At 40.7% G+C, this 144,179-nt stretch overlaps 2 protein-coding genes across 4 annotated transcripts; both read left to right on the forward strand.

The window, feature by feature from the left end:
• Positions 1 to 2,029: 2,029 nt before the first annotated feature.
• Positions 2,030 to 9,967, forward strand: LOC134422133 (protein NDNF-like). Its single transcript, XM_063164009.1, has 4 exons — positions 2,030 to 2,680; positions 4,673 to 4,868; positions 6,593 to 6,717; positions 7,691 to 9,967. The coding sequence occupies exons 2-4, from the start codon at positions 4,681 to 4,683 to the stop codon at positions 9,040 to 9,042; spliced, it is 1,665 nt and encodes a 554-aa protein (XP_063020079.1). The 5' UTR covers positions 2,030 to 2,680; positions 4,673 to 4,680; the 3' UTR covers positions 9,043 to 9,967.
• Positions 9,968 to 30,861: 20,894 nt separating this feature from the next.
• On the forward strand, positions 30,862 to 120,664 carry BICC1 (BicC family RNA binding protein 1). Of its 3 annotated transcripts, none has more exons than XM_063164010.1 (21): positions 30,862 to 31,063; positions 63,533 to 63,579; positions 75,584 to 75,653; positions 97,395 to 97,474; positions 98,642 to 98,800; positions 99,743 to 99,796; positions 100,634 to 100,828; positions 101,734 to 101,985; positions 103,184 to 103,315; positions 104,236 to 104,422; positions 105,814 to 105,972; positions 106,344 to 106,540; positions 106,831 to 106,972; positions 108,032 to 108,188; positions 109,927 to 110,092; positions 111,277 to 111,316; positions 111,983 to 112,137; positions 113,826 to 113,979; positions 115,900 to 116,060; positions 116,491 to 116,590; positions 117,688 to 120,664. In XM_063164010.1, the coding sequence occupies exons 1-21, from the start codon at positions 30,862 to 30,864 to the stop codon at positions 117,816 to 117,818; spliced, it is 2,940 nt and encodes a 979-aa protein (XP_063020080.1). In that variant the 3' UTR covers positions 117,819 to 120,664. The 3 variants fall into 3 exon arrangements, with proteins under 3 accessions (XP_063020080.1, XP_063020081.1, XP_063020082.1); XM_063164011.1 differs by lacking the exon at positions 30,862 to 31,063 and adding an exon at positions 31,705 to 31,840; XM_063164012.1 differs by lacking the exon at positions 30,862 to 31,063 and adding an exon at positions 91,535 to 91,737.
• The last annotated feature ends 23,515 nt before the right edge of the window (positions 120,665 to 144,179 follow it).

The following is a 144,179-nucleotide window of genomic DNA, read 5'->3' on the forward strand; positions in this document are numbered from 1 at the left end:
CTTTTTTCTACTAAAAAGGCCATTGTACCTATTTTTTGCCAAATCAAGGACTGATTTATCCCTACTGTAACTTCACTGAGTTCAGTCAAGCTATACAAGTCATGAATTTAGCTCATGAATTTAACTTTCCCCATAGAGAATACTTTTCCCCCCTTTGATAGTGCTTCAGTGAACCTCTCAGAAAATTTATGAACACAGATTCTGCTCCAGCAAAGCATGTAAGCAGTCACACATGGGAAGAACGTGAGAAATTGTCCAGAGAGGAGCTGGATTATTTCCATACTTTCACCGTCACCAGCCTTTTTCACCTGACATCCTTGCTCATGTTTTATTCAGTGGGACACAGAGGGCTGCTCAAGTATTTGGCTTCCTACTCTGAAATGATGGCCAAAGGAAATACTCCCATTGCCTTCCCTGGAAGCTGAGTTTTGCAGAGGTTTGTTTTGATGGCAGTGGGGATGATTGGAGAGGACAAGACAGAGTGTCCATCCTTTTTACAACAAACACATCCACTCTGTCCAGATTTAGGGATTTTACCAGACACGAGTGGCATCTTCTTCTGAGATTTGCCCAGAGATATCCCTGCTTAGCAGTGGTTGCTGGTCCACAATTCTCCCTGCTGGCTTCCACCCATAAGTCCCTCCAAATTCCCACAAAACAGACTGTAGACCCTGCACTGATATTGTGACCAATATTTTTTTTTCTGTGAAAAGAAATTTCACATACTGTTTTCAGGGCACATTTTTGATGCACCTCATCTGACCTACATTTCCCTCTTCCAGGCCTGCCCTGGGACCTTACTGGACTTGGCACCAACATCTTTCTCTCCTGTTTCTCCTCCATTAAGGAAACACCTTGACTCTGGCTAGGTGCTTACATGTCCATTAGTTCCCAGATCTGTTACAGAGACTTGACCTGGGCTGGATTTCACACCAGAATGATGGTTTGTCTGCCAGACTCTGTTCACCATTTACCCTGCTTGTGCCAGTTTTCTAGGATATATCCAGCAGTGTCTCCTCATAGCTCCAGGGTGCCAATACCCTGATCACAGTGCCTGTATCAAACCAATATCCTGATCATACAGTGATCAAATCAATACCCTGATCATACAGTACCTGTATCAAACCAATACCCTGATCAAACAAACACCCTGATCACACAGTGCCTGTATCAAACCAATACCCCGATCATACAGTGCCTGTATCAAGGCTCCCACATGCTGTCCCTTTTTAAAATCCCAGTTGCTCAGCAAAACTTTTCAGCAAAAAAAAATTCATGACCACCTTAATTATTCCTGCCATCTTCTGCACTGTAAATATTTCTCTTACATCAGCTGATGAGTAAATTCACATTTTCAGAAGGATCTGCTATGCAAAAATCTCTGTTGAAATCTCTTTCTACTTCTCCCCTATCTCCTCTCTTCTTAGCAAACTTTTAGTCTTGGGAAGGCTTCAAAATCTGAGTCCAGGGAGACAATAATAAGGGGTTACTGCAAGCCACTCTTCAAACGCAAGAGACTTCATTTAAAAATAGAGCCTCCCTACCATATTCTGCCTTTGTCCCCTGCAAAGTGCCTGCCTGGAAGCTCCTGCAGCTTCCTGGGGCTTGCCTTTCTGAGCAGGCATCCCCACAGCACCAATCCCAGGGCATCTCTGCTGACAGCCCAGGCCAAGCAGTGCGAGCAGCCTGTGAATGCTGGCCATGCACTGCTCTCACTCAGCAGGAGTGGCCTGAAAAGAACCATGGCTTTGCTACAACTGCTTTGTAGCCCCAACAAGCAAGTGCTTGGCTTGCTGTGAGCCTCTTCCCATGCACCCTTTTGCTGCCTCCTCCCTGAGCCACAGAAATGCTCCAGACACTTTCAGAGTTTCTTTCTTACACAGCCTCTCTAAGCCAAGAAAACCGCTCAGCTCTATTCAGGAGATTTCTGACAGCCTTCAAAGGGTTGCTAATTCCAGTCTGCTTTAAAAACACAGAGCATTCTCTCCCTTGCAGCTTTTTTTTGTTGCCTTCCCTGCTTTAGGTCAGCACTTGTTGGGCCCATAAAGCACCCCAGGAGAAACTCAGCACACCTGGAATCACCTGGAGCTCCTGCAGGGCTGAGGGCAGGGACATCACACACTCCTTGGGAGGGCCATCAGGCTGCTAACACAAAAGCTGTGCTCTGGAGGTGACTGGGGCACCCCTGGCTGGCTTGGATTAAGGGCTGACAAGGGTTAACAGTGTTTGCTCCTGTCTGCATCACCCCCCCTGCTCACAGAGCTGCTCCCCGGGCAGGCAGGGCTGGATTAGGCTGCAGGAGCAGCCTGGCTGACACTCGGTGCACGAGCAGCTCCTGGGCTCTGCAGGCAGCACAGCCCAGGAACTGGGGGGACAGCAACCAGCACCTGGGAGACTGCACAGCTGGGCAAGTTTAAAACAACCTCTGAAAACACCCCACTGAAGGAAGCACCAAAATCCCATTTGTTTTTTTTTTTTTACTTTTCGTGAAGGACCGCAAGCATTTCAGTTGCTATGTCTGTTCAGGAGCCATATGGAAAAATCAGTTCTGTCTTGTTAAACTGGTTGCACAGTTTTGATTTTCATCTGCCTACAGAGATCTGAAAAGTCTGTGTTCTTTTCTGCTTTTTTGGCAAAGAAACCGAGTGGTCTGAGGATCATCTAGCCAGGAACAAAATAGGTAAGTACAGTATTTTTTGTGTAACATATTTCCAATAGTCTGAGAATATATTGTTTGTGTAATTGAGTGAAAATAGCCTTTGGGATGATGCTCTCTTTGGGATAAGCTGATTATAGGTTTGTTGATCACTTGGTTTGTTTGTTTTCCTGGACAAGAAAAGCTGAGCTGCTGTGGTTTGCAAGATCCTGTCATTTAAGCAGCAGAAAGACTTGTTCTAAATCCCCTCCAAAGCACAGAGCCACTCAGATTCCACTGTCAAAGGTAAAGCAAAATATTTGGGGTTCTATTTAACTACTGTAAGCTATAATTAGACTAGAGGAATAACCAAGTGGCAAAGTGACTCAGAGTCATAAGGAAAAGCTCTATTATAAGAGCATTAAAATGGAATTGATATGGAAATCTTATCTATTCTTTCAACTTGTTCAGATGGTGTTTAAGCCTGCATTCAACCAAGTGCTAAAATAGTACAAGCAGGCAGAGAATAAACCAACTTTTCTGGATTTTGAGAGGGACATTCAGATGACTTGGTAAACATAATTTCCATAATCATCTCACTGATACTGAAGATGTGCTTGACTATGGGAATTACAGATTTTGTACATAAAAACCTATAGATTTAGTCAATGCTGTATTTAAATGTATGTTTGAAATGGATTTTTAAAGGAAGGAGTCCTTTTATAAAGTCACTTTAACTGCAATGGACAGAGGGCATGCTGAACTGGAGATTTGACTGCCTAAAATCTTCCACACTTTTACAGGCACTGTGGGGAAAGAGCTGATCTCAGAAAGAAATAAAAATTACAAAGAATTAGACTTTGTCCTGTGTGCTTTCTCCCCTCACCAGCCAATAATCAGATGTAACCAGCATCTTTACTCCTTGCTGTTTGTAAGATGCAATAGGCTGCTTTTTCCTCAAAAAAGGGATCTTGCACACAGAGCTCCCTCTGCTTTCCAAATCCCTGAGCTACAACTGGCACCTGTATTGAGGGTCTCTGCTCCTTTCACTTTCACACTTTCTGAAACTGACCATGGCAGACAAAGGAGCTGTAAGTTATAGTCAATAACTGCACTGCCAAAGTTTCCTGTGCTAACTGGAGCCTCCTCCTCTGTGCAGCTCTGGGCAATGCACACAGCAGTTTAAATAACATCTGTATTTGCTGGGGACTGGTTTAGTACTTTTTTTTTTCATAGATTCCAAGCTGATAATAAAGCCTGTTGGAAAATAAGTGATTTTTTAAAAATTTCTTGCCCTACAAGACAGTTGTTATAGCTCCAGTGAGCAGCAAATGCTGAGACAGGCTGGAAGTGATGCAAGTATGAGAATGATAGGCAACACAAAAATCTAAGAACAAGATTATTGCCCTACAGTGATAAAGCTTTCTTCCAAATGAGATCCACAGAGCTTAAGATCTAAGCACCAGTTCAGGGATTCTTATCCAAGATTCTCCACCTTTGACCAAACAGCATCTTACACAGCTCTGGATAAGTTACAGTGATCCTCTTATCTACACATGCCTACTGCCCCAGTGGACAAAACAAAAATGCAGTGATCTCTGACAGAACAGCAGAAGCAGGGTTTGGGACACAGGGACCTCCTGAGAGTTTTAAAGGGACAGTTCCATTACAAATAGCTCAGCCTTGAAATTTAGTAACTGAACATCACAAACCAGAAAAAATTCTTCTAAATGTGATTTTCTACTCATTTTGACAGCAGTAAAATAATTTTTTTTAATAATTGTCATGGTGCGCTTGTGCTGCATTGACTACATTTTTCCCCCCTCTAATCAAAGACTCCATAGCAATTTCTGCAATTAAATCTTTGCTGAGAGATCCTCTGAGGAATATTTCTGTAAATTTTAAAGAATTCAGCAAAATGGAGATTAGCACTATTTGAATGCCTGGCTTGCTGGCATTATAACAAATACCAGGAAAGGCACAGAAAGAGAGGGTCACATTACTTTCTCTGTTCACTTTTGTTATCTCACTTTGCAGTACTGAAGATGTCCTGGCTCTGGCTTTATCTTCCTCTCCATCTTCTCATGGCATCTTGTTTGTGCCATTCCATAAAAGCACCCACCAGCAGCTCCCAACAGAGCTTCAAGAGCAACCTCTTCGATTTCTACCACTCCTTGATACTTGCAGATGGTAAGGAAACTACAATTCACCTGCTGAAGGATATCCCCAAAAGGTAAGAGCAAATCAGCCCCTCCTGTTCTCAGAGACATCCCCGTGTCACTGGGAATTGTAGACTACCAGGATAAGCCAAGAACCCCTGTGTACCTGCAGGGCTCTAGCAGTGCACACTGAAGTGCCAGAAAAATGCCCCACTCCTCAAGGGTCATCACACTGCCCACAATCTGGAATGAATCTCTGAGATGAAATTTAGATTGCTGTACACATTTCAGCAGCTTTCCGAGCTGTCAGAGCAGCAGCAGAACTGATACAGGATGGGTGGGCTCCAGCAGCAAACAGCTGCGTGACAAACAGCCCAATTTCAGCTCTGCAAACTGCAGCCATCCTACATTCATGGTGAGATACAAACATTTTACCTAGCAAATCTACTACCCAAAATCAATAGCATACCTGCACAGACATCTTATCAGGAAATCTGCCACTGTCCTGCACACTAAAAGTGTTCTTGCTGAATGGCAGTACAACCAGCTAAGATCAAAAGTGCTTTGCATGTGAAAATTCCACATTCTTCACCTTCCCAAAATATCTGAAAAGTCTTCTGCCATACCCAGATATGTAGGTGATCTAGATATTACAACTGGCACTGCATCTGGGTAGCAAAGATCAATCTGCTTGTTTGGGAAGAGATGCACTTTGGACAGAGCCCAGCAAACACAGATTTTGACACACACCCGAGTGGCCATGGAGCAGAGGTTGAGCCAGATTGCTGAGCCTTCATGTGCACTGCACAGACAAACTGCAACGTGGCACATGTTACATAACGTGACCATGCTCACAAGAGCAGGACTAGGAGCTCTCCTAGTTAAAGAACAGGGGTGTTGAAACAATGAAAAGGGAGTTTTTCTATGCTCTTGTGGCATAACACTGAGATGGCAATTAGGAAGTGGTTTAGCATGATCAGGAAGGTTTTTCTGAACCTCAGTCATCCAAAGGGGAAGACAAGCAATGACAAGTTTTGGCTGAGAGTAAAAGACTCAAGAATGTGGAACTGATTCCAGGGAAGCTCCACTCTGGCCCAGAAGCCATGCCCTAAAAGTAAGCCACATCTCCAGGCTGACAGGGTCTGTCCATAGGGGCTGTGCTTGTCTCATTGGGGAACAACAAAAAAACCCTTGGATTGCCAATTGCCTTCATTAAAGTGCAGAGGGAGGCACCCATCCAAACATTTTATGGCCAAGTCCAAACATTGTACAGCCTCTATAAAAAAAAAAAAAAAAAACCAAAAAAAAAAAAAAAAAAACCACCAAAAAAAAAACAGAGCAAGGCAGGAGGTTGGGCTTTTTCAAGGCAGGAATCAAAACCTGACCAAAGAGACTGATGACACTCTGTGGTGCTCATGCATAGCAGCCTCTGATACAAAGGCAATCAAGACACAACTTGCAACAGGCAAATCACATCCATCATCCAAAATAACCAGCTAAGAATGAGATACAATGTTCACCTAAAGCATGGGAAAAAAAATTCAGAGGGAAAAATATTGCCTTAAGTGGATAAAATTTCAGCAAATACATGTGGATTAAAAATAAATACCTCAGAGCCTGTTTTCTTGCCACAGCTGAAGACTGCAGACACTCATCATCCCTTTGTGTGCATGCACCTCAGAGAACAGTCATTTCTACCCAGAGCAAAGTGACCCATGTCAGAATGGCTGATTACAAAGAGTTTTGGGCAAACCTGAACTCCCTGATGCATTGTCTCTATTTCTGTTCACATTCACAGGTACTACTTTGTTTTGGAAGAGGGCAGGGCCCTTGCCCCCTTCTCCATAACAGTGACTCCCTGTGATGTTCCCATTGAGTGGAGCATACTGGTGTACAAGCCTCCACCAGGAAAAGCAGCACCAGGTAAGGCCTTCAGGCTGCCCAAGCAGAGGCAGAGAAAGCACAAGTTACTCATGGATAAGTGTGTTACAGGAAATTTCCCACAAACCTATACACTTTTTGGTTCCCTTCTTTAAATTGTCATGGACTGACCCAGTCTCCATGGGTAAAACATGGAAACCCATCAGATCCTGACCTCAACACAAATAAATTAAGGATTAGATATTAAAATGTCTACATCTAAGGTGAATATTTGGGAACAACTGCAGGTCTTCCAGGCTGCACAAACAGAGCAACTTCATAAGCTCTTGGTACTGGGCCGAATTTCCCTCTGCTGCCTCAGTTATTTTTCTGTGGCTTGGGTCACTTGAGACAACTATTTGCTCCCCACATGAAGCAGACAAGATTTAGCCATTTATTCTAGCCACATCTGCCATGGCAGTGGCTACTACATTGCCTTAAAGGCAATTCCTTTCTCTTGCATGATTTTTCACATTAATTTTTCAAAGTAAAAATCTAAAGGCTGCCATTAACAAGTTCTGACCCGTCAAGCAGGTACACCTGACATAGGAGTTCAAATTACACTCCTTTGAATTGTTAAGTTTTCCCTCTTCATGAGACAATGGGCTAAAACTAACCCAAAGAAAAAAGCCTAGCATAGAAATAATGAGTCTCCTAAAGTACCCTCAGAGATAGCAAACAGAAGAAAATTGTAGGGGCATCAGGCATGATACAAGCCAAGCTTTTGCAAGTTGTGGTTTCATAATTACAGTATTTTTGAAAACATAATTCTACAGCTGCACTGCTAAAATAAAAGCTTCTCAAATTTTAATTTAATAAATTGCCAGTAGCAACATATTTTAACTAAAACATATTTTTAGTTATAATTGCTGCTTTCAAGAAGAAAATATAATGTTCCCTAACAGTGAAACTTGCATGATGTGCTTTATTTCACATCTTTTAAAGCAGAAGTTACAAGTCTGCCTTTTCCCTGCAGGTGACCATGATACACAAGAGGTCTCCAAATCTCACAAGGCTTCAAGCCTGGTGTCCACTATCTTCAACTACAAGGGAAATTCTGTAGAGACTTACATGGGAATGTCTTCCCATTCTGCCCTGTACCTGCTGGAGTTCCTGTCCACAGAGAGGGACACACACATCACTGTGTACCTAACCAGTGACACCACGTCTGGGCACCTGTACCCAGAGCTCCCAGGGGATCCACGCATCGATGTCATCGGCATCGGGCACACAACAGTGACCCTGGCCTGGAAACACAGCCCTTCTGTCCTGCAGCACAGCGAGGGCATCCAGTATTGCCTCCTGGTCAATGAAAAGCACAACTACAAGAGCTTGTGTGCTGCTGAGACAGCCATCAGATCCTCTGGAATGAAGCTGCCACCCACAGTAGCTCTATCCCTCTCTCCATATCTTCTGGAGCCACAGCAGGTGATGATACTGTCCAACAGTGAACTAAGCATCATCAACAAAGTGAGCAGTGGGGAAGTCAGGCAGGTGTGCATGGGCACCAAGAACACCTACACAGTGCCCAACCTCAGCCCCAACACTCAGTATTACTTTGATGTTTTTATTGTCAACCTCCTCACCAACGCCAGCGCCGCGTACACCGGGACATTCGCCAGGACCCTGGAAGAACCTGAGCCGAAGGTGACAGAGCTGAAAGATGGCAAAGTGGTTCATGTGGTCCTGGATGGGAAAAAGCAGAAATTCTACAGTCTGCAGTACCAGGCAAGGCACAAGAAAATCCACTTCACCTTTCAGTTGTGTCGGGGCCAAATACGGGTTCACATAACAAGGAACGGCAGAACAGTGGCATCAGAAAACCTCTCTGGGCTGAAGTATTTCTCCCTGAAGGGAAAGCTGCTGGACATCTATTCGGTGCAGCTGAGGTCCACAGAGGAGTCTAACTCTTCTGTGAAGGTACTGGCATCCCCCCATTTCCACAAGCCCTTATTCCCACTTCTTCCAGAGAGCTTAAAGATCAAATCCTTCAGTAAACTGAGGACATGCAGGTCTGTGACCATTGCCTGGCTGGGAACACAAGAGGAGAGCAAGTACTGTGTGTACAGGAAAAGGATTGAGGAGGGTGAGATCTGGAGGGAGCTGCAGAGTGCAGACAGGTGCTCTGGGCCTGAATCTCGGCACAAATCAGAGAAAGTGCTGTGCAAGTACTTCTATGACCTGAACCTCCAGAGAGCAGTCACCACAGAGACCATCAAAGGGCTGGAAGCAGGGACACTCTACTTGTTTGATGTTTATCTCTTTGGGCCATCTGGCATCCCTGTCAGATATCACAGCAAAGTTGTGAAGACCAGGAAAAAGTGTTGAAGGTTTTGAATGAAAGTTTTCAAGTGAGTGAAAGCAGGTACTATCAAAATCTACTCCAATCCAAATCAGAGCCCCTGCAGTTTGAACTATGCTGACAAACAAGAAATTTAAAGCTAAAAGATTCTACAGCAAAACACATCTTAGGTGATTATACATCTTCTCTCCTGTGTAAGGTGGGGAGCATTTTTTCTTTCCTTGTCTCATTCAAACATTAAAAACAGAGTTGTGAAACACTCACACACATGGAAATAAAATAACCCAAGAGTACTCATGAGAAATAGACTGGTTACCTAAAATGTTTTTGAAATCCAGCACAGAAGTGATGGGGAAATGCCTCACATGATGCACACATCATTTCCCAAGTCCCAGAGAGTTTTCCACTTTCTGTAACTCATGCAGCTAATGAGGAACTGAGAGACCTCACAAATCAGACTGCTCTTCAACAGATTCCTCTCTGCTTGAACAAGAAAGGAGACAAAAATAAATTGAAAAAGCAGAGGAACTGATGTATAGCTCCACACATTGAGTAAAGCAGGCTGAACTACATCTCCCCCTATTACCTGCATGTTTGCTTGGTTTCATTCCTGCAGAGAAACTGTGCTTGGGTAGAAACATACAAAATTCAGGCCAGGAACTGGCTCTGGATCTGGCTTTTCTCAGGAGTGGACAAATACACAGCTGTGCTACTGCCCCTGGAGGAAAACAGCAATTGAGGAATCTTGCCATTGAAAGATTTATCATCTATAGCCTCTGATATCAAGCCCATTTCTGTGACTCTGTGATTCCTGACTGTAATATATCCATTCTTTGCATCTTTAAGCCAGCCTATCTCAATGAATGCATTGCTTTGAGAAAAATTTGATGTGGTTTTCCTGCTAAATATCATGGAAGGAAAATATTTGTAGTAAAAATTCTGACAAACACATTTTGGTTGTCTTATTTCCTTGATTACCTTCCATATATGACATGAGACAGTGTAAAAAAAAAAAAAAAAAAAGACAATTAAGTCTTCATGAACTCCCTTAGGTTCATTTTCAGTTATCAGTAGAAAGTATTTTATGTGTAGGCTGTTGGCAGGCCTGTAATTTACATATAAACAGATACAATAGCTTCACTAACCAAGAGGGTGCCAGAGAAATCTTGCCTGTAGTAATACTTTTTCCTCTACAATTACACTAAGCACATACATAAATGATTAAATCCATTATTGTGTATTTGAGTCATTCTCTTGCAATTCAGGGTCACCAAAGTCCCAGTTTACTCTGAGCCATTATTCCATCCGAGTGTGTTTGGAGGCCCTTGGTAAGGACAGAATCAGTCCCATGTGCAGGACCAGGGTTGTATCTCCTGCTCCAAAGACTCTGCCCCTGTGCACCCTGTCCAGGGCACTCTGTGCCTGCTCAGCCCCAGATGAGGGGCTCAGGGCTCCCCAGGGATCAGCTGCAGTGTCTGGGCTTGGCTGGGCTTTGCATTCCTGCAGGCATTGCTCTGGACTGAGCAGGGCCACAGCAGGAGCCACGTGCTCTGCAGCCTCCTGCCCACACTCCACAGCCTTTTGGCTAATTACAGGGGCTGGCAGCTGCTCTGCCTTCATTCCAAGGCAGGCCCTCGCTTCATTTGCCTCCTGCCAAAAATAGTCTGAGCTCAGAGAGCAACAGAGGTCATCTCTACTTGGAATTCTCAGTGTTTTCTGCCTTCCTTCTCAATTTCAGGCACTTATATTGTGGATTAATTTCACTCAGATGCCCTACAACTGACTGTAATAACAACCATAACTATAATAGAGGAACAGGAAGACCTGTCTAACTGCAGATTCAATATATTCTTAATCCCCTGCTGTCAGTCTGGCAGAGCATTAACCCTTGCTTTTACCCTCTATGCAGAAATGCCACAAAAGTCTTTTGGAAGAAGATACGTTGGCACCTCGACCAGCACCAGTGTTTCTACTAAAGTAGAAAATGGAACTGGCCTTGGGCTTCTCAGCAATATCCTGGTTTAGGGCTGTAGTCAAGAGACTTGAGGAAGGGTTAGAAGGAGAGCCTGAAATAGGGCAGAGGCAGCATAGAAGCAAAGGCTCAGAGTTGCACCAAGTGCAACAGTTAAGAACCTGCAAGGAAGGAGTTCAGGTTTGGAGGACAACAGCTATTTCAGAGGGACTTGGAAAAGAGCCAGGAGAGTCTCTTCTTCCCAGATTCACCATTTGCTCTTTACTCCTCCTCCCCCTAGCCACTGCCCCACTAAGGTGGAGCCCAGTGGGAAGCTCTGCAGAGCCCAACTTGCTGGTCCTGGAGCCCAGGCTGGGAGCCAGGCAGGGCAGGGAGCACTGGTGCTGCTGGGAGGGCTGATGCCATCCCTCACTCACAGGAGGAGCTTGCTCCCACACTCACCAGCCCCTCCATCAGCCAAGGCCCCCTCTGAGCACTCAGCAGAACTGGGCTGTAGAGAGGAACATGCTGTTCTGTCACAGCTCATCACCTCTGACACAGCAGGGCAGGTACCTGCCCTCCAGGCAGAGCCCACTGTGCTCATGCGGGCAGCCAGCCATGCTCTGAAACAGAGCCCAGGAGCAGCAGGGCATGTTCCTCTCCACTGATCTTTCCACTGTGATTGCACCAGGCTGCAAACCTGTATTCAGTTCACTCATGCCCAGACCCTGCTCCTGAGTGGCCTCTGGGTGCACTGGTTTGAGCTGGGACTCAGTGCTGTCCTGAAATTTTCAAAGGCTCTTCCACAGCAAAACCAAAGGTGCTGCATTAACCCTTGCTGCTCTTCCCTCCCCTACACAGGCAGCTGTTTGTGTGTACAGCTCCCCATCTTCAGCACCCACAAGTCCTTTTATTTCAAAGCTCTTTGGCATCTTTCCTTTTCCCTTCCTTCCATTTTGACTATCCTGGCCTACTAGGCCATGTCTGACCAAAAGCATTACCCAAGCAATTTCTCCTTTCTTGTCTTCATGCTTTCTGCAGTCCTTCCTGCTCAATTTTTTAGAGGCTCCATGCCTTCAGCTCAGCCTGTCCTAAGCTGCCATCAGCTCTTCTCACCCCTGCTCAATCTGAGTCACACCAGACAGATCTCTTCATGGAGAACATTTCAGAGCAATGTCTTGTTCTTGTGGATCATTTAAAGTAAGCCATCAACATTATTATCAGGCCAAAGTATTTCCCTGGCTAATATATTTCAAGTCCTGTCACAGCTGAGATCAAAGGCCATGCTTCTCCTCCCAGGTTTTTCACAGAATTGCTCCACTGCCATGACACCCCCTGCACAGGGGAAGTGAGGGTCAGGGTACCAAAAGCACAGCAGGAAAATAAGAGAGAACAGGTTTAACTCCACATCCACTTTCCCTGTGGGCTCAGCCTCACAAAGGAAACTAGAATTGGCCAAATGAAGTGCTGGTATGGGAAACAATGAAATAACAGAGCATGGCCTAAGTTTACCATTGTGTGTTGCTGCTGGGCACAAACCAGAACAATGAGGGGCTCTTCAGCATCACCTTTCATAGAACTGCTACTGATAGGAACCTTGAAATGTGATCCAAGTCAGTAACAATTGCTTGTTTAATTTATACACTTTGAAAGATACTGCTGCCCAAAACTAGTGTAGAGGTTTCAGACACTGTGTTCATGGACTAATGGCATTTATGAGTTAATATTTAACTGACAGCAAAAATCATCTATATTGTTCATTTCTTTCTTATTTCCTGTTATTTATTTATTCCCTGTTACTTTTTGTTTGCTAATAACTTTAAATAGCCTCCCAAGTGGACCTGGTAGTTTAATAAATTGTTCCCTATCTGCCCACATTCAGGGATGCATTCACAGCTTTAAAAAAAAAAAAAAAAAAAAAGCTTAATTTCAACTTTGTATCTTGCAATTTCTTTTTCTGGCTGATGCTTTCCCACTTGGAAGACTCCCTTCCAGCTTAAACAACATGTTAAAATATTCTTCCTACTTTGGCCTGTAGTGCAGAGGCCAAAATCCTGCTCATTATTTGCTTTGAAAGACACAGAGCTCGAGTGTTGGTTTACATGCACACACACCACCCTCATTTTGGGCTTCCTTACTATTCCCTGTTGGGTTTTGTGGGTTAAGAATTTATGAGCCATGGACACTGCAGTTAAACATCCTGGCCACATGCAGCTTTGCACAAGGCATAAAATCTAATATTGAAAATCAAACAGCATTAGCACTGACAGCAAGTACAGACCAGTGACCCCAAAATGCCAAAGGCTTTCAGGTGCTGTTAGAGCAGATGAAGCTCTCTGGCATTTAGAGGAAAATGGATGACTGAGTAGACCTTCAGCAAAACAATCAGCCAGGCAAAACAAAATAGAGGGTGGCTTTGGGGGCAGAAGGGGAACAAAATATGTGTGGCTGCTCATCAGTGTTCCCTCTTCTGCACACACAGGACTGAGACACCAACAGTGTAAGAGAGCCAGGCCAGTGTGCTTCTCTTGCATAGCAACCGGGATTTCATGGACAAGCCTGCCAGGCAATACTAAACAACAGCTTTGTAAAAAAGGAGATCAATGTACTGGCAGAGGCAAACAACGAGTGTGTCTCACTGCTGCAATGCATTCCTCTGCCCAGAAATGCCATGAAAGTCAAGGATGGGCCCGGAGCATCCCGAGCAGAGCATCTTGGGCAGCACACGGAGCATCCTGGGCTGCCAGCAGAGCATCCCGGGCAGCACCCGCTGCCACCAGAACTCTAAACACCAGAGGGCACTCCCCGGCTGCAGAAGGAGCGCAGAGTGTGCTCGATAAGGCTTATCAGCAACAAATATCTCAGCAAATTCAACAACTCAAGCATTTTTCTAGTAAGATTATTAAGAGGAACAGATAGAAGAAAAAAATCCAAAGAGCTCACATTTTATTTTCTTTTAGTCTTCTATGTCTTCCAAGCTTGAGGGATTTTTGTTAAAATAAACTGTGGAATATTAAGAGAGAAGCACTTGCTGAAAGGACCAAAACACCAGTACTCCCACCCCACTGCCTCTGAGATGTCAAATCAATCACTAATGGGCTAAAGCTCCTATAAAACAAACACTGTGGTACTGAGGACAGAGATTCCATCATGCTCAAGTGGGGAGGCTTATTTCAGGCACAATCTGCTCAGCAAGTTCCTATCCCAGGCACCCCATCCCTTCTCCTGTAGCACCCTTATACTGAGGGACCTTTCCTGGAATATTACTTCCCTGACTCACCAACATTTCAAGACTTAACCTGCCACTGGAGCTGGATGTCCTACCTATACTCTGGGACACAGGGAACAGACTGCAGTTTGTCAAGGCCCTTTTCTGGGGGGAATTTGGTCACTGACCTTGTAGCCTCTATAAGAGACTAAGGATTTACTTACAGGGGCCAGGAGACATCCCCAAAAAACTGCAGACACTGACCTATACTGCTTTTGCATTGAGGAAAGCTCTCTGAAATTCTGCTTCTCCACCTCAAGTTTACAAAAGCATGTGAACAAGGACAGGGCTGACAGCAGAAGGGACCAAATCAAAGAGCCAGAGATGCTGTTTCTTTTTGCAGACATTGGTATCACTGACACAACGGGGGCTTTGAGAAGGTGGCCCTGAAGCTCAGGTTCAAAAAGATTGTCTCAGACTCCCATGGTAACTGGCTCTGAAAGCAGAACTCAGTAGGAAGGGAGACCTCCAGGAGCCAGGGTGAAAGCAGAAGAAAACCATCTGAAAGTAATGAGGTAAAATTCAAATTTGTTAGAAGCTTCTAAGGAAACAAAGGGCCAAACCTGGATCCACATTTTGCATCCACCTCACATTTTTATAAGTTGTCAGCTATGGACAGGAAGCCTATTTACCTGGACAGATTTGTCTGGAATGATATTCATTTTCAGAAGGGCTCTGCAGGAGCCTTGATAAGGGCTGCCAGTGAGATACATCAGTCCTGGCCTTTCCCACAGCATTTTGCAGGCACCAGCACCATGGCGGTAACTGATACCAGCAATCTTTTCATTCTCCTTCCAGCAGCAAGAAGATTACATTTGATTGAGCTTCACTACTGATTAATTTCTGTCTCCAGGGTTCTCTGCCAGCACACAAACCCACTAAGCCCCTAGTTCTCCTTTAGCCTGTGACTCACAGGAGAGCCCAGCATGCAGTGTTTTCTGCTCCAAGACTATGATCCTAAGGAAATACTCAATCTGATTCTCCTTTAGAGGCCTCTGAAAATAACCACACACAGTCCACTGTCAAGGTAATGTGCTGTTAGACCTGGATCTCACATCTGACATATCTGCTACATGAAAAACACCACAAAACCCAAACAGGGCCTCAAAGCACATAGCCAAAACCTAGCTGCCCTACTTTTCATTTTCCTTTGGAACATACAGTTCAGAAATCAGCCCAGCAACACCCGAAGTGGTACTAGCCGGCACAGCTAAGGTGGTACAAGTGTTAAGAAAAACTTCAGTTTTGAAGATAAGAAATGCCCATGCTGGGTCCCACACTTTTTGTCCAGGCAGGTGATGGTTTTAAAGAGATTAAATGCAGCTCCATTCTGAGCTTAGGACATGATCTGTCTCACCCAAGGCTGCAAACACAACCAGGGAGTCAGAGCAGAACTGTTGCTATTGACTGCAGTGCTGACAAGTGCTCATCTCCTGAGGCTTCACCCTCTCAACTTCCACAATCAGGGAGTTAATTCCTTCTTTCCATTCCCCATTCCTGACACACACAAAGTGATCCTAAGCATGAGCTACTTGGCTTAACAGTACCCCAGTGCCATGACTTGGGGCCAGGTTCATGACTCTTAAGCATTTGGAGTTGACAGATACCCATGACTGGGGCTTATGAGCTGCAGATCATGAAAGCAAGAGCAGTTTGCTAACAGTGACAAACAGGAAGGATTAAGATGTTTCCTGTACATGGTGGAAAGCTTGAACTTGAATTCTTTGGCCTTTTTTCCTCTAGAAGAATCCCAGCCAAAGAGGGAGCCAATGTTAAGCACTACAGTCAGTGACAAGTGCCTTTGAGGACAAGAGCCATCCACCCACAGAAAAGGATTTTTTTCTCCATCTACAACTCAGGGAAGGAAACACAATTTTATTATTTGGTTGGCCTGAAAAATAAAAAGAAAGCACTTCTATTCGGGCAGTTAGTTTCATAGTGGGCCAAACCCTCTGCTTTTGTAACCTGGTACAGTCCTCAAAGCCAGATTTTCAAAAACAGAGTGCCAGCTTCTCAGCTCAGACTGAGAACCCACAAATTGGCCAGACCATCAGCAGTGTTTTGCACATATTATCTCCTATTGGGACAAAATCTTTTCAAATCTGCCTGTAACTCAATGAAACCACAACAGTTACATCTGCAAACAATTTGGCCCACAATATTTTCCTCTCTAGTCATGCTTATGCAAAGGGAAAAAATGCCACTTTCATAGTGACTACTTTATCCATGTTATTCACATGTACTAATGCCCAATAGCAGTAGCTTTCTTTTCTAGAATACCCAGGAGAAAGCAGAAAGGTGTTTTATTTTATTCTTCCCAAAAGAGAATTTCCACAAAGAAGCAGTCATTTCTAACTCCAAAATACAACTAATCCATAGCTAAGCAGCAGAACAACTCACTTGGAAATGAAACTTCTCCAAAAGCAATATCACAACTCCCACTCATGCAAATGGTTTTCATTTGCAAGGGTGGTTGTTCTTGAAGAAAGGACTCCACAATGGAATGGAAAGGTGATGCAGAACTCTAAGTCTGGTGCTAGAAAGGTCATTAGAGTAGAAATCTGCAGCTCACATTGTGTCGGGCACAGACAGTTCTGACTAGAATAACTGACAATTACATTATTCAATAGCCTTTTGAGTCTCAGAAATTGGCAGCAAACCTAGTATTTCAGCTATTTGGATAAAACTACTCCTTGTCTCTAGGGTATTGCTGTTTATTTGCCTCAACTCTATTAATTCCATCTAAACCAGGTATTCAGAAAATGTGTGATAGCAGAATTGATCAGTCAAAACATAGCGAACATTCTTTTCCAGAGGATTGTGAAATAGCTTATTTAAGTGTTCTTTTGCAACATCTTTTGGCTACACTGTCCCTCCCACCAGCTTCTTATAAGAATCATTGAATTACAGCTATTATTGCCTCACTACAGTTTGTTTCCCTACTAACTTGAGATAAATTATCACAGAGTATTCTGAAAACACCCACAAGGATTATGGAGACCAACCCTTAAGTGAATGGCCCATACAGAGATGGAGCACACAGCCTTGCCATCATTAGCACCAGGCTCAAACCAACTGAGCTAAGTATTCATGTGCATTTGTACTTTATTTGGAGCAGGAAATTGCTACTTCATCCCTGACAGAACAGTTCCCCACTCCCTCCAAGAAAAGAAAATAAACTGTCATAGCAAGGCCCCAGGTAGAACTGTAAGTGTGCTCACTTCTCACTGCTAGAGCATAATTTAATGAAAATAAGATAATGGAAAGACTAAATTTTCAAAGGAAAACTAGAAAGCTGCCTACAGCCTGCAGACAGGAAGGAGCCACATCCATGTGCCATAAATGTTACTTTGAGCAGGTAAAGAGACTGGCCTTCTGCACCCTGCCTGTCCTGTGCTCCCTCCAGCCATCCACAACACCCAGGGGCTAAGGAAAGGGTCACAATGAGGGGCACTGTTCACTTCTATCCCTACTGCATATCCCACAGCCAGAGAGGCATCTCTCCATGTCCTGGAAACTGCAGCATTGTGGCTAGAATATAGGAAAAAAAAAAAATAAACACAAAGCTATATCGCAAATCTGAACGTTGGATTCCCAGTACAATAAGGGTGAACAGCATTTGGCTTTTAGGAAATTATGGGTTACTGTCAGAAGACAGCTTTGATTTAAACTCTAATTGGTTTGGTTCAGGCTTGTGTCCAAACCTTTTAAAAACCAGTTCAGTTAGAACAGTTAAAGGAAGTACTATAGGGTTTACTGCACTTTTTCCTTTAGCAGTGAAATGTTTTGACTGGAAGCAATTAGAGTCAGGAGCCTTTTTTTATGACATGCATATTCAGGCCACAACACTGATCCCAATGGGATCAGTGCAGCAATAAATGTGGTGGGCACCCATTGTTTATTCTCACTCCAGAGTAACTGGACAATTTTACCATTAGGTGGCACCAGAGAATATTTGAACATTACCAGGAAGGACCATTGGAACTGGGACAGTCTTAATTAAACATAGTCCTCTTTGCTATGCATATGAGCTCTTTAATTACTAACTAGAAGTGATACACAGCTCATCAGAACTCAAGTTGCAGCTACAGCCATGATTTATTAGCAAGTGGCTTTTAATCATACACAAGAAGTATTTAACATGAAATTGCCATACAGTTGGATTTAACTGAGATGAACGGCTTTGTGGGGTTTTATTTGTCTTACTGAAAAGAAAAATATATTTCTGCCCAGACAATTCCAAATGTGGGCTGTTAAAAGAGACCCTTTCAAGAATCCCTGTGCATATCTGGTACAATTCCAGCAAGGTCTATGAATAATTTACTAGCTAATGAGCCCTCTTCTGTTTATGAAATAATACTCTTAAGAATAATAAGGCAGGACATAAGCAGTAGCCATATGTTTCTTCTCAAGTTCTAGCCAGACAAATGACCTGAAAATTGCTGTTGCAAGAACTTCTAAAGCATATGGCTAAGTACAGGGAATTTGTTAACTTCTTGTGTCAGATCCAAGAGTTTCTAATTATCAACAAAAGATGGCATACCAACCCAATTACTCCTGATATATTCCAGTCAAAGACAGATTCCAAGTAACCATAGCTGTGTGGGTGTATGTGGTTTGAAATAACAGGAATCACTGCAAATTTAGTGTAAATAAAAAAAGTAGACCCAGAGATCACATCCAGACAAATGTGTCCCAGTGTGCTGAATGTACTTTCAACAGGAAGCAGGAATTTTTAGGCATTCTACCAACGCTGATTTCGAGCCACCATAAACTATTAGGGAGTACATTTACTTTCCAGCTCTACAGAAAACTCCAGCAACAGCTTATTTCATTTGTCAGAGAGGAAAAGAACTGTATCTTTCTTACATAACAAAACAAAAATATACCATATAGTTGACAATTTTTTTAACTGTTAAATGCAGATTTCTTTTAAGACAACATCCTGATCCAGCTGGATAAACACTAGGACACTGGTACATTATGCATATTGCTGATACATCTGACTAAGCAACTGAGTCCAGTGCCATGTTCTCACTCACAGGAATCCTTACCCCAAAGCCCTGGACACAATGTGCTTTCATACCATGCCTGCATTATAGAATCTCCAGCCATTCTACTTGACAGCAAGATGGAAAAGCGATGATATATTCACAACAATGGAGCAGAACTCATAAAACCTCTAGGGGAAAAACATGAGGAACCCATTTGTACATTAAGCAATATTTCATATTCATACTGAAATTTATTACATCACTATAAGAGCCATATAAACTGTCAGGGATTATTCCCACTGTACTGGGTCAGTGTGTCACTCCAGGTCAGCAACTGCATATTCTTCACTAAGTTCAGAATGTTTCTGGGTTAATTTTTGTTTTAATCACACATCTTGCAAGGAAGGTGAAGGTCCACAGGTCATTTCATGCTGTGTTTATGTTTGAATTCAGCATGTTGAAAGTCACTGGTTAGGTCCTTTTGTATTTAGCTTCCAGTGACTGACTGTCCAAGGTTTATGGCAATAAACATACAAAATGCCATCAGCCATCCCAATGGCTTTCCTCTCCACAGCCCTGCAGGCACTTCTCAGACCTGGCTTCTCTTGGGTTGAGCTGCTCAATCCAGAGCAAATTCCATTCCCTACACTGCAGAGCTCTGGCTTGCTCTAGGGGGAGTAAAGCCTGAGTAGAGGCTGCTGGAGAATCCCTAACAGGCCACTGGCTGAGCAAAAAACCTGAAAGAAACCATGGCACTGGTGAGGAGAGTAAAAACCCTGCAAAGCCCCAGAACCAACTCCTCTTCCTCAGGATTTCTAGCCAGACTGGTCCATTCCAACAAAAGTAAGCAAAATCTGTGGAAAATGATCCCCAAATACTAACAGACTAAACATTAAAGTAACTGCATGGGCAAAAGATGTGTAAGAGTCTAGAAATGCAATCTTTTCCTAATAGCTCAAGTTTCACTTGCATGGAAGTGAAAAGTCACCAATTTAACTAATCCTTCCTTTATTATACTGTTTTTAAGAGTAGTACCTGAGCTATAAGTGTAAAAATAGGCTGTTTTTAAAAACACACCCTGATCTAGTTAATGCAAAGAAAACAACAAGTGAAAATTCACATTTTGGACCTGCCTAAATTTCTACAACTACAGTAGAAAAAGATCCCAAAAAATGCAAAAAGTAATTCTGAAATTTGCTCTGTCCATGCTATCTCAGTCTACATGATATATTTCCCCCAAACACAAGATTAAAACTAAACAGTTGTTCCTTATCACAGCAAATAATACCTGGCACTGTTCATAGGCATTTCCAATATTAACCCACCTGTAAACCAAAGAAAACATTTTCTCATAGCTCAGGAATCACAGTGCCACAGCAGCTCATTTCTAAGACCCAGGAATGCTGCTTGTGAAACTTAACCTGGTGTGAGCACATGGAAGCTTTTCAATGATTAGCCATTGTTTTATCAGCTCTGTGAGAGAAAAAGATGAGTTTTCACCAGAATTCTAATGATACCTAACTGAAAAAGCTACCTCAAAACCAGAAAAAATATAGATGAAAAAATATTAACAAATATAGAGGAAAAAATACTAACAAATAGTATTAGTAGCCAACAGGTTTTCCTAAGTGCCATCATACAACTTTTTCCTACTAAAGTGTGGGAAAAGTGTTCAAATGCCTGTGCCCCCAATTAAAAAACCTACTTATAAGCAGGCAACAACCCACCTTCCAAAACCCTATTCCTCACTGCTTGTTATGTTCCACTTGCCATGCTTTGTCTCTTTCAGGCTTGTGTATAATAGTCAAATACAAATTTTTATCTCCTTCTCATGCCATACTTTTGGGGATCATGCTTTACTCCTGAAGTGCATTGTTTCACATACCACTGCTGGAAGCAGCACTCCCTTCCAGCAGGAATTAAGCAGACCCATGAATTCAGTCAATTAAGCCCATTGATTTGGGTGATTTTGTTTGTACACACGAAGCCAGGTTTAAGCACCATAGTGAACAATGCCTTTCTTTATCATCCCACAGTGTCCACAATCATCCAGCTATGCTAATATCAAGGTATGAATGTACAATCAGTCAGCCTGAGCTACTTCACAATTGGGGCCATAGAAAAATACTAATGAATATATTTATATAATAATGTATAAATATTTTTATATATAAATATAAATACTAATAAATGTATGTGCCCATGGTTTTGTGGTATTAGCCAAACATTGGTGCTGTGGTATCGCCAGGTATCTGAACCCTGCCCTCCCTCGCCTCCTGAGGCACAGGACATTGCAGGTGTGTCTCTGGACCACTACACTCTGCAAGGAGGCTCAGGAAGTCTCTTCCCTACATCAGTGCTCAGCATCACTGCAGTAGTTGTTCAACCACTGGGGGAGGATTGCCTGTTGTACAGTATTTTTTGATTTTTTTTTCAATACACAATGATTAAGTGCCTTTCATCTTCCCTCACCTCAAGCCCTGCATGCCCTTTGCCACTCCAGAACTTTGCAGTTTGTTACAGAAAATGGGTTCAGGAGAGGTGCAGATTAGTTAAGGGAGCATCATTTGGAACACAGCACCTGTGCAGAATCCCTTGGGCTGCAATATTCTCAGATACACCTCATAACTGAGAGCCCTCACCTCCCTGCTCTTACATCAGCCTGCAAAAATCACAATGCTCTTCCCAAATCCAACAGCTCCTCAGGCACGATGGCTGTGTGGAATAGCATTGCTCTTATCAGTTGAAATCCCTGCCGCACCCGTTTGGATTGATGTAGCTCAATGCTCTCAGCCAGTGCTTTTGCACTACATTCAAAAGATTTATTTTAAATGTCCCAACAGAGTCAGATAAGACACACTCGGCCCATTTCAGCATAAAATGCAAAACATTCTTAGAGCAAAATGCGCAAAACTCCCACAACTATTGAAGTTAATAATTAAAAGGCCTTCCCCTAGGGTTAACCAAGTCAAGTTAGTTATTCCTCTCATTTAAAGTGCATGTACTAGGACCAAAAAGGAAGACTGTTGGATGATTTTGCATTTCATCCATGCAGAGCTGTGCATTACAACCACATACAGAAATGCAATATGCTTTCAGAAAAGCACAATATTGCTCCATACCTTGGCATTTGTGACATAGTGCAGCAAGGCACATACCTTGAAGCCATCCAAGCCTCTCAGATTGCTACAGAAGACATACCTGCATAGCTGAAACTGCCCTGGTGACTGCCCCAGCTTACACAGCATGGCTGTGTACATTCACACAGAATGTAGGCAAGCTGCACATATAACAATGCATTTACAACCTTACTTGTACTTCACACCTGCTGTATAAACACGTTTATACCTTACACCTATGGGGACTTGTGACTGGCAGTCCCAGCCAGCCACTTCTCCAAACAATGCTTAAAAAAGGCAAATTTACTTTAATCCCAGTGTTGGCCTCAGCTTTGCAGGAAGACTAAACCATAGCAAAAGGTTACATTCTCCCTGTATAAGTGCTACAGTAAATGGCCACCTTTAAGTGATCATGTTCTGAATAAAATCCATTCAGGACTGTGTGCTACCCTGTGCCCACTACCATCATCCTGTTATCACCTGACTCCTTTTTTGGGGAAAAAAGGGCTCTCAGTCAGGCAGCCCTGCTATCTTGGCACACTGCTGAAGGCAACAACAATTATTCCAGAAAAAGATCATTAAAATAAGTGCTTAATTTTAGAAATAAACACTACATTACAGCATAAGTATTTCAGATTATTCTAAAATGCAACAGAATCTTCTGAAATCTCAGGCTTTTCTTTGCTCTTTGTAGCCTATTCATGCATAAGATAGAGAGCATTCATACACAATTAATCTTGCTAATGAATGCATTTAGAAACATCCTTTTTTTTTTAAGGGCGGTATAAACATTTGCCCAAAAAATAAAAAAGCACAGGATTTTTTTTTTTTTTTGACAGCAACTCTTAAAAAATTAGCATACTAGCATTTTGAGACTCAGGTATTCATTAGGCAAACTGAAGCACATGCTTGATGGCATTATCAAAGAGCATTCACTACACTGAGATGTCTGGATCAAATATTTATCTGTTTCATGTCCAAAGCCATTTACTCCAACATATCTGTGTGAAAACATCCAAGAGCAAAATGTATTCCTACATGTCCACTGGAGTTCTTGGATATTTACAGTCACTGACCTGACAAAACACTATTACAGACTTGTTTTAGGAATGTTATTCAGTCCTTTCAGTGCTTCCTGTCTCTGCCTCTGTGGGCTAGTAAACTTGACTTAAACAGTTTGGTTACATTAACCTAGCTTTCCTTGCCATTACTATGATATTTTTCTTTCTTGTGAGTACTGTGAGTCATTTCCTTAAATCTTTGCTGGTTTGGCTGCAGCCTTCAGGATAGTAGGAACTGCCAATGCTCCTCTTCTACTCCTGGTTTTAATTGTGCTGCGTGCAGGAACCATTGCTCTATTAGAGTAGATTTATCTGTTTCGTTGAAACAATTACATTTTTCCCTAATGCAAACCATTGAAGTTCAGTTGTCATCATAAACTCCTCAAAGCCATATGAAGTTCTAGGTGTGGACAGCCTGAACCCAGTGTTTTGTGACTATTCTGACAAAACCCCTGCAGATGAGCAGCAAGACTTTAGAAACGTGGCCATACCACTGTATCCTATCATTTATTTAAATAGAACAAAGTCTTTACACCTAATTATATAAAGTCTAACACTACATTCTAATGCTCAAATACTCCTCTGTATATTCCTAGGCCTTGGGCAGAGGAAAAGACAAACACACAAAAAAGGAACAAGAAAACTCAATAGGCGAAAGACCCGTACAGGGAGCCCCTATGGTAACAACAAGAGGCAGAACAGAAAACCACCTACCTGCAACCCCAGAACCAACATCCAACTCTCCAAGGCAGGAACAGAGCAAGAGCCTAAGAGCCAGGGAAGATCAAACCAGGACTGACTTCTGGGCCAAGCTTAAATGGAGCTCCTGAGCTCATGGGGAGAGGGTGTGGGTGGGATCCAGGCCAGGTGGGGCTGATCAGGCAATTAAAGGCTGTTAATTAAAGCCCTGGCACTGCAGCAGAGGGGCTTCCCAGCCTTCGAGGATGAGTAGCTGTGAGAAATAAAAACAGCCATGTTCTAAGTGCTAAACAAATCCAGGTGCTTTTTACAGACTAGTGACTCAGCAAGTGCAAACAATTTTATAATGAAACCACATATGAAACCTCTATGAAAGAAACAAAGTAAAACAAGAAATCCTCCAATCCCGTATTTTGTTCAGTTTCTGATAGATACCCAAAGCTAATCTCAGTAGCTATCAGCCTTTACTGCTGAAAGGGAAGTACATTAATTACTTCAGCTATTATATACAATATGAAAGCCTTGAGAGATTGAAGGAGTCTCTGCAGTGTAAAGGAGAGTTTTTTCTTAGTTGAGGGACTACTCTAATAATTGAGTAAATCTTATCTGTTGAGACAAAAAGAAGAACAGATTTTTTGAAATGTATCACTGTTAAATGCAGCATTTTAGCTATGCAGGATGGTAAGAAGGATGTACACTCCATCATACCCCAGTAATAGGAAAGAAAAATAACCAGAATATTCCTAATAAAGAAGGTTGATCCATTTGGAATCTGAATACGGAAAACACTTTTACCTATCTGTAATTTTATTTCCATTAGTTTTGGAAGAAACCGAGAAAAACTGATTCAATATATATGTATTTTAAATCAAAGTATTAACTCCAATTGTAAACTTGTATGAGAATTTAGTTCAGATACCCTCTCCTTAAATAAAACCACTTTTTCCTGTTTGACACTTCATGTGAGTGGAATAGAAAGAATTTAATACACCTAAATATCACCTGTGAAGGCTATAGTGTAAAGAGGCAAGTTTCAAAACAAGAATATTTTTTTCTTAATCCAGGAGAGCTTTCTTCCAGTAGCTTCTAAAGATGAGAGAACTTTTCTTAATTAAGGAAATAACATGGTTATCAAGTTTAGGGTTTAGATTATAAACCAACTTTTCCTTATTTATAGATTAGCAATGCCGTTCCTTTGACAGCAATGCAGGATGTTGACATTTGACATGACAAGGAGATTGCCAGTGCAGGATCATTGCTCTCCTCCTTTTGGTTCTTTAGAGTGCCATACTCAATTCTAATTCATGCTCTTCTTCATTAGTTGCTCTCCTTACAAATATCAGTTTTGTTTTTCTAATTGGTAATATTTAAACCTCTCATTATAGTGTTTTCTAATTAGATTTAGAGTGTGAACTATGGCTTTGCTTCTGAGAGCCAAAACAGACAGGTTTTGCCCTTGCCAGAAAGAGCCCGTGCCATTTCCAAGAGTGAAAATTCCTGGACTTCTGAGTCTTGTACATTTGTTTCCAATTCTCCTAACATTTCTGAAAAGACAAGGTTCGCATAATCCATCTGTTGAAAAATCTTCCAGAGATTAAGATGTTTAAAACTGCATGGCTCTAATAAATAACAGTGTATATATAAGGTTATACAGCACATTGAATGTTACCAAATGTTAACACCTCATGTGTGATCAGTCAGACTTTTAAGCTGAGATCCAATGCTTTTCTGCAAGGTTCACTGAGGCTGTATTTATTTCCCTACTCATTCTCACAACTATTAATGGCTCTCTTTAAATCCTTTGGTGATGGGTGAGGTTCCAGAAAACAGAAAAAGGTCAAATGTGGTGACTGTCTGTAAAAAAGGCAGGAAAGGAACCAATAAATTCCAGACTAGTCAGTTTAACTTCTTCTCCTAGAAATATTCTGGAGTAAAAAAAGTAATTGGAATAGGTAATTGGAATAGGTAACCTAATAACAAGAGTCACACACAGCAAGTATGGCTGTGACAAGAATAAATTCTATTAGACTAATGTGCTACTATAACAAACCAGGAATGTCTGTAGCACGGCCATAACTCCGGACTTCAGCAGAGTTTAAATCCTATTTCCTGTAACATTCCCATAACATACAGCAGAAGTTGTCAATGAAACAAAATGTGTAATAAGCATCCCCACTCAGGACTGTTGTGACCATTAGGATGGAAGGATGTATTAAAATAGATATTCTATCCTGGGCCCACTGTGTTCTGTGTTTCACTGATGATTCTGTGAGAAAACTGACAGGATGCTCTAAGGGATGTAAAAACTGAAGCTGCAGAAGTACAGCATTAGTGCAAATAGATGTCAAAAACCAGGAACACAATCTTTCAGAAAAACCAGGATCAAACTCATTTGGGACAAGACCAGGAGACCATGCTGAGCAGCAGAACTCAACACCAAAACGCACCAAAGAACAAATAGCTGGACAATGGTATTTTCAGAAAAGGACCAGGGAGTTACAAGCCAGTAATGCCATGCAGACAGGATAAGTACTGGACAAAAATGAATATTCAGGAGTACAGGTTGTGAGGCAGCTGGTAAGATCATGCAGTTCTGTCCGGGCCTCAGCTGGGGTACTCCCTTCAGTTTTGTGCTTGTATTTCAAGAAGGATGTAGCTTACTAGGGGAAGAGTTTGTTGCAGACCAACAATACAATACAACCTCTGAGAATGAGCTGAAAGACTTAGGAGTATCTAGCTTAATGAAGGTAACTATTAAAGATTAATCAATGCTAGATAAAAGTATTTATAAGCACCAAAGTCTGATAGAAAGAAGAAATAATTCATTCAATGTGTCCATGTTGGACAGGACAAAAACTAATAGCTTTAAGTTGCAGGAAGAATAATCCAAGTTACTTATTAAAGGGAGAAAATACTTCTTGATGGTAAGTGAAACACAGGAATTTCCTGGATAGGTCATGAAGACCTCATCATGAGAAATTGTAAAGGAGTGAATAAACAAATATCTATCAGAAATGAATTCAGCATACTTAGGAGATGAACGAGATAACATTTTTTGTTATCTCTTTCAATCTTTTTGGTTTATGGTTCCATAATTCTGTATCACTAAAAAGATTATTCAGAATCTCTCTGCCCTTTCAGTTAGAATTTATCTGGGGAATTTCTAGGAGTGGAAAAGTTTCTGTAATGGCTGTGGAAGACATTTTATTTATTTGCTGGTGGGTGCCCACTACTTTAGAACAGAGTAAGACACATTATATTATTCTGAGAAATTTAAGTTAATGGGACTTGTTTGGGGAATATGGTATAGCATCATGAAAACACAAAATATTATAGGCTCTTACTTCTGTAAAATAGTGAATGCAATAAAGCCTTTCAAAACACCACCAGCATTAATTTTCACTAGCAATAACCTCTCCCAAATAACAAACCCCAACTTTAGCACTCCTCCTAGAAAAGCATTTCTAGATACTACAGATGATGAAAGAATCTGTGTGCCACCTTCTCTTTCCCCACCCTCACTTTGCAGCTTTCCAAACCACCCTTTCTGCACCCACCTCAGGGAGTTACAGAAAAGAGCACTTTGCTTCTTCGTGGTGCTGTGAAGTAGAGAAATTTGAGCTGAAGAACAACAAATAAATGCAAGCTCTGCAATACAGACCGTGCTGTATAAGGGTAAGTTACACTGTCAGACTCTTTGTTTATATTTCACTTCTCCCTCCTGGGCAGACACACCCAGCCATCAGCCCCATGCACATCCAGTGATGCTCCCTGCATGGTGACCCTCACTTCTCATCCCCAGGGCCAAGGGCAGAGCCACATCCTTCCCAGGAGAGATCCTGCACTGCTCTTGGTGTGGGGACTTTGTGCAGCCCCAAATATGTGGGACTGATTGCAGTGGATCACCCAGTTCATGAAGTTGCTTTAAATTCCACTATTTCACCCCAATGAATGTGGGCTCTGCACTGAGTGTGACAGTGAAATGTTCTCCTATTCAGTGATGCTTTTTCTGAGATTTGCAGATATTATGTGTGTGTGTGAGGTGAGGGAAAGAGACCAGGAGGAAAAAAGAAGGCAGAGAATGTAGCAAAATAGACATGGTACACCAGAATGAGAAAGATCCTGTTATTCTTTTCTTTGATCAAGCTATTGGCCCCAGAAAAAATGTCCAACATAAATTATATATGCCAAAGTCAACTTCAGCTGATGTTCTTTCTAGCCATTTGATTTTGTATCTGCCAACTTCCACCCATTTCCCCAATTTTATCCACATGTAATAGTACGCAGCCATTAAAAATGTGTTTTTCTACTTAGTTCAAGTTTTCTGTGTAACAGGCATTTTATTCTTCCCCTGCAATATACTAGGAAAATAAAATGTCATTTATTCAATTGAAGTGGTAGAGTACTGAATTTAACTACCAATAATAATGCCTAATGACTATAACCTTTTAAAAGCATTCATATGGATTTCAGGAGGAAATCAAAGAGTTTACTTCTGATTTTTTAATCTAAAAGCATGTTAAGAAAGGGTTCCTTTCAGCAAATAAAAACTAAACTGCGGACAAAATTATTTTTAAGAGGTCTTTGATTGATTATATTATTTTTATGGCTGCTGAAAAAAAGATTACTTTTGGATTCAACTAACTGATGAGAAAGAAGGTTTCTGTGGCTGTGTTGAAGGAATGGATAAGACACAAGGAAAGGGACCTCCTACACTGAGAATCTCTGACTGTAAATCTCACTAATTTATGAGTGGGAAATACCCAAATAATTGTTTTGCTCAGAGGAGCTAAGGACCTGTAGCTGTTGTGGATTGTACCTGGTGCTGTCAACACTCACCACTTGTGAATATTTGGATTGTGCAACTGACAGGTCCTGGCATCCAGGAGACACACACGTTGTTTTGGTAAGGACAATGTTCACTTTCCCATCTACCAGAAGGAAAAAAAAAAAAAAAAAACTGCTTGATGACTATAAACTTCTCAACTGGGAAGGAAAAGACTTTCAGTCTTTCCTGAGACTGCCCCTCACACCTATAGTGAGATCACACTACAAGAAAATATTAAGAAAAAGGGAGATTGCACTGTTTTCAAGACCTACATTCATATTTTGTTCTAGTGTTTTTGACTTTAGGCACTTTATTTCCTGGGGCCATGGGAAGTATCAGAGGACCTTGTGAGCAGTGTGTAGTTACCTGCAAGCTGCTGGCTAGCATCCACAGAGGCTGAGAATGCCTCACTCCATGCACGTAATGCACAACTGGAATCCTGGGTGTTGTGGAATTCATACTGTCATGGAACTGAGTGGGAAATATGTGAAAACTTGGAAATCCCAAACTGGAACTTGGTAAAAATGAGTGCATGTTGAGACTACGTCCCTGGATTTACCTGGAGTGCCAGCAAATCTCCTCACAAATGTTAGCATGGTCCTTCAGGCTGATGTTATCAACGAGGTGAGTTCACTGTCACATCAGTTGTAATTTTGTATTGGCATCCAGAGTGCATCCTGGTTTGGAAATGCATGGATGCTGCAGCTCAGGAGGAGAGAGGCATCTGCAGCAGTGCAGGATACCTTGAGGGGTTCCAGACCCAATGCTGCTGGATCACCTTCTACCTAACAGACTGGAAACCAGCAGAAAACAGTGATCAATTGAAGCAGAAAGCTTTTGTTGGCGTGCCTGGTGTGTAACGTTTTGCGTCAGAAAGGATTTCTCTGATTTAGTAGAAACAAAGCAGACCCAAAGAGAGTGGCATGTCCATGCTTCACTCTTTGTCCAGGTGCTTTGGACAGTCACACTTGGGCAGAGATGGGCCTCCCGGGCAGTGTCTGGCTGAGGGAACAGCAAAATGCCACCACTGCCACCAGGCCAGTGTGGCAGCTCATGCTGATTCCTCTCCACCACTGCATACTTCTGGGCTCAAACTGTTTGCACAGCGGCATGAACTGTGCCGGAGTACATCCAGCTGGGATTCTGGGTGTGGGTAAAAGCAGTTCTGCTGGAAGGTGAGGGATGTGTAACCCAGTCTCTTGAGGTCCAGCAGCACAAGGCACTGCTACCTCAGGAGAATTCGTGCAGCGAAACGCCCGAGCGGGGATTCGGGGCCCTGCCCGGCGGGAGGGGATGTGCCAGCCGGGGCACCACGGCCAGCTGGTCCCTGCCGCCCTCACGGGCGGGATTCGGGATCGGCTCTGGGCACGGTGCGGCTCAGGACCGCCACTCAGGGTCGGGGGTCGCCGGCTGGCAGGGTGACCCCGGCTGGCACAGCCCCCGGCTGGCACAGCCCCCGGCTGGCACAGCCCCCGGCTGGCACAGCCCCCGGCTGGCACAGCCCCCGGCTGGCACAGCCCCCGGCCCAGCTCCCGCGGGCGGGGCGGTGCCGCTGGGGGCGGTGGCATCTCCCCTCTCCTCCCCTCTCCTCCCCTGCCCTCCCTCCGCCCTCCCCGCCCTCCTGCGGGGCCGCGGCGCTGCCCCCTCCCGCCGGGGATATCCCCGGCCCCTCCCCGGCGGGCGGCGGCCCAATGGAGGTGGGGATGCTGTGCGGGCTGCGGGCGGGCTGGGGGCGCCGCCGAGCCGCGGACGCCGCCGGGCCGGGGCCGCGCTCACTCGGCGGGGAGCCGCGGGCAGAGGCGGGCGGCGCCGGGGCTCGGTGCGGCGGCGGCTGGGATGCGCCGGCCGGGCGGCTCTGGGGGCAGATAGCGTCCCGCGGCGAGGCGGCCGAGTGGGGCCCGGGGCGGCGGCCGCCGGGCAGCGCCATGGCGGCGCAGTGCGACCCGCTGAGCGGGTACCTGCCCCAGCCGCTCTCCGACCCGGGCTCCAACAGCGAGCGCAGCGCCGACTCGCCCGCGCCCGGCTCCGAGGAGGACTCGGCCGGGCCGCCGCGGCCCCTGCACAGCCCCGAGTGGGGCGAGGAGCGATTCCGGGTGGACAGGAAGAAACTGGAGGCCATGCTCCAAGGTGAGGGCGGGAGCGGCGGCGGTGCCGGGGGGCGCGGGGCGGCGGCGGCGGCCGGGAGCGGCGAGAGGGGCCCCGGTCCCCGCCGTGCCGTGTCCCGGCTCCCCTTTCGCCGCCGGAACGGGATTCCCGTCCTGTCAGCCCCTTCCCCGGTGCTGGACGCGGGCCCGGGTCGGCGGGAGCCCCGTGGGCCGGTCCGTGCTCCGGGCGCTGCCGTGGCCTCTCGGGCCGGGCAAGCGGCTCCCTGTGCCTTGGAGCGGAGCCGAGCGCCGGACAGCCAGATGCCGCTTGGGGCCGGCCCTGGTGTCGTGATAGTGCCGCTGCCCGGCCCCGCGGGGCTCGGAGCCTCCCGGTCCCTCAGAGTTCCGTCCGTCGGTGCGGAGGGGACATCCCGCCCGGGCAGGCGCTGCGGGCTCTCGGCTTTCGAGGAACAGCCCAACTCCCAAGGAGCCGCCGGAGTCCCGGCCGGAGCAGCGGGGATGGATCCGCAGGGCTGACAGCGGCCGTGGGACCGGCTCGGCCCTTGGCTCCGCCGTCTGGCGTTTTTTTGAAGGTTTTTTTCTTTCCTTGAGGCTACATATTTTGTTCCAGTATGTTTTGAATTATCTGCTCTCAGTGGAAGTTACGTAGGCAGCTTTTGACAAAACAGGAGTAGTAATTTGCTGGTTTTGTTGCTAAAGAGCACATGAGTGGGTTTGAACCAGCTGAGGATGCTCTGAGCGGGATGATTCCCTCGGGCTGTTCCCGACTGCCTGCTCTGAGGAGCCCGTGAGAACCGAGGTGAGTTTCAGGCCTTAGAGTGTCAAATCTCAGGGTGTGTCTGGGTCAACAAGGAGAGACGGTGGTGGCTTCAAGAGGGCGCTTTTCCCTTTGGAACTAGTGTTTTGTAAACATTTAATGTTACACTAACACGGTAACTCACATATTTGTGTGCACTTTCAGAAGAAACCCTTGACAAATGTTTTACCTGGACCGTCACAGAGAAGGCGTTCTGGTCACTTACTGGAAGCTTTGGGTGCTCCCTACCTGAGCATCCCCTGTCAGGGACCTGCCTGCCTCCTTGCAGCAGGGGAAGGGAGGCTGTGGGAGCCAGCAGGAGAGCAGCACTGGTGAGCTGGGTTGGTCACTGAAGAGCTGCGGTTTGAGTTGGTGACTACAATGATTGGAATTTTTTTAATTGAGATGGTCTCTCCTGGGGGCGAGTTAATCTTTAATCAGTTAATACTTTAGAGCTAGTAGAAAAATCTCATTATGTAATGCAGTAAAGAGAAAGGAATTTGGAGAAACAGAGCAGCGACAACTATTTATAAAGATGTGCTCATCAAAAGTGTCTGAAAACCAAAACCACATGGGTATTTCTGTGTAAGAAGTGGTAGAGAAGGGTCAAAAGTTAGAGTTCTGTAAGAAGATGAAGGTTGCCTTAACTTTTTCCTCTAATAGCCAAATAAATTTCCATTATCTCATCCCTCACCCAGTCCTTTCTTCTACTGCCTGAGGTAGTAAGCATGAAGGGATAAACAAACTCCCAAGCAGAAGACAAATACTCTGTAGGTTGTGTGACCCAGTAGTAGCCAGTGTCAAAATGTAAGATTTTTCTTTGCTCCTTTTTCAAATTTTATTGCTTACCTTTGTAAGAAAAATAAAGTATAAAGTAAAAAGTATATGAATGATAGAGCATAGTGAGTAAATACAAGCAGAGTACTGCCTGGTTTTTGATGTGAGGCTACTGTATGCTCTGTCTAGAACACACATTCTTCTGGTGATGGTTTGAGGAGGATTTGTATCAGATGTCCTTGATGTGATGGAAAGTTTATATTGGATTTGGAAATAAGTGGCTTTATGTGAAAATCTGAACTGTCTGGCTTACTGTTAATGAGAAACTGTTTATTAGGAAACAAGAAGCAAACAGCAGTTCTTCATGTGAGAAAACTGAACTGTTTGGTAAACATTTTGTCAGTTTCTGTCAGTTTCCTCTCTGTGCTTTACAAGTATTTGTCTCATCTCTTGACTTACAAGGACCTCAAGCACCAACCAGCTCTGCCAGGGAAAGCATCATGAAGCCAGATCTGTACTTGCTACCCAGGAATTCAGTCAGCTGTGCTGCTGATTACAAGCCAAACTTGATTTTATTTTTTAACTTCTCCCACCCTACCCACCTTTTGTTTGTGTCCGTCTTTTGGAAGTGAAGCTTTGACTTGCCCTATTAGGAAAGTGACAATGGAATGGAAGCAGTGTGAATCATCTCCAGGAACAAACGTCTGTTAGATAGTTTGTAGGATTGTGTTCCCTATGTTTTTTAATACCAGATCCTTTACTGGAAGTTCTTAAAATATGCAGAAATTGCATCATGGAAAAGAAACATCTTTTCAATCCAAGTGATGAGTGGATTTCTTATTTCCAAAAGTTAGCCAATTTTTTAGGCTTTTTTTTTTTTAATTTCAGGCTGGTGTAAATACAGCTTTTTATTCATATTAAATGCTTAAAGGGTCCTCTTTTGCTTTTACTAGTTAGCTTGTTTACATTTGGGAAAGTTACTTTTTAAATGATAAAAAAACTTAAAATGTCTTCTCCTACCACCACACCTTTCTTATATTATGGAAGAGTGAGAATGTATTATCTTTAATTCAGTTGTCTTTACAGCCAAGTCTGAAGGAGCATTTGTTGAAGGAACTTATCAGGAAATGTTCTCATTCTTGCTTGGGGGTGCCTTGGTGGTTTTTTTTTCCCCTCATCAACATCTGTTGTTTACTGAACTAATCGTGAAATGTAAGAAAAACTATATGGGAGAAAGAATAAGCAGCAGCTCCATGTTCAGCTCAGTGCTTCTGTTACTTCTTGCATTGCTGAGTTTTGATATGTGCTGCTGCTGTGGTTATTTTCATCTTTCCCACAGTTTGTGGGCAGTTTCCCGAAGGCCAGGGCTGATCCCAGCAAGGCTCACCTGGGAATATCAGCCTCTGCAGCTCATCAGGGGAATGGGCCATCTCCCTGTGAGATACAGAATAACTGCAGTAAGTGCTGTTGCAAGAGCTCTCAGTAGTTCTCTTTCAAAAAAAGAGGAGGTGCCGGTAGTTTGCTACCAGTTGTATCTGAAACAGAAATCTGAAATCAAATCTGACTTGTGGTGCCAAAAAAATTGATAGGTTTGCGGATGCTTCTGCTATCTTTTTTTTTTTTCCTCCCTCCACTTTAAAGTAATTGTATTGTTACTTCCTGAACGGTTCTGTTTCTGGAATATCAGAAACTGCAAAAGCTGTGGTAAACCCCTTGCCAATAAGGACTGTTTTTTTCCTTGTGTCCATCTTTGTGTCACTGTTTCATTACTTCATGCACGTAGATGACTGGAATTGTGTCCCATAAACAAATCTCAGTATTTACAGTGGGATGTAAGCTCTCTTATGCCTCATGTCTTCATCAGTTTTTTGGTTATTATTCTAGAATATTTTTTTTCCTAGGAGGCCAATATGAGTAAAACAGATCAACTTTTCTTTTCAGCAGTGACAGAAGATGGTATTTCCTAGTAGCCCAATTAATTACACCTGCTCTGCACAAATTCTGGTTAATGCTCAGGTGACTTCATATTGTAGGATGATTTACTCAGTGTGTGAGTGCCTGTTACCATAGGAGCTGAATATTATTGTCAAGAGGCAGAACAGTACACTTAGGAAACTGTCCAAAAAGTATAATCTATCAGCTGATGTTGCAGCAATCAGTAGGCTTAGACAAGTTGGCCATGAACATTGAAAAAAACCCAAACCAAAGAAAGCAACACCTTTTTTTGCTTGCGTGGTGTGTCTCATTCTTGGTTACACAATGTTATGCCAGTCTTGCATTTCAAATAATCCTCTTTCTTTGTCATGTTCTTTAGCAGATGTAGGGGTTTTTTATGTGGTATGTGTGGTTTAAGCACTCACAGTTAAATACTTTTTGACTTTATAATGTACTATCACACGATAGTAGTTTGCTAAAAAAAACAAATCCGTGCTGTTTTTAATAAGAGTCTAAATCTAGCAATGGTGTGTGGGCCCATATTGTATATGGCTCTTTCATTAAAGTACAAAACTGTGCTAGTTAAAAATCTGTATTTCTTCACTTTGTTTTGTATTTTTTTGTGCATCATCTTTCGTTTTGAGGACTCCTCAGGGTAATTTTACTCAAGGATCTAAAACTATATGGGTGGTGGTTTTTTGTTCGTTGAGATTTTTTTCCCTTAGGAGGTAATTCAGCATTTGCCTATTTTTATTGATAAACAAGCACATGGAGAAAAGCACAGACCTGCATGCCCAGCAAACTCTGAAAAGCACCCAGTTTGCTCTAGAGCTCATCTTAGAGAGCAGGTTGTGTTGAGACCAGATGGACACCTTGGAAAATAGCACTGGGTATGGTGCTGGCCACATTGGTTATGTCACAGGTCAGCTGGACTCAGCCAGAATTAGAGGAATCATGTAAACTCTAGCGATAATAGTGGATCACTGGTTGCTCTCCAGGCAGGAAGGACAAAAGTGCTGTAACAAATTCAGCATGAGCAGTCAGTGAAAGCTGCTCATTGAGGTGTCCTTGTGTAGCTCTGTCCTGCCATTGCAGTGTTGAGAGAGCTCTCCCCCATCCTACTCCCTGTTTCATTGCTCTTTGCCTGCCATGGGGAGCTAAAAAAACGCTCAGCTAGTAATTTTCTGCCCAAAACAACCCCTGATTTTCTTAGGGGGAGGTGACCTGTTTGATTAGATAACTTTTTTTGCATGGTTTAATCCACATGAAACTTACAGTAAGTTGTTAATTCCTTTGCCTAAAGGTCACCCAGAGACCATTGTCAGATCTTGATTGCACTTATGCAATGCCTCTTTCTGATGTCTGGATGATAACCAGCTTTTGTTTGCTGATCCATCAGGTGAAACTTGTGTTTAAACAAGTACATTTTCCCTGCTTAATGCGTAACTGCAGGAAAGTTTGCTTGAGTACTTTTCATAGTCTTCTGCACTGGTTTGTTTCATCTGCAGAGAATGAGAAATCGATGCGTGTGGCAGGCAAAGCTTGGGGGAAATGGAGTGGGGGGAAGAAAAGCACTTTTATTGGAATGTGCTAAAGAACACAGATATTCTAAGTAACCCAGGCTTCTGCTGAATGCTACAAACAATGGTTTTATTAGAGGCTGGACCCTGAAGATACACATTTTGAGCAATTTGGCTGCTTAACAGGCAATTGTAATGTTCCTGTGATGGTGCCTGTGCAGGGAGGGCAAGTTCCATGTTAAATTTATTTTGGGGTTTTATGTTTAGATGGCTAAGCAGCAATTACTGATATTCCCCTGGATTTTTTTGTGTGTGTTTGTGATAATGGTAGAAATCTGCCCAATAAAACTTAGTGTACTGTGGTCCTTCAAATAATTAGTGTACCTTGCTTGCAGCTGAAGTTAAAAATACTCAGAGTGCTGGCGATTTATACTCCTGTTTACAGTTCCCATGTCCGTCTTGGAGCTCCAAGGGTTGTGAACTATGTCTTATCTATGACCAGATTTGTACTGAAATATCTTACTCTTTATTTTAGTAGGTCCTAACCACAGTTGCTTTTCCTAGAGGAAGAAAATGTTGGGTTTTCCTACTAAATTGTGAGATTTCTGTTGGTGGTTTTTATTGTATTTTGTTCCTTGTAATGTGTCAGCATAACCTATACAAGGACATAGTTGTGGGGAAATTGGAACCTTCCTAATAGCATTTACATTTGGTTTTTAACTTATATGTAGCAGGAAAAAAGAATCCAAGTTCTTTGTCAGGTTTTCAAATCCCCAAAGTGCTGAATAGTCTATTTCTACAAAAAATAAATACATGAAATGAATTTGTGTGACTTGTAGTTCTTGCATTCCACTATTAACAATTGTAATAATACCACTTTCTCAAGTTTCAGTGTTCAAGTAATACAAGGGACTATCATGGTTTGGCATGAGCTGCTGAGTTAAGTATTGCTGGCTTGCACATTCCTGTTGGTTATATTGTAATCTTTACCTCCACTGGAAAATATGTCCTATTTTGAGTACTCATTTCAGACTCTTGGCTTTATGCCTCTCAAACAATGAAACATGCTAGTTTTCTTTAATTTCAAACCTCTGTGTCAATGAACTAATAGCTTTTTTAGAAATATTTTTTACAGTAGTGACTGTTGCTGTGAAGACTCTTTGGTGACTTTGATGAACTTTGAGCTTAAAAACTGGTGTGACTACACGAGTTGGAGTTCAGCTACAGAAAATACCCACACCTAATAAGCTATCTGTAGGAACAAGCACTTGATTTAAGGTTTTCTTTAAGATGCTACCTATTAATCAAGGGTAATTCTAAAACAGTTTTGACTTAAGCAGTTGAAACCATTCTTTGACCATAGCCTCAGCTCTTGTTCAGTCTTTGTTTTTGTTTCTTGCCTCTGGCAAAGAGCAGAATTAGTGTATTGCATGAGGCAAAGAAACTCTTCATGTGTCAGTGACTTTTATAGCTGATTTATGTCAAGATATCTGCAGTGATATCCTCTTTACTGGAATAAATAGAGTTAGAGTTCTATTGATGTTTTGAAGGAACACTCCACAGTGAGAGTGTTATCTCACTAGATAATACAGTCCAAGGAATCTGAGTAATCAAAAAGTTCTCTCGTGTGTGAAAGCAGGGTTTGGATATTGGGTGGAAAAACTCTTGATGTCTCTGCAGAAAAAGATGGGTGTAATGGATAGGGGATTGAAAGCAAATCTGAAAACAAATCCCTAACTGTGAACACTAAGTGTCTGGATAAGTCTCTTGCCTGGTAGCATAACTCAATGTAATTTTTCTGCTCAAGCCAGATTTCATGGAGGGGTTGATGGGCAGGTAGCAACACTGTTCTGTCCCAGCTGTTCTCCTGCTGTGCAGCTCTGCTGAAGTTACAGACACCAGGGCACAGAAATTGGGAAGGCATAGGTGTGTGCCTGCAGGACTGTGCCAGGAGAACCTTCACTGGGAGCCCATGAGTGTGGTACATCCCTGAAGCTGCTGATGGTGATGCACGGGTGCAGACAGGTGGAACTGCAGGGCTGCAATCTCCCTGAAGCTGGAGAGGTGTGGTGGGACAGCTCTGGGGACTGGAGTCCTTCAGTGCCAGGGTCTGTAGGGTGCTCAGAGTGGGATGCTGGGGAGAAGGTGTTGCCTTGGATGTGAGGGAGTGGCAGGATTGCAGGGAGCTCTGCCTTGGAGCAGCACCAGCCATGTAGGAGTGCTGGGTGGTTTTACAGGTGGATGCTGCAGACCATCTGGGTGGGAAGAAGCAGCACAGGAGGCCTTAAAACAGCTGGAGGGAGGCTCCTGTTTGCAGTCAGTCCCCATGGGGGGGTTTAACCCCTTTGTTCTCTGCTGGGACAAGAGCCTGGCAGCACACAAACCATGGAGGAAGTTTCTGGAATGCATTTTGTGACAGCTTCCACACAGGTGATCAAGGAACTGACAGCAGGTTTGCTGGGATTTTTTCTCACTTGCAAGGAAAAATTATTCATGAATGTGAAGATGGAGGGCAGCCATTGAGAGGGACCCTGGCAAGCTGAAGAAATGGCCCAAAGGAATTCCATGAAGTTCAGCAAAAGGGAACATGAAGGGCTTCTCCAGGGAAGAAAACTGTCAGAGGTTGGGGCCTGACACTCTGTGCTGCCCTGGTGAGACACATCAGGAGTGCAGGGTCCAGCCCTGGTTCCCCAGTGGCAGGGAGACATGAGCATTCTGGAACAAATCCAGCAAAGGGCCACAGTGCTCCTGAGGGGCTGGAGGGGAGGCTGAGACATCTGGGACTGTTTAGCTTTAATCTTGAGAAGGCACAGGGAACACCGTATCAATTGTGTGTGTCAGGGGATATAGGCAGATGGAGCCAGAGTCTCCTCAGTGGTGCCTAATGACAGGACAAGCAGAAAAAAACCGTCATCTTATGACTTTTCCTCTTTTTGTGAGAAGGAAATAATCCATAGAATCTGGAGGCTTTCCAGTTTTTGCAGTGTTCAGTGCTGAAGTGAGGTCACTGCTGTCTTTTTTGGACAGCAGAGGAATTAAAGAATTCTTAACTACAATTTCAGTTGTTGAGTTAAAATACTAAATCTTAAATTGGGCTATTATATTAAAGCACAGTGTTTATTAATGTTAGGTATTGGAGATGGCTAAAAATACATTTTGAGGTAAATCCTTGATCAAATACCAGTATTAAAAGTAGCAGTTTGCAGCCTGAAGCATTCTCCATAGTTGATAAAATTGTGATTAAGTTAGGGTCAATTTACCTTCCTCAGAGCATTGAGAAACATCTGCTGGGAAAACTGGTCTGTAGAGGCCACCTTTGGCAGTCCTGGTGGGATTGGGTTGTGCTGGCCCCCAGGGAGATCCCTGCAGATGCTGACTGGGTCCGGCAGCTGCTGCCAGGGCAGCTCTTGGTTCTCATGCACAAGAGGGGTGCTGGGGGCCGTGTCTGGCTGCAGATGGTGGTGTTGGGGTGCTGGAGGCTCCCTGCAGCCTGCTGGGTGAGCTGGGACACAGATCTGCCCTGGCAGCACCTGAGTGCTGCTGCTTTGCTGCCTCCAGGCAGCTTTTGAGATGCTGGTCCTCCAGGGATGTGGCTGTGGTTATCTCTGGGAGCCTCCCACCTGCTGGGCTTTGCTGAGGCTCTCAGGGCTGGCCCCAGGGATGGATAAACTCACTGGGTGCTCGGGGCTGAGCAGTGGGAGCTGCCTGTGGGCTGCATGGCCTGGCTGCCCCAGGGGTGCAGTTCAGGGATGCTGTGCTCTGGGTTACACCACATCCTCCTGAGCTTTGTGTTCCTGCTGCTGGTATGTGAGCAAGCTGTGAAAACAGGACCTGGGAGTGCAGCTGGGCTTGGAGCACAGTCCTGTTATCTCTGCTGCTTGGATTCTGTTGTGTAAACCACAGAAGGACATGTTGCTCAATTTATCCTTCCTGGAAGTGTCTTCCTTGCACATGTGAGTGACAACAAACAGGAAATAACTTGTTCTGTAGGGTTCTTTCCCTTCAATCGTGAAAGGTTTTTAAAAAACGTATTTGTAAATGTATCACTTGTGGTGAGAAAGACAATAATAGATGATGCATTTAAAAGGCATGAGATTTCCAGTCATTCTGACTGCCTCCCAAATGGCCAGCTGCCAGCAGCTGTGTCTTGATTTTGGCATCTTGAGATCAACAGTTTAGAAATGCTGTGGAGTAAAGCTCCTTTTTTATTTCTTCTATTAATTTTTTTTTAAATAAATGCCCAGGTTGATATATCCTAAACCTTTAAAGATTAGTTTTTGTCCCATTGCTTTAGGGGCTGTGAACTTAGGGGCACACTGGTGGCTTGAGGAGGTGCTTTCCAGGACACCCACACAATCTGCCATCTGAAGATGTAGTTAGTCCTTGATAAGTGATAGTTTTGTATGCAGCTAAATGTTTTAGCCATTTCTAGAAGGGCTCCAATGCAGCCTGGTAGAAATTTTCCTGGACTGGAAGGAATATTCTCTGGTTTGCTGCTTTGAGACTTTGAAAAAATTGCTTTCTTTACCCCATCTGATTTGTCTGCTGAGGCTTTTCCCAGAGGTAGGAAGCTGGTCAGTGTAGCTGGTGCCAGCCACAATGCAGCTGCATTCCCCATTCTGTTGCAATTCCAGGGCTTGCCTGGCATGTAAAGGTTGCAATAAAACTTGTGAAAAATACTACTTATGTATAAAACTTGATAAACTTGTGTGGAGGAACCTTTTCTCAGATATTAATGTATGAAAATAGTGATTCCCCATTCCTCTTTTGGCTTTTTATTTGTTGGGAACATGTGTAGCTGCAAGTGAGACATGAGCAGTCCATTTTCCATTTACTAAACTTCTCTGCAGGCCAGGTCTGGGAGGCTTTGCAAATCTTGGTTCCATTTTCCCCTAGAACTGTGTGATGTGAATCAGGTCTGTAAGAATGGGTTTCGAGGAAAAATAAGCAGCAATCATGGTGCTTATGTGGTTATTGCCAGGCTTGCAGTATGTAGATGCTGAGGAATGTTTATTATACTGGGGTTTTATAGGTGGTACTTCTCCCCCATCTCATTGAAAAGTTTTTCTGTTTTGTTGGTTTGTTTTCCTTTGTGCCTGCCCAACGTGTTAAAAAGCTATGGGTTGATAATTCTTTTAGGACTTTCAGCCCTTCTCTACAGCTGTTTAACTCAAAAAATAACTTCTATTTGTAGGAGTTGGAATGGCACAGGATTTTGATTGGGCTGCTAAGATGTTAAGGAGGTTTTGAAAGCAAAAAACTATAAATAAGAGTGCCAAGGAAAGAGAAAAACAAAGCCTCGTTCCAGATCATTCAAGTGAAATATATCTGCAAGTTCAAGTTATGTACTTGAAAAGATTGAGCTATGTGTTTTCTCACTTACTTGGCACAAAGTCTGTGTAAAAGCTTGAATGATTGTCCATTCTAGTGAAGAGATGACAAGCAGAACAAACCCAAAATACCATTCTGCTGCTTGTGGAACAGCTCAGATCATGGGCTTTCTGTTTAAACTTTGTTCTTGGAAAGGATTTATGCTAGATTTCCTTGTGAGGAGAACTTGCAACATTTTTATAATCAAGCTGAGCTACATGGTCTCCAGTACAACATATCTGAAAATCAGTATTAAGCCAAGTTAATCTGGTCTGAAAGAAGCAATGTTAAAAGATAACTGGAGAGGGAAGTTGGTAACACTAATGATTTATCCTGTTGTTTTGAAGTGCTGCTTTTGTTTTCTGGAACATGTCCTCTTATCTGTGCTGTTCTTAGCTCCCACATGCCAGAGTGGGTCAGGAAAGGAGCACAGGGTGCTGCCTCTGTGCAGCACATGGCACAGAGCTGTGTCCAGCTGGGTCTGGAGCATCTCCAGGGAGGGAGGCTCCACTCCCTCTCTGGGCTGTCCCAGTGCTTGGTCACTGCACTGTAAGGAAGTTCTGCCTCATGTGCACATGGAACTTCCTGGGCATCAGCTTCTGACATTCTCTTGTTCTGCCTTGCTATATAAACCTTTACATTGTTTTATTGTTTTGATAGTCTAAGGTTCCATGATGAGGTTGCCACATATTCCAAAATTTTAAATAGATTTTCACATTTTTCTTTTTTGTTTATAAACCATTTTTTAATTCTGCGTACAGGTGATGATTCTTTTTCTACATTTTAAGCAAACTTTGGTTTGGGGAATCTGTGTTACCACTCTGAATTAGTGGTTTAACCTTTAAGTGTGCCTTTTACCTTATTGCAGATCATTTTGTATGAATGGAGGGCTTTGATTATGTCTATTTTGATTGGCTCTGTTCTGTTCAGTGCCTGCAATAAATTTATGGCTGTTGAATATACAAGATTGGTAACTTAAAACCAAGCATCTTGAGAGATGGAAAAATGAAATTCATAATTCCAAAATAAATATTAAGTCCATTATAAGTGATGCAGTTAAAACAGTTTTATGTTTAGTTACATTGATGTCTTCTGAAGATATTCCCCATGTTCCTTATGGTGAGACTGTATTCCTTGAGGGTGTATAAACTGGGATGCAGAGTAATTAAACAGCTTTGTTGTAAAGGAGTTCTTGTGCAGAGCATTCCACTGTGGTACAGGGCCTTGATGAGTGAAAGATGAGCCATGAACAGAAAGGGGTTAAAATCACCTGTATTTCAAACCATGTCTCTTTGTGTTAAATACTTACATTTAAGTGGAAAAACACACATGTAATTTATGAAATTAAGGATACATTTGCATGTCACCCTTGCTGGGATATGGAAATCCTTTTCATTGAAGGAGTATGAGACTTGGTGTCCCTTTCTCAGGATGTGTGAGCACATCCATGGGTGAGAAGTGCTATAGAGTGGTGAAATATTAAATTACATTAGATGGCCTTTGTTTATATGCAGCTGGAGCAGTTAAAATAGCAATGATTTAAAGAGTCTGGATGTGGAATACATTTTTTAAATACTATTTTATATAGTGGAAAAGAATCCTGGTATGTCTTTAGTTTTTTAGTTAAACAAACACAAGTGCTGTTTTTGCTTAGTAAATTTGCTTCCGGAGTGTGTATAAAATAATGGATAAGAGAGAATCTGTTTCTAATCTGTTCCATGTGCAGAAACAGGGAATAAATTTGATCAAATCTTAAGTTATTTTTAAGCAATTCCTTTTTGAAATAAGAACATTTTCTGCAGAATTTTCTTTCCTTCCTCTGTGTGGAAGACATTACCATCATTAGAGTGCAGAATACATGGACTCTCAATATGTGTGAAATTTTTCAATGCACTAAACAATTGAACATGTAATGATGTTTTTTGGGTTGCTTAGCAGCACTCAGGTTTTTTACTTTAAGTGGTCTTCAGTGACATCTTTAGATTGTTCAGAGACTTGGCAGAAATAAAAGAAGTCATTCCAGTGTTTGAGACATGAGGAATCATTTAAGCTGTGGAAAAAAAAGAGTAGGGTATTGCAAAGTTTTGTATGTATTTAAACATTTACAAAACTTTATATTCTGTGTTCTTGTAAATGTTTGAGGGTAGTGAGAGCTAGAAGATTATTCTGCTGGATTTTAAGTATAGTTTTAGGCGTTTATCTCCTGAAAGATGCAAGCTTAGACAACAGATGAATTTTACCTTTACAAAGGCCATCTAATTTAATTTAATATTTCACCACTCTATGGATGTGCTTCTCACCCATGGATGTGCTTACTCATCCTGAAAAAGAGACACCAAGTCTCATATTCCTTTGACTGAAGTATTTTAAAATTGGTTTATATGTCATTGGAATTATGTTTTCTGTGTTTATGTAGAGAGCCAAGGGTTCCTTGACTTGAGAATATAATGCAAATTAATTAAAAAGTAAAATGCTAATGCACTTTTTTCCCTTAGAAGATAGCAGCTGCATATTTACAGGAATCTTTTCATTGGGTGTCTCTCCTGTATCACTGCAGAGCTTCTGTTGGCACTGCCTTCCCTCCAGGCTTGAACTGCCAGCAGAAAATTTGAGCCTGGTTTTAATAATGTGTTAAAGAATTAAGTGCTGTCAGCTTCGTGCTGCAGCTCTGTGCTGCCTGAGGCTGCTTTTGGTGTCTCTCTCCGTGCTCCTGCTTTCTGCATTGCGTGAGTTGGAGGAATGTTCATCCTCCAAGTGAGCAGTGCAGGGTCTGGCCAGGGCAGGAGTGAGCGAGGCGTGGGAGCAGCCAAAGGAAAGAGTGACACAGCTGCCCCTGCAGGCTGGCCAGAGCACAGAGAGCAGGGCAGCACAGCCAGCACTTCCAGACACATAGGAAACTTCAGAGTGGGGAATCTCAGGGCCCAGGAGGTGAAGGGAGACGTGACTGAGAGGATTATTCAAGTCCAGTAGCTTTGGATGAGCACAGGAGGATCTCCCCATACATTGCACGGCAGCCAGGCACGCTGCCGGGAGAGGAGCTGCTCAGGGCTTCTGTTGAGCCTCTCTCCTGCTCTCCTTCTGTTTGAAGTGTTTCCTGGGAGGAGAGGAGGAGGAACCACTCACCAGCTCTGTTCTGCCCCCTCCCAGCAGCCTGATGGATCGAGATCACTTGGAGCACATTCAGCATTTCTGCACCTGGTACCCAGACTCTGGGCTGCTCCTCTTCATGGGAGTGAGGGCAGGCAGGGAGAGCAGGGAGCCTGCAGGGCTGGATGGACACAGCCTTCTTCCATCCTCTCCTAAATGCCCTTTCAGATACAGTACAGTTCATTGGTGAACATTGCATTTGGCTGCAGGCTTTGGTGTAGGTGCTTTGCTATGTCTCTACCCAGGATGGGTTCTTTCTGTGTCATGTGTGTCCCAAACAGCTGGTCTGGCTCATCAGGCCTGTTCCACTGGAATGAAGGCAGGATGGCTGGGATGTTTGGCATTTGGGTGCATTCTGTTTGCTGCAGTAAGGCAAAGTCAGATGCTGCAGTGCATGTTGGCTTCCACATTAAAGATGTGACCTGGAGGACCATGGTGTGGAGCTGCTGGCCAGCATGGATTTGTATTTTTCTGAAGAGAAGAGCCACAGCCATAAAAGAAATTTTGCAATCTTCTGGATAACAGTAGAGACTTGAGAAGTGTAGTCATTTTGTGAGGGATTGCTGTTGTGCTGTTTTACTCATCTTAATTATTTCCAAATGATTAAAAAGTGATTGGAGGAATATACATATTTGGAAAGTAGGTCAATTTTACCTGGTAGTGTGAAGGTACTGGTAAACTTATAGATGGGGCTTCTCATTATAAAACATTTGAAAGTCCTTTGTATTTAGCATTTTGTTGTAATTCAACCTTTCTTCCACCATTTAATAATCAAAGGAGTAAGAATGTGCTCTTAGTAAGGTCTGAGTAATTTTATATCCCATAAAAAGGTTTAACACCAGCCTAAGTGAAAACATGCTTCTCTGATTATAAAATATAATTATCTTTGTGGTCTCTTGTGATTCCCAAGTGATGTTGTCTTCTCAAACATTCTGCTCTTGGGCTGTATTTTTTTTACTTCAGAAATACAAAGTCAATTTCTCCTTTGAAGTAGTCTATGATTTAAACCTTATTGAATTTAAAGGGAGAGTATCTCAACATTTTTAAGGACAGAAGTAGAGGTGAAGAGGGTATTTAGGAGGAAAGCACCTTTTCTGGTAAGTTCAATAATTCTTAATTCGATTTTTTTAATGCGCTCTACTGACACTAGTTTGTTCTGCTGTAAGTGGGGGTTCCTGTGCAGGTGGAACCCAGGTCAGCTCCTGTTGCTCAAATACAGACTGGTTTGGGGTGTTTCTGGCAGGAACTGGTTAATTAGTGCAATATAGAGATTGAAGTGAACTGAACACCTTGGGGACTGGTGCTTGGGCTGTCTCAGATCCTTGGTGCTGTTTCTTCAGCAATGGAAGAATAGTTTCCTTTTCTGGAGAAACCTCTCTGATCTGTGGGCAAGTGGGCTCCATGGAGGCCCAGTGAGAGCTGGTTAACATTTCAATATGACACCTTAGGCAACAGAAGTTTATTTGCTTTTCTTTTCTAAAACAATTTTTTCTTCTGACACCTTAAATTTGGTGGTTATTTTTCATTAGATTTCAGAGAGGATTTGTATCAATTTCTGCAAATGGGTTTTGCCAAGGCTGTGGGTTTGTGGTAGCCAAGCAGTCTCATGATTTCAGGGTAGCAACTTAAAGAGCTGAAAAGTATTTTATGGTGAAATCCAGTTGAGCTGTAACAGAATACCCAAATTCAACCAAAATCAAAACAGAAGAAAAAATGCAAACAGGAAACATTGCTTTTTTTGGCAGTCTTAATAATAATGGTTTATGAACTCCAGAAATGGAGTACACCCTCCAGACTTTCACCTCTGTTAATTCTAGATGGTTTGGGTTTGGTTTTTTCTTTATAATTATGGTTGAGATAGGCAGAGACTTTCAGAGTCTAGTGAGCTTTTTGACTGTAACTTCTGGCTGTTACAATGTCCTTTCTTCCACAAGAATAATTTATAAATTTACATGCTTGCACTTACAGAACAATCTACTGGTCTCCATATCACTTAATTAGTGCTAATTGTATGCAGTGCCTCATTGTTTTTAGTAATGTGCCAAAAAAAGCCAAACAATAGCCAAATTCTTTTTTAAAGGAACAGCTCAAATAATTGAAATAGCTCTGGTAAAAAAAAAAAAAACAACATGAAGGAAGAAGCATAAATTAAGGGATAAAGTCATTGTTGGCACAGCAGGAAGCACAATACTGTCATGTTTATCTCAAGAACAGCTTGAATTGTGAAGATTGGAGCCACATCTGATGGGTCATACTTGTACTATTTCATCTATTTAATAAACTGTATGCAGTTGTGACTTCTGTATTATTTTTGAGTTCAAGATTAGGTGCTATTGATGATGGTATGTATTGTCTTTAGAGTAAATAAGGTCTATGTATTTATAGTTCTATTTTTTTTAGGATATCTGGATTTCAGTATCAGGAGATGGTGTTTGAATCGTGGGCTTGCATTTTTCTGAGAGTATGGACTTTTTTCAGCTGCAAAAACAGACTTGGTATAAAAATGACCCACAGTCTCTGCAGAGTTAGGAACTTGGAAAATTCCTAGGGATTAATTGCAACTCTAGGAAGACCCAGTTAAATAAAGTCAATAGTAGGAGGCTTTGCCTAATACTTATCATGTGTGGGCAGGGCTGTGTTTGCCATTTTTCTGCAGGAGGCATAATGCACTTTATTCGGAGTGGATGCTGTCACTGTGGGGAGGATTTTCCTGGGCTGGAAAAGCCCATTTTCCCTGGTGGTGTTTGTGTGTGCTGTGTGACAGCAGGGCTGAGTACAGCTGCAGGTCTCTCTGTGGGGACTCATTCTTACCCTTTCTCAATGCATTTGTGATTTAAGATCCTGACTCTACCAGTATAACTTAGTGTTTAACCTCCTTCCTCTTCCAGTGCAGTTTGCTCTGCTTAAAAACTCCTGAAACATGAACTTTCCAAACATTCAGCAGAGGATCTAGAGCAGCAAGTCCTCCCTTTTTTTCCTTTTCTGCTTGGTTTTAAAGCTAATCCATTTTAACTGCAGGAAAAATGTAATTTTACTGTTGGCTGCTTTGCACTGCACAAAGCTTTGGTTCACGTTGTGGAACATCTTGAAATCTATATAATTGTAATGGAAGAAGAATGTTTGGAATCCTTTGTGGACATTTTTTTTTAAAGCAGAGCTTGCTGCATGGCAAAGAGCAAAGGCTGTCATGGGTTTTTTAACTTTTCTATTCCTTAGTAGCAGGCATTTTCATGTTCAAGGGCTCCATGATCTATCCTCTCCCTCCTTTCTCAGGAAAATAATTGTGGGGTTGGCAATTTTGAGTAAAATACTTACCCTTAAATTTTCTGTTTTCAGCTGGTGGTACAGCTTTGTTTTTATTTTTCTCCTGGATGGCTTTTTGGCTTATTCAGCATTATTCCAGGCTTTGCATAGTTCTTGAAAACCTGTGGGACTGCTGACCTGGCTTTTTGGATCCTGAGTTGCTCTGTGTGATTAAAAAAAAGCTGAAATAAATGTCAGAGGCTCAATACACTGGGAACAACACAGTTAAATAGACTGTTCTGTGGAGAGGTTTTTTGTTAAATTTAAAGAGGAAGAGGCATTAGATATTATTTTGATTTTGTTATATATATATTTACTTTTTAAAAAAAACTTACAAGTCAACTTAGAGAATTTCCAAGACTTCTAAATCTCGCCCAATATGTGAAAGATTTCTTTCCTAAGGGATTGATCAAGCTTTGAGGAAGTGATGGAGGACTTGGAAAATGACAGGTTTTTCTGTGATTGTGATACCTGCATGCATGCATTGCAATTTGGTGTTGTAAAATTACATGGATTGAAATAGCCATCAGGGAGAAAGTGAGGCTGAGTTACACCGTGTTCAGCTCTTACATAAACTGTGTGATTTTTATTGGGGCTGGTTTGTTCCTGCTATTCATTGTTCATCATCTACTCCTATTGCCCATTTTGATAGAGAATGCAAACCTAAAGCAATCTTTTTAATATTTCTTAACTGGGACTTCTTAGGACTTTGTTGGATGCTTTGTTTTTTTTTTAATGAACTACTAGCTGGTGTTTACTGGAAACAGTAGCCAAATGTGGGACATAAGGGGCATTGACCAATCTGTGCTCCAGGGTGGTGATTGTTTTTCACTGAAATACAAAGCTAAGATCCCCTTGGCTGTCAAGTGGCACCAGTGCCATTATGTTTTTACTCTGCTTGAGGCTTGGTTTATTGTTAATTCTGTTGAACATAAAGCACTCACGTGGTTTGTTTTTGGTTGCAGAAACTACTGATGGGTATTGCAAGTGCACAAATATTCTTTTTTGTACTGATGGGTAACTCATTTCTTTTGCAGAAATCTGACCCCAGTACATGCTTATTTATGTCTGGGAATGCTGACTTTGAGCTACTTCCCTCTGCTCTCAAGTGGACTGTATTTCCTTAGCAAGGTTTGCAGTTCAAAGCCCCCTTGCCTGTTGGAAACAAAGCTGTTGTTTGAGTTAGAAATTACTCGTTTGCACGGCGTCCTTGTTTCCCACATGCCAGCACACAGATGGGGTTATTGTAAATTAAATATACCCTGTTTGTAGAGCTGAACTGGAAGTACCTTAATGTATGTGCCTGCTTGTGCTTTACATCATATGAGTCACACACAGTTAGGGATTTCTCAGGAGCAAACGTGGCTCCATAAATAAATAAAAGAGCCCTTTTTCCTATATTGGCTGTCTTTATCATTCCTAGCTAGAATTATCCTCAAGAGCAATCCCTTCTAGTGTTCCCTGTGAATAGCTCTTGCCTGTGCTTATGTTAAAGACCTTTGGATAATATTTTTCCTTTTGCCAGTCTTCTTTGATACATAAGTTGATGTTTTATGCTACTTATTTCTTGGTCTTTTTGAAAAGAACCTCATCAATATTCTGTACCTCTTCAGTAAAAGCTCGCTTTCCTGTGGTTTCCAGTCTAACTTATCTACTACCATAGCAATCTAATCATTATCTAATTATCAGATTACACTCTGCTGAGATTTTTTTTTTTTGTCCAGAAACTGGCTGTAGTTTTGGTTTTATTCACTATCAAGTCCTGAGAGTGACATACATTGATTATAAAAGATACTATAAAATTGCTGAGACTACCATGTCAGCTCAGCCTCAGCAGATCTGGATGTGTGCATTAATTATGTTGGTTAATTATGGTTACTCCAAAGAGCACCAATTGCCAGGTAACAGGGAAAGTAGCAAGGTTTGAAAGTAGACTTGATTTTTCTCTTTGGTTCACTGACATTCCTTCCACATTACTAAGCTTTCCATGTCACTTAAAAAGTGAGTGTTTTGGCAAAAGCTTTATGAAAGCATGAAACACATGGGCAATATTTATAAAAACTGGGACATTTTGCAAGTGCAACATGTTGAGGGATGTTACACAATGGTTTTTATGAATAGGTGGTCATGTCGTTCTGTGTTTGGTGATAAAGAATTGGTTTTGTGTTTGTTACTGGAAAAGAAGCCGATTGTTGACGTAATGCAGGAAAAAAAATTGACAAACTTTTATGGAAAAGATTCAAATTGGGTAATGTTGAGCAAAAATGGTAAGAGAGTTCTGAAAGCAGCATTGCATTAAATCAGCTGCACTAACATCTTGCTACTTAAGCCTCTTTTTGTTTGCAAAAATATGGTATTTCTTCAGCTAAAGCCCCCACGCAGGAACTGGAGGCAGAAGTGGGCCAAATATTAGTTCCTTACTTGTTATTGTTTGTTTTTCTAGATTTTGGCAGAAATTGCACATTCTTTGTTTTAATTTTTCACTTCCCCACACTTGACATTTTATATCCTTTAAGTTTACAAGTTTCTTTCCAGTTTATTTTGCATGGAGTTAAGGGGTTTTGTATTGTATCAGCTCTTCTAAATAGAACTTTCTTGAGTCTTTAACATAAAAAAGGGGAATTTAATATCAGAAATAGTCAAGGTTTCTAGATAAATGAGTTGTGTAACTCAGAATTACAGTTGTCTAACCACAAAACAATGCTTTCTTGTTTACTTGTGGTCATTAATTTAGTTTAAGCATTTCCTGCACTATATCACAAGGTTGTGTAAATGCAGCTTTGTAGAGTTTTCCTGACTTATATATTTCTTGTAAACAGCAGTTGTAGAAATAGCTTTGAGTCCATAAAAATACAAATTAGATAGCAGGGGGCCAGATGCAGGTCTTTGAGGTTGTACACTGGAGTCTGTGATTTGCTTGTGCTTGAGAAGAAAGGAATCTTAGGATTTGAGGAGCATATTTTGGGCCTGTTTGTGTAGGCAACATAACTTCAGCTCTGCGCTTCCTGCCCAGTCCTTAAACTCCTTTCTTGGTTTCATAAGGTTTGAATAAAGGGTTCAGCAGCCCACAAAGGCTGGCTTTCAATTCTTAGGGCACACACTCCCCAGTGGTGTTTATTTGGGGTTAGTCTGATGCCCACAGCAGTGTTGGGAGAGGTTTGAGCAGCCCAGGCCTCTGCTGGGGCTTTCACCCCTCTGTGGGGTTGCTTCCTGAGTACTGAAAAGTGCAAATGAAGATTCCTCTTGGCTCACAAGTGTAGCAACTCAAAGGTGTTGCCAGGAATTCTTGGGAGAGTTTCAGCTACCCTGTGGCAGGACCTTGCCTCTAGGAGGTGGCAATCACAAGCAATCCAGTGGTTAATGCAGCTGGATTTCAGAGCCTTTGGGTGGAGAGAGCTTTGCATTTCTATACATCTGCCCTGTAGCCAGAAAACACAGCTTGGAAACCAAGAAAAAATAACTTGAGCATGTTAATTTATATGAAAGCATGGCCCAAAAATACATACAGGATTTGACAGCTGAGCTATAAAGTTGTTCATAATCTTTATCTCTGTAAGATGTTAATTTATTTTTATTTAAGTACTGCAAAATTTGCATCCTTGGCTAATTTTTTGAGATAAGTCCAAATTTGGGAGGTGTCACCCTGTGAAGAAGGCTGACAGCCTGGATCAGTGCTTTAAGGTGAAGGGGCAGTTAAAGCTTCTCTCTGTGTGCAGCCTTTAGTGATGAGTGCTTCCAGCATGTCTGTGTTCAATTTCACAAAGAGCTTTGGGATCTTTGAGGGACAAATCTCAGTAGCATTGAGGTATTTGAATAAATATCGCTGTGTGTTCTGCCAGATAAGATTTTGGTTTGGGTTTATTTTAACCTTTAGGTGACTGACTTGTGGTGTCTTTGCTTTGACTCTCATACACAGCCTGAGCTCAGTTGTGTAATACTTGAGCCATGGTGCATTCTTTGGAGTGTAGAGCACTTCTCCATGAAACTGTAATGAATCTGTGGCTTTGCTGCTTGCTTGTGTAGCTTGAAATCCCACTTGTCTATGCCACCTTACCCATGGTTTGGCAAGAATGCTCAGGTTTTCTCAAGGAAAGTATATCACAAGCTAAATACAGTATTAGCATGATTTATCCTCAGCTATTCAGCTCCTCTTCCACTGTAGAGAAAACTGTTAAGGGTTTTCTGTAGTTATGGATGAAAATTGAGGAATAGATGGTGAATGAATGTCATTATTGTCTATATGAATTTCACAAGGATGTGCTACCATTCAGAAAACTTCTTCTAGAAGATGATTTAGTTTGAAAAACTCTTTGGTAATAAAAAGAAATGAGACCAGTAGAAGTGCAGAATTTCCTGTGGATTTGACTCTTTCTGCCCAGAAGGGTCTTTCTCCTGGTGCAGCTTAGAGCAGTGTTTTTCTGCATACATTCATCTGCTAAGTCTCAGTCCTGAACTGTTTATATATGTAGAGCTGCCTCAGTGAAAAAGCAGGTAGAATTTCCCAGGTGGAGTAATTTCACTTAGGAGATGAAAACTAACATAATTGGTTTAATTTATTTTTGTGTAACACCCTAAAATCAGAATGCTCTTGCTTTTCTTAAGGTAACTGTCCTCTTTTTTGCTAAACAGTCCACAATTCTAAATTAAAAACTAACTAATTATTCTTAACACCTTATGCAGTCCACATCTAATGTGGCATGATTAGAGCTGGTATGGATGCCAAGCTTCTGGCCAGATTTTACCAGTGTAATCTAAACCAATGCAGGCTTTTATCTTACTGTAAACTGTGTCTAGAAATCCTAATTATACAGCTTGACATTGTTGGTTCACTGTGAATGTGTATGTTTTTGTTTACGTGCATGCACATAAATGAAATAATTTAATGCTTTGCCAGCTGTATATACCAGTTGTGTTTTTTAATATGAGAACTGTTCATAAGAAAAATTCATGTAGATGATGAAAATGTGGACATAAAACCAGCTGTGAAAATAAGACTTGTTCACCTTTACCAGAAGGGTCTAGACTTCTGTTGTGCTTTGATCTTCTTACCTAAACAATTACTTCATTTCCTTAGTTTCTTAAAGGCAGAAAGATCTTGGTATTGTGAGTAAACTTGAGTTTGGCAAAGTAACTTTCATCACTGTATTTTTGTCCTCATACATAATTTGGATTTCATGCCTAACAAGTGCATGGAACAATGGGTGACAAGTCGGTGCACATTTTGTTGTGGTGATACACAGCTCTAGAGTGGATGGATGGGTGAATTTACTTCCTCTGCTTCCACCCTTTGGGGGGGATCCTTCCCACTTTCTCCTTGCAGTTTCCTCAGTGATATTACTTGAACAAATATTTTTGTTCTTGGGTCAAACTGATGAACTTGCCTTCTTCCAAGGTTACATGGATTATGATGGTGTCCAAGAATAAACTGGCACTCTTTTTTTTCCTGTCTTTAAACCTATGAATTGAGACATAGGGTGTATTCCTCAAAATGGGATTTTGTGTGATTTTTACCTTTATCTTCTTTCTTTTTTTAATTAACTGAATGCATCGGTGCCTTGCCCCAGTGCTTATGCCTGCACTTACTTACATTTGTTTATCTTATGCTTTTCTTCTTGGCTTTTTAAACTTTTTGTCCTTTGCTACTTAATGCTGGTTTATAGCTCAGTTATCTTTCTCAAGTGTTTAAGTGGGTTTACATTTTTCTGTACGCATATTTAAACTGGTGTTTTTCATTTAGAGGGAGTAAAAGATGCAAAAAAGATCCAATTTACTGTTTGCAAATACTCAAGGTAACAGCTGATGTCAGGTGGGCACTGCTTCAGTAGTACTGTCAGTAGTGTAACATATTACAAATTTAGTGCACAGGAGTGACTCTCAATTTTACCCTGAACGGAACAGCCCTCTGCTAGAATTCCTCTATTGCCACATGCCTTAGAATCTGGAATTAAAATATAGCAAGAAGCCTGAACTGGATTTTTGTCTGGGGAAGAATTTACAACTAAAGCGATCAGTATAGTTTGGAACCGATGAATGCAAAATAGAAGACAGCAGGCATTCAAAGTTCTCAGGTTAAGGGAAAAGGAGGTGCCAAGCAGCCTTGGTGTGTGGATTTGCAAGTGTTATCAGCTGTATGGATGTGCAGGAACAGGAGAGCAGATGCCTAGAAAAGGGTTCACAATATGTGTCATTTAAAAACTGAGGCTGTTGGGTTTTTTCTTCTAGAGACAGAAATTAAGATTGAGTGGGTTTGGACAGAAAAAGGAAACTCTTGTTTTGTTCTCCAAATATTCCAGTTTCATCCAGGAAGCTGGAGAATATGGGGTTGGTTGAATTTTAGAGAAGCAGGAGACTTTGTAATTCCAAATAATGGCAGTTTTTTGTCCTGTCAAATGTATTCCAGAATCTTGTTCAGCATAATGGGCCCAGATACAGGCAGTGTCTCCTTACTGTTGGAAAAGGCCTTGGAGCTCAGTGTTTAACCTGCATTGCAACAGACTTAAACTGGTTTCCTGTATAAAGCTTTGTCTTTGACTTAATCTTGGCTTCTCTCCTTGAACTCCACATCTGTGAATGACTCATAACAAGCAGGACCATCAGAAAAATACTGTGTACATTTTTATCCAAATCTGTAGGGTTTTTGTTTCTCATTTTTTTACAGCCTTGCTGCATTCTCCCCTCCCATGCAATGAATCATGCAGTGTCTGTACTTATACCTGACAGGAAAAGTGCTTGAGCATTGAGGGAAAGTTGAATGCTAAACAAACAGGGAGAATATCCCCAGCCATCAATCTGCTGAGAGCAGAGCTTTTGTGTTTGGCAGGTATCCTCAGTCAGCCCCCGAGGCACTGCTGATATGATGATTTTCTTTCCTCCTGTAAACAGCAAGCCCTGTTAAATGGATACTCTGGCTTGGGGCAGAGTTGGATCTGTCAGGCACTGGCAGCAAGGGAGGTTCTGCCTCCTGAGGCACTCAGAGGCTTTTTTTTTTGAGCTGTCTCATCCAGAGACTCAAGGCAGTCCCACTGCAGAGCTTTTTAGAAGAGTGACAAGCTTTACATGTCTTATTTCTCCTGCCCTCCCATGAATGCTTTGGCCCATTTCCAGATGTGTGACAGCACAGGGGCAGCTCACTCAGCTGTCCTGTCCCTTTGCAGTGTTTACAGTGGCCACACTGGATGGGAAGGGCAAGATGCTGCACCCTGGGTCCTTGTATTCCATATTTTTATTTTAAATACTTTCCTAGGGAACCACAGCCTCATATTTAGTGCAGATAGTGTGCATGGCAGCTCATGCCCTAGTAATAATGGGGTATCAGCTGTGGCAGGCAGGGTGGGAGAAGGGCTGGAATGGCTTCATCCTGTCACAGTGTTGTGGTCTCTTCCCTTGAGCCACAGAGGAAGCCTGGAGTAGTGGATGAGTGAGCTGCTGGCATAAATATTAATAATTTTTATTGCTGTGCAGAGAAGTATTTTATAACAGCAGTATGGTGTGGTATGGTGAGTTGGTGAGATTTTCCTGCAGCTGCTGGAGCTGCCCATCTCCAGCTGTCTCCTCCAGAACTGCCTCTCTTTGGGTAACAGGTCAGGGAATTGATAACATCTAAGCTGTGTTTGAAGTGGGAGAGTGCTCTCACGGCTGGCTGCACACTGCTGCTGTCAGTTCTTCACTACAAAGGATTCAGAACAAATTAATACAATGTGAATTTTTCTTCTGGCCAGCCTATCATTTTGGATACAGAGTTCAAAATGGAAAATTGAAATGCGGAAAGGCCTGTTTGAAGGTAGGGAGGCAATTAACTGACTCCTTGATGAAAATAATAGAAGCTAAACCACAGCACCTTTCCTTTACACATCTCAGTATAGGTGATGCTTTTTGGATGTGACTGATAACACTTTGCATCTCTCAGGGAGCTGCTTGGCAAAGAGCAAAGGAAGACTGAGGTCACAGATGTTTTATTTTTGTATATGTAGGCAGCAAAAATGCTTTATAAACATGAAAGTCATAGAATGGTTCTCTTCCCTTTTTGTTACTGCCTCCAGTAGTATTTCAAAGATGTTTTTCTCAGAACTGGCGGAGCTATAGTGCTTGAATGTACTTAATGTAAGGTTTCAATCAGGTTTCACTCATGCTCATAGCTATGGATCTTAACAGAGCTGTCTTATAATTCACTTTTTGAAAGGCTCATTTGTAAAAAAAGTGATTATCAGTAGCACAGATGGAAGTTTTCTGTCTTAAGAGGACCTATTGATAGGGTGTTCAACTTGGCTGTTATTTAGGTGTCAAAAAGCCATCTTCATCCATTGATCACAATGGAAGAAAAATGTAGCTTGTGATTTTAAATCTGAGGATAATGGAATAATTTAATGAAAAATCAATGTCTTTCTTCTTTCTTCCTTGGAATTCTCATCTTCTTTCCCCCAACCTGGCAGCTGGGTACAGTGTTTGCTTGGATATTCTCCTTTCAAAGTACCATTAAAGTGGTTACAAACTTGAAATGGAAAACTTGTGTTCATTTCAGATTGCTTGTACTTTGAGGAAATCCTAAGTGAAGTTGTTTTCTTGTTGACTTCAGTTGAATTTTATTAGTTAAGCAGTTTCCAAGAAGCCCTCTGCTGATCCCAGAAGCAGGGTCATCAATTTACTCTCTGTCAGTCATGGGATTGAGGACTTCAGTAGGGCTTTGAAAATCTGTTTGGAGGCATCAGCCGGCAAATCTTGTGTAGGAAACAGCAAAAGTCTTTGGGTGCTTCTGAAGGGGGATGTAGGAGACTTCCAGGAATATTTTACCCAGTAAGAGAGATGATGGAGCATTTGTGGCTCCAACAGTGAGCAAGTGGCAGCCAGCAGAGCAGTTTTAATCAGGTAATACAGTGCTGACAGCTCCTCAGTTTCCCTGGCTTTGTTCTGGAGGGGCTGGCAGGAGGCAGAGCAGTCACTTCATTATCCTCATTAATTCCTCAGTGCCTCACTGTGCTCCACCAGGCCCTGGGCATGAGCTGCACCCATGTGTGCCTCTGGAAGGAGAGATTTCCACCAAGGAACCCCAGCTTCACTGCCTGTCTTCAAGCTGTGACTTGTCTCTGAAAATAAATAAACAAGCTGACTTACTTCTATGCAGAATCTTGGCAAGACAGCTTTTTCCCTAGGGATAAATTTGTTTTGCCAAATGAAAAAAATCTGTTAGATATCTTAAATTTACAGTTGTTATGTATTAAATTATTGGTTTTAGAGATAGAGTTTTGGAGTTATGCAACTCGAAAAATATTGATGGTGGAATGGACAAGGCAAGTTGCTTTCTGTATAACCCATTTATTTTTTCCTTTTTTTCCCCTTTCTATTTGTTTTTCCCCTTAGCTTTCAGTCACTAAATCTGTCAGGTCTCTACAAATACCATGAGGAAATCTCTAGGAATACTTGTTGAAAATCAATGTCCTTTTGGTCATCAGAGTATGTGTGTTGTTTTTTCTTGCATTCTTTCTTGTCAATGCATGCAGAGCTCGTGGAAGCAAGTGTAGTTTATTTTAAGCTTTTTCTTTTTCTCTGTGTTGCTGCTCCTTTTATTCATCACAAATGGTGGGTGAAGCTTCCTGAGTTCTGGTTTTAGTTATTTGCCAACAATCTTAATTCTAGTATCAATGATTTAATTTAAATATAGAATTCAGGGGCATTGAAAAGTTAATATTCTTCTAAGTGAATATGACTAGTGTTAAGGGGAGAATGAAGATGATGGATGTGTCACCTGTCTGTGTTTACAGTCACATTCTGGTGGCGCCAGCATTGATCCAGGGAGCCTCCTCCAGCCTGTGGACCCTGGATGGCCAAGGGGGCTCATTGACCCTGTATGTCAGCAGCAGGGAGAAGCACCCCAGACTCAGCCTGCTTAGTTCCCAGCGCTGGTTTGGCCTGTCAGATGCAGGAGCACAGCTGGGCTCTCTGTGGATAGCTCAGCAGCTGTGTATTGAGTTCCTGCTAACAGGAGATGCACTGGAACCCCCCCAAAACTGTCCAGGTATTTGACAGGCTACTTATTGTCATTTACTGAGCATGCTGAAATTCTTCCAGTTCTTCCTTGGCTGCTCTAACAGAGGAAGAATGCTCCCTTATAGACATTTTAAGTGGGTAGCATGGATGGTTTTGTTTGGACTTACGAAATTTTTATCTGACTTCTTAATGAGAGGTGACACTTTCACATTCAGTACAAGAGTCCTATTGTCAGAAGATATGTAGATTGATGATAGTTTCTGTAATATTCCAGATACCGTGTAGGTCCTGACTTTGTCATTACTTTTTTTGTCAGCATGCTGTATGGACAGGTATAGTTTGCTCTTTTCTCTTTTGTTGAGTGTTCCAGTAATTTCTCAAGGATTTTGGAGCTTTTCTGCCTTTTCTCAGTCTCCTTTGCTGGTACCATCAGTTGACTCTGACGTGTCTATAGTGAACATCCTCAAAACCTGAAGATTGCTCTGTATATAAGTTTAACAACATTTGAATGTCTGATTTCCATTCATCAAGTCTGGAAAACTCCATGAAGCCAAATAAGACTCCAAAATAATAAGATTGCTATGTGTAACAGGTTATTTTATGAAGTTTGTTATCACTAATAAACTAAAAAGAATACATAACCTTATTGCAAAGTCAGTTAACATATATTTGGATTTTTCATGCAGACTTCCTGTTGTTTAAGCCTTGTTACTTCTCTTGCCAGCCTGTATATTTTAGTTGAGTTGTCTCTGAGACTTTTTAGTTCCTAAGCTGAAAACTGGAAGTGAGACTGCCTTTGCAGTTACAACAAAAATGGAAAATTGTTTTGTTTGGATTTCAGCAAATTCAATTTAAGGTCAGATTTTTTTCTTTAACAATGTACGCTCTATCTTTTTATTCCTAAAGGCATATTTTCAGCAATTTGGCTTAAATCTGTGGTCATGGGGGTGGAATTCTTTATCTTGGCTTGATATAAGCAAGCTTTCGGTGCATGTGTGGGTTAGTGTCTGACTTGGTGCACAGGAGAACACAATCTCTTTATCAGGTGGTTTCTGGTTCAATGAATCAAGTTTTTGGTTGGGTTTCTTTGTATGTGACAGCAGCTTGGTAACTTTGGAGAAGTAGCTCAAGCTTTCAATAAGTAACTGTCCAGTCCATTTAAAAAGTTAGGAGTAAATAAAAATCAACACTCTTAGGTAGCTAGCATGTTTCCATGGCAGTTTGAGGAAAAAAACTCAAATCTAAATAACATGAGGACACTCTTGACATAAAGGTTAGGAAATATTTCTCATGCAATGGATAGGAAAGGTAAAGGAGAATTGAGCACTTACCTTCTTACCCATATTATTCTGCAGCTTCTTGAAATCCTGTTAAGTTGATTTGTCTTGATACAATGGAAATATCTAGTTATCTGTCATGTTAAAGAGTATTTTGATGCTATGAATGATTTTTTTTTTCAGCATAGTTGAGAGCTAAAGAGCAGAACATGCTTTTTTGCTCTCTTAAAAAGAAATGTAGTCTTTGAATGCAGACAGAGGAAGAAGTTTGGACACTAATCAATGTAAAGGCAAAGTCACCAACTCAGTCACACTCAGTTACCCTGGGTTTTTGATAACTTCAAGAGTTTGGAAAATAAGACACAAAACTGATGTGTGAGATCAGCAAAGTTACAGTAATTCATTTAAACACTTGACTTAATCAGTATTTCTTGGGTTCCCTTCCTGTAAAAAATGACCTGTATTGTAATAACTTTTTTAATAACTAAAATAACATTTGAAGTGAAAGCTCAAATTCATTTTTTCCATGTGAACCTGGAAATTACAATTGGGCCTTTTTATGATTTGGTGATTGAGTAGACAAATGGTGCACTTCTTGGGTACCATAACAGTTAACACCTGTTTCAACTCTTTCATATTTGTATTGGATGGAACCTCAGCAATCCAATATGTCTTGAAAAGCAAAAATCTAATATAAAATATTTCATGGTATGGAAGAAATTACAATAAACAGAGTATAGCTTAAAATATAAAATGCTTGTTATGCACATTTACATAGGTTTCATCTGTATTTCTGAAACCAATGTAGCCACCTTGTGTAAAAGTAATCCTAGTTTTTGGAGGGTCAGTTAAGTGACTATTCAATACCATAAAGTAAATACTGTTTTCTAAGAAAACAGTATTTCCTGAGTTGGCAGAAATGAAGCAGTTTGTCAGTGAGAAGTCAGGTACAGCTGCATTAATTGGCATTTGCTTTGTGATTTCTCTCAAACCTGCTTTGGGGACAGGGACCACTGGCAGAAGGGTGGAGTGGTTTCCTGTGGCAATAATGTCACTTCTTTATGTTGTTTGTTATTGGTGTGGTATTTTGAATTCAGTAATTTCAGAAAATGTGGAACTTTGTTCATTAACATCTGAAAGCTTATTTAAATTTAGTAGAGATGGACTCTGTTGTGCCTTCCATGCAGCTCAGGTACAGCACTGCGGGCCCCCTCAGCCTCCCACAAAAGGCTTGTTGTCTGTGGTGTTTGGTAACTTGAAAATTTCCTGCTTTTCTGGATAAAGCTTGGTTTGAAAATCTAATTATTATTACTAAGATTACAAAAATAATTTGCCAGAGTGCATTGTCAGATGTAAATATCGTGAGCTTCTTAATATGATATTTCAAAGCTGAAGTTTATTTTGAGAGTCGGGGTTAATACTCTCAAGATTTGTTTAGAAAATATGATCTTGGCATGTGATGACCTAGGAGATTTCTTTTCCTAATCACGAATTCAAGTTTGCTTTTATCTCAGTTCATCTGATTTGAGGTAAACCTCAATGCCTTACTAAATTGCATCTGCTTGTAGAGAACACTGTAAATGATTTGCATTTTAATGGCTTCTGCATAAATTTCATAACTCTGGAATGCTTCTCTTGCTCATTTCCCTGCAAAAGATGATGGGTTTGTCTTGCTGTAACAAAATCTGTTTAGCTTTTCAATTATAAGAAAAATGGACAAATTTGCCCTTGGTTTTGGCTATTCCTACTCTTTTCAGAATTTTCAATACTGCCTTTATCTACTTTAGAGAGCAGAAAGGCTTCAAGATTATTTCACATGAATCATACAAATTTCAGACACATGTTGGAAGCTTTCTTAAACATAGGTGCTTGGTTTGGGAGTACACATACATGCAAATATAGCTAATGGTGGGTAGCATCACAAAATTCATAAACTACTAGTAGAATTTAAATTTCTTTAACTGCAATTGCTCCTCATAAAAACCAGAGGAAATTTAGGAAGTAAAATGAAAGAGCAAGTAGATAATTGGTACAAAGAATTCTATGATATGATGGAGGGAAAAGGGAGACAATTGCTGGAAAATAGCTAGTCTCAAAAGAAGCATTATGCATTGGTTTATGTAGTTTGTCTTCAAGTTTTTAGGATTTTTTTTCACTTTTATAGTGAAATATATCATTCTAAGTGTAACAAAATATTTTAAGCCACAGTTCTGAGCATCTTTCCCCTATTAATTAAATGCATAATGGAGATGGTAATGACTAGATCACCTTAATATAGAAAAATGAGGTATGATAGAGGCATACCTCTTCCTGGATTAAATAGTGCTGCATCTTGGACACAAAGTGACAAATTCCAACAGTATCTCTTAACATGTGAAGAACTATTCTCAGGTACAGACCTTCAACTTCAGTGTCTTTCCAAAAACCACCGTACAGTCTGCCCTGCCATTTCACAGCTATCACAAGACCTGACAAATGGGTTATCATAAAGCACCTTATGTGCTGAAAGGCTCTAATGAAAGACCCTATCTTTATAATGTGTTGGAACAACTGAACCTTCTGGTTACTAACTAAAGGTTTTTATAAGGTGCCATTTGCTTCAAATTTCCTATTGTCTCTACTGTTGTGGGTTTTTTTTCCTGTGAACACATTTTGGGATGTTTTCATTCCCTCTTCTTTCCCACTTTGTCCGTGCTTGCTGGTTTCTGTCTGTTGTGCCATCAGTTGTTGGTGGGCCAAGCTGTAAATCAGGTCACCAGAATGATTCATATTAAAAATAAACCTACAATAAAAAGCTTGGAATCCTCTTTGTCAGCATTCTGCTTAATGCCCTGCAGAGCATCACTGCTATTATCTTAAGCCATCTCTTGTTTGTGTTCAGTTTGGAAATTATGCATTTGCAGCTGGAACAAAATCTGTCTCTTCTCAAAACTGCAGCTTCAGCCACACATCTGTCACGTTCTCGTCTCCAATTTATCTTGGGTATCATCTGATTAAAAGCATGTTGGTCCCATGTTCCCCTTGAAATAGAGTGGTGGTGCTCCTCCCTTCCCAAAAGCATTTCCTATCTATTCCTGAGTTAATGGAAAGCACGTCAAGAAACGTGTACCTATCAAGGGGCTGCTTCAAGGAAGTTGTGTTTTTCTGCTTGTATCAGTAGCTTGTAAATCTGGAAAACAAACCTTCCCCAGTTGCTTTCTCTGCTCCCAGAAAACCTTGTTCTGGTGAATATGAACCACTTTGCTCTTCTCATGCAGGCACCTATGGGTTCTGAAGGTGGAGAGGGCTTTTTTTTTTCTCAAGCTTGTGGAACTGGGGAGTCTGGAGTTGCTCTGCAGCAGGATGAGTGCTTAACAGGCTTCATTTGCTGCCTCTGTTCTGGCTGCACTGGAGCTGAATCATGAACTTCTGAACTGTATTAGATAAAACTTGCTAGTGAGCTCTTCTCTGTGGTATTTAAGTGTTGTTATTGAGGTTTTGAGAAGCTTATTTCAGATGTAGTGGCACTTCTTCCTCTTGGGTAGAAGTCATCTCATGCCTCCAGCCTGTATCTGCTCGCTTGCATTTTGCTATCATATTGCATTAGCTGAGTTAACAGTTCCTTAAGAGCTTGGAATTGGTTGTGTAATTGGAGGAGGAGGGCAGAACAGAGTAGTTTAAACACAGCTTTGAAGCCAGGGTGATGGGGTGAGCTCGAGGGGTCTGTTTTGTACATGAGAAATACAAAGGTGCTCCAGTAATCCACTACCATTCAGGAAACTCTTCTCCACCCTCGGAGTTGTTTTTGAAGGCATCCCTTTCTCCAGGGAAAAGGAAATGATCCTCTTTGTAATCAGTTTGAGCTACTGTGTTTTGAACTGCCTGCTAGTTCAACACAGATAAACTACAGCATAAGCTATGTGCAAACACTTGTATCATTTTAAGTGCAATAATTTGCATTAACTAAACTTGCAGTTATGGGTTTAAATACAAGTGGGAGATAATCCAGGTTGTGGTCTTGAGATCACTGAATAATGTGATACTTGATACAGAAAATCTTTTGATCTTCTGGCTTTCTTTTGATCCTGTAGTTGGTAGAATTACAGGGCAAGTATGCAGTGTGACTAAATTGTTACACTTAGACCATGCGTATCTTGTAACTAAAATATCTATCAGAGGGTTAGAGCTCGAGTACCCAAGTACAAAGGGCTCAGACTCTGTCCTTGGCAAGTGACTTGTAAAGCGTTAATCTGGGTGTTAGTCAGCTGTTGACAAATGTTTATTGCATGAGAAAAAATACCCAGAGTTGTTATTTTACAGTAGCATGTACTCACTGAGAATTTCTATATGTAAGCCTGCAAATTGTCTCCTGTATTTAGTAACCAGATCCCACTTTTGTTTTACAGCTGCTGCAGAGGGCAAAGGGAAAAGTGGGGAAGACTTTTTTCAGAAGGTAAGAAAGATATTTCAATTCTATAACAGCACCTGAATAGAGAAAGAAAAGAAAAAGATACCCATTATTCATGCATGTGATCAGCTAATTAAACTTCCTGTGCAGTTTCCACCATATTGATCAAATTTTTAAAAATTTTGTCATTCAGTGTCTTCTTGGTAGCAGCCAGGCATGGAATGAGATGAGAAACAGGTTCTTTGGTGTATGCTCCTGTCCTCCATGCACAATAACAAATTAAGAGTTTTGCCAATTACTTAACTGAAAATGTTAAAATACACATGATGAACATTTGTTATGATTCATTGTTAACCTAGAAGATGTTGTGAGGTGGTCTTAAGCATGTTGTCAGTGGATAAATGCTGCATCCTGTTATTAAAATACTGCCTTGCAACTTACTCTGATATTGTTGAAAGCATAAATATTTGGTTGAGAAATGCAGTGGGCTTTTAAGAAAGAAATGCACAATCCACAAAATGATTCAACAAAGTTTGTGGTTGGACAGAGGCACGGAAGGACTGGAAAAGGGAGTCCTTAAGCAACTAAACTACAAAGTGAAACATGGTCAAGAGTAATGACTTGCAAATTATTTTTACAAAACAGCATAGTACTGAGGTTGTGTTTTTTTTTTTTTTTTTTTTCAAAAATTGTGTGAAGAACATTATTTGTGTTATTTTAATGAAAATCTGCATGTTGCAGACTGATAAAAATGATGAGCTGTTTTTTCTTTAGTATGGAGAAGAAAGACAGTGCAAACTTTGCTGTATGCTGAAATACCTTGACACTCCTTTTGAGTCATTGTCCATTGAAGTAATTTGCTGTATTTTGCATAATTTTAAGTGGTTGTTCCAGAAAGGAAGATGTTGAAGGTTGCTTTACCCTGCATGAGACTGTGGGATGCCTTGATAAAGGCTGGTGAGGAGGAGTATATATGCTGCCAAAATGTTTGGATTTTCAGATTTATGTTGCTCTTAACTGACAGTGAGAGTTGTTTTTCCAAATGTGGTGCTTAAGTGTCTGATATTGGTGTGCACAGAGGAGAATGTGTCAATAGTGCCTCCTTAGGATTTTATCAAAATACTTTGAGTTTTTTTACTTGCTGAAACAAAGCTAAGCCATAGTAGCCTGTGGTTTATTCTCTACATTATTCATTTTGCCACAGTGTTTTCTCTCTCAAATCTGCTCATAATTCTTAAAGGTATGGATAAAATGTTTCTTCTTGAGTTGCTTATCTGTTTGACATGTGTATTTGGTTGCTTGATTATTTACTGTAGATATGATGTGCCTTACAATTATGCAGTCACTAGTGTAATAGCAGAAAATACTGTGTTGAATTTAAGAGGAAAGCAAAATGTGCTAAACTTCCACTATGTCAATGAGTGCAACTCTTTACCCCCACTGATGATACAGTGGCTATCCTGGCATTTAGATTTTATCATATTTGTGCATAATTATTATCTAGGCACAGTGTGGGTGCTGCAATAGGTTAAATAAAGCTGCTTCATTTTAACTGGCATTTTTCTTAAAGTATCATCAACTCCACAGTGTGGATTTCTGTAGTTTTTGAGCACATACACACAATGCTACAGCTAATAAAACCAGATGGAAACTATCTCCTTTGAGTTCTCTTTTGTTGGAAGAAATCTCTGGACAGTTGCTCATAGCTTACTCACTGTCTCTGTCTGTGCAATTTCCTTTAATCAGAGTTAAATTTTTCCTCTCTCATGTGAAATGAATAAGGCAGAGTATGTGGAGGTAAAATGAAGACTCATTTCATGTGTTTCAGGTTGGTGCAGTGAGGAGGAAAGTGATTTGTGGCATTAGAAACACATTGCAATCTAAGTCAGCAGGACACTTCCAGAAACTCAGTGTAAACTCAAAGCTGCAGCAAAGGCATTTTTGTAAAGCAGTTCAGATAATGAGACTTCAGGACATTATTGGCAGGATTTTGAGTGGAACAGGGAGGGAGAAGTGCATCCTTGAGAGGCCACATCTAGAACATGGGGGCATTATTTGCATAAATCATGCCATGTTTGGTGGATTCTGATGGACCGCCCTCAATGTGCTGAGGTTGGAAGTGGCTTGTGAGGTGGAAGAAGTTTCCATAGGAATGCTGAAATGGCAAATGACAAGGCAAAAATTCAGGAAGGTGATTCTGTATGTCAAGGTATGCAGACCAAGAGGGAGGAGAGAGGAGGCTGTGCCTGGGGGGCTGGCAGAGACTCAGCCTGCATTGTTAAGCTGCAGAGAGTATTTTAAAGAAAATTAAAAGTTAATACAAGGGTTTCGTGCTAAGCAGTCTTCTGCTGGCCTCCAAACATGTGAGAAAGCAGTGTTACTTGGATTTTCATCATCAAGCAGGATCTCAGTGGATGTGAGATGGTGGTCCTACCAACTTTCAACTTCCAGAGTTTAATAACAATTTAAATGTCAAAATGCATAATTTTACTGAGCATTTTAGCAGAAACAAGCACATGCAATGAAGTTGCTTGTGGAGTTACAGAATGAGCCCCAGTTCTTGGTGAATTCAGGTAATTTTTCTGCCCTGTTGTGTCAGGGAGGATCAGGTGAAAAATGCCCTTTCCTCTGGTCCTGAATTCAAGTGAAAAGTAGATAAATGTCTTTTGGTGGTGTCATTTTTAAGAGTCCAAAAACTTTATCATACTTTCTTGTAAAGTTTCTAAGTTGCAGTGCTGCTTCAGATAAGGGAAAACCTACCATCTCCTAATCAGGATTTTTCAAAACCACTGGGAGCTACTAATAATTTAGCAAGAAATAAGTAAATAATGGCATGGTTTTCTCTGTAGAGCTCTTGGATCTGCAGTTCAGTAACAGGTAATCCTAAATAAACATGGGTTGCTCTGCTGTTGTGTTACATACTATTTATGTAAAAGATCCTTGTGGGCCTTGCTCTCTAAATTGTTTTCCTTATTTATTCTGTGAGGGAATACATAATATGAAGTTATTACATGTCCTTGATCCAGAGCCCATTTTCAGTTGATGGTGGATTTTTTCCACCAAGTTCCACAACATCTGGTTCACGCCTTATAGGAATTATCTATTCCCTGGAACAATGTACTTTTGCTTTAAAGCCAGGACATTGTTCCAGGGAACAGATAATTTATGTAGCCCTATAGAAGTGTGTGGCACTCTTAGATAAAATGCAAGGTGGTGATTCTCTGTCCTGAAGAGTTCATAATCCAAAACAGGTGAGGGTCAGCCCTGTGGACCAAGAGGAATTTCATGCATCATTTTGGTTTGCTTTTAGCTCTGTCATCATCAAGTTGGTTTCTTTTCTTCTTTTTAAACACTTGGGAATCTCAGTGCTGATGGTAATCTTTCATTCTGAAATTTCTTTGGACAAGAGTGTATCTGTAGCCTTCTCAAGGGCCTGTGAGCAGAGTAGGGTGGGTGATAGGTGAACAATGTGGCTTTAGTGGAATTTGGGTGGAATTCTTGGGACTGCACATGCAGAAGTTGGTGACTGGAAATGATGCACTGCACAGGTCACATCCAAGCTCTTTATTTCAGTGTGCATGTGTTAGTGTGGGCGTTGGGAGAATGCCTGGAGGGGCTCCTCAGTTCTGGCTTTCCTGCCTTTTAGAGTTCATTTGCAGAGCTTGGTTTTGTGGGAAGCACTGAATACTACCAGCCAGCTGTAACTTGTGTGTTTTACTGGTCCTGAGTGTTTAACATCCTTTTATGTTTTATGTTGAGAGTTTCTTCTGTACCTTTTTTAAGCAAACAGAAGTGGTGTTTGCATGCATTTGCCCAGTTGCAGATCCTTAGGGGTTTTTGAGATATCTCTGGATTTAGGCAAAAAGTGTATTTAAATGCTTGTGTTTCTCTCACTGCTGAGTCTGTTATTCCCTGAGGGAGACATAAATGTGCTTGGAGCTGTGAAGTTGCAACTGGGCATAAGTTTCATGTGTGTACCAAAATCTCTTCTGTTAATTATTAGGAGTTCAGGAGTGTAAAGGAAGACTAGTGGTTTCTTTTCATTTTCCTTCCTGTGCTTATGTGTATAATGTTAAAACTATAGTTTCTGATTTTATTAAATAATTAGCACTGTAGAAGTTACTGAGGCCATTTTGGAAGCCTGATGTGGTGAAACCATTCTTTAAAAACAGGTGATCTTTCAGTCCAGGTATTTGGAAACAGGAGTACAAAGAGACTAAAAAAAACCAAACAAATGCCCAACCAAAGCCAAAAAATAAACCCCCTGTGATTATTGGAAGATGTGAAAAATAGCTATATCTAACTGTATCTTTAATCATATTTCTGTTCAAGTCCTCTATGCAGTAGTCATTAATGATTGTGCATTTTTATTTATTTAGGAGGCTCTGGCAGCAAAGGCAGCAAGGAATCTTCCTCAAGCCCTGTTTGCTTTTCTAAGACAGTAAAAGAGCTTGGTTTGCAACATCCTGTGTTTTCTCTTGTATCTTTGAAAAATCTCTTTTCTGTTGTTCTGGGACAAACCTTTGAACTGTTGCAATATTCTTACTTGTGAATATATTAACACAGTGTTCATGTATGCATTTTGTAAGTATAGGTAGTATATTCTGATACAAATAAATTTAATTTTCTCTTTGCAGTAGGTCAGGCTGGAAGTGAATCAGTCTCACTTTTTCATCTCTGAACATGAAGCATATCTAGAGCTTCAAATGCAAGTGGCTTAGGGCATTTTCAGGCATTAAAAATATTAATCATTGACCTGAGACCAAGATGTCTCAAGCTAATTATTATCCACATTCAGGACTAACTTCTGAAGGGCTTTTCATGTGTCTTCAGCCATGACTATTCTCCAGCTGCCTATTTATAGCTGTAGCTCCCCCAGGGCTGTGTTTCCATTTCTGATGGCAGCCACTGAGTTTCTTGCAGTGTTATTTATCTGGTGGTGAGACCTCGTGAGCTGCTGCTGATCGGACATTATCATGGCTTTGGTCTCTGTTTCAACCACAGCAGCAGCTTGGAGCTGCAGGAGCTGGTTCCACACATTCCACTTTTTCTGGGTAGGAATCAGGATCTGCACTAGCATTAAAATAACCTCTTGATGTAGAGCTTGGCTCATAGCATGTGACAAGGATTTATTAAGGCCATACGTTTCCTGAGCTGGCTTCAAGTGCCTGGCTGGGATGGGAGTGCTGGCATCCAATTTACCCTGAGCTTCCTCTCATTTGGCTTCCTGGGAAGAGGAAGTGACTGCTTGGAGAGGGCAGCGTGGATTAGGGGGCTGAAAGAATGTCAGTGCAAGTTAACATTTGCAGGAAATCTTGGGATTGAGACATTTGTCTCCCTTTTGGCAGAACCCCACCTAGTGGAAAGGAGGCTATTTAGGTTGGATCAGTTTCTCTGAAAAGGTAAATCAAGAATGCTTACTTAACTTTTTGCTTAGTTCAGGCAGAGCTGAGTGGTGGGAAGGCTTCATTTTTGTGGAAAATGGCACTCATCCCATCTGTAGTATAGTGACCATTCTGCTAAGGCAATGGAGTAATTCCAAGGATTTTTGGGTTTTTTTTTATTTCATCTCCAGTTTCTCCTATGCTGCTTCTGATACAATGAGTACTAGCTTGAGATTTTGCCTGTAATATCAAGTTAGTTGATAAAGTTCAGCTTTATGCCACTATATTGCTATACTTAACACTGTGCAAGATCCCTTGCATTGTAAAGCAGTAGAGGAGGAGTGGTTTGTCACCACCATCTCAACTGAGGTTCTCAGTGCTTTTCATTCTGAGAGTCAAATCCTCCCTCAGAAGAGAGGAGGGATTTCCTTCTCAGAAATGTTTGTACTTTTACCTTGAGGAAAAAAAAATATAAAGGAGACAAGTATGAGAATGAATCAAATCAAGAATATACACTGGCTTTCTGGCTTGTAAGGAGAATTGCTGGGTTTGATTTCAGAGAGGAGATTTGGATGCATACTGGTGTTTTGAACAGTGTTCTGAGGGGTTTCATTTTTGAGTGATATTTAGAATTTTTATATTACTTGTGTAATTCATTAATGCTGTAGAGACAGATATTTCTATAGATAATTTTTTGCATGCCTGATTTTTTTTTTGTTTTATGCTTTGTCCTGTATTTAAAACAAATGTGTTACCTGTGACCCTTGACTAGTACTTCCATTGAGGGTAAAATAAACTTTTAATTCAAGTGAAGGACTTGGGTGTTTCTCCATAGGTAAGGGCATTTGATTGATTGATTTTTTACTCTCAACTTTTTTGCTGTACTTGTAAATTAAGTACCAAGTTCTGTAAACATTTTTGTTGCAGTAGGTTTACTTAATGTAGCTTTTGTATGCAGCAACAATACTGCAATATTTTCTTAGACAAGACCCTTTTTTTAAGAATCATCTTAGTTGTTTTCAGGTGAAGCAAAGGTTAAAAAAGATGCAGTGTGTATGTGCATGCATGCATCTGTTCTCACCCTTTCTAGGGTAAAAATCCCTTACTGGAAATGGAAACAATAAAAATTCCAAAGCCACATCCATATAGGCAGCTTTCCCAATTCCATCTTTAGTGATTTAGAGCTTTTATGTGCAGTCTGAAAGTTTCATTTGTAAAACTGACGTCTTTTACTCTGCTGCCTTTATTGCGTTTATACATAATCTGTTCATTAGTGTTAGTATTTAGTATAAAAGTTTGGACACACATTGATCAAAACAAAGAATAAATACATTGCCCATGATGTTAACCTTGACCTCTAATTTTAGCTTCAGGACCTCTTCATCCTGTGCATGCTTAATTCTTGGTAAGCTCTTTAGGAATAGCTGTCAATACTTTGTGAAGACGGTACATTTGTTAGAGTCAGCATGGGCTAGGATTAGTCCTTGACAGCAAACAGCCTGTGCGCTGCTCTGGGGAAGCCTCAAACTCTGCACAAAAGTATTGGCCCTGAGAAGTTGTAGGGAGGCATTATTGGTGTTCTACTTAGCTTGACATGACCCTGTATAGCAATATGCAGGTGAGTTTTCCTTCTGTTCCCTTTTTATATATCAATCAGAAACACATCAATGTTTTTTGATAGTTGTTTTAGCATTTAATCAAAACTTGAAATAAAAATCAGTTTAACAGAGATGGACAAGTGAGTAGGTGAAGATCAATTTCCTGCAGTATTAAAGCAAATGACTTGCAGTGTAAGCATGAACAAAAACATATGGGAGTACTGATCCTTATCCATGCTGCTTATTCCAGACAGTAATGTCTAAAATAATTTACATATTACCTTTTTTCAAGACAAGTAAAACTAGGGAAGAAGGATTAGCCAAGCAGTCACCTTTTCTGAAAGTGTCTGGGTTTCTGACAGTTGGGCTATAAATTGGGAAAATGAGGAGCCCTGCCCTTGAAGACACACAGGCACTCATGTCTGTTGTCCCACTGCTCCTTTCTGTACAGACACACAAGTGCAGCTTGATCCTTGTCCTCCCTGTGCATCCTTTGGTTGTGTGTTTTAAACAGATTGCACCCACACGTGTGCTGTCAGTACTGACAGACTGCAGTCACAGCAAACTTGCTAAAGCATTCTCTGTATTTTATGGTTTTAATTCTGGTCTCTGCATAGGACATGGATGTTTTTGCCACACAGGAGCACAAACTGGAAGCTCTGGACAGTGTAGTCTGGGATGTGGGGTGTCTGGAGCCATGTGCCATTGCTGCTTCTCAGGAACAGCCCCTCCTCCTTACCTGCAGAATTAGGGTTTACACAGGGGTCAGGCTGTACTGTCCAACTTTGAGGCTGTGACAAACTGTGACTTCTTGATTGGAATTGCTTATGTAGGTCATCACCTCAGGAGGAAAGAAACCACAACAGGGCTTGGGATGCAAATCCATTGCTGCACCCAAAATGTTGGCCAGACTTCCACAAGAGCTGCGTACCAGGCTTTGGGCGAAGTTTTGTAATCTCCTTTTTAACTCCTTATACTCAAATTTCCTCACCAACCAGTAATCCTTGATGCTGCCCTGCTGATGTGCTCTGGGAATGCAAATGCTTTCTCTGGCCTCACCAGTGTTGGAGTTTGAATTCCCAATGGGTAACTTCACACAAACCTCTTTTGAATCTTGTTCTTCCTTCCCATCCTTGTTCTTGCCTTGCTTTCTCCTCCCCCCAAACAAAAAAAAAGCAACAAACCCTTAAATATAATAATTCTGGTTCCAGCTACACCCATGGCTGTGTTCTTGCTGCCAAAAGTCATGTCCAGGGATTAGTCATCCTCTCAGATTGTGCTGCATCACCTCTTATGCGCTGCAAGAGATAGAACTAAGGATCACCCCATGCAGAATTTCACTTGTCTGCTGTGACTCTTCGGGTCTTGTCCTATGGAAATATATTTTCCTTTCATTTTCATCTAAGTCATATTCAAATAAACCCTAAGAATAAACTTGTTTATACAGCTGTAAATGCATTTAAACTGAGGGGACTAAGAAAACTTCTCTGAAAGCTGAAGATGCAAGATGAACACTGAAAGTCTGTGAAACCAAGTATTCCAAGCCTAGGCATAACATCTTCATGGTGTAAAATGAGGTTGTCTCTGAGTTACTTTCCCACATGGTATTGAAGTCCAAACTGATTTAATTTTGTTCTTTTCCTCACTTGCCTGGAAAAAGAATTTCACTTAAGTGGGGAAGGAATTCAGACTGGGTAACTGCAGAGACCCACTAGTAGATGCAGATTCCTGTCTGACCCATTTTTCCTTTCACTGTGATTAATACTGGAGGCAGAAAAGGCCAAGATGCCCAAATCCCAAAGGTGGGAGGGTCAGAAATAGGTATCTTACCAACACTAACTATAAAGAATAATACTTTGATTTAATGTGCCTGCTTTAAATGAAGAAGTCTGTTATATATGTTGTTCTTGTTCATCCACTGTGTGTAAAATATTTCCTTTGAATTCTGAAATACTTGTGGCCTTTGGGGGAGTTTTGTTTGGTTGGTTTTGTTGCATTCAGGACATTCCAGTTTGCATCCAAAATCAGCTAAACAAAAAATACAGCATAAGAAAAAATAATTTCTTACGGTCTTAATGTAAAAACTCCCCAAAGTGCTGAAACTATAAACTTTTCAAGCTGGAATACAGGAATACAAGGAAGCCAAAAGCTTGTCTTCCAGCTGCCTTACAGTTAGACTCTTTTTTTTTTTTTTTCTTGAAGGCCCAATGATATGCAGCTAGAGCCAATTTTTTCAGGGTCAGAGTACAGTCTGATTTGTTTTGTTGGTGTCCTCCAGTGTCTTGTCCTCTTCTGTTTTTTCTCCACTGAGAATAGCTTACATATTTTGGCTTGTAAACACTACAATTACACTTGGGCAAAGGGGAGGAAGGAAAGTTGTAGAAAGACAATTTCTTAGGTTTTCCTTCATTTTGAGAAGAAGCATGAGGTTATTTGTTGGGGATTAAACCTTGCTGACAGGTATGCTGGGTCCCTTTGGTCAGCTGATCCCTCAAGGCAAGGCAAGCACTGATTAGTACTCGCTCTATCTCTTATTTTGTGTGGAAATAAGGGAAGCTATGTAGAGGTGCTGTTCTGCAGAGATCATGAACTCTGAGTCATCCCTAGGCTGAATTTCCTCTGAATGTTATGTAACTCAAGTATTTATACAATTGGAATGCATGTAATATGGCTGGAGCACTTGAGAGTTCTCTTTTTCATGTGAGAGCAGAACCCCTGTTCTCAGGGTATGTGGCATAATACTGATTTCACTAATGAGGCAGTTCCATTGCAACATGAACTTGAGGTTGTCATGGAATTATTCCAGATTTCTCAGGGAAAAAAATAAAGTCTTGTCACTTAAAATTGCCTGGGTTTGAATGGTAAAGCTGAAACAAAATTTGATGGAAGAGTGATCTATGCATTCTTCAGTATCATCTTTACTTTCAAGTTTAACTGCTCTCATAAAAACTCAGTTCCAAGTTTTCCAGAGCTTTGTGACACTCTGCTGTTATAATAAATACAATACAGAAGTAATAACTTAAATTATTACTTCTTAAGTAATTACTTATTTAAGTGGTTTAAGAAGTAAGCAGTGTAGTTTAATTTTTTTAAGTGTTCTTAGGAAAGTTCTGGTTTATTGTAACATTACAGCCTGGAGGTGAATGCACAGACTGAGCATTTTGATACTTCAGTAAATGTACTTCATTTAAATGCATCCTGACTTTTTTTTTTTTTTTTTTTTTTTTTTTTTGCCTGTCTAAGATAGGAGATAATCTTGTCTTTGTAGAGACCAAATTGAGTTATCTTTTTTGGTCTAATGTGGCAATTTTTAACATTACAAAGAGCTTAAGGATAGTAGATGGCCAAATCTCCAGTGGCTGGCAGTCAGACTGCTTTTCCTTTGAAGATCTTATATGCATCTTTCTCATATGTCCCCAGAATGTGCAGCTGTGAAGCTGTGGGCTTTCATTTTATTTTAGTTTAGCATAAGAAACGGGGAGGATTTAATTTCTCCAAGACAGAAGTCTCCAACCTTTATTGAGAGGGTAAGGGACTGATGGGATGTAACACTTGCCTTGAATGACATGCATTCTTCTTCTGTCTCCTCTCTTGTGGTTCCTTTCATGTTGGATCTTCTATAACTCAGTCCTGCACCGTTCTCTGTTTTAGCATCTCCCCTTTGCTTTTAGCCAGTGCCTTCCAATTTTCTGTGCATTTCACTGCCTGTTGCACAATGAAAAAAAAAATCCTCGCCCAAAGCCTTTTATCAGAGACAAGTGAATTCTTTGAAACAGCTTTTTTCACATCTGGATTGGAAAATGGTGAAAAGTATATGTATGTTGCTGGTAGAATTTCACCCTCCTGGAAATGTTTTATTTCAGCTGTAACTTATTATCCAATAGTGCTGAAACCAAAAATACAGTATAATGAAGTCGGCTGATGCTTTGTTTTTCCACATGGCATGCTAATCTAGAAGTTGTTGTGGTGTCTTTGGGATTTGGATGTAGAAGATAAGAATTAGGAACTGTTAGGGAAATCTGCCTAATTTTGAATTATACTGTTATGGAAAACATACTGGTATTGTAGCTGTTAATGCATTAGTCTTCTGCTTGCAAGTGACTTTGCTAATTATTTTGACATTTTAATTGTTTTCATTCCCTCATGAGTATGATGAGAGGTATGAGCTCACCATGCTTGTTGATGAGACCTTGGTTTAAAAGAGAAGTCCTTTAGCCTCAGTAGACATGCCCAGCATTTCTAGGAGCTGCATTTCCATTCATCTATCTGAAGTCCTTGGTGTCAAGCAGTTCCTTCTCCTGCGTTACAGCTGAGTGGGTTGGTGAAGCTCTGTAGCTCTGTGCCAGGATGAAATTTCAGTATAATCTGCCTGTAATAGGGCTGGTGGAATTGTCACTGAGCCCAAGGCAGCAGCAGAATGAGAGCTGACACTGAGCTAAATGACTGCCTGGTTTTCACAGTGTGAGAGTGTGTGCATAGTTTTTCCCTGTTGGCTGGTTGGAGATGTACAGATAGGTTACACACTGTGTCATAATAAATAAATGCTGTCAAATGTCTGCTCCGACCTGCTAAACTAAATAAAAATTCTGGAGTCTGGATAAGCTTATAATGAAAAGCTGCTTTTGGGTAAAAGTGAGGCAAACCAATATATTTTGACTTATGGAGACTCACAAAGACTCAATTTAAATTTGATGGGCTTTACTTAAGAACCATTTTAAGGTAACTGAAGAAATATTTGTGTTGAATTGTAAAGGTTTGGCATTCCCTCAGAGATGGATGTGGAGTCTGCTGTAGCTATTAGTGGTCATTTGAACTTCATGGAAACTGCTGAGCATTTTGGGTTTGCTCTGTGGAATTCTTTTGAATGGTCAGAACTCAGCCATGCTTATTAACAGATAAAAGTTCTCAAGAAAACCAGAGAAGCAGTTCATGGCTTGTGCTATTTAAAAGTAATAATATTTAACAGTTTTAAAAATGGTAAACATCATATTTTCAGAAAATGAATGTATGCTTTTACAGGAGAAAAATAAAAACTTAATTCTTTGAAAATGCTTTCTTTTTTAATAGATTATGGAAGAAACAAACACACAGATTGCTTGGCCATCAAAGTTGAAGATCGGAGCAAAATCGAAAAAAGGTATTTTACTTTGCTCTTTTTATGGGGTGGGATTTGTTGTTAGCATAGTGAGAACCATAGAATGAAGAATTAGATTTTTAGAGTCACACATCAATACTGGTCACCTGAAGTATTTCCATTTCAGTCTGCTGTTTCTTATAGAAATTTCTTGTTGAAGTTATCTTGGCTTTATATAGGTATTTGATACACCAATCCATTTTAAGGAGCTTGCAATTCTGTGAGTATTTATTTAATCAAAACTGCTGTAGTAAGCATGTGTGCCTTCTGCTGTACGATTCTGTATCTAATCAGAACAGTTTCTTTATTTTACAGCAGTCAAAACCAGTGTTTCTGGTAACATTTTAGATGAGTGGGTGTTTTGTGGGGTTTTGTGTTTGTTTCTGTAGAGAACAAAGATGAGTGTTGGCCAAGCCCAGCAGAACAGTAAATATTCATTGTGTCCCTGACAGGGACAGCCTGCACACTTTTTTGGGTTCTCTAAGAAACCTAAGTGAAGCTGTTTCTTAGGCATGACCAGTATTGTGGTTTAAATTATGTTTCTTTTGGAAGTCTGGCCTATTAGTGTGAGCTAAGTATACAGTCTGGACATCTCTCTTTGAAATAAACCTTCTTGTTCTGTTCTTAAGGAGTCATAACTGTGACTGATTGAAAACAACACTTAATTTCTCTTCTGCATAAAAAATGAAATTGGGAACACTGCATGCATTTCTGACCAGGCTGATACATATTTAAAAACCAAGAAAATTAACTTCAAATAATTTCTCTCCATGTTATATATAGAATGTATAGGTGGAGGTGTGGGCTACCCTTAGTAAATTAATGACATCTCTTGGGAAGAAAAATGACATTTTTATAAAGGTGCAGGATTAATAAAATTTTTATGGTGTAAAGTGAGATTGTTTCTGAGGTACTTTGCCACATGGTGTTAAAGTCCAAATTGATTTCATTTTTTCTTTTCTCCCCTTGCATGGAAAAAGAATCTTGCTAAAATGGGGAAGGAATTAAGACTGGGGAAAATGCAGGTGTTTTGTATATAGGCATTAATGTGTGCAACTAACATTTCTAGTAATGCAGGAGTGACAAGGTCTCTGTGCAAACCTGGGGAGTTCTGTGTGCCCTCTCCTTGGGGTGCTGGGAATTGATGCACACCTGATACTCCTCAGCAAGCTGAGGCACAAGAGGTTGTTTTTCTTCTGAGGATAGAAAAGAAAAAATAATGTGGTGCCTGTAACTTCCCCCCTAATTTAAGTGGGCTTGGTTCTGAAGATGAAAAGCATGAATGAAAGGTAAAAAAAGAGGGGTAAGAGAGGTGGTTGGCTGGCTTCTGCATTGGTACTTGGAGGTGCAGCTTTAAATTAAATTAATTTAATCTATTTATTGGTGACTTCAAGTAGAAGATAATGTGGTGAAGCTCTATCAATACATGGAATGAATTTGAGTACCATGGGAAATAAAACAGCTAAAAGAGTTATGGGCTGATAAAAGTAAAAACTGAGGAAAGGGAACATGTATTCCAGCTGGGCACACTGAGTGAATCTGCAGTGGGAATGATTATCCTGCAAAGTCCTTGTGCCAAAAGAAACTTTAGATAGTGAGATAGTAATGGGCTGTAAACAAGACATTTTAGCAATATGCTGAACTATTAAAAAAAGCGTTTCAAATGCCTGTGGATTTCAGGGTGGCTCTAAAGACTTAAACCACTCTCTGGCCAGCTCTGGTGTGCTGGGTTGTGTGTATATACACCTAAGATAGTAAATTGCAGCCTGTGTACAAAGAGCCCCTTAACCCTGAGGTTCCTATTTCTTGTGAAATAAGGTGCAGTTTATATGATCTGTTTACACTTAATACCAATTGTTTGCAATTCTATAAGTTTCCATTTGCAGCTACAGCAGCTGTTTATATAGGGGTAAATATTCCAAGTGTTTAACATAATCTTGGCTTCACTTAATGACATTTTCTGATTGAGAGGAGAGTCTGCAACAAATAACTGGCTGGCTCTGCAGGGACTTGACCTCAGAACATGGTCTGCCTGCCTCCTTGGCTGGGGCTGAGCCTGAGTCACTCATGAGGGAGCAGCAGCTATGGATGGACAGGATGGACAGTGCTTTACCCCAGCCCCACGCTGCACCCAGGCATCACCCAGACATCCCAGATTTTTTATATTTTTTGTATCGTTTTGCAATATAATCTGCTTGTGGTTTCAGCAGCTTCAGATGCTGTGTGTTGTGGCCTTAGGTCATTCACAGCTTTCCTCCCAATACAGGGGAAAAACAGTTGTTAGGAAAACGTTGCTTTTCTTCCTGTGATATTGGTCAGTCTGTCATGAAGCACTCGGGGCTCAATGGTGTCATTCTTCTCACTGCTGGTGACAGTTTTAATTAGACACTACCGATACTAAATCAATAAGAAGAAACCACGTTTTGTTTTGAATTGAAACACAAAGATATTGAAATTTACAGCCAAGATGTACATAGTAAGATCAGCAAGGATGAGGATGAAGAATAAGTTCTCTAAAAGATCCAGAATCCTTTTGTGATCTTTTAGAAAAAAATGTGCTATAGTGAAGCTTAAGCACCAAGAGTAGATGACTTGTGAACCTTTGTATCATTTCTTTTCTCTTATATGGATTGCAACTTTTAAATTGATGAGTCCAAAATTCTGTTTTTTAAGTATCATAGTGGTAATTCATTAACTTACACTTGATAAATATTTTCTGAAGGGGTTTTTGAGTTGCAAAAGACTAATGTCTGAATTAGGCATAAGCAGATGTAAAAAATTTGCTAATTCAAATTCATTATTTAATGTGTTTTCTAAAACACATCATCACAAAGCTAAATTTTAAAAAAAAATATTATCAACTCTCAACAGTTTCATAAGAGCAAAACAGGAATTTCCTGGTTTTAATGAACACCAGATGCTGTAGCCTTACTCTAGTGATGCAGAGGGTTAAAGCATTTCGAAATAAATGTTTAGAAAACACACAAACATATAAATCTTCCACAGCATCTTAAAGCAACCCATTTGTTCAGGTTGCCAAATAGATCCCATAACATGCAGGATTTAGGGAGGGAAGTGAACAATTTAAAGCTTTTCATGACTGATTCCATCAGTAATGAAAGAATTGGCACTGGCAGGGTTTGCTCTGCTTGGCACTGGTGCTGTAGAGCTCAGGGTGTATCAAAGCCTCATGTTCTGGAGGTTTGGGATCTTCTCTAGTCTGGTGAATTAAAGAACAATTTGAGAGACAGTAACTTTGGCTCTCAACATGCCTTTTCACTCTGTTGTAGTTACTGTTCCTTTGGAATGCTGTTAATTGTCTTTTAAAGATTTATTCAGTGGTATGAAAGCATGAGTAGATTGCCAAATCTACTCATCAGATCAGATGCTGTAGTTCCACAAACATTTTCCAAGCAGGCATAAGATGATGGGATTTTCCTTCTCCCTTTCTGAAATACTGTCTTGTTCTTGTTGTCCAGCCCTTTCTGCTGTGCTGTCATTGGTGCTCACATGGGGGACCAGAGTGACTGTTCCTAAAGTCTAGCCATGGATAATTTTTACTTTTGCAGAGGGAGTGTTCTTGTTCCTTTGCTAGGTGTCTGAACTCTCACTATGCATGCTCATGTGTTTCCCCATCTGTTTGTATGGAACTGGAATGCTGAATGCCTTGGAAGCAGGTGAATGTCATGTCAACCAGCAGCAGTGCTTGTGGATGCACAGTGAAGCTGTTCTTTAGGAAATGGATGTATGGGAGTTCAGATTTCACCTATATTCCTTACTAATTTTTATTTCCAAATTCTCCCTCCCCCATACCCCTGTGTCCCTTTGCATTCCAACAGCCACAAAGAGGTTGTGGGATGTGTGTGTGTGCTCAGAATGCAGCTTGGAATAACTTTTGGGGAACAGCCACCATAAGAATCCCTTCAGCTCTTGGAAACTTAATGGCTCTAAGCAGGAAGATGATCAAAGAGTTGGAGCAAGCAATATTTTAATATGTTAAAAAAGATGGTAAGGGGAAATGCAAAATAAATTGAACTTGCAGAGCAGGTAGAACTCTGGGGTCTTTCATTTCTAAAAAGGACTTCTCTTGCTCTTTTTTCTTCCTCTTACTCACATATTTTCATTCCTCTTCTATTTTCTTTAGTCCCCAGCTCTTTTTAATCTGTATCATATCTTGAAATTACCAATTTATTTTCTTTCTTTCTTGAGCTTCATTATTTTATTTTACTTCTCTTATTTGCTGTTTCTGGCATTGTGACTTTTTGTTTTGCTTTTTTTCTGTTTTTCCTCTCTTATCACTGATGCATTTTAAGTTGGTCAATAAAAATCTATTTGTACTTTTTCCATTTGATTTTACTTTTTACCAATTCTTTCATCTTTTTTAATAACTTCAAAAAATTTGAACTAGCCTTTGGTATCAAAGCATTTCATACCTGCTGTTTTTCATTAGCATATCTCCAACACAAGTACAGAGCATGTTAAATTCATATCCAAGGAGAACAGCAAAGTACTGGAGGTACTGGAAGGAAGGCAGCAATAACTGGCATTGGGCACTGCTTACACTTTGGGTTACAATGGCAATTTGGTTTCTTATTTTTCTATTAACTTTGCCTTTTGCAAATTACATTGTAAGCCAAGTGCAGCTGTTTCCCTCTTTGCATCCTGAGCTGTGAAGGTAACATGCACAATGAAGTTAATACCCAATACCAAGCTTGAGACAAATAACTTCAGCCAAATCAGTAAAAGCTGACTCTGGTTTATTGGAATGTTGTTTAGGTGCAAGGGAAGCATTCTGCCTGTTTCAGGAGGCATTGTGATAAAAGGTAGAGCCTCCTCTTTTGTTAAAACAAATGTCACTGCTTAGTGAACTCAAGGCCAAACTTGTGAGTTACTACCTTAGATATCTAGAGTAAGCTAAAATGTTTGTCCTTTCAGACCTTTAAATCCACTTTCAGTTGTTTCCCAGTACTGTGATAGAAGCTGAAGTTTATATTTTCAGTTGAAATAGGGAGGGAGAGAACCAAGAACTGCGGTGTCAGGCTGTGCAGCCTTAGGACTGTGTGCAGATAAAATGCCAGGTGATTTCTTCTTTTGCCATAGGCTTTCTGATAAATCTGATTTTAGGCTTTTTAGATAATGTCTTTCCAAAATACCTGATTTTCTCAATTCAGTTTGTCAATGCAATCTTTTTTGAGAAGAGTGTGAACTGCTTTTAAAGCTAAACCTCTAGCAGTACAATATCCCAGGAGTGGTTAATCTATGAGTAGTTCAGAGTTGTGCCTGCCAGTTCAGCATCCCATTGCAAGCACTTCATCATTTACACACGTGTTCCATGGAGGGATTACATCACTGCTTAAAGCACAAGTGCATCATAAGTTATGCAATATTGCTCTTTGTGCTGCAGCTGAGCTGAATCCCACATTTGTACAGAGCAGAGACTCAGGACTCTGCTCAGGACTCCGGAATTCCACACTACAAAAAACCCACCTCGGATTAATGGATGTGAGTGGGACTTTGTCAATGCTTCTGTCCAAACCCAGTATTTTGTTATTAAATATCAGTGATAGTAGAAGAGTTAATAACCCTCCACAACATCGTTATCTAGGAGTCTTGTGAACTTTAAACATAATTGTAACCTCTTGTAGCATGTCTGGGAGTCTCTAGAGTTTTCTTCCCCCCAGGAAACACCCAGCCAACCAAAAACCACAACTCCAAAGCCTCCACCAAACCAAAACACCCCTAGGGAAACCAGAGAGCTCAATGAGGCAGACATTGAGAAACTTGAGTAGAGGGAAAAGAACTTGTGTGGTATCAAGGGGTTTTGGACCTTTTCTTCAGGAGATTGTCATTGCATTGATGGTATTTAGTAGTAAATGCAAAGTTTGGTGGAATTAATAGATTTCTCTGCTTTCTTATCACTGAGATTGCTGAAACACTGAAAGGATTTTGGTCTAGGCCACTAGATTTACATTACATACTTCATCTTTTCTAAATACCAGGTGTCTTGGTGTTCTTCAGATGCTGGCATGTCTGCGAAGGGCAGTTATATAACTTGAAATTTCCCCAAGAAATTAGCCAAGTCCTAGTTCAGTCAAATAAACATAAAAGCAACTTGAAAATTCCTAATAGTTTAGGCTATTTGCTTCTTTGTCTTATGCAACTCCTAAGCAGATAATGCTGTGCTCTGTGTGGTTGTGTGCATATCTTCCCTGGAGGAGTGGTGAAGAATTGGGAAATTGGAACAGGGAAGTGGTGGAGTTGCCATCTTTGGAAGGGTTCAAAAAAACCAAAAACTAAGCAGTCATGGCACTCGCTGCCATGGCTTAATTGACAAGGTGGTGTTCAGTCAAAGGTTGGACTTCATGATCTTGGAGGTCTTTTCCAACCTTAAAGATCCTGTGATTCCATATAAAATAATGACTGTTTAGGATCACCTTATTTTTTAGATCTTGGGTGTTTTCCTTTTCTTTAAGGTTTTACATACATGTTACTCCTTAATATAGTTGCAGCCATAACAGAGGGTTTCAGTGGTTTCCTTAAATGACTTCCTTCTTCTGGGCCAAAGAGGCATAGTTATTTTTTTTCCTTTTTTCACACTGTATATATATTATGCCTGTTTTTAATTTTGTTAAAAAGTGATTTGGAACTAGTGGTGTTGTGGAAAACCCACAGAAATTAAAGATTGGGGATTTCAGAGATGGTTTAAGTTGCATGAAAACATTTTCTTACAGAAGCTACTCTTCTTAGTTATGGTAGATTTATTCCTAATTATTTCAGTATAGAAGTGAATCCTGCTACTTTCTTAAAGACTATGCCCAAGTAAAATGTGAGGTAAAAGTACTCACATTAATAGGATTAAAAGCCCTCCTATAATTTCATTCACTTCTAAAATTGCAATCTTTTCCTTTGTAGCCATATATAACCTCTAAAAGTGCATTAAAATGTTGTAAGTAATAGGAAACAGAACTTCATGTGCTGGAATTGCTTGTGTGCCTGTCACTTCTTGCCTGTGTTACTGATTTATCAATCTTAAAGGAAAACACTCTACTGTAAATTACTGTAGACGGAATTGATGTTTTGTGTTGCTTTAAATGCAGCAAGGCACTGAGTTTTACTTTGCACCTGAGTCTTAAATGCTGAATCAGCCCCACCTGGGAAGGTCACACAGCACCCCAGGACTACCAAGTGCTGTTAATGAATTAAGGACTCTGAGGTTTTTCATAGGTTGGGTCAACTCCTGCTCTTGACCTACTTTCATATCTTTGTGTGCTGTTTCTAGTTACAATAAAACCCCAAAACCAAACCTGATCAAGTGAATGTGGGATATAATCAACTAATTTTCCTACCTTAAATTCTGTGCTATGAATAGCCACTTAATTGGCTTAGAGCCTTATGCTCCAATTAAAAAAAAAAGGGTAGGGTAATTAATCAGGTCCTTGGAGACCTGCAGTGATGGGTGGAGTTTTTCTGACAAACTTGAGCTTCTCACCACTAAGATACTTTTGAAAACTGTGCCACCTGAAAGGCTGTACCCTAACTCTTGCTAGGAACCGAACATGTATGGAGTGATGACTCTTCCTGTTCCTTTAGCTAGGGATGAAGGGATGTAGAGTGATGGAGAGAAGAGAGCATCTAAACCTCTCAAGTGCCTGGATGCTTAAGCACACAGAGGTAACTTTTGTATTGGTCTCTTATTAAGGTTTAATTCATTTAGTCTCAGCACTGATTTCAGCGTGCACATCAGTAGAAGTGTTGGCTCAACTTGCTCCAAGTTATCCTTCAGCTTAGTGAGAATGTTATGTACTTTATCCCAGCTGGAGCTCTGCCAGCCACTCAAACCTGCTGCTGCTCTGGAGCCTTCCTTTACTCATGTGGTTCCCCACCCTTAAAGCCAAGGAAAGAGCCCCTGTCCCTACCTGATGCAATGATGTGAGGGAGGTGGTGGTTGGATGGCTGCTGTGGGCCCCTGCTCCCTCAGGAGAGGAGCTTTTCACCTGGTTACACAGTGAGCAACAGAAAGGTGCTGCAGGATGGGCTTGGATGGATGGAGTTCACTTCGTGAGTCTTTCCCAGCTGCAAATGGAAAGGGGATCCCAGTGCACCAGTTTGAGACACCTCCATGTAATAGCAGTAGGCACAATGGGTTTTGATCACCAGACCCCAGGACGGGTTTATTCCACATGTGAATAATTGCAAAGGTGCACTCACCTGTGCCTTTTCCAAGCACTTGCAAAGGCAAGACTTGTAACTACTTCTGCTAGAAACAAAATCAGGGAGACATGATTGTTTTCACAGCTGGCAAACACCATTGTGGTCTTCCCCGTCTCTCCTGCCTTGCTGCATGCTTGCAGGCTGTCCCCTGCCTCCATGGCTCCCTGCTAGGCAGCCCAGCCCTGCAGCCTGGCATGCCCTGGTGCCAGTCCCACTGACGCAGGGGGCATTCAGGGCCGCTGCCTTGTGGGGGCCAGTGCTCCTTTGTCAGCAGAATTTTTCCTGAAGCTGCTTAGTTTTGGTTCCCAAGGTGTAAAGTTTTGGGTCTGACTTTATACCAGTTCAGTAAAGTTTTTCTCAAAAATCTTGGCATTTGAAAACCTTTTCCTTGTTGGTGCCCATGACAACAGAACTGTTGGTTTGGGTATTCTGTGTCAGCTCTCTCTGTGTGCAGCAAAATTCCTTTGCAGTTCTTATTTGACCTCACTAAAAACAGGAAGAAACATTCACCCTGTTATGCAATTGTCCAGCTAAGGACTGTGTATATAAGTAGATTTCTTTATAAAAGGTTCTGCTCATATCTTCAAAGTAGATGAATTGCACATATGATTCTGCAATGTAATTGAAAGTTGCTCATGCCAGGAGTGCTCTGCAAAGGGTGCTCTGCAATGTTTCTTGAGAACACTGGCAGTGTTTGGGGAGGGGGGAGTAACATGGTTTCTTATCTATGCAGTTGCTTCACAAAATAAAATTTCAGTCAGATCTGGTAAAGGGTCTGGGAAGTTAGAAGTTTTTTTCTGTTCCTTAGAGTGGCATTAAGCTTATTTTTGTTCGACCTTGTTACAGCAAAACTAATGCTATTTGTATTACTCTAGTGTTTTTTCCTTCAGAGAAAGGATTATTCATCCTCTTGAGTATTTTTCATGAGAGAAGATGAACTCTTGGTGTTAACTGTCCATAGTACATTTTTGTTCTTTTGTCCCCATGTACTTTTTCTTGGGTTTGGTTGGAGAAGTGTTAAAAAGGCCAAGTGTCATGTTTCATTTTTTTAGAGTATGACATAGTCCTGCTACCATGTGTTTCAATCCCAATGGCTGAGAAGGCATAAAGGGATGCTGAGAAGTTCTTGCTGCCAAAATAATGCATTACTGAATGAAAATATCTGACACTAATATGAGTAACTGAGGGTGCTAATTTCAACACACCAATGATGCATTAAGCACAATTAAGCATTATTCAGTAAGTGGCAATGATATGTCAGGTTAGCAAACAGGACTTGAATTCTTGTTTTGGTTTGGAACAAAAAATGCTTTGAGTGGAGGAGGCCAGAACCCTCCAGCTCTCAAAAGCTTAGAGAAACAAAGATGCATGATGGAAATCTACTTAAGAGTCTTGTCACAGTTTGAAGGAAAAAAAGATCATATGCCCTTGAATATTACTGGGGAGAACACTACATTTTTATACTCTGAAGCAATTATACCTAATGTGTGATATTCTGTAACTGACAAAAAAAAATTATAGTCTTTTCAGGTTATGATACAGTGTTTCTGTAGCTTCCCCAAAGAGGCTTTCCAGGGGACAGGAGCACTTTCAGGTAGGGCTGGATGCTGCATTCCCTGCTCCAACCCTGATGAAGCCCCATAAAAACCTTCTGAAATTACAGTGTGCATGAGTATCATCCTCCCCCTGCAAATTGGATGTATTATTAGTAAAATTGTGATATTTTTGTGTGCTTTGATTTCAAGCATTCTAAATATAGACAGAGTCTGTGCCAAAGGCAAAGTGCAAACTTACAAAACCATCATTGATAGAAATTCTGGTCTCTTTAATGACTTCCTCTGGAAGCTGTAATTTGAATCAGGATTTTTCTGAAGTAGCAGTAGGAGGGAATATCTGAAAAATAGCTGTAATAGAGTTTTCAGAATTTTAGACTTTTTCATCTGTACAAACTTAACCTTGCATAAAACTGTGCTGGTCATTTAATTCCATGATTACTTGGCAAGATTATTTTGTCTGTAAAGGAAGTAAAATCTAAATTGAACAAATTCCCGGGCATAGCTGGTGTTCTGGTGATTTTTTTGGTCCAGATTTTTAATGTTTAAAAAACTTTGTGTTTTTATGGTAAATGCTTGTTAAGCACCCTGGTAGTTTTGTCTTTGGAATTGGGTTCATTTAGCTGGGGAGACCAAAACCTTCTGGCAACGCTCACCAGCCATGGCCAGTCTCAGAGGGCTGCTGGCAACATCTTCCCCCTGTATTAACTCCTGTGAAAGGGAGAGGCAAATGAGCTCTTGTTAATGGGAACAAAGCTGTGGGAAAGGACAAAGTTGGGAATGAAGTGGAATGGAGAGAGACACAGAGAGGAAATGAGAGGCCGATGAGGAGACTGAAGCCAGTTGGAAAGAGGTAGGTGGGATGGCAGGAAATGTGAGGTTGGAGTGGGAGTCTTAAAGAAATAAGGATTTTGAAAGAGTTGAATGATAGAGTTAGTGCCAAAGATGGTGTAAATGGGAAAACAGATGGGAGGTGCAAAGGAGGAGGGTGGTGAAAATGCATATTCCAAAAGATGGAGGGGAGGATTCCAGCTTTCTGTTCATAGGTGCCTGGCATGGATTTCCAATACATATCCTTGTCTTGGAAATCAGATCATAGGCAACTCTGAGGTTCTTACTTAATGAATATCCTAGCGAAAAGCTGCTAAATGCTGCTGTATTGATGTGTACCTTAATTACTGTCCTAAACCAGTGATTCAGTGTCTAACATGTCACCATTCCCATTTGATGTTTTTGTGCAGCTTCCATAAAGTTGCAGTTTTGATGGCTGCAATTTAAATTTCTTAAACATTTACCAGATGTCTTATTTTGCATCAAAACATATGGGTGACTTAAAATACCAGGAATGCAAAATATGAATTTCTAGTCCATGGGAGCTGAGGATATTGGCAATTTCTACTAAAAAAAATCACAGAGTTAGAATGTGTGCAAGTAAACCAAGATGGCAATAAAAATGATTAATTCTGAGTGCAGCTTTCATCCAACTGATTGGATTTGTTTCCAGTGCAATGTCAAATAATGTAAACTTGGTTTTGCAGTGCTGGAGGAGAGTAGTGGCCAAGAAAGTAAGCTGTGAAAATACTGGGCTTCAGGAAAGTGCAAGCTTGTTTTGTGGAATTGGCGTAAAATCCTCTAATGCCAAACACCCCCACTGAGATTTCCAGCAGTAAATTTGTAGCTATATGTGTGCAAATTCCTGCTTATGCTCAGCTCTCCTGCCTCTGTCATGTGGAGTGTTGCAAAGGGGAATTGACTTTGCTCATAGATGCACATTTGGTCACATCAAAGAAATCTGAATTGTCAGATTGAATGTGTGCTTTCTGTGAGGGGAAGGAATACTGGAAGTGCTTATTTGGGTGCATAATTATTTTTTTATTTTCTTCTTGTGGATTTGCTTACTGAAGGATGTTGCAAGAAGGAATCCATGTAGGAATGCCATGACAGTGTAGATGGATGCATTTGGGAGGGGAGCAGATTTTGGATTCCATAAGTAAGATGGAGTTAGTTCCAGAGTGATGGGGTTGGAAAAAAATAAACCAAAAGAAACTACTACAGAGAAGTTCATTTATAGAATGAATTACTGGTGGAGTGCCAGACCAAGATAAGAAAGCTGCTACAAAATGGGTTATGCTTTTAATCAGCTGACTCATTATATAGAAAATTGCTTCTTAGCAGTGTAAGCAGCATATCAGCCCAAAGAAGGAATTATCAAGAATTAAGAGCCTCTTGGCCATTAACTCTCGTTTTTTCTTCCTAACATACATTAACGGACACAGATTTTTTTTTGCATATTTTCTGCTCCATCTTCTGTTATTTTTACAACTAAAACTTTAACCTCACTCATTGCCAGCATCAGCAGCAACTGAAAATGAACATCTGGTAACTCAGACCTGAGTGCCTAAAGTGCAATTTCTAAACCTGTGTCTGCAAGTGGTGCCCTTTGCTGTTCTGCTCTCATCTGCTGGCAGGGAAAAGATGGGAGCAAGAGCTGTGGGGAGAGGTGGTGCTCTCTACTGCTGATAATGATAGGAGTTTTTGTCCTGTTGACTTCTTTCAGTTGCCAGTGCCTTAATCACCCTCATGGCACAAGCTTTTTTTTTTGTTCATTTTTTCATGGGTAGGCTAAATATTATCCAGAGAGTGAGGTATGTGAGGCCTTAGCTCTAACTGAAATATTGAAGCTGCTAACTAAAATATTGATATAAGCCTATGTCCAGCATTGCCATTCAGGAGTTAGACTGCCATGATGGAGTATGGGCAGTTCTGGGTCATATTTTGTGGTTTCTCTCAACCAGTTCTCTGGTTTTTAAGTCTAGTGTTTGCTGGTAATTTTTGAAGTAACTCTCATGCCTAGTATAGTACACAAGTGTTTACAGAACTCCTTTGATCTAATGCTGGTTGAAATTTACCCAAGTAAAATCAGTTGCAGGCAACTTTATGAATATAACATAAATATATTATTGATGGAATTACCAATTTTTAGGGTGTTTTTTTGCTGTACTTGGGAACTAGAATTTGATTTTGCTACAGTTAATGTAAAACTTGTATTCTCCCACAAGTATTTAGACAGATACACTGTGGGGACAATTTTCAGCTGACTTATGTTTTTCATCCACAGCTGGGACTACATTTTCCTGATGCAAATTGGTGGGACGTGAAATATTTGTAGGAGATGGCTGGAAAGGGACTGCAATTATTTTTTTCTTTAGAGAAACAGTTACTGGAAAAGTAACACAGGGATGATTAATTTTTTTTTTCTTCCAACTGTGGATGTAGAACTTGAAACAAGGCTGATTTTCTTTGATTTTTCTCAGTATTTCAAATGGAACAGCACTGCCACCCTTTTTCTGAGTGGACATGCTCTCTATCTGGAGGCTCAAACTTCCTATGCCTCACTTTCTTCTAGTCTAGTTTTTTAATAGTTTGCCAGGAGTGACAGTGTTTGCATATTTTGCCGTTTGAAATGAGTGCATGCATGTGGATTATCCAGTTTTTCTTTGGCAGTGGCTGCTCTCCTCAGTGTGAGAGATAAAGGTGGAAAAATTCCACTGTTTTCTGTGTTTATGATGTTTGGCTTGTGAATATTTTGAGGGGAAACCTCTTTTTGTTTAAGTACCTCTCCCAAGTATTCACTTTAAGCAAATACTTGGGAGAAGTACTTTTCCTAGTTAACCTACAGGGTACCTATTGCAGCTGAAGGATTTCTTACCTCAGTGCAACTTTGTAAATGGTCAATAATTTCTGTAATGTGTTGCTGTTAATCAGTCTGTAATTGACTTAGAGACTTAAAGTGAGTGTCTTGCTGACATTGTGTTGATTGTTTGGAGTGCCAGATTAATTACAGCACGTATTGTAGTTGCTGTATTGTGACCTCCATCTGCTTTTTATTAACTTTCTCTGTAAATGAGAAACTGTCAGTGCAGACTGTTTCTTACATTCTGAAGAAAAATTCCCCCAAACCCCACAACTGTGTACTTTAAAAATTAAAGAACCGTTGTGTTTAGATCACAAGTTTGTTTATTTCTTTTGTTTCTGGAGCAGCTGACTCAAGCACAGATGACTCCTCCCTGTTTTGCAATAAATAAATGGACAGAAAGACCATCCCAGGGCATTTGAAACTCAGCCACAGGAGCTGGTGTTGGTTCTCTCTGATCCAAGCAGTCGGACACGCACAAACCCACAGCATCCCTTGTGCCAGCAGCTGGCAGCAAATCCCTCCTTTGCTGGAGTCACTTCTCCCAGACTGCTGCCACTTCAGAAAGCAGCCCCGGCCATTAATTCTGCAGGGTAGGTGACAGGCAAGGAGGCTTTTAAAGAAAGTCACATTTGTTTGAGCCTTTTATCTCATTTCTGTGTGCCTGCAGCCACCAGAGCTTAAACTCATGGATTTGTACTGGCTCCGAGGAAGATGAAATGTATTTATGGTCACATTGGTGAATGTTTCATGTTGGTGAATGTTTTAAGGAAATTCTAGGTAGCAAAGGAGCCAGCAGGTGAGCATTGTACTGTAACTGCACTCAAACAAGAGTGATTTGAACTTTGGTCATTCCTGTAAGAGCAGGAAGATTTTGGGCTTTTCTGGTTTTGATCAGGGCTTGCTGTGTTTTTTTGGGAAGAGCAATGATTTGCTTACATTTGGCCAGACAAGGGAGGGGTAGAATACAAACACAGTTGTAATATGAAGGGAATTATCAAGGGACTTAACATCCAGTGAGCGTGCTTGGCAGTAACTACAGTAAAACTGAAATTTCAAGCTCTGGAATGTAGTTATATAAACTTATTGCTGTAATTAAATTACTTGAGAGTACAAATTTGTCATGATCTTTCAGTGAAAATTGGAATTAGTTGGATTTGGATTTTTAGGAGCTTCTAGCAAGCAGATACCTTGCAATGTGCTCTGCGCTGCATTTGCAGGTAAACTGGAGACTGAGTATTCTACTCTGATGCCCATCTTTCTATTTAAACTCAATTTTTGGGACACCAGATGCAATTTATCAGAGTGACTGCTGAAATTCACATTGCAGAGATGCTCAATAGGTGATTAATTTCCCAGAGGTGAGTTTTGCTATTAATGTAATACTGGGAGAGACAGATGGACAGAAGTGACGCAGAGAAAATTCATCTGAGAACAGCTCAGGAATGACTTCTTGATTTGAAAGGCAACACTGGGCATCTTTCAGGTGTTTGGTGTTGTTATTTCTCAGTATATCACAAGGAAATTACCCTTGCAGAGGAGCAGTGTGGGCAGTGTTTGCTTGCTCTGAACCCCTCCATGGAAGGAAGTTTTTAAGTCGCTGTTCTTCAGGAGATGAAGGTTCTCTTCCCAAATCAGCTGCAAACTGCCTGTTCTGCTGGTGGTCCAGCCCCAGAATTCCTCCTTGCAGGGGCTGTGTCCAGCCCAGCTCACACAGGGGGTGCAGTCTGTCAGAGCAGTCAGACACTGAAAGGTGCAGCCAGGGATTGGATGGGGGAGCGCTGCAGGGAAGGCTGAGCCTCAGGCAGGAGCTTCAGCTCACGAGTCAGATGATGTTTTTTATTTAGAAAAAGGAGTCACAAGGACTTGTTTGAGAATGTGTGTGAGAGAAACTAAAATTATCTCATGAATTATGCATCAGAATTGCAACCCTGAGTATGAGTCCATGTGCAATGAAGATACAGTGGTGTTATTTCTGACAGGAATGTCATGGCTGTTTTCTAGGTCGTCTATTAAGCTGATCTTGCAATACTATAGCTTTTTTCCTCTCTGTATTGCTTATTTTCTTTCCCAGGCATTGTGATTCTGTGTTTGTGCTTTGAGATGCAATGGCAACAGACATTTAAGTCATGAACTGTGAATTTGTTGTGTCCGTGCTGAAAAAAAATAAGCCATAACAGGCTTTGTGTCCAGCTGAGAGATTGCCTTGCTTTGGGTGGCTGCTTGGGCTAAAGGCTGAAGGGCAGCAGCAGAAGGGCTTCATGATATGTGCCTTTTTGTAGCTGACTGTATTTGCAAAATGTCCCTGAAGGCTCTTTTTGGAAGTAAAAGGAATTTAAGCTGATCATGGTGGTAACTAAAGTTGTGTAACTGAAATGGAGTGTCTTGGTGATTACAATTAATTCATTCTCATTTCTTCTTTTCAGGTTTTCTTCTCCACCTTGGCCTTCCCCTTCTCCCTTGAAATCTGGTCACTTTTCTGTTTAAATTGCCATATGATCTGTTACCTCTTCCTTGTCTTCCCTCTTTGCTTATGCTTTAAGAGAAGTCTTTTCAACTTCATTTCCTCTGTCAGTGGTCCGAAATCCAGTCATCAATAGTTTAATTCTCCAAACGTAATGTTGTACAGGTAATCTATTTTTTAAAGCTTATCTGATGTTTCTGGCTAATTTTCATTTAATTCTGGTCATTCTGAACATGAATTTTCAGTGTTCTATGGGGATTTTTCAAAGCTGCTAGGAGATCCAAATGTGGGGTTCAGCTATGATTCATGCACAGGCATCTCATTTCTTTTAATTTGTGAGGTTTACATCAAACAGACACTTCACTCCAAGAGCCATTTTAAGTAGCCTGTTGCAGATATTGATGCTTTCTTTTGAGCTACACTGAAATCTTTGAGGAAGAAAATTCTTTTCTCTGCTCTACCAGATGCTGTGCTGCATTTCTTCAGGTTTCTGTGTGCGTAAGGTTGGTGTGTTACTCAGTCTCTGCTTTGTGAATATCTGTATGTCTGCCTGTGTATGTAAGTGTGTCAGTATAAATCGTGGAGGAAAGTGAGGAGGGGATTGCTGGCTGCACATCATGCAGTTGTTACAGGGCAGGGTTGAATCAGTGCTCTGCTGGTTAATGCTCCCCAGGTGAGAGCAACCAAACTGTGACAAGAGTGAAGGGCTGTGTTTAAACTGCCTTCCCTGGAGGGAAAAGTGTGCAGAACAGTGCAACAAGTGTTTGCTCTTTCTCAGCTTCCTTCTCATGCCCTGAGTTGAACAGAAATTCTTCTAAAGATGGTTTGGAGGTAGGTGCCTGTAATGGGAAAGTTAAGAGTGAAAAAATGCTGAGAAAACAGTCCTTCAAATGTGTGCTCACACATATAGGCAGTGGCTCTAGCTCCTCCCAGGGACATTTCATAATCAGTTGTTTGTCCACAACAAACAGATCCCCCAGAATGCCCGGAGCCTCAGGATATGTCTCCTCTGAAGACACTTTTAATTGCTTGCAGCCCATGTTGAGGTTTATGGTGCTCTGAGTAGGCTTTTGATCATGCCCAAGTTAGCTGGGTGAAATCTCCTTCAGACAAAATGATGCTGCAGTCTAACTTCAGCTTAAAAGCAAGAAAAAAGACCAGCCCCAAATGAAAAAAACTACATGTTGTTTTTGAGTGATACCTCTGAGAATACTCAGGAGTCTGCAGTAGGAAATGGCTCATTGCTTTCTGCCTTAGTACACAAGTAGATTTTTCCTTCTGTGGTTTAGGCACTGGGAGGAGAAGTGAGTGTCCTGACTTGTATTGGAGAGAGAGTAAGAAATCTTTTAAACTGGGTAAGCCAACAGCACCAAGTGTCCAAGTGCTGAATTGACTTTGTTATTCAGTCAAGCTCCTTTGCATGTGCCCTTACTCCTGAGCATTTGCTCCATGCTTTTAGCCTTCATGTTGCTTTACCATGAGCCATTTCAAGTCTCTCTTTGCTATTACCAATCATCTACTTTGGTGAGGGAATGTCCACTCCTAAAACTGTACACCCAGTATTTCCTAATTTATGGGCGTTAAGTAAATTGTTTCAATTTAATTATCCTTTGTTCCATATTAATAGGAAGCCTTATTTGACCTTTTTGCTTAACTCACTTGTTTTATAGGTCTGTTTTTTCATCTTATTGTAGGGTGATCAGTGCATTTGCCCTTTCAGATGAGAACATACCAACTTCTATGTGTTAATTTGTTGTTTGGGGTTTTTTTTTCTTTTTAACTTCTCACATAGCTTAGTGTGTTTTTGTTAGTACTTTTGGGACAGACACTCTCATAACTTGTCCCTTAAAAATGCTGGGTCTCTTTTGTCTTTTTGTTTGAATGGCTCAAGTTCTGTAATGCTCTTGGGCTATTCAGATCTTAATCAGCCCCTCGTTAAGAATGACTGTCATCTGCCCTGGTGTTGCCCAGTTGTCTGGCTATTTTTAGAGCAGTGGTATTTTGGTATTTGTGTTACTTAACTTAAGGCTGTTCATCCTGTAAACAAGCTGGATGCATAGCTGCAGTCTGAAGAGCTGCCCCAGACATGAAATGTAACACTTGAATTTCAGGAGAGTCCTATACAATTAAATGGCTTCATTATTAGCAATATTTCTTGCCTGGGAGAAGTTGGTGTAGATGCATTTGCACTGGCACAAATATACTTTTGCTTGGAGGAATTTTGTTTTGTTTGCTGAAGTGTCACACACAATAGTAGCAATAAAGCTGAAGGCTTGCTGGTGTAGCTGTGGACAAAGACTGGGGAGAGGAAACTCTGCCAAAGTGTGGAGTGAGGAATTTGAGGATAGGAGCAATAAAAGACCACTTGAAGGCAGGAGTCTGGCAACATGAAGACTGTTGAGAAAAATTTCCAGCAGTGTCTGTTGCATAACTTCAGCTTTCTATTCTATGTAAATATTCTTCCATTCTTGAGGTGGAGGGGGAAGGCCTGTTAAAATGCATTTTATCTTTTCCATTCCCAAAGAAAAATATACTGCCCTTCAAAATTGATGGAAAAGATGGATTACTATAGAGTGGCATTTTTAATAGTTTGCACGACACTAATCATGTTGTTTCTTATGAGTTAAAACCCTTTTCCAGGATCTGATACTACACTTTAAATAAAGTGTTAAAGCCTTATATGCCTCTAGTGCACAGACCTTTGTTCTGTGTTTGCAAAGCTTTGGTGTCTCAGGTCTTTATTTGTGGTAGGCATCTGCTCTTTGCTCTCTCCAGTTTTATATGGAGCATACTCCCAGTTATATTGAGGAACTTAAAGAACAAGGTGATTTTTTTCCCCCCAGTAAAAACAGGTGTTCTTTAGGGATGAGGGATGGCTTAGCACCTCCTGGACAGAAGTTGATGGTTGTGGCCCCAGCCAGGGGAGCTGTTTGGTTCAGTGGGTGCTGGGTGCCATGGCCAGGTGGCTCAGTGGCAGTAACCTCTGGAGGGATGCTTTGTGCTTATCTGCACTGTCACTTCCAGACATCATCACACTGGGCACAGATTTGTGCCTGACAATCCTCTCCACGCTTCTGAGAGTGCCATGGGGATTTCTGGGGGCTTTGACAGTGCATTGCTGCCATCACACCTGTAGGTAACTCAAATATTAAATATAGAGTTTTATCCAACCAAGATTTTTGTCTTAATGCCTAAGACATGGTAGGATTTTTTTCCTAAATTAAATGTAACTGTTAATCCATGGAATCAGCTGCAAAGCAAACAAGCTGTTTGATTCCATAGCTATATTAAGAAATTAATTTTGTTTCTGTAATACGCAGAAAGTCAGGTTATTATGATCTAATTGTCTCTCTAATTTCTTAATTGTTTGCTGAAATGATCTGTTTGTTGATTGCTATTTGGGTACCTGTGAGTTTTCCTGCAGATCATTCCTAGTTTCAATGTGCTTTCAACTCATGCAAGGCCAATTCAAACACTACAGAATCTTTTAGTTACAAGTAATTCTTTTCATGCAAAATTTGATGAGGATGTTGTATTTAATTAGTTTTTCACTGAAGGAATGAGGGAACAACACTCAAAGTAAGAATTTCTTTGGCTTAAAATGACCTGCTTCATATCCATTTCCAACCACTGTGTCCTTGAGATGAAATCAGTTAAGGAGAGGGTACTTAAGACCAATTTTAAAATATTTGGTAGCACATTTTAGAATAGTCTCTGGCATCAATGGATTCTTTTTTACTTTGTGGGTTTTTTGATTTTGTTTTTAAACTGAGCGATTGAGCTTTTTTTCATCTTAAAAGAACAAGCAAGTGTAGAAATACAGGATGTTTGGCTGAAGCTGTCAGTATCAACAGAAAAGAGGTGTCCAGCTGAGATGAGAAATGGAAAAAATAGGTATTCTAAACTGTATTTTCACTCATGAGTGAGCAAATATTATGGAATGATAATAATCTCCTTTGGTACTAATAGGATGCCAGGCTTGATTTCAGGTAATTTTCCTACATATACTCAAATGTGTATTTAAATACAATGTTTACAAATATGTGAAAATCATCTCCACAGTGGTGGTGATGGTCTGGGCTTGTGTTTTTCCTGGTTGCAAATGAAGAGCACTTGGATTCACACACACAGTGTGCTAGAATCTGCTGCTGGGAATTTCTGACTGCAACATCCACTTCAAATATCATTCACAGCTTAAATGCATTACAACCACATGGCTTCCTGACAACTTTAAAAAGAAAAGAAAATTTGCCCTTAAGACTATTTAGTTGGGGTTTTGTTTGACTTTGCTCCATTGTGAAAGGCTGAAGCAGCAGATTTTTGAAGCCTCTGTAGGTTCCATGTGCGTACCATGTTTTTGTGACTACGGTTTTTCCATTTTAAAAAATAAAATATATCTGTTTCTCAGAACTCAAAATGCTGCATTTTTCTTGACTTTCATGAAACTTGGCAGTGAATCCTGTGTTCCTTCAGTGTTTTTGTATCCCCAGCTGAATATGCTCAGGACTTCTCAGTGGTAACGACTAGAGGCTTTTTTACTGTTGGAATGAAAATAGTATCCAGGCATGACTTAAAGAGTTTCAATTTTCAATTGAATAGAACAGGTTTACAGCCTAAAGTTGTATTATTTCACATTTCTTTAGCAGGGAAGTGATTTCAATCATTCAGATGCAAAAGGCAGATCTGTTGTGTTACAGCTGTTTTCTCCTGCCATTGAGAATATATTTATTTTTATATTCCCTAAGATGTATGTATTTGCCTAGCATAATGAATTACATTAATTCAAGGGTCAGAAGAAGGTTGAGAATTTTTGTTTTAAGAGCAGTTCATTGTAATACAGGAGAAAAAGGCGCTGCAGAAGGGCAGAGGGCTCAAGAACAGGGGCAAGAGGCATCACCTGCAATGTCATACCCTTGTTTCTAGCACACAGAAATGTGGGTGGGAGTTGGGCATTTCTTGGTTTGCTGTAACTGAACTTACATTTAATGCTCTGTCGGTAATTTTGCACGGTGGCACTTTGTGCTCCTGGACACCAGATGGTGCTGCTAAACTGGCTGATGTGTCATTTTCACACTTGCAGTAATTGGTATTTGATTTACTTCCAAAGTTGGATCTGTACTCTCTGACCAGGTGTATATTATGGGATGCAGAACTGCACCTGATAGCTCAGCCCAACACCTTGTGTTGATTAAGGGCAGTGGTGCGAAGATTATCATGTAAACCAAGTGGGATGTAGAATAAATATTTTAGATCTCACTGGGCAAAACCCCCCATCAGCTGGTGTTCCTGCTGATTTATGCACTTGAATTTCAGCAATTTACTTTAATAAATGTCTTTTAAATTTCATTTGATAACTGCAGTCAGAAACTTTGGGTGGAGCCACCTTTAGTGCCAGGTTAAAACTGCAAAGAGTATTTGTAGAGACTAATGAAATATATCAAAGTGATGATGAGGGAGGGTTTGAGTTTGGTGGCTGCCAAAAAGCTTTGAATTGTCTGTTGTTACTTTTGGTTTGAGAAGATACGGTGGCTTAGCTATGTAATTGCATTGCAGACAGTGTTTATGATACTGTGATATACATTTGAAATTTGATTTCTGTTTATTTTGAGTTGGTTCTTGTGTTTAATAAATTCCTCTGGTAATACTAATTGTGGGGCAGGAGGGATGGAATAAGACATTTTGGCCTTCAGCTGAATCCCAAAGGCTGGTGGTATGGTTTATCAGTGGATTATGAATAATGGGCTCAAATTTATTGGAGTGGTGAGGAAATTTTTTTATAGGTATTGTACTGTATTTTTCTTACAAGCTTATTTCTTTTATAGATCCCCATATTAAAGTTTCTGGAAAAAAAGAGAACGTTAAGGAAGCAAAAGAGAAAATCATGTCTGTCTTGGACACAAAAGTAAGAAAACTTTCTTAGAATGACTCCTTAGCCCCTAATTTTGTGGTGACATTGATCTCTTTAATGGGCACATTTCAAGAGGAGGTATTTATGGAAGCTCTGAAGCAAAGTCTCCAATAAATGCCTTGCAGATGTTGATATTGGTGTATTCCCACATATTTAAACATTTTGAGAGAAAAATACTTGCTTGTAGCGGCTTTTCCAGATCTGAATTATATAGAAATAATATTTCCTGCCGTATGGCTAAAAGCATGAGTGATTTGTTCATTGAATTGGAGTTTTACTTCGAAATCTGAAATACAGCTTCACTGCAAGCAATAGATTATACAACCACTTCAGAGAACCTAAAATTTTGTTTCTGTTTGAAATTTGATTTTAGGAGCATTTATGCTGTTTTATGTTTAACAGTTACTCTATTCTTGCACTCTGGAACATCAGGACCAGAATTTCTAAAACATCTAGATTTTGGCTGAGGTCTCTTCTGTTCATCAGATGTTATTTTTATTCAGCAGCAGCTCTTTTGGGGCAGTGTATATGGCTCCTGTGTACCAGTTTGGCACCTTCCTGGCTCTCTGAGCACATTGCCAAGAGGAGCACTCCAGTGATAAGCACCGCTTTTTTAACAACTATTAACAACATTATTGTGAGCTGTTAACAATAGAGCTTTTAAGAATAGCTGTAGGCAGTGTTTGTGTGTTTTAAAAATTCATGTACCAAAAAAAAAACTGTTTGAGGAAGAAAAAACAGTTACTTGGTCCCATGGCTTTGATTTGCAAAGTCTTCACAATGTATTCCTTTCAGATCAAACAGGCGTGCATGACTTCAGTTGAAAGAGCACAGAATTAAAAGAAATCAGAATAAATTGCAGAAGGACACTTAGGTCTCAATTGATGAAAGTTCAAGGGTATTTTAAAAGCATTAGTTGTTTTTGAAGATGGATCTTTGGGGTATTTATCTCCACTATTTATTTCCTCACTAGAAAGAAAACAAGACCAAATTAACATCCAACTGATTCCTATAAAAAACATCCTTGAGTAGAAGTTAAGTAATAGCAGAAATACTTTGGAAATACAATTTTGATGTCACTCTTGAAGTATATTACTCTTAAAAACACAAATACTGGGCTTCTGCTATGACCAAGTCAAACTGTGGCTGCTTGATTTCCAGAGCAATCGGGTAACCTTGAAGATGGATGTTTCACATACAGAACATTCTCATGTGATAGGTAAAGGTGGCAATAATATTAAAAAAGTGATGGAGGAAACGGGATGCCATATCCATTTTCCAGACTCAAATAGGAACAATCAAGCAGAGAAAAGCAACCAAGTAAGTGTTGTTTAATACTGAACTCATTTGTGTTGTAATTCCTGAGAGTATAAAACATTTCTAAACTTCTCTCATCAATATGGGTTTTTTGGGGATGGTGTGTTCATATTCAGGGAAATAGATTTTTGTTTTTCACACTGTGTGGAAAGTACAGAGCTTCCTAAGTGAGCAAATCTTTAAAAACAGATGGAAACAATTTGTGATGGCTCATGAATCATTTTAATTTTTTTAAGCTAAAATTACTTTGCGCATACAGAAGTCAGCAACTTAGTGTGAATGGTAGAGAAGTGGTATGAAAAAATCTGCTTTTGTAATTTTTTTTCCTGTTCAACACAATGACTTATTCAGCATGTTGATTGATTTTTTTGGGGCTTTTTGCTTATGGTGTAACTTTGTTGAAGACTAAACTTAGCAAATAGCCAGCAGAAATGAATGTCCTATTGTAAGAGTTCAACTTCATTAGAATAAATCATTGAGCCTGAATTGTTCATCTTTTCTAGTGCTAATATTGGTGGAATGTTTACTTTCAAGTCTCTCATCCTTGTACTTAGAATTCCCACTTGTGCATCCTAATGGCTGCTGAGCAAAATGCAGTAATTTCAAAACATTCAGGAAAATCTACTGTTGCCTGAATATTAGCATTGAGCACATATATGCAGTAGTAATTCCATTATTTAACCTAAAACACTGTATTTTTTGATGTATCCTTTTTTTCTATTTGCTTAAATACATATAACCTAAGATGCTGGAACATTTTTTTAATATTGGCTGCAGTTCTCAACTAGTGTTTAGAGAACAATTAGGATGTCAGCAAGTGTGGAATATGTTGATTTTTTTTCGTAGATTTTTTATTTTTTTAAGGAGAGCACAGCTATCTGAATAACTTCTCCATGCCTCACTTGAAAATGCGATCCAATGTTTTTCACGTTCTTGCTTTTCCAGGTGTCTATTGCAGGACAGCCAGCTGGAGTGGAGTCTGCAAGAGTCAGAATTCGGGTAATGCTCTAGCTCAGTGTAGTGTACCCCTAAAAACAGGGAAAAAATGCATAGTTTTGACAACTCTAGTTTTGGGAACTCCTGTCTGCCTCTGTCTGGTGACAGCAGAAGTGTAGGAACAAATGTGAGTATCCATATGAGAAATATGCCAAGGATATTAAACCAGTGATTCACATTCTGGCTGAATTTTTAATTGGCCCAAAGTGGGTCCTGAACACGCAGTCTACACTCTAAGCAAGATGTAAATTAATTCCATACTGTGTAGAAAATCATATCTTAACTTACCTACCACAGATGGCCTGTGGAAGCTCAGGCATCCTGTGTGAATCTATGACTTGGGAAAGGCAAAATTTCTGCTTCTCACATTTTAACCGTTTTCATGTATAATTTGTGTAAATAATTCAGTGTCATTCTCCACTTGTAGCTTTTTTTCTATCTTTTCCTTATAGTTTTAACTTTTATGTGTATTTTGGCATGGATAATGAAAAATCAAATAAATTACCAGAAGCTTACAGCAATTTTTGAGCCAGATGTGTCACACAAACCTTATTCCACATGCTCCCACTATTTTGGAGAAAAAAAAAATATCAAACAAAACTCAAAAAAGCCTCTGCAAAAAAAAAAAAAAAAAAAAACCAAAAAAACTGCTCTAGTATTCCTGGAAAAAAGAGGTGCCTTTTTGCAAGTGACAGTATATTTTTATCCATGAACTCTGGGCAGAGAATGTGTTTTATCACTTAAATCATCACTGACCAGTGCATCATGACTGAGGAATAAAATTGTTGTAGTTTGAGTAGCGATCTGGTTTTCAATATCTGTTCTTCATTACTGTTGTAGGAGCTGCTTCCATTGGTACTCATGTTTGAATTGCCTATTGCTGGAATTCTCCAACCCATCCCAGATCCTAATTCTCCAACCATTCAGCACATGTGTCAGACATACAACATTTCAGTTTCCTTCAAACAACGCTCTCGAATGTATGGTGCTACAGTCATTGTCAGAGGGTCACAAAACAACACTAGTGCTGTGAAGGTAATCTCTGCTCCCAAGAAGACTTCTGAATGTCATATATTTATATGTCTAAGACGGTATATCTTGCCTTATCAACGCATGTTATTGTGTAATTACTTGCAAACCCTGAGGGTTTGAATTTTTCCTGTACTTAATTTATACAGGTCAAGTGTAAAAATGCATAGAAAATAGTTTTAAGTTTAGGAGTTAGCATTGTTGGTGGTGAGGTTTTAATCCAGTGTTCAACTCCTGCACACTTGCTCAGGTTTTCAGCAGTTCTGGAACATGTGCTGGTCTTACCCATCTTTTAATTCAAAAACAATGCAAAACAAAAAAACACCCACAAAATACACCTTCCATCTCAAATTGTTCATGCTGAGCTCTTCTCAACACGCACACAAATATATAACCTTGAAAGTTGCCCAGTCAGTCAAAAAAACTGAATCCAGCTCTTGGAGGTGTGAATTTGACAGCCAAGGCAAGGAGCTGCCAGGAGCCTGTTCATCTTAATAAAGTAAAAAAGTGTTCTTGGTAGGAACTGGCAGTAGGAGAGATTGATACAGCCCCAGATAGGTGGATCCCAAGCCAGTAAGAACATTTGAGCCCAACACTGAGAGGAAAGTTTTGCAAGTGTGGCTACCCAGATTAATCTCTGGTGACTTACTGACCACAAAAGGTCTATTGGGACCACTCCATGTGGCATTGTCTTACTGCCTGTTACAGAGTGGCAATTAAATGCTGCATTTGGCTATAAAATGGGAGTAGTGGGCAGAGTTTTGTTACCTTTAACAAATCGATCGTGGTTTTAAACCCAACAGCGTTTTCTAATCTTGCCTGTGGAGCGCATGGCAAGAAAGAGAGCAGTCTGAGTGGTCCTTTTGTGTGCCTGTGGGCCCTGTTTGACTGGTTTCTCCCCTTTCCCCCAGGAAGGAACAGCCATGCTCTTGGAACACCTGGCTGGGAGCCTGGCCTCTGCCATCCCTGTGAGCACGCAGCTGGACATCGCGGCGCAGCATCATCTCTTTATGATGGGCCGCAACGGCAGCAACATCAAACACATCATGCAGAGGACTGGTGCTCAGATCCACTTCCCTGACCCCAGTAACCCACAGAAGAAATCCACTGTCTACCTCCAGGGCACCATTGAGTCTGTCTGTCTTGCCAGGCAATATCTCATGGTAAATACTTTCAGTGAAGCTTTTGTGTGGAAAAAATTGCCAGATCATAGAAAATATGCTTGTTCTGCCTGTGTTTACAGGTCACATGTAAATTAGCTGTAGAGAGGAAGGATTCCTATTACACTGCAAACAGCTGATTCAGTTTTTGTCAGGGTTTTGTCATTATTTGTAGTTATTGAAAATATTTGTAATCTCTGGTAACATGACTTGAAAAATAACCTTTTTAATATAAATCTGACATAAGTAATTTAAATTTACAACAATATGCCTCTGAGTAGAGGCAGTTTTCTGAAATATTCTGTGGGTGTTGGGTGATGGGTTGTGTTTTATTTTGCCAACCTGTCTTTTCTATGTTTGTCAGGCAATTAGGTTTCTTTTGAGGGAAATGTCTGGAATTCCTTAGTTCCCATGTAGGCAAGTGTTCAATGAAATTGGGAAGCCATAGGAAATAATTACTTGTTTTGATGTCTTACATTCTTTATAGTACCACAGCCACAATTCTAGGAGGCCTTTTATAAACATAGCTCTGGTGGTGAATATCATTATTTGTGGTGATTTTTGTTATATTGGTCTTTAAACTTCACAACAGCCTTCAGCCATTATTTTACTACTAACTTACGTACACATTTTTCATATATACGAATATTGAGGGACAAAATGTGTGGGGACTGGACCATTCAGTTTTTGGGGTTTTTACTCTAGCTGTAGTATTTCAACTGTATTACAGATATTATCCGTATCAGTCGGAAATATCTATATAGCTGATCTAGAATGGGGAAGAAAAGGTAAAAGTTAAGACTTAGGCAATGGTGAATTAGAGATTTTTTTACAAGTGTTTTGCCTTATTTCATACAGTTTAACAGGAGACTTTTAGTATGGGTGTCCTGACATCATTTCCTGACAAGACTGTGCTGATTGGAATGTCAAATATTCAGCGAATCATTTCACCCTTGTGCTACCAAACTCTTTGTTCAGAGTCCTGGGACAGGAAGATACACCTGTATTCTTGCATACAAGGAAATGTCTTTCCCAAAAATGTCATCCTTGCTATTTTTTCTGAACTTACAGAAATTTCCTTACATCCTTACACATCATGGTGTGTAAACGCTACAATGTCTGTAGTTCAGTTTATTGCTACCATTTTTATGGGAAATGTCCAGTTACAAGTGCTAGGAATTTTTTGTGCCTTCCTTTTCAGGGTTGCCTTCCCCTCGTGCTCATGTTTGATATGAAGGAAGAAATTGAAGTAGAACCACAGTTTATAACACAGCTAATGGAGCAGTTAGATGTCTTCATAAGCATTAAGCCTAAGCCAAAACAACCAAGCAAGGTTTGTGCCAAGCTAATATTTTCCTTTTAGGCTTTCATGACAAAGTTTTAGAGCTGATGAGTTGCTGTGTGCTCTTTCCCCCCAATTTAACAGATCATAAACTTGTGAAAGCCGTATGTATTTTCTACTTGAAATACCAGTTTAAACAATCCAGCAGCTCTGATTTAGGGTGATTTGACTTTCATTAAATGCTTAATAATAAAGAAATTAGCTTTTGTATAGAATATATTGATAAAGTAGGAGGTATTTGTAAAATATTTGTAAAAAGCTTGTAAAATATTAGGCCAGTGTAGATAGGGCACTCTGTGTTGTATAAAATGCCAAAGCAGGCAAAAGTTCTAAAATTTTAAATGATCATTCCATTGTGTCAGTATGTGAGCTTCCCTGTGTAGGGATATATATATAATCAGTACAAAGAAACATTCTGTAGAAAATGTACAAGAAGCAATGGGATTTTGTAATTTAATTTTCCAGAAACTTACTACCTTATTCTCAGACAGCTGTGAATTCAATTAGTAAATTTAAATGAACAGTTGGGGTTTTGTTCACTTCAAGGTGGACAAAAAGTAAACGGTAAAAGAGAAGTTATTAATTATTGATTCAGTTATCTAGCTCTTGAGATGCTTAACATTTGGGCTACCAAGTATCACCAAGGTACTATAGCAATTAATTTTCTTGGAGAGGTGTTCCATCATTCTCATTGCAAATCCTTGTGAAATCCCTAGTCTTGCTCTCCTGAACTTCACACCCCTGAATTTAAATAGTTGCTAATGGATGTTAGCTCATGCTGTCTCACACTGCTGTGGTTGTGGTAGCCTTGCAATGGTATGAGGAAGAATTATCTGTGTTGCAGATCAGTGTTATGGAGCAGTGTTACTTACTGATTTTCCTTTTTTTGTTGTTGTTTTCTTTCCCTGCAGTCTGTGATTGTAAAAAGTGTTGAACGAAATGCCTTAAATATGTACGAGGCACGGAAATGTCTCTTGGGACTTGAAAGTAGCGGAGTCACCGTAGTATCAAATCCCTCTACTGTCTCCTGCCCTGTTGGTCTGTCTTGTCCTGGTTTGGATATTTTGTCCTCAGCAGGACTAGGACTCACTGGGCTTGGTATGCATTCATTATATTTATATTTTCTTTTATATAGTTTCGTTTTAACTTAATTCACTTGTACTAGAAAAAAGTACCAGAGGTGTGTTTTGTGTAAGTAATCAGGTTAAAGTGTCAGAGAATTACAGCAGCCTCTGGCCTCTCAAGGGCTTGTGGTTATAAAACTTCTCCAAGGCTTTTGTAATCAGGTGTGGGACTCATCCCTGTAGAAAAATCTCTGGAAGTGTGCAAACCACCCAGCTGAAAGGGAGGGTCTTACAGGTGAGGCAGGGCATGGCTTTCACAGCTGCTTTGGCTGTGTGATGTCCCAGGCTGTCCTGAATTTGGGTGGGTGCTTAAGCCTGGCAATAGTACTGGAAAGGTAACATAGCAAACACCATACTTCAGGTCAGTATCTCACTGTAATTGAGGGGTCCATGTGCTTCTAGTTTAGACCTTACCAGTAGGAAATTTAGGACAAAAATGACTAAACTACTTAGCTTAGCAGCTTGTAGTCCAGACTGAAGTTACCATTTTCTTTTCAAGCTCTGCAAATACGTTTGTATCAGAAACAGATATAGTTTCTGAGACCTGTGTCAAGATTTGTCACTAGATTCTTTTGGGTCTACTTGGATTTTCTGAGTTCTCGTGTAAACAGCACTGTCCCTTGTGACCTGCCATCCAGGAATGCTGTGTAGTTCCATCTCACATGCTTCCCTTGGGTCACACAGGAGAATATGTTTCTGCCATTTGACTGTGATTTTTAATGCTGCTTCTGTGACTGTTCTTGTCATGCTGCACTTTGCAGGTTTGGGGCTTTTACCTTTTCAGTGTGTAGTGCTGAACTGCTTTGTGAGTGCTTTTGTACAAAGAGCTGGTTTGGAGGAATGTTTTGGAAGTAATCAATGGATTTGGGGGATCACTTGCAGCCTGTATTGAAGGTGCAAAAAGAAATTGAATAGTTGTTAGTGTGCGAGTAGTGGTTGATTCACACAGGAGCTTCTGAGCAAAAAGTTATTGTGTGAAATGAAAGTGAGGTGGTGCAGTACAGTTTCTTTCTTGTCTCTGTGATGCTGCTTTGAAACAAACCAACAGAAGCAGCAGAGGGGATACAGAGGGATGCTGGGGCTGAGAAGCAGCCTGTTCAAACTCTGTTATGACAGGAGTTAGGGTCCAGTAGAAGGACAAAAAAGATGCTCCAATTCTTCTTGGATATATGATGCCCAGTTTAAGAACAAAAATTCTTAACGTGCACCAAATGAGCAGCAGGTTTAATGTTAAAATTGGTTTGTGAAATACAGGCTGGTGCAAATTACCAGGGGGGTTGTTTGTTTCTCTTCAATTGGTACTTGTGTGAAAAATGCTTTCCTGTAAGTCTAAACTAAATATTCATCTTGCATAATTTTTTGCAGGCCTTTTAGGTCCAACAGCCCTGTCAGTCAACACCTCAACTACTCCAAACTCTCTGTTGAATGCCCTTAACAGCTCTGTGAGCCCTCTGCAGAGTCCAAGTTCAGGCACGCCCAGTCCCACACTGTGGGCAACATCTCTCGCTAACACAAACACCACAGGTCAGTGGAAGTTTAATGGGAATTAAATGAACTGTGCAACATCAACTTATTAGAATTGCAGTTGAAAAGTCGAGATTAATTAATTATTTGGAACCTTAATTCCTACACTTACCTTGGCACGGATGAATAAATATGCAAATTTAAGGTTGGAACCTAATATATAACATGCTGTCAAAGGCAGTGTTTTCATCTGTTTTATGTAGAAAACAAAGTTAACCTACCCAAATAAAGCATTATGGTTTTGGCATGCAATTCTAATGGAAACTTTTTAGTAAAGTATCATAGCTACATAAAAATTTAGGTAAAATAGTGTAATGCCTGAGGAAGTTAAATGAGACACTTTAACAGAACATAACCAAACTTTATTACAGGTTTTTCTGCTATTCCACACCTAATGATACCATCTACTGCCCAAGCAACCTTAACCAGTATTCTGCTGTCTGGAGTGCCTAATTATGGTCAAAACACTCCGTCTCCACCACCAGGCTTGACTCCTGTTGAAGTCCACGTTAATGGCATGCAATCAGAAAGTAAAAAAGGTTCACCTTCATTAAATGGTCATGTAAAGGTAAGTGATACTACACTAGAGAATCTGATTTCTTTGTCCTAGACCTCTGCTAAGAAAAGCTGAAATAGAAAACTAGCTATATTAGTAGATTTATAAAGCTTCTATGTTTAAAAATACGCAACAGTGTTTTCGAATATGACTTAAAGATTGAGAAATAGAACATCCAAACATACTCTTCTGCTGTACCAGGAATGAATTTCTCATTCTCCTGCAGAGACAGAAAGGGGAAATTGTTTCAGTATTTCCTTAAGCATAAAAATCACTTCAGTGATTTGTGGCAATCTTTTCAGGCCTCAAATATCAAGTATGCTGCACTGTCTGCCACATCGCTGGGAGAAAACGTGTTGAGCACAAACCACAGTGATGGAGTAAGGCAAACAAGTGCTCATGGTGCCTCAGAACAAGTGGCTGCCAAGGCAAATAGTGAAGAAGGTGAGTTTTTGACACTGCATTCCTTTGTCTGGTAGTGTTTGTACAGTCTGTGTACAGTTCACGATACAAAAATATAACGATATTCTCTCTGAATTGGTTTTGCAACCATGTTTAGGGAAAATATTGCTGGATGTCCCAGATTCATTGTCAAAGAAAGTAAATAGAGCCTGTAGTAACTGAGCTGTGCTGTTGATAGAAACACCTTAAATCAACATAAATGTACATGCAACATTTTACTTATTCCCTAGGAGCAGAGGGAGATAACCTATGCGGATTTTAGGTTTTTTTACAGCACCTTAACTAAACTCTGCTGGTTTAAAAGATGTTTTATTTTTTGCTTTTTAGTTAAAGGAAATAATGTTACTGAGAAGGTTTTTTGCAGAAAATTGTGTAGCTCTAACCTAGATGACACTGGGAAACAATTTTTTGTGTTTTGCAGCAGCATTTCAGTTATGCTGCCCTTTAGAAGCTAAAGTACTTAACTGTCCCCATCATTCTTGGAGGGGGGAAAAGCAGCTCAATTCAACTTGAGCAAATATGTGTAAAGGCCTTGTTTCCCTTGTCAATACTGATCAAGGAGATAATCTCTTATTTAGGGCTGTGGTCATTTGAAATGCTGATTTGAATAAAAGGTACATTGCCAATTTAGGGTGATAAGTATTTCTAAGAACATGTTATAAAGATATTTGAGCATAAAGTGGGGGGAGCTCTTATTCCTGCAGAAGTTACCTGAGCACCTGGCAAAGTCTATTAAAACTGAGTATAAAATCAAATTTCTTCAGAATACTTATTCACTTTGAATTGTCAGTCTTCACATTGGTTATTAATAAATATTACTTATAATATTTTAAGAAAGAAAATACTTAGTGTGACTACTGTATATGTGAATACTGACGCCTTTTTTGTGCATTTGAACTTGCACATCTTGACTGCTTAACCTTGACCTGAATACAGTCCTGTAATGAGGAAGAGGAGGTTTTCTCCCACAGCTCATTCCCCCAGAGAGCTCCCTGGAGCCCAGCAGGGTGGTTGTTGACGTCTCCTTTCTTGGCCTGGTAGGTTGCAATGATGCTTTTGTGGAGGTGGGCATGCCTCGGAGCCCGTCGCACTCAGCCAACACCAGTGACCTGAAGCAGATGATGAGCTCTTCCAAGCAGGCCTGTGCCAAGAGACAAACGGTGGAATTACTGCAAGGCACCAAAAACTCCCACTTACAGTAAGCTGAGTGTATAAACACAGATTAGGGGAACTTCCACAACAGAAAATTATTTCACATGCTTTTATACACAGAATAGGTGGTTCAGTCATAAGATATTTAAAGAACTGATTTAATTTGGCCTTGATTTTCCATCACTTTAGGTGTTAATATAGCCCCCTGTTTGTCTGGTAACTGCAGACTTTGAATGCTTTTTGTTCATCCTATTTGACTTTGAGTTCAAAAATGTCTTTCCTCTTCCACAAAAGAATGGAGGATCCTTATCAGAGGAACTTTAATTACCTGTTGCTAAAGTATGTGCTTTTGCTTTTTTATTGATTGCTTGGAGAGCGATTTCTGACAGCTTTTTCCTTTTGTACCTGAGGCTGTTTTCTTCTTAGGAAAGCTGTGCTCAGGGCATAGCAGCATGTGCTCAGACACTTGTCTTAGTGCTGGTTTTGGTAGGGTTGGCCTGCTGGTTTAATGACCCAGCAGTGGGAAAGGCTTGTTTGAGTCATAATCATCTTGGCAACTCAGGTTTTGTTCTTAATGCAGTGTTTTTGTCCAGTGTACTCATGTTCTCACTGTTTGTTTGGGAACTGTTTATCACCACTCTTTTGAGACACATATTTTCTTTTGCTTCATTTATTTACACTGTCAAGGCTATGATATGTATTTCATTCTGCTTTCACAGTTTAAAAATCTGAGGAATCCTGCTTACCAGATTTGGTTGTTTGTGTGTCTTGTTCTTTTTGTTGAGGACATAGTGCTCACAGTTTCCTTGGGGATAGTAGTTTACAGCTTCTAAACATGATGACTTTTTATTGTATTTGTGGGGTGCCCCTGTGGCAGGGAGGAATGATGAATTTGACTCCATGTTCTCAGAAGGTTAATTTATTATTTTATGATACTATATTATATTAAAGAATGCTATACTAAACTATATTAAAGAATACAAAAAGGATATTTACAGAAAGCTAAAAAGATAATAATGAAAACTCGTGACTCTTTCCAGAGTCCTGACACAGCTTGGCCCCAATTGGCCAATGAGGGAAAACAGCCCACACCAATGAAACAACCACCTGTGGGTAAACAATCTCCAAACACATTCCAAAGAAGCAAAACACAGGAGAAGCAAATCAGATAATTATTGTTTTCCTTTTTCTCTCATCTTCCCAGGAAAAAATCCTGCGTGAAGGGATTTTTCCAGAAAATGTGAATGCCACACTTTTAAAATAAGAGTTTATACTGTTCTAGAGTAGCCCTAAAAAGTGGCTGAGTTTAGGGGAAAAAAAAAATTGAACCAAGAGGTAATGTAGGCATGAAGGACTGCAGTTATTGAATCTGTGAAAGCAAGCAGAGCCTGTGTCTGCTTTCTTAGTCCCTATTATGCAATCCCTTTTTATCTTACAACAATGAACCTGTTAGAACTGCTGGCCTGAGCAAGGCTAAACAGGAAATCACACTGTGTAGGATTGAATGCAATAACTCCAGATACCAGACAGCTCAAAACTGAATCTGTAAGCTCTGCCTTGTACTTGGTAATACAGGAAAGAGAAATACTTGTTTTCCTTCACTGACAGAAAAAGACACAGGAGATCTGGCATGTTTAAATATTGCTAAAAACACTGAGATCTCTGTGTACAGACACGCCTCAAACGTGGCTGCCGGGGTGCTCAGGGTGAAGCTGACTGGCAGGGCTGCCCTGAGGTGGCCCGGCCCGAGGTGTCCCCAAGCTGACGGTGTGTTTGTCCCGCAGCACCGCGGAGAGGCTGCTGGCCGAGGCCGAGCTGGGCGCCCCCGAGAGCCCCGTGGCTGACAAGAAGGCCCCGGGCAGCGAGCGCGCGGCCGAGCGGGCGGCAGCCGCCCAGCACAACTCCGAGAGAGCGCGCCTGGCCCCGCAGCCCTCCTTCGTCAACATGCAGGTGGGTCCCCTGGATGAGGCCAAGGAAGGGCAAATGCTGATAACTGCAGAGTGAGGTTACCATAGAATGCAGAGGAGACTGGCCCTGGAGACTGAATTGTCATCGGTTCAGTAAAAGCATTCACAGCTGTTTCACTGAGGAGTGGGTTGTCAATGAAAAGTCTTGAAAGCTGAAAAGCTCTTCTTTTCTGTAAGAAAAATTTAAGTACAGAAAATTGTGTGACTGTATTTGTCTCCACAAGCATCATTTGCCTGTTAGAAATCTTACATTGTTGTTTGGAGAACATTATAGCTACAAAATACATATTGCAGCTTTTCATGTGCAGTGACAGCTCAGTTAATTACAGCCTACAAATATAAACTACTGCCATGTTACTGCAAATCTCCCCAAAGAGGGAGGAGACCCCTTTGTTTCTCAGGAAGCAGTAACAGGGTTATTTTCAGACTAGATCTGTTGAAAGAGAGCACAACCAGACTGTATGGAGTAGTGGAACAAGAGGCAGACTAGTGTTTTGCAGCCCTTTTCTTCAGTTATTCCTCTAGTTACTTTCAGTAGAGAATGCAGTACTTCAGGCTAATACAGCATTTTTGTAATTTTGTGTTTAGATTTCCCAATTTGTAATTCAACAAAGTGTAGATTGTTTCATCAGGGGTATTTAAACTTCACATCTTCCATGGACATAGGTAGAATGCAAGCAAAAGTTCTTTAAATTCTCTCAAAACCTACGTTCTTTTCCTTTCACAAGATGAGTGCATGGAGGAGAACCAAACCTGGAAGATTATTGAAAATAATTGTGGTGCCCAGATTTGCAAAGATGTATTATCTTTTTTGTACTGCTAAAGAAGGTTGTAAATGCCAAGAACAGATAGTTAAGGATGAGAAACAATGCTTGAAAGATAACTTATAAAAAAAAATTGAAGAAAAAATTCTTCCTTAGGAGTTTGTAAATACTGCTGCAGCCTCACTCATATCGAAATCAAATAGTTGTTAAAAATCTGTTTGAGTGAATACTTTAAGTAACTAAGGCTCTAACTCAGCTACCATGAAATTATTGTGCAGCATTTCAGGTTTCTTCTAGATATATTCATTGGCCACTTTGAAAACATTTGTTTTCACAGAGAAGTACGGGAGTGACGTTTAGTTAGAATTGCAATTAAATTATCTTCTGCATGTTTAATTTTTAGGCATTTGACTATGAACAGAAGAAACTACTAGCAACCAAAGGTATGTGGATGAACAGTGACTTCTGAAAAGTTTGTTAGCATGTGGATGAAATGATTTCCTGAAATTTGTTTTTTAATCTGATTTTTAATAAAATCTGAAAGTGGTAGTGAAACATTTGTATATTAGCTTTATGTTCCAAAAAAATTCTTAATACCAACCTAGTATAAAATGCAATATAAGCAGCTTGCAGATGGGATGTGTAAGTACATCCATGTGCAAGTGATCAATATGGTTTTTAGAGAGCCTATTTCTCTAGCACTTCACTTTATTTGGATGCAAGTTAAACTTTAAGATGTTTGCCGTATCATCTAAATGGCCTCTTATTTCAGGGATAAATTAAGTTGTAGAATTGGTAAGGGACTTAACCATATTTTTGACCTTGTTATAAAATAAACCAAATTACCTGTTCACCAAAAGAAAAACAGAAGGTCCTCTCTTTGAAACAGATGTGATTTTTTTTTAGCTTCCATGCAGCCCTGTGGGATTTAACTATCTTCTGGCAGAGTAAATAGCTTGAATCCTACCCTTCCTTAAAGCAATGTAGCAAGTGGAGGTGTTTAGGGTTTGCTGTTTGCTGGGCTCAGGCTGTTAGCAAACATCACTTCAGTATTATCTTCTCAGTACCCTGACTAAGGCTGAGATTTACTGATTTGTCTCTATTTTCAGCTATGTTAAAGAAGCCAGTTGTAACAGAAGTGAGAACTCCAACAAATACTTGGAGTGGTTTGGGGTTCTCTAAATCAATGCCTGCAGAAACGATCAAGGAACTAAGAAGAGCAAATCATGTATCATACAAGCCTTCCATGACAACCACATATGAGGTATATAAAAGTATGCTGCAATGAAAGTTTACTTTTAGTGAATGATACAGTTGTTTCTCTTGAGAAATGTCTAACTTCTGTGAAAACAAAGCCTTGCAGATAGATGTTGTAAATATTTTTTTATGGTGAAAAATATTTCTTACACAAATATTAAGGCATATGGAATACATTCAGCCCAACACACAAAGTTACATCTGTTTCACAGATAAGTCATAGAGCATAGATGTCTGCTTCTTAAAATATATTTGTTTACAGGAGCTTTGAACAACTTACAGGACCAAACATCTCAGTAGTTGCAAACCAGCAACAAGGAATTTTTAACCTAATGAGAACAGAGTATATATGACAGATAAACTGTATCATGTGTATCACTGCATGGTGGAGGAGAACAGCAGAACCAGCAGCTCATCTTTCCTTCTGTGGACAGAACTGGAACAGCTGTCTCTACTTGCACTATTCAGTGGGCTCAGAATTTTCCAAGGCACAGAGCAGAGTCCAGCAATTCTCTTCAGAGTCCCAGCATGGGAATCTTGCAGGGAATTTGTTCCTTTCTTCTCAAAGGCATGCTGAAGTTGTTTCTTACTGTGCTTTCTTGCTGTAATCCTTTCCATCTTCCATGAAGACACCTTTTTCACTCCTGCTTGTATGCTCCTTGAAGAAGGGGACTTCATAGTTCTCTAGGATGTACCTGTCTGTTAATACAAAAGAAATATGCAGCTGGGATAAAAATGTGCCTTGGTGTTCTCCACTTGGCATATCAACTTCCTGAGCCATTCAGCTACATGTAGTAGGCTTGGCTACACGAGATGCAGTAGTAACTAGGGAAAAGAAAAAACTGCAACCAAAATCTGCAGTTTTCTTTTGCATTCTTTCCTGTCTTGGTTGAGCTGGGGTGGGGTTTTCCCCAAGGCCTTGATGTCTAAAATCTCTAGATAAGTCTGTGATTCTAACCAAGAAGAGTGTTTCTTCAGGGCTTCCAGTTTTACTAAATACTGTAAAAGATTGCCTCCTAAGTGATGCTTTTCAACTGCAATTTGATACAAGTGTATAGAATTAAATTGTTCATTTCCATAGTTATTAGCTCATGTAAGTATGTGATATCTACAAGGCTGATTTCTTTTGGGTATGTTCCCATGGAATACTGCTGCCTTGTATTGCTACATTCTGACTCACAGTGATGAGAGTTGATAATAAGTATTTCACAGGTATGTGAAAATCTATTTAGAAAGACCCCAGACAAAACAACTACAAATTCACACGGCATTGCAGAATTGTTGTTGTAGTATAGTGTGCAAAACTGTTGTCAAGTAGTGTGTACTTGATCCACTTATCTTCAGATAAATGTTCTGTTATGTTCTCTTCCCTGTAGTCAATAGACTGCTTTGTCTAGAATTTGTGTGGGAATTTGATACCCTGGAATGTTTTGGAAACAAACTTGGAAATACCGAGCAATTTATTTTGAATCATGTCCTTTAAATAACTTCTGCTTAAAAACTGTAAGCTGCACATGTTTTAGGCACACCTGCTGTTTTTGTGTCCGGTTTGCAATTATTTGCCTACTGATCAACTGCCAGAAGAATGTTTGGGAGCGTTAAAAGCTGCTTTTCAAGCAAGCTGCTTCAAAGAAAACATCTGAGTCACAATGAAAGCTCTGTTTTCAGCCCGAATTTTGTGTCTGTGGTTTGCAGGGCTCATCCATGTCTCTGTCCCGGTCCAGCAGTCGGGAGCACCTGGGCAGTGGCAGTGAATCTGACAACTGGAGAGACCGGAACGGCCTTGGACCCTCTGCTCACGACTTTGTCTCCTCAATTGGCAGCCCCAAAAGGAAACAAAACAAATCAGGTTAATAAGCTCTTATTATCTGCTTAAAAGAAAATAATCATTTCGATACCAGTATTTATTTTGAAATGAATGTGCCCTGACTTCACGAGGGATTTAAATTACTGACACCTTGTAATTACTTTTTTTACAAATTGAGAAGTGTAAGCTTGTATTGCAGTAGGACACGAAATGAATGACACACACAAGCTGAAATGTTTAAGGTAAAAAGAGGGTAGTTTATTTTCAAATTCTAATATTTATAGACTTTTCAAAGTGACCATGGATTGGAGGATGAAATTGCTACTTCTCAAGCCACACTGGTCAAACTAATAGTCTATCAATTTTTTCCTCTTCTAGAAAGAAATGTAAAACAATTATTATTATTTACATAAAAATGTGTGAAAAACTCCATTATAGAAATGTAAACATCAGAAAGCTTAGAAGAACTTAGAAAAACAAAGCAAGAAGCTTGTATAACATGATAATCCAAATAATGGTCCGAAAGGAAAGCTTTTAAGGATATTTGTTAAATGCCAGGCATTCTTGCTGAAAACTTTGCTGTCATGGAGTGGGTTTTTCAAGATGTACCAAAAGCAGATCTGTAAAAAGGCTTATTTCTAGACCACTCTCATTCTGCTCTGTTGCCGATGCAGCAGCAGCCAGGGCTTTGGGCTGTTTGCTCACCAGTGAAGTTATAAGCCATGCTGAAACTGGATTTTAAAGCATGAGTCTCCTCATGGGGATAAAATTTACAAGAACACTGTGTAGTGACAGGACAAGGGGGAGTGGCTACAAAGAGAGTAGGTTTAGCCCAGATATTATGAAAAAATTTTCCCTATGAGGGTGCTGAGGGTCTGGCACAGTGTGCCAAGAGAAGCCGTGGCTGCCCCTGCATCCCTGGAAGAGTCCAAGGCCAGGCTGGATGGGGCTTGGATCAGCCTGGGATAGTGGAAGATGTCCCTGCCTACGGCTGTGGGTTGAAATGAGATGGTCTTTCAGGTCCCTTCCAATCCAGGCAATTCTATGGAAAGAAGCTTGTCCATGTGTTTGGCATGGGCAAACATAATTTTAAATACTGGTTTCTGTGGATACAGGCTCTATGTTTTGCAATGGCTTTTTAAACATTGTTGGAAGTTTAAATAATTGAAATTTTACTTTAGTTGAACTCTTAGAAACTTTATTTTTTAATAGGTTAATAGATGTCTTTCTGAAAAAGTGAGAACTGGAGGTAGAGAATTCTAAGTCCATACTACCTCTCTGCTTTATGGGGAAATAAGGACTATGGCTGTTTATACTTTTTGTTGTTGCTTTTTCTTTTAAAAGTGGATAAACCTAAATCCCAAACTCAAAGTACATACATAATAAAATTTGGACATGGTAAGAAAGGATAGCTCCAATTAGAAAAAATATTCACGGTTTTAAAAAGCACATTAGTTGAGCTGTGAATGGCTGCACATCGTGTTCTAAGTACTTGAAGAGCTAAAGAGATGACAAGTTTATTTGAAATCAGTCTATTGATGTTTTCAACCTAATTGGACAAAAATGGAAGTTCTAATTTAATTAAAATAATTAAGGATTAAAAATGTGTTTATATGTTTCTTAGAAGAAAATTAGAAACACAAATACATTGGCAGTGAAGGACAGTGTCCTGTGGCAGCTGTAGCTTTCCCAGAAAATAAAATGTATGGATAAAGGGTAAAAGTGATGAATTGGATGGACAAAAGTAGGTCTATAGAAAACAAACACCAGAACTTAATTAACAAAAAAATTGCTTTATGTTGTTCATTTTTTCAGACCACTGGGAAGCTTTTTTTTTTTTTTTTTTAATGAAAAATAAAGATATAAATACTTAGTAAATATAATGATCTAGCTGAATACAGTGTTGGTGGAAAGCCATGCCCTTCTGTGATGTGTCTGAAAAGTGCACTTGTTCCCTTCCAGCTGAGCACTATCTCAGTAGCAGTAACTACATGGACTGCATTTCCTCGCTGACAGGAAGCAATGGCTGTAGCCTCAACAGTTTGTTCAAGGGATCTGATCTGCCTGAGCTCTTCAGCAAGCTTGGTTTGGGCAAATACACAGATGTATTCCAGCAGCAAGAGGTTGGTGTTCCTTTGAGAGGCAACTTTGTGTTGGTAGGATGTTTTCCAGCACCAGTTGTGCTGCCTCTTCACCAAAAGCCACTTAGAACTCACTTTGTGACAGGGTTTTCCTGAGCTATTCTTTCAAAGCTGGGTCATACATCTTACAATTATGGTAAATACTCAAAACCTCAAGACTCATAAATATGACTGATTTTCTCTGCTTTTCCTGAACTGGTTACTTTTAAATTTCTCCTTTTCTGTTGCAAGTGTAGCAAATTGAGCAACTAACTATGTGAAGCAGCCATTGAAAAGCCATGATTGCTGCCTACATGAGTAACTGTGAAATGGAGCATGGGGAAAAAATGAGATTGTTCTGAACCATGTTTATTACTTAATACTTTTGTGGAAAGACTTGTTTTGCATAGTTTTCCTATTTTTTTAATTCCAGATTGATCTGCAGACATTCCTCACTCTTACTGATCAAGATTTGAAAGAGTTGGGAATTACCACTTTTGGTGCCAGAAGAAAAATGCTGCTTGCAATCTCAGGTAAAAAAACTCAGAATGCCATTTATTGATTTTAAGCACTGTTTGTATTCTTCTCACTCAAATTGTGTATTTGTAGCCAACAACGGAAATAAAAACCTTGGAAAGAGTGAAAAGTATGCCTGGAGTCTATAGAGGTAATATTAGCTTGCCCCTCACCAGAGGTGCTTAAACCCAGGCTTTATAAAGCTTTTCCCTTACCTAATACCAGCTCACTTGCAAGAGTCCTGTAAAGCTGCAGCTTGGTAGAAAGTTAATCTCACATTGTGAAGTTTAATGCCCCAAAATTGTGGGTCCAGGAATTTCTGAGATTACAGGCACTGCAGGACCTGAACAGCACTACTTACCAGTCACAACTGGCATTTTCGACCTCTTGGTTCCCTGTCCTCCATTTTATTGATTAGCAGAGCAGTCATCCTACTGGGAAAAAGTGCCTACTTGCAGGGGGCTTTTGGGGTTTTTTTGTTTTGTTTTTTGATTTGCAAAGGTACTTAGTTCAATAGCAGTCTTGAAAATCTGTGTAATCTATCAGCAATTTGTATCTAGCGCAGAGTTTGTTTACCAGAACAGGAAAGAGGGGAAAAGAAAAATCTTTTAGATGAGCTATTACTAACACAAGATTAGGGTTCATGTTTAAATGAGAGGTGAGCATCTGTTTTTTTCTGAAAGTCCTTGTTAAAATACTGCTTCAGTTTTATGTTTGAAGTAAAGAATTGTGCATTGAGAAATGATCAATTTGGTAACAAGCATTTCTGTCAGTCTCAGTCTACACTGCATGGTTGGGCTTCCAGGCAGATTGCAGTGTTTGAGTATTGTAAGAGCAACTTTTTAAAGTTTTAGCTATGTCAATTTGATCTAAATCAATATTGCAAAAATTTATCAGTGCCAAATAAGAATTGTCCCAGGTGGAGCCTCTGAGTTTTAACTTGATGCTCTTAATTATCCTGTTGGGCTCTTTGTTAATTGAAGGAGTACCTCACAGATATTTTCAGTGCATACCCTATCTGCCTAAAATACTTTGTTCGTTTACACAGAAGTTGTGCATTTGGTTGACATAAAGTATTAAAATGGATTTCTGTGGGTGTGCTTGCCCCCTCCAGAACTGAACAAAAACCGAAGAAAGCTCTTTGACCCATCCAACATCCGTGCCTCGTTCCTGGAAGGTGGAGCCAGTGGGAGACTGCCGCGCCAGTATCACTCGGACATTGCCAGCGTCAGCGGGCGCTGGTAGCAGGAGGCTGGGCTCAGAAAGCAGCTGGAAAGATGGACATGGCAATCCTGTGGACAGCCTTCACTGCACACCACCCTCTGCACTTTGGGAGTTTGGGTGTCAAGGACCAAAGCAAAGTTGTGTCTGCACAATCCTGTGCCAAAAAATCAGAGAGAACACGTTTTGTCAGTTGTCTTTCGAAACACCAAATGTGGGTTACGTTTTACTCATGTAGATTGGACAGAATTTGCAATAATAATAATATAGGGTTCTTTGTTTAGTATTTTATTACCTATAACTATAATGTATGCACTGAATTTTGTACTTTGTTGAATGAAGGAAGAATGAAGAGCTGGGATGCCAGAGAGCATAGATTTGGCTTTATCAAGATGGATTTTTCTGGTACTGCTTAAAATAATTATTGAGGTCTTTCTGCACTTTACATGTTCTGATTTCTTGTCCTGTGGAAATTTATTTCTCTTTCATTTCCATATCAATTTTTATATTGGCACTAATCAAATTTTTTCAGGTGTTCCTACATTAAGTCACATCTCACTATAATGGTACTAGAAACTGGTTCTTATGCAGATTTTTGTTTTTCCTCTCTGTCTCCCAGGTAGTTATCTGAAGAGATTGTTCCAAAATCAAGTCACTTGGTAGTGGACCAGTCCTATTATGCTCTTATAAAGCAGTCTAATACTGCCTGCAATAATACTCACTGTAACAAATGCAATGAAAGACCAAAATGGACTTTGCAATATTAACCCTTTTCAGTCAACATATTTAACTGCTGCCTTTATGCTAAAACTGTTTTTAATGGTTGTCTCAAAGCAAAGGGCTATTTTTAGTACCCTGCCACTAAAGGACACTTATTTATATCAGACTTTTATTTTTAGATTCTATACACCTACAATACGTAACAGATTAAACTGATCTACTGCAGATTTATGGTAGAGACCAAAAGGCATTCATCAAACTAGAGCTCTGGGCTGTCAGTTTGATTAAACAGACAACTAATCTAATTTGACAAGACAGCACTGTTGCCATTTAATAAATGACACATATTACTTACATGACTATGCATGCAGCAATGAAGTGACCTACATAAAATAGGTGTAATAGCATCTGTTTTGTTCGATCTAGATTTGTAATTGTCAGCTGCAGAAGTGTTTGAAACTCTGGAGATGAACTATTTCTGAAACAAGTTATGTTCAACAGAAAGAGTCCATGTTATAAGTGGCTAGAGCTAAATTTTGCATTCTTATACTGTGAAAGTCCGAAAGATTTGGCAATGTTATTCCTCTGTCTTTACAGGTGTTGTGTTATGGGTTTATGAAGGGTTTCAATATAATGAAGGAATTCATTAAGTGCCTCTTTTTGCAATGCTATGTGTAGTTTCCAAGCATTAATTGAAAAGCATTCCCATGAGAAATATTGTGAATTACCTTACCTCTACTGTAATGTATTATTTATGTTCAGTGTACAAGCCTTTTGAGATGGACATAAACCACTGTGCTCTTAACAGAAGGCATTAGAATAACATTTACAGTAGTTGGGGTTTATGTAAAAATGGGTGAGAGAGTTTTGACACTTTCCATGGGTAATTCTTTCTTTTAAGGTGAGAATGCAAAATGATCTATGGCAAAAATTGCACACACAAAGGGAATTTCAAGAGACTATTATTTGAGGGCATAGATGATCAAGCAATAATATAAAGTCTTGTGGTTAGCTAAAAATTGCTGCTCAGTGCTCATTTCAGCCATATCTACTTAATGGTGTATACCTGGGTGACTTCCCCTGTGGATCAAGTAGCAGCTTTGGTTTTCAAATGGCACTGCAGACGTGACTGGCTAAAGCTGTATCTGGTACTCACACAGTTGTTCACAGCAGCTTCCTCTGCTCAATGCCAAGAGTCAATATCCACGTGTCTAGGAGAGGTTTATGTGTGTGTGTGTGTGTGTTGCACAGGCAAGAGCAACTTCATGGAAACCCTCTTGGAAGCCACCACTTCTCATTCTAAAGCTATTTACACTCGTGCTTGCTTCTAAGCATGCAGATAGTTCCATTCACACAGACTATTTATGTGCTTACAGATAAGCTGTTGTTTAAATGTTTGCATTTGCAAGCCCAGCGCTTGCAAATCAAATTGTATTCAGACTCCTTATTTCATAAAATGTTTTTAATGAACTAAATATTCAGCAGCACTTTGTACAGAATTTTCTGCAACCCCTTCTTACTTTTTTTGCCTAAACTTAAAAGCATCCAGAAGCTTTGCACTCAAATTTTTAGCCTTTTGTAGGTACGTGCTATCCATCCAGATGGTACTATACTCAGAAACTGATTTTTTTACAGTATTAAGTTGATGTGGTCTTTTACTGAGCAGCTTGTTTAATCTACACCAAAGTGAAGAATTTCCCATGAACAACATTATTTTTCAGTAGGGCTTCACATTAAAAAAAAAATAAAAAACCACACTGGAAGTAAATTCTCACTTACTTTGATTCCACAAAGGGAATATAACAGTACAGTGTATCGTATTGTTAGTGTTACATTATGCACAAATATTTGACTTTCTACATAAAATGTTAGTTTTAAATCTGTGCCTTAACAGTGACCAGTTATCTGTAAATATAGAGCAGATACAGATTGTATTTTTGTGGGTTGTGTCCTTTTAGTGATTTTTTTAAGAAAATGAAAGTTGAAATTAAAACATTAAAAATGGAGATTTTCAAAACTAATCAGTGTTGCATAAAATAAATTTATATAACTCCCTTGTATTCTGATTGGTTCATTAAATATTTTTATATAGACCCAGTTCCAGGGATGCTTGCTTGTTAATAAAATATAAAAAGCACTATTTGACATAATGGCAACATGTTTCTTTCACATGTTAATGCTTTATGTGTTTTACTGTTCATTTTGTATCACATACAGTGTCTTTGTCTGGATTTTAAATGAGAATGCTGTTTTGGGGTGCCTTTTCTTAATCCAAGAGGAGTTGAATTATGTCAGGTTCAATTCAGAGCAGGTTTTAGTGGTTTGGCTCATGAATTCTCTCTTTCCTTTGGTCCTCCCACTTTGACTCTTGTGGTCAGGTTAGCAGAGAATTGTGTGTTTTCACAATGGTCATTGTACTGGCAAGTCCAGTAAGTGGTGGGGAGGGGAAAGGGAATTATTTCTGCAGGCTGCTGGGACATGACCAGTCAGGCTGGCCAGAGGCACAGCTGTGACACTGAGGTGACGTGCACACAACAGGCACAGTCAGTCCTGTTGTTTGCTCCACAGCTGCTGGTACAGGTTCAGTACTGGGTGTGGTGCTGAGCACCAATTTACCAGGCTTTGACATAAATTACATGGAAATTTCCAGGCAGATGGGCTTGCAATTTGCACAGTGTTTCTGTTGTCTGACCTATAGAGATCTACAAGGGTCTGAAGCAAGGTTGTTTCCTTTGTGGACCATTTATTTGGGCATATTGCTTCCAACAGCTTTAGTCAGTAGAGTGTAAAGCTGTGTGGGACAGAGAAGGAGGTGATGGAGCATTAGAGCTTGTTGGCTGCTCTCCTTATGGTCCAAGCAGTGTTACCAGCAGCTGGCATGGCACAGCATCAACAGGATTGCTTCTTGAACAAACTGGACACGTCTCTCTCTGCTATCAATCAGTGGAACAAAACTGGTGATTTTCAGTCTGAACTAAAAGTTGCATTCTAAGAATTGTTGCCAATACACAAGAGAAAATAGACAGAGTCTCCAAACTCTTTAAAGATTTAAAATGAGGCATCTCTCTTTGCTGTTGAATCCCACTCCAATCTAACAGTTGCTGGAGGAATCTTGTTTTTCCAAATCCCAGAAAACACAGTTACACCACTTATATGAGTGCTGTTGTAAGCTGGTCACTACAGGTGTGATGGGCAGGGGTATTCAAAAGTTTGTGCTCACACTGTAAAGTAAGCCCAGGAGTATTTGATTCCAGGCAAGTCTGGATACAGTTGGAGCTACATTTTATCCTTGAAGAACCAGCTTCCTTTCCATCACTGATCCTTGAGCAGAAGGAAGGTTTGCTTTTAGCTGGAGTTGCTGCAAGATTTTTGATGGTGTCAGAAGATGTATAAACTGGGGAACTTGTAGAAAAAATTGCAATATGAATGGTTGGTGTCTGTCATGTTGTTGACAGCTGCTTTGAAAATGGTGAGCTGTAAGGATGTTTAAGCAGGTGGAGGGGTGGTATTTTAGCATGGTTAAAGATAAAAGAGCTCTTATTTTTAATTAGGTGTAGTTGTGAGTGAGGACTATCTTGTAATCTGAAAAGCACACAATAAACTTGTGCTTTGGTATAAAATTCCCTTCTTTTTATTTGGGTTAAGATAGCATCTGGAGGAGAAGTAACAAGCATCCAGAAATTATAAAAAGCTTTTTGTAGATGATATATCTTGTATTAAGGAAAATTTGAGTTTTATCTTTGTTTCCTGTGCTGCAGATGTACTTTTTTATAGTGTTTATAATTTTAATATTTTACATGCTTTCATGAGTTAGTAAAGCAGACTTTAATTTTTAAAGTAGTAGAACAGTCATACTTGCCAATTTTGAATACTGACACAGCTATTAGGAGTGGTTAAATGTTAATAAAGATTTTTTTTTTCCTCTCACTTTGAAGAAAAGGTACTGTTAAAGAAACAGACTCAAACAATGTAGAAAGTTTTTGCATTAGAGCATCATCTAGTGTCAAATTTCCCTGCTCTCTTAAGGAGTAAGATTTGGGGAATATTTTCTCTGAGAAATGCAGAATGATTCCAGATGTTGATGAAAATATGAAGAAAGATGAATACATTGTGATGGAAATTCCCAAGTTTGTGCCAAAACTGTGTTGCAACTTCATGGAAACTAACAGATGGAAAAAGCAAAACATAATATGAGAAAAAAAAAAAAAACCAAACCTAAAATAATTATCTAATGAAGCAAAAATTTGTCACTTCTAACAATGGGTGATTAATGTTTTAGGAAATATTGTTGCTACTAATTTAATAACCCCAGGAGCATAAACTGATATGGATGTTGCTACACTTCTTTGCTGTGATAAACGTCATGGTTTGTCACCCACGAAGGACAGAAGAGTTGAAGAGGCCTGAAATGGACATGGCAGTAACTTATGGTTCCAAAACTAAAGCCCTCCATGGGAACTGCAATCTCATGCTGTGTATATACAATACCAAAGTGAAGAGGATGTGAGTATTTTTGAGATTGAGAACATAAGAAATTTTCTGTAGACAGTAAAGCTTACTGTATGTTACATATAAATATACTAAAGGAAAACAAAATGGATCCCAAGGATAATTTCCTTTTACTTTCAGGTGATCCAAAGTTCAGATAAAACAAAATATTCACAACCCTTTTCTTTGGCAGGAGTTTTTCCACCATGCAGCTGAACAGTGTTTTGGTTCCTCAAAAGTATTCTTCTGCTTTCATGCTGAAGCTCACCTCAGAGAGAAGTTGACAATGCCTGGTCCCAAAAAAACCCCTTTCTTTGAAGTAGCTTAAATAAGCATTGGGTGCTTAGCACTGACAGTTGAGTACTGAGTGCTGATTCTTCCAGCACTACAGGATCTCTATGTAGCCCAGCATCTACACAGAAAAATCACTACAAAGAAGACTGACATGGTAAAGTTAAATTGCTGAAAGATTAGAATCTTGCTTGGAAACTGGATGGGAAACAACGAGGTAACTAATCCCTGTGGGGCAAGAGATGTTTTGGTGTGGCTAAATTAAAACTAGCTTCGTGCCAGCAGTGCTTCTCTTTGAACCAAATGGTGACAATAGCCAGCAAACTGGAATGCTGAAGGCATCTGTCATGTAGGAAGGCTCGTCCTGAGCATGCCTCCTGCACTGGTTATCTTCCATCTTCACTGAAATTGGTTGCAGATGCTCCACTGTTGACTCTTTCTTTCTTTCCTTCTTTCCATTGTACTTGGACTCCAAATGCTACAAAGGGCAAACTTTTAAATTTTGCATGCAGCTTGATGAGCTTTTTGCTTGCACAAGCATAATGTTTTCTTCTTTTCCTAGGAGTGATTAGTGTGGACAGTATCCAGAACCACTAGACTGGATGAGAGCTTTGAAAGAATTTTTTTTTAAGGGATTTAAGAACCATGAGTGGAGACTGGAAATAACACTTCTGGCACCGCTGCCTTTCCTGGCCACTGGTGGTGTCTGCTCACCTCTCCTAGATCTTGGCTCTCCCTGCTTGGCTCAAGTTTCTGCTCTCTTCTGATCACCACTCAAGTTTCAAGCAAGTACTTCTGGGAAGTTTGAGGCATTTTAACTTTTCAGGCAGAGTAGTGTTTGCTTTTTGTGTTGGACTTTAAAGCTGTGGCAGTGAGGATACAGGTGCTAATGGTCATCTTTGGCCAGTGTGAGGTAATAAAGTTGTAAGCACAGCATAAACAGTATGTTGTGGTTACAAGGCTGGAGTAGATGAGGGCATAATTTCTTCTTGTGAGCAGTTGTTTGTGAAGATTAAGTAAAGGAAATGTTAGTTTGCTTGGTTGATTTTTTTTAACATTCATAGAAAGGAGCATCCTTTTGCATGGTGTTCTTATTACAGCTTAAAAATTATTTTGAAAAAGTGACTTCACAGGGCCCTTGCCTTAACCAGTTATAGACACAAGGATTCCTAAGGATCCATCCTTCAACATTAATTTTGGAGTACAACATTTCTTCCTTGCTCCCCACCTGCCTGTAATATTTCTCCTGAGGCCAATGCATCCCTGTTCTTCAGCTGCATTTTTTTGTGTGGTTATTCAGTCCCTGGCTCTGTTGCAGATACAAGATAATGAACCCCTCAAACAGAATTGCATCTGATCTAGTCCCTACTGCATCTTCTCACTGTGTAAACACATCAGGAAGTAGGAAAGCATTTCTGGAGTGAACAGATGTGTTGGTCTGCTGGAAGCTTTGAAACCCTGTATTTTCAAGTCCTCCTTAATCTTTGTGATGAATTTGTAAGCTTCAAGATGTTTTACATCTGGTTCTGTTTGTCAAATTCCTTTCAAGTGTTCCGTTTTTTGTGATTATACCATCTGTGATAAAATGGGCCTTAAATCAAATACTACATAAAGATGCATTGTCTGTTCAAAGCTATACTAGAAAGGGAATATTTTGTATTTTGTATGTTTGGTCTATTTTGGGTTTAAGTGAAATTTTATAGACATTTCAGAATTTGTGTTTATACATAAAACCCCAAATTGTTATGACAAAGAATCACAGACTCTGTTCCTTCCACCTCCCTTCCTGAAAGCAGATAAGTCAGTGTTTGATTTTAAAGCTTTTTTTTTTATCTAATTGAGATTTTTCAAGCTCACAAAATTTGGCAGAAAACAAATCAAGTTTTTTATGGTTCCTGAAGGCAAATGACTTTCTGATAAACACTCCAGTGGGTCTTCATGTGCTATTCAACGTGGGAGGTGTGCAGAAATATCAAAAAGATGTTGAAAGCTTTCTTGCTTGACCCCTTAACTCTTCACCAGGTCAACTTTTGCTGTGGCTTGAATCTGGTGAAGTTGTTCTGTGTTTAAGCACAGAATAGAAATCCATGGAAGAGCAACACTTCCTTCCTCAGTGCATGCTGTGACCTTGCCTGCCTTTTTTGAAAACAAGTTCTCCAGGCTTCTAGACCTGACAGAATCCTGTTTGAAATGTCTAGTTGCTACATGTTCACCTGCTCAGAAATTAGAGGCTTTGCACTCCATGGTGAATGGGCTTTTAATTTGTGTACCCAGGGGAACCAATTATTTCACGTGTTTCATGCTCAAGCATGGAAGGGCAGCACACCAAAATAGTTTAAATGTTCAGATCTTCCTTTTCCCATAAAAGCTCTCTCTTGCTATGCTGCTTTGGTGCAAGCAGAGTTCCTTCAGTTCCTGGTAAATAAAGAGGACTGCCCCAAATTTGTCAAAACAAATGTTATGGTTTATCTCCTGGCAGTTACCCAAGTCTCCATAAAACTGAGTTTTACTCCATGGGGACCCATAACCAAACCCAATAGTGGCATACACTTTCTTAATGGTTTATTTTCCTTTTGCAGCATTTACAACTCTCATTATGTAATAATCCTAATGAAGAATTGAGCCAGCATGATTTCTTATTATTTGGATGTGTAATATTGCTATGTTATAAACAAAGTGAGGAGCTGGATGGTCAAAGGTTAACATGAACAACCATTAGAAAAACTGTGGATGACAGTCTCCATATTTGACTTTGGGAAGAGTTGCTGCATCAGGTCTTTAAGAAAGAGAAAATGTTGCAAACCTTTGCTTTGCTATTGCTTATTAGTTGGAGTGGTAATGCTTAATGTTTAATGGAGAAATCTGGGTGTGTGGTGCACCTTTTAAGAAACATCACCAAATCACTGCTCTGAAGAGGGAGGTAATGTTTTATTAATGTTCTTTATATCTCTTCATTAACTATTAAGCCTATATTATATAAAGTGTGGGTTCCTTCGCCTTCTTGTGTTTGAAAGTTTTCAATTAGAGATGACAACAAAAATCTCCACTTTTCATTTTCAGTGATAGGCCACTTCAGTGGGGTTTGGAATAGACAGCTTCTCTTCTAGGCAAAAAGTATAACCTTTACTTTAACTGCAGATAAAGTCAGAATCTGTTTCAATCCACTTCTGAATATTTGTCATATAAATTACATGACATCATACCTTGGATTTCCCCAAGGAGATACTTAGGTTGCCATCAAGCCATGCTTTGATTTCTGTCCCTGTGTGTTGGCTAGATGGGGTTTCACTCCTCTTACTGGAGGTTTTAGGATCACTGTAAACCTGTTCCCACCTTTTCCAAAGTCTGCTTGGCTGGTTTACCTTCCCTCTCACTATCCCCCTTTGCAGGGCTTCCAGGTAATCCATCTCTGGGTGTCCTACAGGACAGGGTTTGTTGCTGGGATTTGGGTGTCTCAGGGGATACTGCTGGCCACAGGGTTTGTTGCTGGGATTTGGGTGTCTCACCGGACACAGGGTTTATTGCTGGGATTTGGGTGTCTCACCAGACACAGGGTTTGTTGCTGGGATTTGGGTGTCCCACAGGACAGGGTTTATTGCTGGGATTTGGGTGTCTCACCGGACACAGGGTTTGTGGCTAGGATTTGGGTGTCCCCCAGGACAGGGTTTGTTGCTGGGATTTGGGTGTCCCACAGGACAGGGTTTATTGCTGGGATTTGGGTGTCTCAGGGGACACTGCTCACAGAGGGTTTATTGCTGGGATTTGGATGTCTCAGGGGACACTGATGGCCACAGGGTTTGTTGCTGGGATTTGGATGTCTCAGGGGACACTGCTCACACAGGGTTTATTGCTGGGATTTGGATGTCTCAGGGGACACTGATGGCCACAGGGTTTGTTGCTGGGATTTGGATGTCTCAGGGGACACTGCTCACAGAGGGTTTGTTGATGGGATTTGAGTGTCTCAGAGGACACAACTCACAGAGAGTTTATTGCTGTGGTCAGTACAAGGTGGCCAAGCTGTGGTGGGCCAGCTCTGGCCAAAGTCAGGTGCCCACCTCAGCAGGGCTGTGCCATGTTGGGTGGCATCTGGTGGGTGGCAATAAGAACAGGGACATCCCTCACTCTGTACCATCACATGAGAAATGGATTCCATCTGGGGCCAATTGACTCCATTTCTTGACAATTGGAATACCTTTGGGTGGTGAGGAACAAAGGGAACTGAACCCCGTTTCTGCCTGTTTGTTCCCACTCAGGCTCCCTGTGCTCCCCAGTCCTGTGCCCCAGCAGCCGGAACCGGCCAGAACCGGCCGTGACCCGCCTGAGGCAGCCCCGCGCGCCCCTCACAGCGCCCCTCAGCCCAACTGCCGCCCCTGACCTGCTGCTGCTGCCCAGATCCCACCCTGGCCTGCCCAGGTGTGCTCAGAGGACAGCTGGGACACAGAGGACACTGCAGGGACCAGGGGGGCACCTTCAGCCACCGAGGGACGACGCCAGGGCTGCCGCTCCCCTCACGCCTCAGGCCGTGAGCCAAGCGCACACAGGTGAGCATGGCCCAGCTGCCATTTGGGAGCCCAGGTGCACCTGGAGAGGAGTTACCCAGGTGGAGGCCATTTAGGGGATGAGCTGCCCCACCCCTTTCCTTCCCTGGGCAGGAGGGGGTTCCTCAGCACGGTGGTTTGGGGTTGTGGGCTGTGTGGGGAGCAGCTCCTCCATGGCCACGAGCGGCCGCCTGAGTCACCCCAAAAAGGAGAGTGTCAGCCCGGGTGAGCAGAGCACAGCAGGAGGGGCAGAGCACTCAGAGCACCCACAAAGGTAATTTTGTAGAAAAACAGGTTGGTTTGGACCTGTGTCATCAGGCAGCACGGTCCCTCCGAGCTGTCTGTTGTATCCATGATGAAGTGTTTCATATCGGGGTTTGGGTCTGCTGTTCCTCAGCAATAAGTTGTCTCTGTGCTGGGTCATCTGAAAGTCTCTAGTGTGTGACCACAAAGGGACTGTAGAGGATATTTGCGTCACCAAATACTTGATTTTCCCTGCTTTAAATGTTTCTTTGTAGCCAGGTGTATTTTGAATTGCTTATCTGGCCTTATCCAAGGCTTGTCTTGTCAGTATGAGTGCAAATTCATTAAATCCAAGAGCACCCCAAGGAGGGTCCCCTGCACTGCTGCAAGCTCAGTCTCCAGCTCTGGGTGCTGCCTGGGCAGAGGCAGGGTGTGTTTGTGTAGGATATTCTGTGGCTTGAAATTACATTCCAGTGCAATAACTTGTGTGATGAATTTAGGGCTTGGCTTTGGGAGAGAACCATGTATTGTTCACACAGGTCAAAAGTCATCCAAATCATAGTGTAAAAAATATGCTTTTGTAAGAAATAAGCTGTTGAATATATTTAGCTATTTGCTAGCTGTATAAATCTGACCTTGTGTCTTTATCCTTTAACCTGTGCTGATCTGTTAGGTTCACGTGAACACAAAAAAATAATTAGCAAGTTCATTATTTGAATTATCAGACCATTTTAAAAGGTCTGATAAAAGAATTACTTTCTGTTTAGCCAGCGATATTTTTGAGAGGCACGGGAGGAAAGGCAGTAGCGGATGGCACAAGCTTCCAGCAGCACGCAGGGCGAGATGCGCACGGAGCTTCCCCAGCTCCCCCGCCGCCGCACGGAGGGATCGGCGAGGCAGGAGGGCGCTGCGACAGCCGGGTCCGCCAGGGCTGAGGGAAAGGTGGCAAATGCCAAGCGAGGGCATGCCAGAAGCACCGCAAACACCTAGCCAAACTCGTAATGATGCTCTGAGGTTTTCCTCTCTCTAGACCTTTTACGGCTTTTTCCAAAGTGAGACATCAGAATTGTGGCTTTCCCCCAGCCTGTGCCTGAACGCAAACACACACACACACACACACACACACAGAGGTGGCATTTCTGCGTTTTGCAGAGGCAAAACATTCAAAATCTCCACAGCCTGTGCTTTCTGAGACAAAACGAACTTAAATACAGGAGAGCTCATCATCCAGTTAACTGCTGTCACCTGCACTTGCCATCAGGTGTTTCAAATAATGCCTAATTATGCTAGGAAAGGAGCACACGTTCTTCTGTCACAACTTTGATTTTTCAGAGCTGCTAGAAAATTTTATGGAAGCTTACAGGTTAGTTGCAATTTTACACCATGCATTGTGTTTTCTTGCAACCTATTTTAGTTCAAGCCGTGCAAAATGAGAGGATTTTACTGCTCTATTTAAGTGATCTTTGCAGTACTGACACTTGAAATCGCCCTTCCAATGGTCAGATTAGCATGTGCAAATCTTTGCTCTTTAGGTTTGTGTTGATGAGGTTGTTCATTTTAGGGACCTTAAAATTTAGGGACTTCACATTTTCTCTGGCATGGTGCAATGAGAAGTGCACATCCACTGTGCTGTTGGACTGCTCTGTGGGAGGCTAAAAAGCTCCTGGAGTCAAAAAGGAGTAAAAGGAGAGTTGCAGCTCATATTTAGGTCAGAAGCAATAAAAGAAACCTCCCTGAGTGTTACTGATTAATCATTAAAGTAAAAGATTTTTTTTTCTTCCTTTGCACGTAAAGCTCCAGTATGTTAAAATTGCACTTGGTGGGTTAGTACAACACAGATCTAGCTGAAGCTTTGTCTGAGGACAGTGACCTGTGAATTGTATTTTTCAGTCTGTCACTGAGCTTTCAGGTAGCCAGGGGCGCTGTCTGGGCTCGTCAGGAGTCGTGAAGCAGCTGCATTTTATGGGAGCCTGGAAACTGCCAGTAACAGCCTCACAAACAACATCCCTTGGCCGAAATGATAAACTTCATTAGGTCAATATAACTACACATACTGAAGAATTTTAAATGTACTTTTACAAGACTACATAAAAACATCACATGCCTACAGGCTCCACAGCTATTAAAGACTGAGGAAAATCATCTAGTGCTTATTAAACTTTCTTTCATCCTCTGAATTAGGTAGCTGAAGTAGGTCAGTGTTGGTGAGTGTTACTCTCTAACCTTTTAACCAAAGAGAAGTTAAACATTTTCACAGTTTAGAAATTTCTATACTGAATAACTCTACATTTTATACGGCCTGTGAAATTTCAGTAACAGCTGCTTCATTTTTTGTGTTTGAGCACATGATTTCTGGAACTTTGAGAAGGCTGATAAAGGCTTGAGGTTAGGGAGCCAGTGAGTAATGTTTTATTTCTGTGAATGTTGTATTGTGTTCTAAATAACTTTAGCTCTGGTCACAGGGAGAAATCACAGGGAGTTGTTGCTGTTCTGAGTATATTTATCCCTGCTCTTCCCAGTGGTGAATGCTGAATTGAATGTCGTACTGCAGATGGGAGGTTTCGTGCATCTCCTGTTGTTTGTACAAAAGCTTAAGGTAGATTAAATGTTGTGATAAAAGCTGATTGTGAGAGTTAATGAAAGTGTGTGGGGGCTTTGTTTTTGTTGTCTTAAACCTCTGAAAGGTATTGTTTGCATGCATGTGGGAATATGGGATTTTAATGCAAGTTTCTAAAATGTCCTACTTTGTGATTTGTTTTAAAATAAAAGATTAGCAGACCGTTCATCTTTAGAGGGCCTGAATTTGCAAAGAGGAAGATCTTCCTGGCAATTCATGACAAATATATTTGTGCTCCCAAGCAGTACAAAGAGGAGAGAGATAAAACTTTTATAAATGCAGTGTACTGCACAAATATGCACTAATTTATTTAAACTACTTTTATTTTTAGTACATACAAAAAAAAATTATAAAAGTCAACTTTGTAAAGCCCTGCTTGGTGGAAGCAGGCAGTGGCATACCTGGGAACAGCTGCTCTGGGCTAGGTCAAGGTCCAGCTGGTCCAGGACCGTGCTGCCAAGAGCCACAAATATCCCCTAGGATTTCCTCTTGGCTCCAGCAGATTACTCAGAGGCTTCCACACAACAGGATCAGCTTTCATTTTGATAGTTGTGTCGAGAACACAGAAAAAAGATCCACCATTTGATTTCCTAAATGTCTTTTTCTATTCTGAGTGCATGTGAGGTGAGCACAGTCTGGGTGCCTGCCTGGGGCAGTCCAGTGACCCTTTTTTGGGTGTCCATCACACTCTGCCTGTTTTACAGGCAGGAGCACATTGCCATTGTTGCTGCAACTATGATGTAACTTCTTCAAACTCTTGGCTTAGTGGGGCTTGAAGTCTGGGGGCTTTTGTGGGGAGATTTTTCTTTTTATGCTTAAAAATGTTAACCCCATTTGTTGTTCTCCCCTACTATTGCCTGAGTAAAACACATGGGCGGTATGTGGGGAAGCGATGTTATCAATATGTATTGCCCATGCTGTAAAAAAGAGGTGAAAAAAATGCTTCAGTGGCTCAGGCCATGCTCCTTCCTTGATGATACAACATTCTATTCATGAGTGATGCTCTCGTGGTACAGTGCTGGGAAAATGATGGGTTTTCTGTTTTTATAATATAAAAAGTGTTGGTTTTGTTATTAAACACTAGAAATTTCCTTTAAAGTTCTGGAAGAAATCTCCAGAGCCTCCGCTTCCCAACAAACGCTGCCCTTGATTTACTGTGGACCCTGTGGGATGAAGTCATCAGGAGAAAGTTCTTGTTTTCTTGTATCTTTTTTCCTACACAGCCTTGTTGCTTTATTGAATTCACCAGAGCAGACATGTGTTTTAAGTCGGATGACTTGTGTTACGTCAGGAAATCCTCCCACAGCACAGACCTTTCTAAACATTGTTTGTTGACTTACGGGAACAAGATCGTTCCTGTTGCTGGGGCTGACATTTGTGTGTGGCAGCCACATGCTCTGGGAGACAGGGACAGCTCGGTCCCTTTCCTGTTTGCAGAGGGAAACGAGCAACAACAACAAAATAACAATGCTGTTGTCTGAGAGGGGTTTTTCTGTGCTCACATGCAGCTCTGAAGAGGCAGCACTTGTATTAAAAAGAGGTGTTTGCAGCTGGGAGGCTCCTGAGAGCCTCGCACACAAGCGTTTGGGGGTGGGCAGCACGTCTGTGTCCATCAGCCTGCGTCTGATTGAAAATCACACAGGCACCCACTTCCTCTCATCCACCAAGAAAGAAGGGGAAATTTAGGCAGGGGGAGTATTTGACAGCTGCCCAAGGAATGCAATAATCCCAAATGTGGTGTGACAGCTCTTCAGGATCGCACACTGGCACTCGCTCCCGGCGCTTGCTGCCAGTTTCCCTCCCACGCGTGCTCGGTCTTGGAGGTAATGCGAGTCTGGATGCTGGACAGTTAATCAACTGCAGGGAAATTAACGTTTTGGAGACCGTTCTACTGTTGTGAGGTGCTTGGTGTTTAATAAAACACAGCATGCTGCCACGTATTGCATACTTGCAGGACCCTGCTGGCTGCCTGCTCTGTTGGCTTTTGGCTTTGGCTGGGGTTTAGCATTTCTCCGTGTTGAATTTCTCCTGTTGCCATTGCTGAGGGGAGGATGGGCTGTGCCGTGCCGGTGAAGGCAGCTGAAGTCTGGCCCTGCCTGCTCTGGGTTTTTTCCAGGACTGCAAACCCTCAACAGAGCAGCATCCCTTGGTCCCTGTCGTGACTGGGAAAAAGACTGGCCATGTGGAGGCTTTGTGAGGCTGCTGTGGGCAGAGGATGCTGGACAGGTTACCCCACCAGCTAAGGGTGCACAGGTGTTTCTTCTTATGCTGTCTGTGCCAAGGGGAGGTCCTGGAGACTTTTGCTAACAATGGCTGCAAGCCTGCAGATGTGGAGGCAACATGCCCTCCTGTGGCAGACTCCATCCTTGAGGACAAGGATCCCCACATGGGCAGGGTGCCCAAAAAGGGCCTGACCTCAGTGGCAGGGTCAGGAGGGCAGAGTTGTGGACAAACACAGGCCAGCTGTGGAGGAGAGAGCAAAGGAGCTCTGCATGCCAATTTAGCACCCAACAGCAGCCAGAACCCTGGCAACCTGGCTAAAAGCCAACCCATCCCTAAAAATCCTTGGAGTCATTCTTTTGCTATGATGAAATATATTTTAAAAAATTGCTCTGAAAAATAACTCAAAAAAATTCCCATGCAGTGTATTGCCTTTTGTTGCCTAGATTTTGGGTAACAGTGGTGGTGTCTCCTTGCAGCAAGGGTGATTTAGGGAGTGGTGTGTAAGTGATGTATGTAAATTCCACATCAGCACTTATGGGCCTTTGGGATGTGTTGTGGCCCAACACAGGGACCCTGTGCTCTGGCCCAGCTCACGTGTTTTGCTCTGGAAAGGCTCAGTTTTTTCTCTCTCCCACTGGCCAATACATGTGTACAGCTGTTGTAATTTTTTCCCTTGAGCTTTAGCTTTGGTTCACTTTTATAATTTAAGTAACTGTATGGAAAGTGATAAAGAGTAAAACATGTGTCTTGTGATATAGTATCCAAAAGACTGCAAGTGATACACCCTGATTCTTATGGAGGACTTTTCTGGGCTTTGCTCAGATAGAAATCTCAATTACTTTACCTTTTTCCAAGTAGTTTAAATGCTCTTGTCTTTCAGCCCCATGTATTTTGAAAAATGTACCAGTAATCTTGTTTGCTCATTTACAGCTTCTTACAGGGCTTGGCAGCTCTGCCTGCCTTCCTTAACTCGGGCTCTGATCTCTGTCTTGGTAAAACACCCACAAGCTCAGTGCTGGAAATATATAATGGGTTGAAATTGCTCTTGTGAAAGGGTTTTGTTTTGTTTTTGTTGTGGTTTGGTTGTTTTTTGTTACTGTGGAATGATTTTAGGAACATAAGGAGAAAACATTCACATAGCATATAAAATCACTGACCTTCACCTTCAGAAGGGTTCTTTCTGCTCACTCTGGGGAACAACTGGAGGGGTTCCTGCCAGCCCAAAGAGCTGCTTGATGTTGAGCAGTTGGGACAGTGAGGGCAGTGCCTTGTGCTCTGGGGTTATGCTCACAGACCAGAAAGGAAGCCATAGCTTGGGAAACAGCAGACACATGTGGCTGGAAGAGGAATGCAGCACTAGGCTGCTCCAGAAACAACTGAGGTAAGGATTTAGAGGGGTAATTTTGCAAAGGGAAATCGCTCTCCTCCCACCCGTCGCACACAGACAGGCAGGGGCAGGGAAGGGTGGCCAGACAGACACAGAGGAGGGGGGGATGTTTTGTACTGACACAGCAACAGCGTTGTCTGGAGAGCAGCAGAGACTTTGTTGCTGTTTCAAAACAAACAGAGGACTTTGGACACAGGAGAAATACCAGCAGCTCCTCAAGTACACACTGAGCCCTGCCATCAGCAGAGCTGCACACCCTCACCACAGCAAGAGCAAAGCTTTACCCCATTTTCAATGAGAGCTGTGAAGGGTAACTCTGGTTTCTGGCATTGATTTGCTGGCTGGGCAAGAGAGGAGCCTCTGGAGTTTGAGCTACTGCCCATCTGGGTCTCTTCAGCCCCTGGGAGCCACTTGCCTTTCCAGACAAACACATCATGATGCTTTTGAGGAAGGACAGCACACAACCTCTTGCTCCTGTCCTCTAGAAGAAAAACCACTGTGGTTATTTCAACCTCTAAGGAACAAATGATAACTATGAGTGGGGAAAAATTTTAACCTTTCTCACCAATGAAACTGGTTCCAATATGCATCTGCTCTTGTTAGGGAGCCAATTCAATTTAAACTCTAATGCTTTGTGTCATTAGGGATTATTTTGTCTTAATATTTGTCTTAGGTACCTCTCTAAAGTGCTGTCAGTAAAGCAGATGATCTTGCAGCCAGCTGAGAGATACAGGGTCTTGAGAGTGTTCCTACAAGTTCAGCAGGGCTGCTCCTGCCTTGGTAAAATGCTTTGTCATGCTATTCCTTACCAGGGCTGCTCTGTGACAACTTTCCTGGTGTTGAGTGCTGATATTTGTTGATGTTTGGCCTTTCTTAAAGCAGGGCTTTTTCTGAGTCCACCTGCTGCTTTGCTTAGTGTAAAAATGTAAATTTTGCACTGTGGCTCCCTTGTGCTTGAGCTTCTCTCTCTGCCCCCATTCTTCAGCAGACCAGGACTGGCCAGGGTCTGTTAGACTATTGATTTTTTTGTTGTTGTTTGTAAATTATTTTTCTATCACAGGGCTGCAGGCACAGCACTACTTGGCATTGATTTCTGACAGCATAACAAAGGGTGTGGAGGTGTAGTGTTTGCAGGGCCAGCCCAGCCCCAGGGGACAGCTGGGCCCCTGCCCTGCAGAGCTGCACATCTGTGTCCCCCTCCTGCCAGAGGGGAAAGGCAGCACCCATTGAGGAGCTGATAAAGACATACCCTTGAATTTATCAGCTGGGCTCTCTTGACCTCTAACTGGAGTTTCCAGAATCTGAGAAAATCTTTTCCATTTCTCAGTTTGCTCCAAAAAAATAAGCTCCTGCCTCAGTACTCAATAGTGGCTGCATTTGTTTGGCACCTAAATAAAGACAAAGCAGAAGTGAGTGGCACATCAAAAAGCAGGTTGTTTTCCAAGAACCTGACCCCACTATCTTGGGTTTGCAAAGGTCTGTTCTCCTTTGATCATTTTATCCCATCTAGTTAAAACTGCAGTCACACTTCCAATATTTATCTGCCTGAATAATTTCTGATGGGGCCAGGACCCTTGCAGCTAGGACTCGTGCTCAAGCTACAGTGCTGTGTGCTTCTGCTGCCCACGTTTGTGTTGGAGATTACCACAGCTTGGCAAAGCATTTGATCTACATCTGGACATGACATTTAATATTGCAGTGTTGTTTTCGCAGCCTATTGACATTCATAGAGCATAACATTGATGAGGGATTTTAACTGACGCAGAGTGGAGAAAATCTGAGAGCTCTGAGCTCTCTGAAATGTTCTCAACTCCAGTTGCATCCTTGGGTTGTAAATGTAAGTCAGGGTTCACTGATAGTGCAGCAGCAAGGACCAAAACCTGCAGGCAATTTAGCTTAGAGCAAGTGACAGAGGTGCAGGCAAGAGCTTGTCAGTGGCTTCTGTGTTCCCAGAAAATCCAAAGCTTTGGTCTTAGGATGAGATGTGGTGGATAGCCAATGTCAAAAGGAAAATACTTTCCCTGCTGTTTTTTGCTCCTCCTTTCCTCCTGCCCTCCCCATGTGCCTTCCAAGCTGATACGTGTCAGAAGTGCTGGGCAGAGCTTTGTGGGTGTTTTGTTGAGGCACAGAGGCTGCCAGGGACCACATGGCTGGGGCTCACATGGGAGAGGGGCAAACCTCCAGTGCTCTTTAAATCCTGTGGTGCAACACATCTCTTACCAGCATTTTTAGGTTGAAGAGAGATTAAAATCTGGGACCAATTCAATCATTTATTCAAGTCCTTTGAGCAAAAGTTAAATAAGTTCTTAAATCCCTATTGCAACAATTCAGGGCGCCCATGTAATAAAAGGTGAATTATCAGGTTCCAGGGAACATCCATGTGTATGAAAAGACCTCCATCTCATATATTTTTAATGCATCTCATATGCCACTTATACCACTCTTTTCTCTGCCTTCCTGGTGGTCTTCTGGCAAGGTGAAGTCACCTGAAAATAGATGAGATAAAGAGTGCAACCAATGGATATAAGGACAGTTTGGAGGGGATTTTTCCCTTTGTAAAGCAGGAAATTAAAAAAAAAAAAAAAAATCTGTTCTCAGTTCTTCTGCTTAGGTGTGAAATTTGCCAGACAGCTTTCAAGACATGTAGACACTTAATTCCCAGGAAGAAGTGGGATTTGTCTCCATAGTAATGAACTCACTTTTTTTAGAAGGTGTTGGTGATAAAAGATAAGAGGGTTTTCTCATCCAAGCCTGGATTTCCATTGCTTTATCATCCTTATCATAAAGAGGCGACAGAATAAAATTTCATGTAATAAGTCAGTGTATTTAATAGGCTAACAAAGGTTTTATATTTAAAAATCTAATCCCAAAAATGAAAACAAACCACCCTCAGTAAATCAAAAATTTAGGCTTGAGTTTTCAGTTCCCCTCATCTCAGTTTGAGCTTCCTGATGTTCATTCCTAAAATTGTTCAGCCAGTATTTGTTTGGAGAATGACAACTTGACTAAACCCTTGATATGAAATTTCAGCAATTGAGTATGTTACTGCAATTTGCAAAATAATTTTGAACTAACAGACATTGCAGAACTGAGTGGTGGTTTGTGGTTTTTTTTCTTTTTTAATGGAGACTTTTCAAAAAGGCATGCATAAAAACATATATTGTTTTGAAACTTAAGTGAAACAAAAACTTGGGAATTTGGGCACTTAGAAGCATTTCTCTGCTTAAAATCTGTATCAAGTGTCACTTCAGGAGCTGGGCATGGACTCTTACTGGGCAGGTTTTTCCCTGAGGAGCAATATCATCAAGATATTTGTGTCTGCCTTTCAATCTGACCCCTTAGATAAAGAGCAGCTTGATTAATTGTGAACTTCTTGTTCCTTGCACAGCCATTTTAAAGCTTTGAAGGCCTTTAAAGGCACAGAAAGTTCTGATGGGTTTTTCTCACCCATTGGATAAGGATGTGAGGAACTTAAATCCAGTTACACATACCTCAGTGGTGATTTTTTACAGCTGTACTTGCTGCAGATGCATTTGCTGAGCTTTCCACCTTAGCCCTGAGCAGCAGCAGCTCCTGAACAGACAGGAATTTACTAGCAACTAAATGTACTTGCTTATAAAGAAAATATGCTTTGGAGCCCCTGCATCCAATGTGGCAGCCCTGTAACTGAGTCACTGGACATGAGCTGTGGTCCAGGACTGAGTGCAGAGAACAAGAGTGGTGATGTTTGTGAAGTCTCAGAGCAAATCTGAAGCCTGAGATCTTTTGAACTTGAGATTTTTGTGAATTGTGCTCTGCAGCAATGTGTTAATCTCACAGCTTCTGAAAACATTTACTGTTAACAGTGAAAACATGTTGGTCTGTGAGGGATACTTGCTGCACTTCCAGAAACTATGTCAAGGATGGAACAAACTCCCATGTTATGAGCTAGGACAGCTTTATTGTCATTCATAACAGAGCTGAGGGTGCAAAACACTGTGTTTCATCAGGGCTTTGGTATTAGTCTCTTTAGTGCATTTTGCTTCCCTTGAAATACTCTGAATAATTGAAATTGTATGAGCCTTGCAAAAATGAGAAAGAAAAATAACTACACAAAAAACTTGTGAATCTTGTACAAACATTTTCATGCTCAAAAACATTATTTCTGATCTATTTGGTTTTTATCCAGTTTCCCCCATATGTTGGACCTGGTGCCACATTCCTGCATGCACTAGGAATGAATTATATCCCAAGGATGAGGAACAAGCTATTTACAGATGTCTTAATAGCAGTTGTTTCTCAGTTCTTATGAAAATCCATTAGAAGTTAATAAAAGTTTGGAACACTCTAAAGGTTTCCATACAGTATTTAAACATTCAGAGAGACAAGTGGGTGAAATTAATCTGGTCATCAAAGCCAAGCTTGCCAAGGTACAATTCTCTCCATGGAGGGAGTTGATTTCCTCAGGATTGGTGACTGCCATGGCCCTGGTGTGGAGGGAGACAGGGAGGCTGTTGCTTTGCCTTCCTCTTTCCTCAAGGGAAAATCTTCCCAGAGCAGTGAACCTGGCTTTTGTGATTGTTTCCTTAGGCAGCTGTGGGAATCGAGCAAGTTTTGCAGCCCACTGCTGCCCTTTACAGACGGGCTCTTTCACTGACAGATGGAAACGAGCCCCCAAAGTCCTCGGAGGCTTTGGACTCTGTGGGGAGGGCACAGCCCTGCTCTGTTTGGGAGGCAAGGGCTGCTGTGCTCCAGACTGGTGGTTTCCAGCAAAGATGAGATGGAAAGTCCAATGGGCACCTCAGTGGGGGCTGCAGTTCCCACCAAGCTGCCAGTGTGCTGTGAGTTGGTGTCAAAGGCTTTGGAGCTTAGGCTGGGAACACAAAATCCATCATCAAGGGCAGAATTGTTTAACTCCTTCACCGGGGAGAAATCTTTGTGATAGATGTATGGTAAAGCCCTAAAGCTCAAATAGAGTTTAGGCCACCATAAGCCTTTCTCATAACCATAGAAAAAGCAGTTTAAAGTTGGGAGGGGCAAACAGAGTCTTCATTTCCCATTCAGCTGTTTCTGTATTTCCCCATTTTCTTCTAGCTAGAGAATAAAGGCCCAAAATTATGAAAATAATTTTCACACCTTCACTTTCTGCTGTGACTGCAAAACAGAACGTTCTGCAACTTTGATAGGAAAGCCCATTTTCCTTGACTTCCCAATTTGTACCCAGCTCAGGCACAGGCTCAGCTGTAGTTCAGCAATAAACCAGTCTCCAGATGTTTGGGGCTTGTACTAATAGCTGAGTTCACCCATTTGTTCCCCAATGATTTGCCTTTTGGCTGCTGAGGGTTTGTGACAGACTGAGTGTTGGCAGCCTGAGAGCCGACTGAGAGGTCAGTGACACTGTGTGGGCTCAGACTCAGAGATCCATTTGTCAGAGAGATGGACGTGTGTGCTAGGGAAGGTGTTGGATCCTGCATACATCCACAACATTATATCAACAACATCCACAACAGGAAATATCAACAACATTAGCTGGTGACTGTGGACACAGCAGTCCTTAAAATAAGGCAACTGTAGCTGCCCAGTTCCTGTGTTACCTGGCTATAGCATCCCCTGTGCACTGCACTGCTCTCTGGTGTCACAGCCAGCTCGTTTTTGCTGTGGCTGTTTTTGAAGACTGCCAGAGTTCCAGTCAGATTCCCTGTTTCCTAGACACCGTAGTGCAGGCAAGGTCCCACACAAACCTTGCTTCATTAGCTCTGCCATCAAGGTATTTCTATCATTTTCAGCAGCTCCTTGGGTATTTAGCACCAAGTCTAGTTGAAAAGGAAAGCTTCTCCCAACCTGGCTATTCAGTTCCCTTGTGCAGATTCTGAAGGACCTATGTCTAGTTTATGATTATACTTTTTTATTTTTCTTCTGAAGCTCTGTAGTCTGCTTTGTATCAATTTAACTGCATTTCAGAGCAAGCCAACTTAATTAATGTTTCCCTCAGGATCTCAAACAGCAGTGTATCAGCTTTCTTACTGAAATCCATAAACATTAAATTATCTCCAATTCATTTCTTCAGTCTGTAACTTTTCCAGTTTCTTAAAAATAAGATTGTTTGCCAATATTTTCATTTAATATTTAATGAACATGTGTTGTTTTATTGTAAAGATGTGAGTCACCTCGACCTTGTTTTCAATTAGCATTTCATGCTCAGATCTGAAGTTGCTTCATCATCTGCTGAAAATCCAATTTTTGTGGGAGACTTTGGAAATTTTAATTCCAAATGGCCAAAGAACCAGTTTTTCTCCTTCCTTACAGACAGCCCTCTGTCAAGGAGCCTACTAAGCAGGGAAGGGTCACCCTTAGACTCCTTAAAAATAATGATTTGCTGCTGAAAAACATTCCACACCACTTTCCCTCTCTGCTGTTGCTATGCCAGCAGCTTCCTAGATCAGAGAGGTCTCACCTTCTCTTTTTTTTTTTTTTTTTAACTCTGCTATGAAGACATCCAAGCATTTGATTGTGTTTCCATTTCTGTCTGTGACAGCTGTGCTGCTGAGATGGAGGGGAGAGAGAGGCTGTGGTGAGAATCATGTTGGGATCTGCACCCTCCATGCTGAGAGTGCTCTCATGGAGGGACTCAGGCTGTGACCATCTGCAGAGCCAAGGCTGGGCACTAAAAGGGGATTCAGAGTTGAAAAGGGAGCATTAGGATGCAGGGTTTAGGTCTCCTAGGAAGTGGGACAGCATTTGGAGAAATTGTTTGCAAGAAAGATGGGCTTTGCCTCAGCCAAACCTGGCTGGCTGTGGTTATTCTGGTGGCATTACCCTTGTTCAAGGCTTAGATGCATTTCTTTTTCAAACTGGAAAAGCCATTGTGCATGGGTGACTTCAGAAATCTAAGTGACACACACGCAGTTCAAATAATGAAAATCCTGTAACCCCAGGATTTAAAATGATAGAATATAATAAATTTGAGAGGGAATAGCAAATTCTATTACAAGTAAATAGCCCCTGTCAATCACAGCACATAAAACCAGACAAGAAACAAATACTGCACATATAAACAAACAAAAAAGAGCCTGAAAAGAAATACCCAGTTTAAGTCAGAATATAGAAATAAAAGTTACATTAAAAGCTTGGTAGAAATGGACTGCTGTAGTAAAAAGACACAAGTCGTACAGTCATGGCAGCTCACACCATGAAAGAGTAAACTTCCTAAGTTTTTTAAGGTGGTGTCAAGAACAAAATCACCTGCTTCATGTAGTATCTTTGTGTAAAATTACTGTAAGAACTTCTACACATTTGTATAGATACTAAGTTTTTTTAGGATAAGATGATTTTGGTTGGGATTTTTTTTCATTTGGCTAGGTTTTTTTTAAATGAATTTATAAACACAAATAGAATAAGAGAGGAACAAATGGCCAGTGTTCACGTGGGAATATGATCTCCACTGAGAATGCAGAGCAATCCACAGTTTAATGCACTCACAGCTATGTGGGAAAACAGGTGACCAGTGAGGGACAGCACTGCTGAAGGTGTCAGGTCATTTGGGACAGCTCAAGCAGATGTTACTCAGAATTATTCAGAGTGCTAGGACATTATTCTTACAATTCTGAGCAGCTGTATGAGAAAAGGACAGGGAATTTTATTAATAAAAACTGAATTCTAAGTTCAAAAGCAATAGGAAGTATCTCCAGTTATGCTAACTCAGGGATGGTCTCCAAATTAGCTATTGCCTTTTTAGGGAGGAGTTGGTCATTATGGAAACTTGATTGAAAATGTCTGCTCAGTGCCACTAATGAAGATATCCAATGACATTTTCTTCCCTGATGACCACTAGGTAGGGTTTTCCTTATAAAATGTCTGTTGTTTCAAGTAAATGATCTTATTAATGCTGTTGTGTAAAGTAAATGAAGTGCATCTTCCATCCCTCACCTTAATCCTCTGGCATTTGGAAGTGTGTGCATTCCTATTTTAAAATTGGAATTATGTTGGTTTGGCTTCAGCCTAGTTTCTAGTGTAAAAGTTTTGCTCTGAATTTTCTCAAAGGCTTTCTGTTGGTATTTTCTTTTAATCTGCTTGTATATAATTTTCTTAGTGTTAGGAACCTTTGCTTCCTCTACATCAGGGATTTACACAATTTAATTCAATGGAGATCCAGCACTGGTAAAGATTTTCTACAGTTGAGGTGATCTCTAGTTTGCAAACATGGTGGAATTTCTCAATTGTCTCAAAAGAATGTATCATTTTGTTTTATACACACATTGATTATCTGCAGTAGATATTCACAGCTGCTTCTGTTTGCTCAGTTTTCTCTTGATGTTAGTAGGCTTGCATTTAGTTTAAGAATTACACCTGAAAGAGTTATTTAATACGAGCAATAAATGGATTTCATAAAAGTTTAATTTTGGAAGGATTAGTTCTTTAAGAACTTCTATTCAGAGATTGACTGCACAGTGCTTAAAATGAAGTTTTCTTAAATAGTCAGAAAAGAACCTTGTGGCATTAAAATCTCTTGACGTCTCCCTTGTGACTTAAACCATTTATTTACTTTTTACAAAATAATTATTTTTTCAGTGTTGTAATATGGACACAAATATTTAAATTATGTTTGGATTCCTGAACAGAGCAGAAGCAAGAAACTTCTGCAAAACCATTCAACAAATTGAGAATTGTATAGGAAAATAATTAAGCCATGGTAAATCTCCATCTTCCTTTTCTGGATCATTACATGCACACCTTCCCCTCCTTCCCATACAAACTCAGTTTTACTCCCCCGAGTGCTGAGTGGGTAAAATTTCTTCCCAAGGACTGCTTTTGGGATTTGTGCCCAAGTGCAGCTGACCAGGTGCCCAAGAAGTGGGGCCCACCACAGTACAGAAAGCATGAGGGAGTAGATTGTTTGCTTTATGAAATTTAATCATTAAAATGAACTGTAAAACAGCTTTTCATGACTGAACAATATAGAATATAGAAGGACTCATGTTCAAATGTATTTTATATAGAAATAGTACACAACATTCAAGTTTTTCCTTCTTACTGATCAGTTACTCCTTCTGCAGATTTGTTTCCTGCAAATTTGGTCACTCTGTTGACCACACAGATACAGATTTGCTATTCTGTGCTGAACTGATCCACATTTAAAAAAACCCTCAGAGGGTTTTTCACTGGAGTTGCTTTTCATTAATTTTTTTGCTGATAATATATGTAGAAGGATGGAAATAAATAAGTCATTATTGTTTCATTTGAAGTAGTCACTTAGGATTAAGATGATTATTCTTCTTTTTTCTCTCAAAGTGTAATAGCTGACCTTTAAGAGAATGGGCTTATTGTTCTGACAAGATATTGAAACCCATTTTTAATGAAAATATTTTTTTGAAGCTTCTCATTGTTAAATGAGAAATATAAATTCCTTCATTCCTCATCATTACTTACACTGCACTGCTGAAATCATAAACAAGAATTTAAGTGGAAGAAAGATTACCGGCTGCTTCTTTGTTCCTCTTTTCTCTCCCCCCCCCAGCCCCGCCATCCCTTTAAAGTCTGGTACAACAGTGAATCCACTTGTACATAATACATTTGAAAAATGAGTGTTTCTTGATTGCATGGAGCTCAGGCAAAGTTTGATATCTAGAGTACAAATACAGCCTTATCATAGAGCATTAATTGCTAATTCTTTAGACTAAGCTCTGGAATGTTGCAACTGTCACAAATGTTTTATTTAATATCTTTTAAAATGGGGTTCCTTCCCTGAGTGAGAACTGCTTTGGTTCATTTGAATTACAGACAGTTCCCTGGAAGGATAAGTACCTTGCAGCAATTTATTTTCTTTCAATTAAGAAACTGATACATTGTCCTATTTTATCCATCCTCTGGAAATATCTCAGCAGTATCTTCCATTAAGTGGC

The sequence above is a fragment of the Melospiza melodia genome, chromosome 9 (assembly GCF_035770615.1).
Source record: "Melospiza melodia melodia isolate bMelMel2 chromosome 9, bMelMel2.pri, whole genome shotgun sequence".
Classification (NCBI taxonomy): domain Eukaryota; kingdom Metazoa; phylum Chordata; class Aves; order Passeriformes; family Passerellidae; genus Melospiza; species Melospiza melodia.

What these genes read in the sequence shown, in the direction of transcription:
- LOC134422133 (XM_063164009.1), top strand. Translation starts at nt 4,681, where the DNA reads ATGTCCTGGCTCTGGCTTTATCTTCCTCTCCATCTTCTCATGGCATCT. An exon ending in CTGAAGGATATCCCCAAAAG is followed by an intron (nt 4,869 to 6,592) that starts GTAAGAGCAAAT and finishes TCACATTCACAG; the next exon opens with GTACTACTTTGTTTTGGAAG. An exon ending in ACCAGGAAAAGCAGCACCAG is followed by an intron (nt 6,718 to 7,690) that starts GTAAGGCCTTCA and finishes TTTTCCCTGCAG; the next exon opens with GTGACCATGATACACAAGAG.
- BICC1 (XM_063164010.1), top strand. Translation starts at nt 30,862, where the DNA reads ATGGCGGCGCAGTGCGACCCGCTGAGCGGGTACCTGCCCCAGCCGCTC. An exon ending in CGGAGCAAAATCGAAAAAAG is followed by an intron (nt 75,654 to 97,394) that starts GTATTTTACTTT and finishes TTTCTTTTATAG; the next exon opens with ATCCCCATATTAAAGTTTCT. An exon ending in ATGTATTCCAGCAGCAAGAG is followed by an intron (nt 116,061 to 116,490) that starts GTTGGTGTTCCT and finishes TTTTAATTCCAG; the next exon opens with ATTGATCTGCAGACATTCCT.